General features: G+C 41.5%; 3 protein-coding genes across 6 annotated transcripts; 1 reads left to right on the top strand and 2 right to left on the bottom strand.

The window, feature by feature from the left end:
* Window positions 1–69,190: 69,190 nt before the first annotated feature.
* runx2 (runt related transcription factor 2) lies at window positions 69,191–108,700 on the top strand. 2 transcript variants are annotated; one of them, XM_022766643.1, is made up of 8 exons: window positions 69,191–69,196; window positions 69,411–69,534; window positions 87,488–87,750; window positions 89,341–89,497; window positions 91,510–91,614; window positions 102,084–102,251; window positions 104,740–104,901; window positions 107,707–108,700. In XM_022766643.1, the coding sequence occupies exons 2-8, from the start codon at window positions 69,477–69,479 to the stop codon at window positions 108,183–108,185; spliced, it is 1,392 nt and encodes a 463-aa protein (XP_022622364.1). In that variant the 5' UTR covers window positions 69,191–69,196; window positions 69,411–69,476; the 3' UTR covers window positions 108,186–108,700. The 2 variants fall into 2 exon arrangements, with proteins under 2 accessions (XP_022622364.1, XP_022622372.1); XM_022766651.1 differs by lacking the exon at window positions 104,740–104,901.
* A 7,945-nt stretch (window positions 108,701–116,645) lies between these two features.
* Window positions 116,646–130,646, bottom strand: LOC111240463 (chloride intracellular channel protein 5-like). Its single transcript, XM_022770485.1, has 6 exons — window positions 129,763–130,646; window positions 120,560–120,669; window positions 120,348–120,473; window positions 119,547–119,653; window positions 119,087–119,268; window positions 116,646–118,296 (listed from the first exon to the last, which is right to left on the bottom strand). Exons 1-6 carry the CDS (start codon window positions 130,363–130,365, stop codon window positions 118,132–118,134), a joined length of 1,293 nt encoding a protein of 430 aa, XP_022626206.1. The 5' UTR covers window positions 130,366–130,646; the 3' UTR covers window positions 116,646–118,131.
* A 454-nt stretch (window positions 130,647–131,100) lies between these two features.
* Window positions 131,101–138,088, bottom strand: enpp5 (ectonucleotide pyrophosphatase/phosphodiesterase 5 (putative)). Of its 3 annotated transcripts, none has more exons than XR_002665936.1 (5): window positions 137,836–138,088; window positions 135,828–136,730; window positions 135,131–135,307; window positions 133,179–133,640; window positions 131,101–133,100 (listed from the first exon to the last, which is right to left on the bottom strand). XR_002665936.1 is itself a non-coding variant. In XM_022770383.1 (5 exons), exons 2-4 carry the CDS (start codon window positions 136,705–136,707, stop codon window positions 133,237–133,239), a joined length of 1,461 nt encoding a protein of 486 aa, XP_022626104.1. In that variant the 5' UTR covers window positions 136,708–136,730; window positions 137,836–138,088; the 3' UTR covers window positions 131,101–133,100; window positions 133,194–133,236. The 3 variants fall into 3 exon arrangements, 2 of the variants coding, with proteins under 2 accessions (XP_022626104.1, XP_022626105.1); XM_022770383.1 differs by having other exon boundaries at window positions 133,194–133,640; XM_022770384.1 differs by having other exon boundaries at window positions 133,237–133,640.
* Window positions 138,089–142,347: the final 4,259 nt, after the last annotated feature.

The following is a 142,347-nucleotide window of genomic DNA, read 5'->3' as shown; positions in this document are numbered from 1 at the left end:
GATACCAGGCTTTGCTAATGGAAGAGGAAAGAAAGGAATGTGTCACATAAATTTTTTGTTCCTGAATATGACACGTGTTTTACAAATTGATAAAAATGGCCTATGGGGCTTTTGTAGCAGTTGTACATTGTTGAAGATACATTTTAATTTTACAGTTAGTGTTGCACCACATGCATTGTATGCAGTATAGTATGCTGAAGCCGAAAATATACGCCGAACACAGCCGCACTGCTTTGACATTGTTTTTTTCCAAACACATCATTTCAGACATACCATCGTTTGCTGTATAGCAAATATAAAGAGCAATGTAAAAGGAACATGAGTGTATACAGTACAGCAAAAACAAAGTCAGACTAAGGATGAAGAAGAGATGTTGCAAGCTGTATCCTGCCTTTCGTAGAGATCCAGCCAGAGCACCATATCAACATCATAACTGATGCTTATGTAAGTATCACCTGGAGAATATGAATGCCTCTTCCACTTACAGTAAGAGCTATGCATCCATGTATGGGTTGACATTCATACACTCTATTGCCATGCCAATAACAACTCTTTCCTTACCTCTGGCCTTTTTATATAATGGCATACCCATTACCCTCAGATGTACTTTGTATTTAGTACTAATAAGAAAGTCATAACATGCTAACATGCTAAACTAAAATGTCCACATTTTGAATATTATTTCCACTAAACATAAATATTAGAGTTGTTATCGTGAGCCAGCAGACTGATGGTTACTGGGTATTTGCCCAGTGAACCAAAGATTCCTAATAGAAAGTTTATTGGAATTTGGGGCCCCTACTCTCAGCATGAGTAATGTCCTCAAATTCATAACTACATATATGCACTACAACAATTAATTAATCATACAGAGTGGCATCAGGATAATGTCAGAAGTGTAGCATCAGATTAAAATATGCATATTTTTCATAGCTAAATGAGGGTTACCTTGGGATAATTGTAATCTTTGCTCATAAGATTTCACACTCAGTCATATGGAGACTGGATGTCACAGGAGCTTACCAGAGGGTTTGATCCATCTTCATCCATGTTTGTATTGTTATCTCCAGGTCTATAGTGGTTTTTAGTATTGTTGGATTAAGTTAAGATACAGACTGCTTTTCTTACTCCCACTGACAGTGATAAAGGATGGTAGATCAGACTGCATGCATATTACATTGAGGTTAAAAAGTTTTTTTGTTTAGTTTTTTCTGTTAAAATAGTATTATAGGATTTTGAGAAGTCAGTGTGTGATGTACTAAACTGAATGTGCCTCTGTCCAAATGAGCATCCATCTGGATTGTCTGTGTGCAATTAAGTGTTGAGGATTTTGAGTATATTTAATATTGAGTAGGAGGAAAAAAAAATACACAAATGGAACAATACAAAAAAAAAAATTCAGAAATTCAAGTGGAGTGAATACAAGGAACCCCAAAAGGCCTCGTTCTTCTATTTTCTGTCATAAAATAAAACAAGCTTTTCATATATATTAAAACAGGAACTTAGGAATTGATCTGGCTCAAGTGGTGATATGTAAAACCAAGCACCATTTCCATGCACAGTATTTTCCTGTATAACCTGTGGTTAGCCCCTTCACCCACATGTTTTAGCCTAAAGATCCTACTGTCCTTGAAAACATAATCAGCTCCTGGTCCTTTCCCATTAAGCTCATGAAACTATTAAATCTCTGGCACTACTCTGTCAAAACTGAGCTGCAAACCACTGCAAAAGGGTGGGAGTTGGGGTGGAGTGCGGATTGTGGGGGGCATAGTCAGAGGGGATGAAATAAGAACCTTGCCTTCCGCATTGTCTAAAACAAAAAAAAAAAAAAAAAGAAGCTCATAGCCTCTGAAAAGAGTCAAGACTGAAAGATCAGTTTTTGACTGCGCACGTGGTTAAAAATGTATTACAGTAGTGTTGTGACAACCTTTATTGGCTTATATGATGATATGTGAAACTTGGAACTGTTAATTAGCCTTATAAAGTTGAGTTGTTTTGATATAGCAAATGCTAGCCATTGCAATTTGGTTGTAACGTTAGGGTTAATGTTAGCAAGCATATCATTTTGCTGATGATAACAATGTCAGTTGAGCTCCTCAGCCAAAGTGCCAACTTAACATTGATGAGGTTCCATTTTCTTCATTCTAAGATAATAGTAGCAATGCTAATACTGTCATAATCACGGCATAATTAGCTTTTGGATTTGAACATGAGACTTATTCATGAGACAACGGTGTAGACGGCCTATAAGTAAAATCCAGTTCTGACAGTCTGTAAGAGAGGTGTATGAAAAATGGTCAAATGGATGCCATTTGAGTTAGTGCTTTTTACACATTTGCTGTCAAAACTGGGATCAATAACAGAAATGGCAGGTGTGAAAAGGGAGCGCATGATTAGACATGGAGTGCTCATTACTACATACCTCCTTTCTGTTATTGTCGCTGTGAGATAATCTTGAGGGCAAATCTCAAAGAGGAGAGGCTCTAAAAATAGCTCAACATTTATTCTCATTGGGCCTCATTCACCAAGAACAGAATTTATGCACAGTCAAGAGTACTCTTACACACATTTGAGTGCTGACAGTTTGAGAAAAATAAGTGGTTATTGCAATTTCTTTGGTTCTACAGTTATATAATATTTTATTATTTAAATTACAAATAATATTTTTGTCATTTATAATATTTTTTTAAAAATAACTTTTGTATTTTACAAAGCATTATGGTCTTTTAAAATAAATGAACGCTACATTAAAATTTAACCTCTTGTTTGCGGCTCACTTCCTGCAGCAGTACCTCCACTTCAGAACCACTTAAGTTCCTTTTGCGTTTTGATTCCTGTGCTCTGTCTTTAGATTTTCGTTTTGGCATTTTCTCAACTTTCCCTTACAGTATCTTTTTGTGACTTCTGTCTGTGTCTGCAAACGACCCTTCAGTCTCATGCCCTTTTACGGACATTTTTTGGGTTTACCTATTCTAATTAGGTCCAACTGGCACACGCTTTCAATTTACGGGGAGATTGGCATTCATCAATCTAAGAACACAGGTGCGCACAATTCTGTGGTTTAAGAACACGTTCATGAATCTGACGTAGAGTTTTTCATAAGAACTTTCTTAAAGAACAACTTAAGAAAGAATTTAAGAAAATACTTAAGATATTTGCTGAATGAGACCCATTGATCTCTGCTGTCCACATTGATCTCCACTCTACATTCTAATGTGCCCCTCTAATATATATATACAGTGTATTACTGTATATATATATATATATATATATATGAGGAGGAAGAGGAAATATGGAACACCAAACCCTGCCATAGGATGTATCATTGGCAGACAGAGGCAGTGGCTGACATCAAGAAATCCTACCAGTGGCTAGAAAAGGACAGCACAGAGGCTCTGATCATAGCGGTGCAAGAACAGGCCATAAGCACCAGATCAATAGAGGCAGGGGACTACCACAGCAAACAGGACCCAAGTTGCCACTGAGACAGTCAAGCACATAGTAGCAGTTTGTAAGATGCAAGCCAGTGTACACTGAGAGGCATAAACAAGTGGCTGGGATAGTGTGCAAGACCATCTGTGCTTATTATGGATTAGAAGCTAGACCCGAAAATGGTTGAGAGCAGCAGAGCAAGGATCCTGCGAGACTTCAAGTTCCAGAATGACAAGCAGCTGCTGTCCAACTATCCAGACATCATTGTGGTTGACAAGGAGCAGAAGAAGGGAGTGGTGATAGATGTGGCAATCCCAGCTGACAGTGACATCAGGAAGAAGGAGCACGAGAAGATTGAAAAGCAATAGGGGCTGAAGGAACAACTGGAACAGATGTGGACAGTTAAATGCAATGTGTTCCCAGTCCTAGGAACAGCTGTGCATTTGTGTATATACTGTATATGTATACATATGTTAATCAATAATAATTCATGAAAACAATTCCTAATATTCCTAAATGAAGTGAGTTTTAAAAAGATAATTAAGAAGTAATGTAAAGTGATCCTGACAGTCCAAGCCACAGGAGTAGGTGTAGTAAATACTGTATAGACACAACTTCTGTATAGGTAAAGGTAGATATTTGAAGATTTCCTGCCGTGACATCGCCATCTAGTGCTGCACATCACATTGAAAGAAGGAAACAATGTATTAGCAATGTAACAACAATGGCTGATTAATTGTTTCATGGTTAATCAGTCATTAACTTGAGAAAGTGACCTACTGATCAACTGTCTCACTTTAACTCTAAAGAGCTCGAGAGATACACTGGTTGGATAAGTTATCTGGCACCTGTACCTGTCCAATTGTTTGCATGCTTGAAAGTAGCATGTTACACACTGCTGGAATCTGGACCGAGTGACCTCTTAAACAGTCCTTCTACACTGATCCAGAAGCTGCTTCAGATGTTCCCACATCTCTTGATCAATTTAATACTTTCCCTTGAGTTCAGGTTCATCCAGTGCAATAAAGATGTTAGTAATGATAAAGATCATCATGTGTGAAATAACCCATAATTTATTCTGTTTAGTTGAATAAGTGCTTTCATGAGTAGTCTGTTTTTGAGCCATTGTACTGTTTTTCAAATAATGTCTAGATTTAAGTTTGGAAATATGAAAGCCATTATTTATGATGGTTAAGATGATTTATACATCTGTAAGGGGACCAAGAAGATCCTACTTACTGCTTTTCGAGGCTTTAACATCAACTACAGGACTTGAAAGTGTAGGTATTGTAATTATGTAACCTTTAACCAGGAAAAATCTCATCCAGATTCAAAATCTCAAATAGCAATCAATAGGCTTGAGACCTACTCTATAAGGGACAACTATTGGTTAATTTTGTTTTTTTTACTGTGACACAGCCTCCACCTGTGGACCTCAGACTCACGGGTAGCTAACAGGAGCGGGAACTGATGAAGTAGAGGTCCAGATTCCCTGGGTTTCAGGACTTTAAAAGTTTTCGGAAAAGCCTTCAAGTCCTTAAAAACTAGCAAGGAGGAGGTCAGGCTAGAAGGGCTAAATTCGGAGTGATCTCTGATATCTACACCTGGCACCAATATGGACAAGCTGCAGGCAATATTGAGTGAGGCATGGATAAACGGGAATTGCACTGAGCCGACAGTGTCTGTAAAAGGTCTCAAGATAAGTTTGGTGGCTTTGATGTGGTGCCTTGATGATAACGTTGATTTTCTTTTCTTGGCAGGGGGGAGGACACTGTGGTCTACTCAAGAGTCTCAAAATTGGACCAACACATGAGGTGAGATTCTCAGTCTGTCTATTTTATTTTAGAACAACTGCAAAACTCTGAAATCCAACTGTTTTATTGTTGATGATATCCTCTTTTGTGTACAAGGGGCCCTCTAGGGTTTTAGTGCCCTTGATGGACACTGTAATCATATGTATTTATCTGCTCATTCGGAAAGGATCTGCCACAGTTCAAAAGGAAGACAATGTCAAAGAGCAAAAGCCTGTTTTTTTAGGCTTGTTAGGTAACCATAAAAAAATAATAGGAAGGAGGACAGGTATAGCAGTAATAATTCTCCCTGCAAGTATTTCCCATGAATGATACATTTCAGACATTGTCTCATTTATCACTATGCCTTAGTATGTACAATGTTGTACAATGTTGCCCAATCGTCTCTGCTAAAACTTCTAGAGCAGCAAAGAGCATGGGTTTAAATGAAACCACATTTTAATAATGCAGGTTCTTCAGGAGGTCTTGGCACAGTGTATTCTTTGCTCTCTCCTGTGTGTGGAGAGTGAAAGTCTTTGTAAGAATACTAAATCAAAAGAATCCTTGAGGAGGATCATTCATTATTCAGTGTATGTCATCTCAAACTGAAACATTACGTTAGACAAAGGCATTGTCAAAGTGTGTCAGTGAAGATGATGCTTATATGGATGTCTACACATTATAGTCTGCATGAGATCGGGTGTAACATGAGACAATATGCTTTTTGAGATATTACAAAATAAAATCAGCTCCTGTTTTCTAGGAGATTTAATATGTGAAAGACGCAATATAGACTATTTTAAAGTTTGTTTAAGAGGAATACAACGCAGAAATCAAGATTTTTTTTCACTTTCGAGTGATACAAAGAAACATAAGCCTTTATTTTAAATCTGTAAGTTCAGCCTGGTTAGAGTTATGCTATATTCAACAATTGCAAGAGTGACGTTCTGCTCATTTTTATCAGCCGCAACAGAAATGATTCTGAAAATAGCTAATTCAGTTTCTGAGAGCCAAAGGTGACATCATCAGGTGTCTTGTCTTGTACGATCATCAGCCCAGAGACCCAAAGCTGTTCAATCTGCTATCATAGAAGGCCACAGAAACCACCAAATATTCATATTTGAGAATCTGGAACCAAAAAATATTTGATACTTTACCTTAAAATGCCTTAAAGAATTAATTAGTAATCAAAGACTTGATAGTTTATTTTCTGTAGATTGATTGATCCACTAATTGTTCAAGATCAAAATTTATCTACAGAGTGTGGTGGGAAAAAGATGGATTCATGTTAACATTAAAACATTGCAAGACAGAGTATCACCACTAGAGAGCAGGATTGCTTATCTCATTTATTCCTTTCACTCACAGTACATGATCATGTACAATTTTACAGTATGATATTGCTGAGTTGTAGAGATTATATGCAATTATAAATTTTAATGCTTGGCCAAAATTTGTGCTTATTCAGACGTATTAATCTGACATAAAGATGAATGTTGGGGTAATTACATACAGAGCTCTTGAAAACTTAGTTAATCTTTAAACTTGGAAGATGATTATAATTGTAGACCACACTAGGTACCACTTCATGAGTCAGCAGATACCCATGTTCTCTTCTTAAAATAATATATTATCATTACACCATAAGTAATTATTATGATAACCCTTAAAATATAAAAGAGCTAATGTATAATTTGTCACATCCTAATCACCAGTGTTGGGCTGGTATCAGGTTAATCCCACAATCTATTAGGTAAACCACAACAATCCTGTTTCCAATCCTGTTGTGGCACTGTAAATAATCTCCTGTTGAGATGTATTGGTATCAGCATTCTGTGACCACTAATGCAGATGAAGTTTCAATATTTATTTTTCATATAAATAATCACGGTCATTCTGTTTTTAAAAAAAAAAAAAAAAAAATCCCTGAATGCTCAGGAGAGGCATGATAAATTTAGTTTCCATGCGAGAGAGTAAAAACAACTTTGACAGCAGCGATGTTTTAACAGGGCAAGTGAATTTTGGCACCACCAAAGGCACTTTCCTGTATTTCTTTTTCAGAGGGATACATGCAGCTCAGCTTAATCAAGGCTGCTGCGCACAAAGGGGGTATTTGTTTAATCATTTTGGCACTGACAGAGGTATGCACAGACAACTTGGACTCACAGCCACTGCTTGTGTGGTGTCAGTGTACTGTATGCGTGTGTCTGCGAACATGTGTGTTCTGTCAATGCAGCTGTGTGTCTGCTTCTGCTGTGTCTGTTTGCCTGCAGCTGTCTTTATCTGTCTGTTTTGTTTTCAATCTTTATTTTAATTTCTCTGCTTTTTATCTGAGAAAAAGGAGATTAAAGATCTGAATGGTTGATGAGACTTCAGATTATTTTTTGGATTGTGACATATGTAAAACAACAGTTTAAACAACAGGACTGAGGGTCAGCAGCCATGCTAGCGGCTCTGTCTGGCTGTACTTAGACACAATGCTGTTTTCAGCTAAATGCCAGCTGTGAGATGCGACATGTGCTGGGTGACAATGCTAACATTTGTCAATTCACACCAACCTCTGAGAATGATGGGAATGTTATTAGTTTTGCATTTATTTAGAAATAAGCCAAACTACTGGGCAAATTTAAGTTTTGACCTTACGGTGGTGCTAGAAGAAAAGTCAGGGATCACCAGAGTGAACATAAATGTCTGGCAATCCATCTACGATGTTTTTAGACAATTCAAATTTTTGTGCCAATACATGAAGTAGATTTTGAGATATTTCACAGGATCAGTGAGAACTCACTCAGTAAGATTTTAGCTTTATCCTTTGGGGACCATGAATGTTTGTACCGAATTTCATGGCAATCCATCAAGTCAGGATATTCCACTGAAAACCAAAAATGTCAGCATGCTGGACGTGATAGAGGATAGATAGACTTTATCTTCTGGGTGCCATGAATGACAAAATTTCGTGATAATCCGTCAAATCGTAGTTGAGATATGTCAGTCTGGACCAAACTGGTATAGCAGTAGACTGACATGGCTATCCCTCAAGCCATGCTCCTACCAGTGCTGAAAACAGTACAGGAGTCAAAAGAAATAAGAATATGTGTGTTTCTTGTTACAGGCCTTTTTTTATGGGCCTAGTTGTCTGGGTAGCTTGTAACAAAGTAGCAGCTGTATTGCAATTGTCTAAGAAATCCTTTAAGCCATTGATGCCAGATCTTATTTCACTCGCTCTGGATGGCTGTTTGATCAAGTGATGGGACGGGCAGCACTTTAAAGGTACAGTATCTGCCCAGCAGCCATTCATTTTGAAGCTGTTATTTATGTAGTCACCCACAAAAGTCTACATCCAACCCGTCAGACATAACTTGAAAAGTGTGGTGCCATAATGACCTGCAGCATAAAATATTTACTGAGTACCTGAGGCCCTGACAGCACACTGTCAGCACAGTGTCCACTTTAACTGTACACCGCCAGCCTTTGAACAAAAAAGAAAGCATATGGGGAACCTGATACCTGTTGACACAGTGTTTAAATGACAGTATTCCACAAACATGGAGGTGGTGGGCCTCCTCCAGGGACTTGTATGAGCCCGCAGCTCCTGTGTACAATTTAAATAGCTTGTAGATGATTAGAAGGATCAAATGGCCAAGAGATAAAACCACAAAGGGGTGCTCTGCTCCGTGTGAAAACATTAAGGTGCTCATTATGATTACTTATGACCTGTTGACTCAGTAAAATTGCTGTGAAATTGACCATACTGTTGAGGAATGCTGTGCCCAGACAGACAGTAATTGCATTTCCTGTTAGTCCCTGACTTCTTCTCTCTCCCTCTCTCTCTATGTATGTGTGTGTGTGACTGAACACCTATTTCAGCTGCCCTTGATCGTAGAGTTTAGACTGAACTGACTGTAACAGTGAGGTAGTGTAACAGAGACCGTCAAAAGAAATGAAGCAATACTGCACACATTACACTCAAATAACACTGGAAGTGAAAACCTTCAGAGAATGTTTTTCATTAGGATTTTATCATCATCATGAAAAAAGCTTTTCCCAGACCTCACAACTTGACCTAGCCCTATTAGGTTTAACTCAGCTTAACAGGATTTTTTGATGCCATCGATTGTCGGGAGAACATTCACCTCAAAAATCTGATTTGAAAGCACGGTATATTAGCGTATGTGCACGTATGGCACATATAAAAAACTCCTGCTGATGGGAAATGCAACTCCCCAGAACGGTTGACTGCATCCAGGCCTCCTAATGGTGCTGAGCAGAGAGAACAAGCTCACTCCTCCATGTCCTGTTCGATAAAACCGGGGTTTGGCCGTATGCCATCATTTGGGGCTTGGCAGGATGCAATGACTCGCTGAGGTTTGAAACCCCATTAAAAATTGTCACTTTATTTTAAGCAGCTGCCACACTTGTGAGTCCCACATCCTTCTGGAAAACCAATCAGAGCCCCAGAGCTGGCTGGGGATTGGCCAAACAGCATTCATACTGTGATTGTCTGAGTTGTTAAAGTTTGTTTCCCCTAGATGACTTCAGGGTAATGAAGGCTTTTAATTTTCTTGTCAGCTGAATTAAGGCGTCTGTCCGGCGTGTTGTGTCTTGAGACGCTGGGAAGATTATTTATGAAACTCTCACTGCATACCTGTCTAAACCATGATGATTGTGTGTGGGCCAACCCATAATCCCAACTAGATTTAGTGAATTTGCTACAGCTAGACACTTTATAGCACAAACCGCCAATTCTCAAGGTTACCTTACTACAACCCTCCTTTGTCAGCTCGTAACTGCACTTTCATTGCACTATTCCGCTGAAGGAGAAATCTACAGAAAACAGGATGAAACGGAACAAAGGAGGGGACCAACCACCAAATCCCATGTGCCTGAGCCTTGAGCAAGGCACGTTGTATGATAAGGGTCAGGGACATACTTTATAGTCAGTGCAAGGAGTTACTAATACTACTACAATTGCAAATATTATTTTGCGTTGTCTCGTTGCAGAATAGGAGTCTACTGCTCTACTGAGCAGAAGACTTAATGGAAATGGCTTTGCTGATGTGTGATTCCGAAACGGAAAAGACTTTACAGTAAGACTTTTCAGAGTCTTATTGTTGTGTAAACGATTTCTACTCCTTGAAACTTGTAAAAAAAAAAAAAAAAACATATGCTGACCAAATACAGTTCTTGCAACTCAAGCTTAAGTGCATAAAGAAAGTGCTTTCAAACAGGACATAGGGTATCTAGAAGTACTATCTAGATGACTCAGTAGGAACCGGATTTACTATTTATCCTTAAAATGCTTAGCCACTGGTATACCATCAGTTCTCTCAAGACTCTTTATCAAAACTGTTGCCTCTGGGAGAAGGTGCAAAAAGTCTTTTAACTTAGTGCTCCTTATCAGAGACAATAAAAGCAAGCACAAACAAGACACCTAGGTGGATAATCAGTGTCTTTGGAAAGACTTTGTTTTTATTTATTTGCAGCGATAAAATAATATATATATATAAATAATCTCTTTATATGACTAAAACCTGCATTCATCCATTTATTTGGCGAAAAGCTGTAAACACAACAATGACATATTATCACATTATAAAGTTATGAGGGATGTACTTGTTTACACATCCAACAAACAAAGATTTTATTATAATTTCGAGTCATGTTTCCTGCAACATGATGAATTAAAGTTAATTAAAAATATTTACTCTCCTTTCTTATCTGTGATGTTTGCCACCAGTCCCCGAGGGGAATATATGGCTGTTTACCTGCTTAATTCTCCACTATCTTCACCTAGTTTCTTACTTTGTCTGCTGTTGGATGCTGGGCAGGAAGTGTACAGTGTCTATCAGAGCTTTTTAGCAGAAAACTGCTGCATGTTGCATCTGGTAATGACACCGCTAAGAGCGGAGTGATTGAACCAAAACCTCAGAAGTCGTTGTCTGAAATCCAAAACGGTGAGCTGAAAGACACAAACAGGCTCCATAGAGCTCAGAGGAACTGTGGAGACGCAGCTAATTCTCTGTCAATTCATCACTATGAGCCTCCACTTTGACAGCGTGCAGATTAGTTTAATTAGTTGTTAATATGAAAGTAATACTTTTTAGGTCTGTTTGAATATAAAACAAACTAGAAAAATGTCTCACAGTACAGCGCGTATTAGCCAGCATCGGGTGTCTATTCTCTGACTTTGCATTTCTGCCTCTGTCTGGTTCTCTTGTACAGCCATACACATACATACACAAAGCCACACAAACACACACACTCTCATGTATGTGGAACGGTTTTGTCTCGCTTGCTGGACATCAGGCTGGCAATTTAGTCCTTATAGCATGCAGATGGTTGGTGTCACTCCAAGGTAAACCTCAGCTCTGCCAGACAGAGTGCACAATACCTGCCAACAGCCTCCGCTCTATCATGGTCTAGTAGCGTCCACCAGCCCAACGCTTCATAGTGGGCGTCTGCCTAGCAAATCCATACACACAGTTTAGTTCCTGTTGTGCTTCTGTCCTCAAACGACTAGAGATGAGTATAAACAAGCCCAGAAACCCAGCTGTTTATTGTTACAGGTATATGCAGTCAAGGCCTAGCGACAGGGGGCGAAAATGCGACTGTTTATTTTATATCCAGTTCTGAAGTGTGCCTGGAGACACACTGAACAGGATGAATAACACATTTAGGAGGAAAGAAAAGACAAAAAGCAAAATAATCAACACTGGAGCAGAAAGATGGAGGGGGTGTGCAGAGGAATTTTGGCATAAATTTGCAACAGCAGCACAAAATTGCATGAACCAAAAAGTTGGGAGAAACATGTCCTTTCAATGCTTTATGAAAAAATATTTTTGAACTGGAAGAAATGGGGAGAAAGAAAGGCGAAACGGCTTTGTTTTTGTCTATGAAAGTTAAAATGTTTGGCTGGGCTGAGTGCCAGCATGGAGGACGGCCTGCTGTAGTTCCCCTCTTCTGGTGGGCCATGAAGCAGAGGTCAGCTAAGTCTGCTGAAATCAAATCCAGTGTCTCCCACCCGCAACAACAATGTGGCAGAATGGCCCAAGGGCAATGACATGATTATGTTGTTGTGTTCTGGGCTAAATCTAAGGAGAAGCTCAAGCCCTGCCCTTGCTGTCTCTCTGGATTACAGTGACATGCAAGGCCTGCCTAAGCAAAAGCCAGGTGCCTTATCCTATCGCCTTGTGTGGCACAGAAACAGCTGAATTAGCAGAACCTTGGCTAACATTAGTCTGGCGTACTAACTGAGATCATATCCTCTTTCATGTTTGAAACCTGTTCGACATCTCTGTCAAACAGTCCAACAGTATTCAGACCTGATGACAAAAGCAGATACACTATGATGGCAAAACACCTTTTAAATGGTATTTTTCCTGCATGATGCAGATGAAGTAAGAAAAAATCATTTTTAGATTTGATAACACACGAAACTTAACTCTGGACTGGAGGGTTGCTTGGTCGCAAACAGGAGATATACAGTAGTGTGGCCTACACACTACAGTGGATGTAAAACTGTTTGAAATGTTACACTGTTACAAGACCCTGCTTAATCAGAATGAGCCATGGTTTTCAGATGGTATTTAGATATGTAATGCTAACAAATGAGGCTTTGCTATTATAGTAACAGGCTCTTAAAGTTATTTCAGCAGCCAAGTCTGTCTCTTTCTAGTGGTTAGAGGAGCTTAGACAGTTTCCTGAGGCATTGACTAAGCATGTTTGGGTATGCACATTCTCTTCTTAGCGTGTAATAGCAATATTATTGCCATGAAATAATTGTTTGCTAAGTCCACGAATTCAGCATTCGACATGGCATCAGTGTGTATCTTCAATACGTTGCAGGACTTCTATTGCATTTGAATTTGGTGTCTCATTTAACTGCATGTCTGGATCTTCTGAAAAACTGCAGACACCACTTGACCACTGTATGAATTTGGACAAACATATTGCGATAATAGCCAATGGCTGCTATCAGTGATGGGATTTAAACTCAAACCCCTCCTGATTTAAACACAGTCCAAATTCTTGGCACTTAAACATTTTGGTAGATTAAATCTACACTCATTGGTTTGGTCTCTATTTGTTCTTTTTTCTGTTTTTTCCTCCACCTCACACACCTCTCAGCTGTACATCAAGGAATGCATTTTTTCAGTCACGCCCCTGTGCTCCTGACAGGTAGCGACTGCATGAGAGGACAGTTTGTCCTGCAGAGCTATGCAGGCTGCAGGGGCCCATGTTTGGCTTGGATGCCAATGAATAACATTGTATGGAGAGAGGAAATTAAAAATGCAGGGTTGTAATTTACTGAAGAGTGGGACTGATTTAAAAGCTTTTTTTTTTTCTTCTCGCCGCTTTGCTTGAAGTTTTCCAAATATGCCACAGCTGAGTGTGAACTGAGCTTCGTTGTACTGGCAATAACAAGCAAGTCAAAGCTCCTAGCTCTCTCAACCTTACCCCCTCTTCCCATTACTTCTTGGCAAAGACAGCACCATGCTAAGGTAAGCCTTCATGAAATCCAAATGCTAGACATGCCTAACTGATTTCACATCTCAAGTGAAATGCAGCATTATGCTATCATGAGAGAAGTAAAGGCATTTCCCCCTGCAGTTAGACTGTGTGTGTACTCTTAGCCAGCTTGCCAGGGTGATGACTGATATGAACAACGTTCTCCGATTATTGGTCTCACAGTGAGTGTGTGTTGCCTGCTTGCGGTGGCTGTGGATGGTTCCCTGGTGTGACACAGGTAACAGCAGATTAATAGTGTAATGAATCAGACTTTACAAGGCAATCATGGCTCCATGAAATTGGAACACGTGCTTTCGTCGCTTTGTTTAAGTACTGAATCATAACACTAAAAACAGTAGTGTGTCGCGTTTCTTCTGTGCTATCTCTGTGTGTCAAGAGGGACCCTTACACTGACCAATGACAATGAAAGAATTACATATTAGGATGGAGTAACTCACTCTGGCTAGCTGCTGAGTTAAAGGAAACTGCACTTGGATTTTTTTTTTTTTTTTTTTTTTTACGGCTTTCTCCCTTTATAAACCTCAAATTTGCTGCTGGGTAACTCAACCACTTCCTCCCTTCCTGTGAGATCAGGCAGTCAGGCAGGGTGAAGCCAAGCAGTGCAGGGGCTGCTGTGGCTTGCAAACAGCTGGCACGATATTCACTATACCTTTGGCACCTGTGGGTGGGCGTCAACACTGCCGGCTAAACAAACAAGGCCATCATCCAGGTCTTACCGCAGTCATGAACGGAGAATGGACTCAGAGCGCCACCTGCAGCAGGGGAGGCCAGGTAGCAAGACATTCATGTTGACCTGTCCTTACACACTGGTGTCTGGACAAGAGATATCAAAAATATAATGTGGGTCCCCATTTTGGAGTAATTGTATTATTTTGGTATCACTGATATGTGACAGATTTTTTTATTGGTTTCAGTCCTGCTGTTCTCCTGCAGATGGCGATGTTGTCCTGATTTGAGATTATGCTCTGGCAAAGCCCAAGTCACTATGTGTGAGGCCTTTTTCCTAATTGGTGACTTTTAACAAGTCTATGCAAATATCGCTCCTTGTCTCCATCTCCCATTCCCTCTTGGCCTCAAGCCTGACAACAAAAACTTTGTCACATGATGTTGAAAATAAAGTGCGGCACAGGGAGGGAGGTGACAGACTGGGGTGGGGGTGGGGAATTTTGGTCTGAGGTGTGGCCAACTTTCAGAGCCCATACACCCACGCGGGCGTCTGGTAGAATGTCGACTTCCAGGACAGAGAGGTAAACTAGATGGATGAAGTGGCAACTGATCTGTTTGTCTAAAACAAACACAAAATGGAAATTTGCCTCCGTGATGGTCACATGGAAGACGTTAGGGCTGCAGGGGCGCACACCATTACCACCAGCGGAATTTTCCTAAAACAAGACAAGAAAGTTGAGGGCCAGATAGACAGAAATAAAATGAGCAAGGAGAGAAGGGGACCCTCTAGAGAGGAGTGAAACTTTCCACAGGTTCACCGTGTTTATGTGGGGCTGGCAGGGCCTTATACTGAGGAGAGGATGCTGGGGAAGTCGGACTTGTTGCAGAGCAAAGGTTCTCTTCCTCTGATATCCCCACCGGCTTCCTTTCTTGCTATCTTTCCATCTCTTTACTCCCTCAGTGTCTCACTTTCTCAGTCCCCTCTTTGCCGCCTCCTTTCCCTCTGTTCTCACACTCTAGATGTGCTGATGTGTGTCCAGGAAAAGAAGGCATTAGCAGGCCTAGAGGGCAAGCCTGGGAACCAGCCAGATTTCCCACTTTACTACCCTCCCTCCCCTCCACTTCTTCACCCATGATGACACAGCTTTTTCTTTTCCTTGATGGGAGCCCAGAACAATAGTGGACAAAGCTGAATCACAGACATTTTTGCTAGAGCAATAGCTTTCGGAGAAGAACTTTGAAAACAAGCACATTTCATGGGGGCTAAAATAGGTCAGAAAGCACAAATAAACATGTCACATAGATTTCTTTTTTCTTTTTTGTCAGGAAAATACATCTAACATATTGTTTAATATGTGTAATTTACATTGAGAGATCACCCTAGATATAGGAAAACTCCAGCTTTCATTCAATGGCCATAATGTAGCCTATGTCACCATCGCCTCATCTCCATCAGCACACAGTCGTTTACTCTTCAGCTCTCAGCCCTACCTCAGACTCCAGGATGACAGGCACACTTGGGACTTTTGTATATGATAAACTATGTGATATGTAACCCCCATCGACCTCCCCTCCACCTTTTCCTCTTTCCCTTGCCTCCTCACATCCACCTTTTTTCTTTCCTCCTTAATAAATCCTCCTCTCAGATTTCTCACTCTGCCCTTTGCGCGTCCCCCAGCTTCAGCCCCAGCTGCTGGCTCTCCGCCCACAGCCTAGGATGTGAGTGCCCAGCAATGCTGTGTGATCCCCGGGGGATGGGGAGCCAGTGAGGCAGGGGGGTTGCTGATGGTGGTCAGAGTCTGAATGAGCTGAGCGGCCGCAGGAGAAACCACAGCGTGTGTTTGTGTGTTGTAGCGTGTGCGTTGGTGTGAACCCCTGTCCCATGGGTCAACATACTGTGTCCTGCAGATCCAATAACGGCAGAGCAGACCCTTATACATGACCACACGCATATATGCACTCAAATTGTGTGTTCGTGTCTGTTCAACAGCTCACAAGCTCAAGGCTGGGCAATGCCGGTTCACTGCTGTTGAAAGCATTATGTGTCCAGCCAGTCTGAAGAGTGAGCCATTAGTTAGAGTAGTAGCTGTCATAAAGAGATTCCCTTGTCTAATAATGAGGTTTGTTAAGTTAGGCCAAACAGGGCCACTGCTGCACACTGCGGTAAAGCTTGACCACTAAGCTGAGCACTAGAGAGGCAAGTGCAAAATCAAAGTTGAAAACAGTCTTTATTTTTAACGCATTGTGCAGTAGAGACTCATCAGTGTGTTTGGATGACTGAAAATACAATAAACACACTGCCAAGATAATTCAAAATGTACAAAAATCAGTATGTACAATATTTCCTTTGTTGTCTCATGTGCTTGAAAGTTGATTGGTAACAAAAAGTTGGAAATAAATCAGGAAATTATTCCGTGATTGCTACATTTTTGGTTAATAAATCTGATATATGATATATTTTCAGATCTAAAAATAGTTAGAGATAAATTTTTGTGGTGGAGTACTCACAAAACACACACACACACACAACCAGACACATTTATCATAGTGGATGGAGGCAATGTCATACATTGCTAAGATTTTGGTTTTGGATGGCTTATGCATTTGGAGATGAGACATTTAAAATCATGTTTGTATGTGAAATTAACAGTATAAGCCCTAGTGTGTCACACTTTGCTGCTGTAACTTGCCAGATTCAGCAGTGCATGTTTGAAGTTTTACCACACCTGATCCTAATATATGTCAGGTTTTCTATTCAGCACAACCTTCAATAACAACTCGTCCATGTTTGTTGTCTCTCTTGCTGAGGGAGATGACAGTGAGAAGAAAGTTACGGATATCAGGTTGTAATTTTTTTCATTAGCTGGTGTATCATTGTGTGTGTGCGATTGATGTTAGGGTACAAGATGTGCTGTTTACTGCAAACAGTGTTTAAAGAAAGAGTGATATCATGTAATATAGTCCCGAGGTTTGAGAAAGTCACCAAAAAAGAGAGAATAACATGCCAAAAATTCGCTTTTCTTTGTCATATATCCTTGTAAACTGAATAATGTCAAGTTTTGGACATCACTATGGCTCTGGGAAGTTGTGATAGGCAGTTTTTCACAACGTTTTGAGATTTCATGAAATTATCTGCAAATTAATCAATAATGAAAGTAACTGTGAGTTGCATCCCTACACTAGATCATCTGAAGTTAAAACGAAATCTCAGATTTACAGTGGTCTCAAATGCCTATTAATGCTATCTTGGTACAGAACAAAGGGGAACCATGAGGTTCCTCCGCTCTCTGTATAGTCAGGAATGGTTCATGATGGTTTGACAGTAACCACTAAGGAGGCAAACACAGTTGCTCCTTTCTCCTGTGTCAACACCCCTGATCTTGGTGTGGCGGAGGAGGTAGCAGTGGTGGTTTGACCTGTCGTTGTATTAATCCTGACAGGTCTTAACAGGATTAAAACCCCTCAGCCTGCACTGAAAGAACAACAGAGAGAGAAAGTGAAAGAAAGTGGGACACAGGGAGGTTGCGCTTGTCATAATACATGTGTGTGAAGTGGACTGGATTAAAGTCTAACACATGCATGGCCTGTTAGGAGTTTGCATGTATATGTGGAGTATGTGTGTATACATACGTTGCCCCGGAATGTGGTGAACACCTCCCACCCCTTTTCACACACTCACACGCTGTTTGTTTTTACAATTGCATTGCGGGACACCATCGCTGAGTTGCCCCTGCTCCCAACTGTCAAACAAGATTATTGGGGTTGCCCCCTTCTCTCCTCAGCACCGAAGACTACTAAAAGACGTACTGCAGTGACGCACAAACCTACAAAGAAACACACACTTGCACGCACAGTCAAAGACTATCCTGGACTACATTTTTACCCAACTCCACAGCAGAAATATGGACACGAAGCCATAACAAATGAAAGTCTTTTAAAACAAAGGGTCCTCTATTTTGAGTACAAACATATCCAAGAAAGACTGTTTCCTTTCTTCAATGACCGAAACAAAGGCTCCTTAAAAATTGCTCTTTATGGTTTTGAGTTGCACAGAAAAATTGGATTGGGGTTCAAAGTCAGCGCATTGAAGGTCATCCCAGTACAACAAGAATCATGGAGCTTGAGAAATAGCATCTGGCCCCAGACATGAAAACATATTAATTGTTATTGGACTAGAAATCTGTGAAAGAAGGAAGAGGTATATTGTATTGGAGAGGTTTATAATCTCATAATCTCAGCAGGTACCTCAAATTTACAGATTAAAGCTCTCTAAATACCTCTCAAGTGTGGGATTTGACATGGAGTATGTTGATTTCTTTCCACTGTTCTGGAAAGTGCATCATGTGCATGCAGCTACCCCGCCATCAAAAGCCCTGGGTCATAATTCAGAGGGAAGATGGCCAAATTTGTATACAAGCCCTCTTTCCCGGCTCGGGGCGGGGTTGAACTGATCAAAATGCATGATTTATGATCGCAGGAGATCCTCAAGTGTCGGTCGCCAGGCAGAGATACACCCCATACACCCCTGCTCCAAGGCCTTACAGTATGTGCTGTATTGCTTGACTTTATTTAAAAATGTACACTATGGCAGGTTTGAAAAATTTCACTGAAAAACATCCCACTGTAGAGAGCTGACATGTCACACATTGCCCCCAGTCAGCCATAAATGATGTCACATCCTATTAGCCCTCCCTGGAAGCAGATCCCTTTCCTGTGTGTGTGTGTGTGTGTGTGTGTGTGTCTGTGTGTGTGTGTGTGTGTGTGTGTGTGTGTGTGTGTGTGTGTGTGTGTGTGTGTGTGTGTGTGTGTGTTGGCTAGCTGTGGTGCTAAGTCAGAGTCCAGACACCTGGAGAAGAGAGAGTGAAAAAGAGAGTTAAGGGAATAGCAGCTTCAGCACAGAGAAAGGAGGGGCAATAAAGGGGGATAAAGGATGAGAAGTCTGCTAGAAGTTGTAGCTGTAAATCAGCCTGTCTCAGTCTGAGAATTGCAGAGGATCGACGCACCTGATTTATGAAGTCTTTATAACCAAGGGAGGTGGCATTACACACAGCAAAGAGTTACAAATGGAGAGGCATTAACCTCTACCTGTGGCTGTCAGGTTGATACAGCTTTCTTCTTGCTCTGAGCTGAGCAATGAGCTTTAGGAGTTATAACCCTCCATAAAGGGTTGGATATTCTGTATGGTCAATGTTGGAAAAAGACCCACATGTACTTCTCTGTCATCACTTTTTTGACGAAAGTGAACCTTTCTTCTCTTTGAAAGGGGCTGTTGGACAGGTTACTTAACTCTTTTAAGTCAGCTGCCTGAGCATATTTTACACTGCAGCGAGTACAAATCCTCATGAAAATGAAAAATTTCTGGAGCAGAAGCAGTCTGTGTGTTCTTAATGATGAAATGAGGCGACAGAGTAACACCAACAAAAGTGAAGGTGATAAATTCGACAGCTACGCTGTGAAAACACATCAAACCGAAAATCCCTTTTCCAAACATTCCATGCTCGTTTGAGCACCTTCGCATTTATTTGTTTTTTAATTCGTTCTCATGCATTTTAATAGATCCATTACCTATAAATATCCGAACATACACAGGGACGTATCCTTAACTGCGACCAAGAATAACAAGGCCAGGAAGGCTCAGATAGAGGGGCTGTGTGTTCATTATGATATGCAGCGTTCAATTGCCACATTAATTAAGCAGCTCGAGGCAGCAGTGGCAGGATGACGGACAGGCCTAGTCACTGGAGGCACGTCTGATACCCTGCCAAGTCCAAGCCCCGCTGTCCGGCTGCTGATTTATGAACAGAGCCAGAAGTCGGAAAAGTATCCAGGAGTCATATTTTTAGCGGGCGGTAGTGCTGTGCACATGTGCAGGGGCTTAAGCCAGCCCCATGGGACGCCATTCATCTCTCATCACTGCCATGCTGATAACATCCTCCTCTATATAATGCACACATCCCATCTAGCACACGCACTCGCACACTAACACTCACACTCACGGGGACCAGGTGGTGGTCAGCTTCCTACAAGTGGAGTCACATAAATACACAGCCAGTGTTTAGATGACACTAGGTCTCTGGTATACTCTTTTTGCAATTCTTTTGTGAGTTTGTGATTTGCGGATGTTTAACAGGAAGTTATTGAGGAGTGTATAAAGCCTGGTTTCCTTCCTGCTCAGACAGAGCTGTAATTTGGCTGTGTTTTAACAGCTCTGCAGCTCCCTCTGTTTGGCCTCCTTTTTTCTCCTCAATATTTTTTCCTTATGCCTCACTTCAATCCATTTTAATCTCCTCTTTTACTACATAAAGAAAAATGAGAGGCCATTTTCATGCCAGCTGTCCCTTGATGTATTCTGGTCATCAACTGCACATGTGCGAATAATGCTTTTCTGTACTCATTTGAATATCAGAATAGCTGATTATGAGGGTGGCATGCATGAGCACAACCCTTCAGGACCAGAGAGCGAAAAAGAAAGGACAGAAAGATGAAAGGACATCGGAGTTAATAGCCATGGGTCTGCATTGCATATCACACAGTCAAGACCAACAGGGGTCTGAAAGGATTCAGCATCAGTAAACAATGTGATTAAGATGGTTATAATATTAAGTAGTTCTGTCATTTTCAGGTCAGGGGGAAATCATTGACTAGTTGGCCCTTAAATCAACTGCAACTGCCTCCTTTTTATGTGGATTTGAGTTTTTAGATTTGGATGTTAGTGTAGTTTTGAAACTGCAGATGTCTGGGTTTCTAAAAAGACTTACTTTCCAAAACAATATAACATGAGATACTCTTTGTGTTTGCATAAGATGGGTTTAAGCAAAGATGGTCAATAGGTCAGAGAAGTGGAAAATATTTCAACAACTGTTTAAGTATTAGGAAAGTTTTGGGGGTTTTGGGCTTTTGATATTAGACTGTGATGCGTGTACTGTATGTCCATCAGGGGCCCACATATCCCATAAGTTGTACTCATGGATATTAGATATTAGAGTGATACTCATCTTTTTTTTTTCTTTATTGGGCAGTTGATACTGAAGCTGACAGGAAACAATGGGAAAGAGAGACGGATATGACTTGCCACAAAGGTCCCCAGCAGAAATAAGACCAGGGACTCTGGTTACGAGGTATGTGCTGTAATCTTTCAGCTATCCTTAATATTGTGTGGCATTGCTGTGCAGTGGTATGAAATCAAACCTTTTAGCTAATTGATTATCATTGCTTTGTAATGAATAGTCCCAATATTGCTCCAGTAATTTTCATCTACTGCTACTACTCGAAACTTTTTCCACCACTGTTGTAGTGATCCAGTTCGCCTGCTGTCCTTACTCTCTGATTCTGCCCCCACCAGTCACGTGCTGAATTGCACCTTGCGGACTTAGTGCTCGTTTCTAAAGACGTGCACATCCAACTGTCCCAAGGAACACGGGATGGGTAGTTAAGAGCAAGTTTATCAGTGGCATTTTGCACTATATAAACTGAATTGGTAAGGGCCTAACAGTGACACCCACAGATTTCTCTGATCTTGATGCCCTGCTGTGTAAAAGGGCGCTTTGTCAAAATGTAGTTATTATACCTATAATATTTATTTTGCTGTTTATATTCCGAAATAAATTTGTGTGTGATCGTATTGTCACAACCAATCACAAACCAATCTAGAGAGCTAAATAGGGGCCCCACTGCTATTTTTTACCCAGGGCCCTCAGAATGGGTTAATCTAGCACTGTTTATTACACTATAAACAGCTGTATGCACAACCTTCAACTATAAATAAAAAGTTACTCAATTTCTAATTGGCTGAATCCTCCAAGTGTTAAGTGATTGCCCTCTTTCACACATCTACTATAACGAGTTTAAAAGGCAAAGGCAGACTAAACAAAAAAGTTAGTAAAATATGTGTTACACAGCACTACATTTATCATACTAGATCAACACTCAGGAGTCATCTGATCTCAACATATAGAGAAAACAGAATGGTAATGTTGTGGTGATCGAAACACGCTGCATTTTTCATCAGTGTCAGATACCGGCAAGTGACAGGAGGCTGGAAACTGGCGGGAGCGCTTGGCTCCATAACTGCACAGTAATGACCAGATGAAATGTATTCATGTATGCTGATATGCTGCTGGTTCTGCTCACAATGTGTTGCTTAACCAGATGCTATTTGCTTGCATTTAACTTCCCTTTTCCACTGCTGAAAACTGATGTTTCAGCTCTGATTAACATTGCAAACGCGTAGGTTCGTTCAGAAGAAGTTCTGATGATAAAGTGATTAATTTGCTCTCAATAAAGTCATGATAAATGATAACAAATATTGCACACACTACTTGCTACTGAAGATATACAGTAATTGCTTTCATATGAATACCATGCAGTGCATACTGCACCAGGCTGGTGCTATCTCATCACTACATTTTTGAAATTGATAAATGCTCTAATTTCTGTGGCACACAAACATGGAGCAGAATTATAATAAAATAATTTTTCCAACCCCAATTTAAATAAATCATTTTGAACTGATATCAGAGGAAAGCCAAAGATGTAATTGAACCCAGCTTTCATATTGACAAATGGGAAAAAAAAGGAAACTGACTTTATTTCATTTGCCACTGGGATGGTGCCTCTTTAAGAATGAAAACCGCAAATTGCTCTCAACAATTCCTATACCTCTGGAGTTGACCACTTTAAAATTGGCCCGTTCGGAGATTATAAATATGACTATTTGATGGCTCTGTTATTACGCCTGAGAGGGGGGGAGAAGAGGGAGGGCTTGTGGCTGTAAGGCCGGATGGTTTCTCTTGATGTGGGCGAGAGCTTTGAGCTTCCACACCACACGCTTCTGTGCTCTGCAACAGGAAAAACACAGGAGATCACTTCCAAATGAAAATGCACGTGCACACGGACATACGCACTCCAAATGCAGGCGATAGAGTAAAGTGATAAACAAAATATAATAATATGAAGCTCATTCCTCCACCGCACAACACCTGGAGTGTGAGGTCGATGACAGTGCCGGGTCCTGTTGCTATAAACAGTAGCTTCATAAATTAAATGTTTGCATGTTGGTGATTTAATAGGTATACTTCTTTCCATATGCACACACCTAATATCATTCCCTTAAATCTTTAATGTGGGTTTTTATTGAGCTCTTTAACCGAGGCAAGTTTTGCATCTTTATCCATGGTTTACCTTAAAATGAGTCACTCCTTCTATCTAGTACAACACATGTATGCTGTTTACCATCCCCTCTCTTTTTCTCTACAGTGTACACGTGCATGTGTGGGTATGGGAGTTACATTAGGCCACAACAGCAAAGGTCGGCAGGAGCCTTGTATGCATCATAAGTCTTTATTGTCCCTGGTGAGCAGCATTTCCAGTAAACAGGGCCGTTATGGAGGCCAAGTTCCCCATTTGTGTTTGTGTGCTACGAGGTCAAGAGTGGAGTCATGGAGTCAAACGGTGAATGGCAAAAAAGTAAATCCCACAGCAGGAATCCTTAACAATCTAGTTTTAACAAGAACCTTGGGTTGTTTTCTCTCTCCCCCTTTTTCCTCTCTGTTCCCTTTGCATCTGGCCATCTCTCAAGTACACACACATTTCTCCCTCTCTTCCCCTTGCTGTGGGTAGCTGCAGCTAGGCTGACTCAGCCCTCCACACTATTCTTGGGTCCTGACGAACAGTGTTGATGTAGCCTGTCTGATGGCCACACGCCATAAACCAGTCTTTGTTCCCCCTGCCACTTCTGCTGAGCTGTTCGCCCTCGCCTCTCCTTCCAAAACTGCTGCTTGACCGACCAACCAATTGATGAAGCGTAAGCAAACCACTTTAGATCAACAAAAGGAGTTTATCTTTCAGTAAGTGAGTGGGCCACTGTAGTGAAATGTGATACTGCAACTACTTCAGAGGCCTTACATAAAAATAAAAATGACTACAAGTATCTCAGTGTATTTCCGTGGCCTTTGGGGTCAAGATGTCGAGTGAAGATGTTCTTTGATAGAAGCCCAGGGGTGGTGAAAATCATTAATGACCTTATTAGCCTGGATACTTTAGGAAAAAATGCTTTGATCCAAAATTGCCACAGGCGGGAAGAGACTTCAGTACCTGAGGGAGAGGCATGAGTTGTCCAAGAGGAAATAGGATGGAAGAGAATGGTTTGATTATTCGGGATCACTCCGTAATGAGGTTTATTATCAGGCAGACAAGCATTGGACAGCTCTCATGACCGCAGTCTTAACAGTTAAATACATGACTATTCAGTGTGGAGCTCTTAGCCCTCTCACTTTCTCTGTCTCTCTCTCACAGGGGCCAATTTGCCCCATTCCTTGGATCCAGTCAAATAAATACGGTAATAAACAGAGGGCGAGAGGAATGGTTCTGCAGTTTGCAAACTGCCTGTCTACGCTGTCGTCCATTAAGATGTGAGATAAATTCAAAGCATGTCTGATATTAGCGCGTGGCGGCAGGGCTCAAACTCAAACCATCTGTCTGCGTGTAATCACGCAACGCGCAGAGAGAGGGAAGGGTGAAAGGTATAACCGTTGCTGCATTAGGCACACGCTGCTTATTATGGGTGTTGAGAGACACAAAAAAGAGACTGCGGCGTCCCTGAAAATAGCGTAACCATCATCATATTATCGCATCTGAGAGGAAACTTGTGTCGCTGCCGCTCTCAAAGGGACAAAGAGACCTTTAAACATTCTCCAAGACGTGAGGAGAAGTCTGGGGCTGTGCAGCTCAGAACGAGGATGATTGATGGGATGCCCGAGGACATTGAATAGACAAGATAGAGAGTGTGAGAGCAGCACAGAGAGAGAGAGAGGGATAGAGGTATGCTGACAGAAAGCGTTGATCTGACAGCAGAGAGATCAGGAGGTGTGTATCTGGCCTCTCTCTGTGACCCACATGTCTGGATGCTGGGAAAGAGTGTACGCACACACAGATCTGGCTACCATCTCTCATCAGTCATCTCAGGAAGCAGACTCCGCTTTTTGATAGTTGACATGGCTGCCATCAGCTGGATATGGAAAAAGCAAAAAAGACTGAGGAGTTTGAAATCTTACGCTCCATCGAAAGTACAACCTTCTTCAGCAGATTGTGTGGAATGTTTGAAAAGGAATGCAATCCTTAAAATAAGAGCCACAGACTACTTTTATCAGTTATATAAGGCTTAACAGATGCCAGCCACTAATCTAATGATGAATATCAAGTGCAGACTTTGTCAAAAGCTTTTATATTGAAGGTGTTGTGATTTTAGCAAATCTCCAGATCATTTTACCTCCTGAAATTGAAGGAGCTCGGGTAGCTGGTCATAATAAATTATGTCACATAAATCAATCCACTGAAAAGAAGAAAAAAAAGACCTGTGGAAGAAAATCTCCATTCATGATGGGAAGAATGAATGCATTGTCTGAGCAGCACTGTACTTCACTGTACAGCGTTCCGCGTTAAAGAGACAAATCACCCCAGGCCTTCATGAGTGAAGCATAGTGGGAGGCCAAGATGAATACAGTACATTTCCCCTCTCTGTTTCCCTCTCAGCTAAGACATAGCAATTAAAAAGCCCCCATAGAAGCTGAGCTTGAAGGAGCCAGCAGCTCAGTGAGAGACACAGACCATGGCCACTGCTCTAATTGAAACAGGGCCTAAAGTCTAACGGCAATACCCACATTTATTTATTTTCAGCCATTTAACATGTCTGAGATCTTTGTCTCGCAGAGCTAATTGCTCCTTCCGACAGGAAGACAGTGAGTCAATGGGTAGTTTATGTACAAAGAGATTTTAATCTGATCCCCCCTCCTTGTTTTCAGCCTCATGGAATCAGTAGAAAATATGGAAAGTATGAGAGTCTTTTCTCAGTGTTATAACAATACAGGATAATCCCTGACTGTTTTACTAAGGTTGGTAAATATTTAAAGTGTTTGTCGGGGTGTAAACTTTTGGTTATTGCTCGTAGCAGAGGAGAGTTTGTTTTGTTGTTGCCTGCATCTCTCCAGTCCATTACATCATGAGATCATTTGTTTGAAAGTTTGATTAGAGATCTCAGAAAATCCACAAAAATGCACAAAATTGTCCACAAAATTGTCTGTCCTTTTTGGCCTGGCACATAGTGAATAACGGCAGGAAAAAAAAAAGAAAGCGCTGGGTGAAAGGAATGTAATCATGGTGCATTCACGAATTTCAGTGCACTGAAAGATCGTTTTAAAATCCCGTCCGATGAGTCTCCCAGACCACTCCAGTAAAGTAGAAAATGGGAAATGTTATACTTTCTCTCTCATCGACCACACACTCGCTTGACTAGCTAAGTAACAGAGGAGCAGAGGCCACTTCTGGAGTAACCAGAGCTTTTGATTTCTTTGTGCCCCTATTCTGATTTTTTCTCACTGTCTCCATTGCAAGACCCCTTGTGTGTATTTTAAGCATGTCTACGCACAATTTTACATACGCTTGATTTCTTATTTTTTTTTATTTTTTTTTGCAGTTTACTCTTTGTTTCTTCTTGCTGAATTAGCTGAACATCAGGTGAACACAGAGGAAGGAACCATAGACATGGTCACTGGCTCTTGGCTGAGCACATCTGTCTGCCAGCTGTGCATGTGTTTACACCTGACCCCAGCCAAGTCACCGTCTGGGTTGTTCCCTCACCCTCTCCTTCACATTACCTCCATCCAACCTCCCCCTGCCAAAAGGTTTTCCTTCCTACTGTCGAGGAAACTCTTCAGCCCCGGCTCAAATGAGCTAGTGCAGCACCGCTCAGTGTCTCATCTCAATCACACACATGCCACCAAGCAGGCCTGGCCGAGCTACCACAAACTCTGAAGATTGGTTAGATTCAAAGGTGATTAAAGTAATCAAAGCAAACTGAGGTTATTGAAAAAAGGGGATCATATAAAATTGGTGGCAGAGAGCTAAGCCAGAGAGTGGTGGAAAAACTGTGATGGGATGGGACGGGTTTCAGAGAGAGAAAAGGCCGATTCATGGTGGTCATATGTGTCATGGCTCACATATGACTGATACTACAATTACTGCTTTTTCTCCTGTAAACACTAGCGTTGCATCATGTGCTTCTGCTTTAGCAAACAATACAAAAAAAAATATACCATCACATTCACAGAGACATTTCTGTTCTTTCTTTATCCAAATGAAGCTGTTTTGAGAAGACAAGTGTTTACACTCGCACGGACAAGGGGAAGTCTTGGTTTGACTGATTACTAAACAATGCTAATCGCCATGATAAAAATGGAGCATTAAAATCAGCGTTCGATAAACACGAGCCAGGGAGTCACTAGAAGATAGCCTTTGATACAAAGGGGTTTTTCCCTCGTCTTTGTTTTTTCACTGTTCTGTAGGTGGCCGACCGCTGGGCCGAGTTTGGAGTGTAGTGAGACTTTGGTTTAGAGAAGGACTTGGGGTTTTAGCTGTCATTTTGTGGAAACAAACAAATCTTGGTAATCAAAGTCACTGTTTGGAGCGAGTCAAAGTCCCATTCCATCTTGTCTACCAACCATGGGTTGTTTCATTAAAGGAATTTGTATTGTATTCTAAGTGCTCTTTAGATTCCTTTGTTTACACATATCTGTTATACAACAGCTATTGTTGGCGTTAGAATTTCTTTTTATTTTGTTTAAGATCCCTTTAAAGTACTCATGAGTTGGCTGCTTACGTTACTACAACGATTCATTTTGACCATTTAAAGACTCTGTCCATTAAGTTAACAGTGTTGTTAAATCTTGAAGTGAATCAATTAAATGAAATCCTGCTGTTAATACTATTCATGGACAAGGTTTTTTCAGCGATCGTCATTTAATCTATTTACATTCTGTAATTACCTTTCTATAGTATTTTCATTGTGAGTGGCTGAGGCATTCCTTTACTGAATTCAAATTGCCTTCACACCAATAAGGGATTGACAAGAAACAATGTCTGCATGTAATCCAGTATTACAGTTTTTAATTGTATCTAATTGATATCAGCCTCACTGTTTAGTGTTCACTCTCCCATAGCCGTAACAGAGCAGTATGAAGTTACTGCTAATGCAAACCCGCCGCTGCCTCACATTAAAAATCATCAGATGGTGCAACAAAGGGGTGGCTTTTATTGTGAAGCAGTAACAGGAAACAGTGTATTTGTCACTGAGGTTAGCGCAGACTGTGATTGATCATCAAAACAAGACATACTTATTTTTGAAATTTATTGTCATTGGCTAATTTTAAATTTTTGCAATGGAGTAATGGAACAAGGAAGAGTGGCCAGAGTGAGCTGTTAGAGCTGCAGGCTGCACACCTCCAACTTCTCAACACGGTAACAAACCTCCATGAAACTGTGTTGCATTGTGTGCAGCAGCAACATTTTTTACACAATTATTATTCACTGCCGTCTTTATTGAAATGTGTGTTTGGTTGGACTGTAAACAGATACACCAGATGCTGTTCTGTTGTATTTCTGACAAAGTAGCTGCTCCATCAGTGTTTACCATAGTATTAAACATCACGTGCTGTTACCAAGGTATCTGTGGATGTCATCAAATCAGCCAGAACTGAAATCTTACTACTTAAAAAAAAAAAGATTTCTGATCTGAAAATACAATTTTAAACACTGTCATTCATAATATAATGTCACTATTTTTCCATGATAATATCCTTTTTTTCAATCGTCTATTAAAATGTTTTTTGTACCCCAACTTAAAGGGAACAGTCACTGACTAAAACATTCCCTCTAATTGAACCTCATAAATACACTGTAATACTGCCAGTGTTGCTTCATAAGGGAGTCATGCAATTTTGTTCTGAAATCACTCCCATGCAGTGGCCTAACAGCCATCGTCAGGGGCCAGGGGGTCTACGAGTGCCGATGGGGGCCACATGGATGAGCACGGCATGGTGAGCCAGACAGTTACGGATCGCTTGCTTTTAATTAGCGGCTTCACATGCAGTCCGTGTGGAGCTGCAAGCCCACCGCAAACGCATGGAAGATGTGACAGTTCCCCCTTTGGGAGACACGGCCCGGGGAAAGGCTCTGGCATTACTACAGCGTCTCGACTCAACACAATGCCCAATGTGCACGCCAGACCCACGGCAATTAGCTTCTAAGGTTCCCCCTCGTTCTTTGCCTTCTCTCTTTCTTTTTAATGTCGGAGCTTGGAAAGGCTCAATATAATCAAGTCAAGAAAAGTTTATTCTGTTTAGAATTCCATCTGGTTCCAGGGGGGCTAATTTTAGCGGCGCGCAGGAGCGGTATGCAGTGAGGCTGCATGTACCATCCTACTTAGAGCGGTGGGGGGGAGAGCTCAGCGCAGACACCCAGGCTCCTAGGCAATAGACTGGCCGACTGGTGTTTCTAAACACTGCTGTAGCCGTTCTCCCATCACTCAGCACACCCTGTGTTCCAACAAAATGTGTCCCTCTGGCACTTACCACAGGATCCAAGACTCTTTCGCCCCCTCCACCCCCGATGTGTTTTGCCCCCCTCCTTTTTCCTCACCCTTTCTTTTTGCTCTGTATCGGTAACTTTTACTGTTTTTCAGTGGTCGGGTATCACCTCAGCTGAGGGCCCTGCAGAGAGAATGACTGCGCTCCAGGCTGTAATGCTTTGTGGTGATAGTGCTGATTGGATGTGGCACTTAAAATTACCTCGGTCTGACTACGCAGTCATTACGTACGCCTGCATCATTTACAAGCAAGCCGGAACGGCAAAATTCAATTCACAGGGAAAGTATCGTCTTTGTTTCTCTATATGATGATTGTAGGATTGTGACAAAACATAACTCTCTAATTTCAGGGTTAAAAAGCAATGTCTCCGGCCCCTCAAACATCAACGTGCACATATGGACTTTCCATTTTGTATATGAGTATGGCAGACATTTCATGTATTCATTACATATCATACTGTACCTGCACTTGAGTGGAGTTTTTGATAAAAGATTTAAACATATTTTGATTTCATTTACAACTACCACGGCGCAGCATGCTGATTTATTGCCACCTGTCAGTGAAGAGTCACACCTGACTGAACAGCTTTCACAATGTAAGGATCCTTTAGGTTGGGGAAAATTATGGCCTCTGTGACTGTGGATGTGGCTGCCTCATCCTTTCAGCTTGTGTTTGACTGCACTGAGACGGGGAATAGAGGCAGACTTGTCCTCTGTCAGGCTTGCATTACACCAGAAGGGAAGCCTTTTCACGCCTAGCTGAAGAAACTTGAGAGAGCTTATATACGAGCTCTGTGGGACCTGCAGAGTCCAGTAGTGATTCAAACCGGTTAAGAATAACACACCCTCACCTACTAAGTACTGTTTGGGCTAATATTTTCTCTTTGGAAAAAAAACCACTGGTCAGAGCGCTGATTTGTTCCCGTCTCTGGACTGTCATTTGTCATCTCACAATGTGTGTCAGCGTTTCACCCTGTGAGAAAACCCTGTGAATCCCTGCTGACCATAAGTAGATTGTTTATGGTTTCACTAATTTGATTTCAGGGTATTTGATGGCTCAAGGACAAGGGCAGCAGCCACATAATCACTGCAATGAGGCATTTATACCCTCCATAATTAACAGTCTCACAGTGAAAACATCATGGTTTTTTAACCACGGTATTATTTGCGTCCTGCTAATCAGAGAAATGTTTATTGCTGCTCAACATACAGTTGGGAGGATATAAATATCAGTAATGTGTTCATTTCACTTTTTATAGTGGCGGTAAGAGATTTTAGTTTCCTGTAATTAATAAAGTTTAATTTGTGTAAACAGTGTAAAAGGCTATTTCGAGACACAGAATGAGAATCACAGGAGTGTAGTAATAGTAAATGACATTAAAATAAAATCTTACTATTAATAGTTGACTTATAAATCTGCTCTGCCTAAGTGTGCAGATAAAAACCTTCACGTTCAGTTGTTCCTACTATTTTTTTTCTTTAAGTAACCCCATGGCAAAGTATGGATCGGTCATCAGAAAATGCTGTTATTAATCTCTGTCTGTAGTCTTAACAAATGAAGGCTACAATCATATGGAAACAATCTGGCCCTTGCCCTCGAAGAGACAGAAAACAGAGCCAAATGAAGAACATCCTTTCTCTTAAGACCTGTAATTTGTTTTTATTACCTATTAGGTAAAACACCTCATTTATCAATGTCAAACTCCTCACAAAATGATAGCTGTCCACATGTAAATCAGCTAATGCGATGTATGGTTCAGAATTAAGTGGGCTCTTTCTTATGAAATGCTCTACTCTGTGGGCTCAGTGACCCAGCTAAGCCACCCACGACCAGACGTTTTTCTTTCACAGAGCTGTGCTGGAAAACCAAGCAGAGAACACTTAAAAACAGAACTGATTAAGCACAGACCAAACTGTGTTTCTGAACCCCACACAGTAGAAGCCAGGGACATGAATGTGTGTGTGCAAGAATTAACGCTGAATATTATTAAACAAAAAAAGCCTTAATTTCAAAGATTAATTTCAAATGAAATGCAGTGCTAGTTACCTTTTTGCATTTTATTTGACACAGTAATTTAATTCATTAAAAAGGGATTCATATGCAAAGATCTTCACCTTTTTTTCCCAGGATGTATCAGTACGGACCCCTACGGCTAAACTACTCATTACACATAATCAATAAAACCTTTGATTCAGAATTCCTTTGGTCAGTCTGCTTTAAATAACTTGCAACTTCATCTCTCACTGACATATAAATATTTTTCAGTTCGTTTACCATCACTTAAAGTAAATACATGCCAGTCAGACAGGAGGATTTTGTCATTTTATGTGTGAGTTCTTAGAGACGGAGGTGAAGTCTCCCTGTTTGCCACTATCCACAAGTGCCTTTATGACTACTTATTCAACATATTACACACTATGCCATCATAAGCAACTCGGACCACTTCTTTCAGCTAGGCAAAAGCATGATGAATGACAGGTCTCATCTGAGCTGTGCCAAGTAATACAACTCAAAATACATGATACGGAACCATCCAATACTACTGTAGAGCATATCTGTCAGTCTGGCAGAGCTCTCCAAAACAGGGACCACACACTCTTTATTAGAGCCAGTAAAATGTCCCAAAGACGTGGCTTGACTGTGCTTTCTGCCCAGCTACCATGAACAATAGTAGGATTGTGCTGCTCCTCTCTTTTTCTTTTCGTAAGCCCATTATTTTTTCTAGCATTTGTTATTCTCACTTAAACTACAGGCTGGCTCCATGAGTGGGCCACAGCGTCTCAGAACCGGGCCTGCTCAGGCCAGGAAAAACCCGGCGGAGCCAGACGAATAAAAAGCCAAAGCGCCGACGCCGCGCGGCTCCCAATCTGGTTCCTGTCAGGGGGACATCAAGGGAACACCCGCAACGCAATCTCCAAACGTCTCCCCTTCCTTTTTCTCCCTCCCTGCTTCTCTCCCACCATCTCTCCCCACCCTTCGAGCGATACGTCTTACAGATGACTGAACCATCGCCAAATGCTCCCAAAATGCTTTTTTTTTTCTCCTCCATCTCTCTTTTTCCCCCTCTCGTGTCTGTATGTTTGGAGCCAGCCCACATGGATTGGGATCAATTTAGGATGAAATGATAATTACCCTGTCAGTTTCAATTCCGATGTGATGAAGTGAGAAACAGGAAATGTAATAAACATAAATGGAATCTCAAGCGCTTTTGATTGGGAGCGGAATTGAATCAGACTCCACAAACTTGGTTGAATTGTCAATTCCGTGCCATCCCCGCTGAGAGACAGTTATGCATTTATGCCTCGTCTCACACCAAAATGCTGGATAAAGCATATTGCTGCAGATAATTACCGAATTCCACATTCAATACCGAGACTATATGCCTGTTACTGTTTAGTTTGGAACTTCATACATAAGAAATGATCCGTGTCACATCTTTCCAGAGGGAAACTCAGGAGCCTTTCCCTCCTCCAAAACCCTCAGCAGAAGCCACATATCTCAGTATATTTGATCGCCACATCCAGCACCTGAACTAAAGTGAGTTTGTCGTTTTAGAGCATATTTGGCGTTGGGAGATCAGTGATAGTGCGCGGCTAACGGTAGCCAGCTCTAACCCTGTCATGTTGGCTGTTCCACAGCTGATGTATGGAGCTGATTCCTGGCGGGCCGCGCTGCGTTGCCTGGATTTGTTTAACCCGGCAGATCAACCTTCAGACAGGAGCATGTGTGCAGGTAATGGCTGCCAGATGAGGTGAGGCCAGCTCTTAGAGGCCTAGTGGATGCTACAGAAGAGGAACGAAAAAAGCACTCACACATGCATGCATATACAAACAAGCACATAGCCCCAGGAGCTGTTATGAAAGACAACAACAAATGTGCAAATAAAAAAGTCAATATTTAAAAGCATCACAGCCCCCTTCTTATGTAGGTGGTTCATTGAGAGTTTAAGTTTTTGGATTTTCAAATTGTTGATATAAAGCTGAACTAATTCTAGGCTCCATTTGCTGGTGTGATGCGAGTGTGGCTTTAAGCCAAGCCTCGGTGTGCCTATGGTTGCCAGATTCTATCTGGACACTGGCTGGCAGTGAAAAGCGAATGGACATGGGCTGAAGGCGAGGTTGCCAGGCGGTGTCTGGACATTGGTCTGGCCTGACCAACCACAGTCTAGCAGGATAAACGGCCCCCTGTAATGAGGATACACTAGAACTAATAGGTCTTTTCCAGCTTGCATATTCATGCACAAAGCAAACAAATAAATGTCAAAGATTAAACACGGCGGGGGCATCTTTGGCACACGCCATGACCACCCAGGAGGCCACAAGGGCTCTGAATGACGAACTTAGCCGACAACCAATCAAACAAAAATAAACAAAAACAACACCCTCTTGCAGGGGATGCAAATAATTAATTGTGCATATGTTTTAGAGCTAATATTCTCAATGAATCCGTCTTCAGCGGGGAAGATTTTCAAAAATGTCTGAGCTGTAGATTTTGGCGATTTTATAATTTGCAATTACAGTGTCTGATTTCATCTCTTTCACACTGTTTTACAGTGTGGCTTTCAGGGGCAAGCTAAAAGTAATTCTTTCCCCCAAACGTCATCATGTTCTAAACTGGTCAGCGTGACCGTAAATTAATTTGTTCCCTTCACTGTTCAGACAGTGAACTTGAGCAGTAAATTTCCAAGAGTAAGCTCGGAAAGGATGAAGAAAATCTATCTTACAAGCAATCATTAGTCAGTGTGCCTCCTTTGATGGGTCACATAAATTGAAGTAACTGTTACACAGACCGTCTTTTTCCTTCAACATAGTGATTAAAAATCCTTGAGCGCAGGAGCTCGGGAAAGATAAAGCAAACAGCAAGGGAGGTAACATGTAGAGAAAAACACAAAAAGAGAAAAGTGTACCACCCTGGCTCATGAGGCCGCTTTTACGAGCTGGCCTCTTGTAATTAAAAAAAATGAACGGTGTAGCTGATATTTCACTTGACCTTCTGTGCGAACAGTCGTCGGGCAGGGATCGGCCAGGGAGCTCCCCACATCTCCTGCAGTCTAATTTATAACGGCAACCCACCAAGCAGCAGCAACAGGAGAACAAACTAGACCCAGGGGTTTGATAAAGAAGCTTGGCGATGAAAAGACCTCCGCTACCAGCAGCCACCCTCCCGCCTGCACAAGCCAGAGAGCTGAGGGGGAGTCAAGCCAAACTCTGCACCTGGCCTCCGCGGAGTCCGCCAAGTCTCTTTCCTGTTCCTGTTTCCTGTTATGACGTGTTTTTTTTAATTATTCTTTTTTTTTTTTTTCCTTGTACTTTTTTTCCTCTCCAGCCATGTAGTTTGGAGCAGGTAAAAGGGGCTTTCAAGCATTGAAGCCACCTGGGACAGCAGGTTGAGCAAAGCTCATGGGAAGTTTTGCTCTGGAACATGTCTGCAGGCAAATGACTCTGCCTTTACTGATTAGTCGGGCCGGCCTCGCACCTGGCAAACACAATATCACCATCTGACAGTGTAACAGAGCTAACACTGTCAGTTAAAATATGTGAAACATGGTTACTGTTCGCTGATATTATTATTACTATTAATATTATTATATGGCTATAGTGATGGGTGATCCATTATCTGAATTATTTCATTTTCATATATTATGTTGTTAAAAACCCCATGAATTAAAAGCTACCTAAAGGCTATACAATATTATAATATAAGACTATTCACACTATATAGATGAAAAATGTTATGTTTCACAGCTGATCCTGAGACCATACTCTTTCCACTCTTGCAATTAGACATGTTAATAACTGTGATGAAATGTATTTAATAGCTTCATAAAACTTTATATTTAGTTTTTGTCTCTTAGTATTAGAACATTAATTTGAGAGTGATCGCACAGTTTTTAAATTTGGTTGAGTAACCCTTTTCTTACATTTACATAATGAACCATGCATTGTTACACTCATTCGTTTGTATATATAATTTAATATAATAATTAAATATTTTATAATAATATTTCAAGAACCTCTATTCCATATTATCACCTTTTCTTTTCTAGCCTCCTCTGTTTTTCTCTGCTTTGAAAACCAGATGGAAAACATATTTTCTATTATTAGCAGTTGTGAAAAAAAACTCAGTACAGTTACTGTTGTATTTGTTTTATGAAGGGAATGTTTATGTTAACAGCTATAGTTAGTAGTTGCTTTGTAAATTAAGACTACATAGAAAACATATGATCAGTATATAGAATATTAATTGCTGTAAATTCAACTACCCAGTAGTTTTTACTACGACTACAACACTAACATGCTGTTAGCATTGATAAGGATCCAGTTATATAGTAATATATTAGACAACGGGGCCATTGCACATATTGAGCTTTTATTTTTGATGTTTCAAGTACATTTTGATAATACTTGATGAATGCAGGATTTTTACTTATAATTGAATGTTTTTGTAGTGTAGTATTACTACTTTTGCTTAAAGTAAATGATCTGAATACTTCTCACACCAATGATTAGGACTATGATGCACAATTACCTTTGTTTACTCATGAATCCGTTCTCCTGTGCTGTGTATAAAGCCCCATGCTTGAACACTGGGTGGCACTGTGCAGGCTGATGCTGACTGCTTGACAGCAGCAAAGCAACAAAGCTTGAAGATGGAGAGAAAGTGTAGCAGCCAAACTAACTGGTGGTCCTCTCTCTCTCACCATCCTCCTGCATCAGCACAACGCTGGCTCAGAGCTGGGCAATATTTAGCCATAAGAAAATATGAAACCCTGTTTCTATGACGGTAGGCTGAAGTACACAAAGATCTGGAATGAAAACATTTTGGAAGAAATATCCCCCCCAGAAAACGTACTCACATTTCAGCAGAAGTGTACATAATAATTAGTCTGACCACTCTTTTCCTCCTCTCTCTTCCTCTTGTCCTTATCCTCCTCCTCTCCTGCCTCCTCCATAAGACAGAAATAGATGGTTAGATTCCCATGCAGGGTGGCTCTGGTTTTTATTCAGGATGTACTTTCACTGCATTTTCCCCAAGTGCTGCATTTATAATTCTAATCAAAAATTCATAAGAGATTCCACATCATATGTAGAGCTGTGCATCGTTCTGGTTTTGAACAAGTAGGACATGCGCATGTGACTACTTCTAAACATCAGCCTGTGTGTGTATGTGTGTGTGTGTGTGTGTGTGTGTGTGTGTTCCTAATAGTATCATGTATTAGAAAGGCTTCTTATTATTGAATGGACTCTCTGTGAGGTTTCCGAGGCAGGAGGACATCTATTAGGAGGTTAGCAAAACACTATCAGCTAATACGACCTGTAATTACACCAGCAGTGAGGAAACGCAGCAAGCTAACACCAGTATGGAAACAATCTGACAATGCAAACACTGCAACTAAGCCACCACGTGTGTGTATGTACATTTGTAAGCTTGTGTACGGGTGAATGAGTGCACGTATGTGTGTGCGTGGACTGAGGCCTCCTTGCGCAGATTGTGGGTGTGCAAACTGTCAAACTGGAGTGGGTGGGTGGGAGTGGAGGGAGCACATCTGGAGGGAATTTATTGTATAATTCAGTCTATTATTGCTGCGGTCGGTGCTTAAGGAGCACGCACACAATTACCGTCCACTCTGCAAGGCTACAAGTGGCCTCTGGCCTAAACTAATAAACTGTGGAGGAGGGTGGAGAGAGGAGAATTCATTTGAGGTTATCATCATCACACTCCTCTCTGCTACCTCTCACACTGACACTTAACAGAGTTTACAATAAATCAGTGAGGAATACCAACTGTTCAGACCCAGATTATGGCTAAATTAGATTTGAATCTTCCTTTAAAGCTTTGACATTGCTAGAACAGCACATTGCTTGCGAGGTTTGTTGAACTCAAGTTCAAGTGTGTTGATTTGGAAGTACTGGAAATTTACATTTAAATATGAACTAAACAAAATACATTTCTATTTGTGTATTCTTATATCTTATATCTGTTTATTTTTAAGGTAAAAAATACATAACAGTTTAAGGACCTGTATGTAAAATGTACAGTGGTAGAAGAAATATTCAAATCATTACCACAGTGTCAAAATCATACAGCCCTGCATTAAAAATCCTTTTTGAGTAAAAGTACAGGATTATTAATAGATTGAAGTAAAATGTTTCTAAGGTGTTCAAAGTATTCAAGTTGTCATTCATTCTCATAATATTTAGTATAATTTTAATATATTGTACTTCAGAAGATCATCATATTGTATGTTTTTTTTAATGTAAAATTTGATTACAATATAATAGTACAGTATTTGAGTAAATGTACTTGCGTGTATTTACTTTCCACTAGTGAAAATATGATTATTTCAATGAATGTAATGTGTAGGGCTTATTTTTGTCTGGATTAATCAATTATTTTGTTCTATTTTATTCAATAAAATGTCAGAAAATAGTGGTAAGTGTCACAATCACAATTTGCCAGAAAAAGTGAGAATAACATATTCAAATAATTTGTTTTGTGCAACCAACAGCCCAAATCCCAAAATTCAAGATCAAATTCACTTTACTATCATAGGTGACAAAGAGAAACAGCAAATCTTCATATTTGAGAAACGAAAATGGAGAATATTCATCATTTTTGTTTGAAAAATGACTCAAACGATCAGTGTATTATCAAAATTTGATCAATCTACTAATCCATTATTCAAGTTATTTGAGCTCTAGTTAATGTAATCACACAAACTAATGCTCCATATTCACAGTCACAGTTCAGGTCATTATTTGAATGCATTTTGCAGCTCTCATGTTTCATATGAAATGTTCTGCGTGGTGCGTTAAGGAGGTGCATGAGCAAGAGAACTCTATTGGTTTATGAGGTGATGTCTTTTCATATACATTAGTTCGTATCATAAAATGGTCTGAAATAAAACCCACTTCGTCTTTTCCATTTCAGCAGCTTCTAGGAATAGACTGGTGAGGCGTCTAGGATAAAGACTTTACCAGGGGAAAAATCTGCTCAGGCCAGGCAGTATCTGGCTCAGGCAGCCCTGAATGACCCGCAGTGTGTGTGTGTGTGTGTGTGTGTGTGTGTGTGTGTGTGTGTGTGTGTGTGTGTGTGTGTGTGTGTGATTTAGGAGCTCCTAACAGCGCTGGCAAGGAGCTCGTAACCCAAAACAATAAAGCGCTTCCCCTCCAAGCCTCCCAGTGGTGACCTCTGCTTAAAGTTAAAGGTTCAACTAGCTACACGTGTCAGGGTTGTGACCTTTAACCCCTTCAGCAAGAGCGAGGTCTCTTGCTCTTTTTTCTGCCCCTTTTCTCTTCCTTTTCAGCCACTATCTCTTGCTTCCTGCTGCTTTCTTCCCCACTATTAACCCCCCTACACACACACCCCCCTCTTTCCTCCTCATACCACTTCATAATGCTCTGTCTTGCTGTCAAGTTTGGACTCTTTGGTTACTGATTCATTAACTTTCTATTTCAAATGCTGTTTTTTCAGTGTGATCAAAAATGTATTCAGCTCCTATTTTGGCCAGGCAGACTTCCAAAGCTGCATTCTACAGCCTGACAAAATTACTGCTTGCGTTGCTTCAGAAGACTTGCAAATACACAATGCTTAGACACACACGTCATGGGTTATGCATAATTTTTTGTTGCTCTCCACTTCATTTCATAGAAACTACCTGACCCACCCTGTTTCCTATTTATTTCGATTTTATCCGTCTGTGCAGGTTATCAGTCCAATATTCTAGTAATGGACTAAAGCAATAGTTCCACAAATATGCTTATATGCTTTCTTGCCAAGAGTTAGATGAGAAAATTGATACCACTCTCACGTCTGTATGTTTAATATGAAGCTACAGCCAGCAACTGGTTAGCATTGCTTAGCATAACGACTGGAAACTAAAGCTCATTAATTAACGTTAGCATTATATCTTGCTTGCTTAATCTGTAGATTTTTTGTGTAAGTGTAAAAATAATACATGGTGGTTTTACGGTGGCTTATAGGCAGGACTATTTCTTGGCCATAACTTTCAATGCTAAGCTAAGCTATTTGGCTGCTGGCTGTGGCCTTATATTTACCATACAGATATGAGAGTTGTACTGATCTTCTCATCTAACTCCAAAATTTCAAATTATTCCTTCAAGCTGCCAAATGACGTCAAACTAATGTCCATGGTTCCATTTTCTTTTAGCGAGACCTTGACAGAAAGCCAGTAAGTCAGTCACAGAAAGTAGATAAATAGATAGATAGATCTGATTATTTAAATGCTACTACAGTTACTTGAATTTTTTTTAGCTCCCGTTTTACAATAGAACCACAGTGTCTCACCCATGAGGTGTTATGTCTGCTGGGTGCAGGGCAGTCCCCAGGACACACTACAGTATTTACCAATATTGAAATAGCTTGGGATGAAGTGAGTATTGAATCAGGAATGTGCTTGTGGCAGATCTCCACCCCTGATAATATAGGGTGTTTTTCTCCCCAAGCGGTTTTGCCTACTTGTTTTTCTCTGTGTTTTTTCTCCCGTTGCAATGCTCTGTCACTCTTCCAGTAAGTGTGTATATGTGTGTCTGCGTGTGTTTGTGTTTGTGTGTGCGTGTGCGTGTGTTTTAAGGAGGCTTGTTTTTATTCCGGTTGCTGTCTGGGTTTGTCGTTATACTATCTTTACAAGCCATGGGTAGTGAGCTGGAATGTAAAGTTGCACATGTCCAAAGAACACAATAAGGTCTGCTGGTTACACTTTGTATGCGCAATTTCTGGGCTATGAGTATTTTTGAATGAATTTATTTGGCTTATTCACATAGTTACTATAAAAAAATGGTTAGCCTCTGTGGCTTGTTGTGGTAAATATCTACAGTGTGTGTGCTTCTGCATTCAGCCATCACTGTGTTTTTCTCGGCTTGTTTAACGATGAAGAAACTATATGAGTTAAGAATATATTGTATGTTAATATAATTATAAGTTAATTACAATAATTGCAGTGTAAATAAGATTTAAAGATGTTCTTCAAGTGCTGAAATATAGTTGAGTGTGGGACGAATTACTTTGTAGAGGTTATCCAGTAGTAAGAAAGGTAATGCTCAAAGATTATTATAAAGAGCAGCAAAGAAAAAGCGATTTTGACAGGCTGTCATGACGTAAAAAGACACACTCTAGAATATCAAAGCACTGGAGGCACTTCAGAGGGAGATTAAACATGCAAACTGAACAGGCAGTGTGTGTGTCCGTCTTACTATGGTTAGGTTTACTTCATTCATTTAGTACTGTGCTACAGCATACAGTAGTCAAAATGATACCCTTCTCTTTTGTCTGTCCCAATGTGCAATTTACACAGCTTGGTGATTTGGTCAGTGGGAGACCACACGATGAAGGGCGATAGACCACAGACCAAGTGGCAAAAGGACAGGAAATATCAGATGAAATGTGCAATGAAGTGGATGAGGTCACCCACACGCAGCAACCAAAAATCAAGAGACTCGCAGCCTCAGAATTAAAGATAATCATTTCTGTGACCTACAACGCTGAAAAACATATACTAGTCTAGTTATTTTTCCTCCTCAGAGTGAGCCTGAGTGTACATTAATTTAAGCTGAGTGTAGAGAGACCACATAAGAGGAGGACACAAACAGAAGCCAATTAGAGAATGTTTGGAAAAAAACGACAAGAAAATAAATGTCACGAAACAGCTGTGGTCACCACTTGTGCGACAGTTAACAGGCTTTCATAAAAGGGGGAAGAGAAGAAACGCTTTACATATCTTGACAAGTACAAGGGGATGTGGAGCAGCCACCGCCGCGCATTCCTCTTTTAGTTGGCTTTCTGTTTTTATTTTTGCCTTTCTGTCACTTAAAAGGCTCAGGGTGTCTTTGTTCTCTGGGAAGAGTGGAAAAGTGTAGCTGGGTGTAATTGAGTTTTCTTCATTTAGATGATTGGTTGATTCATGGGGGGCAGATACAGAGGATCAGAGAGCACCTGCGCTCACTGAAGTCCACTGGCCAGAAAATTGTACAAGTATCAAAAAATAGGATCTACCCTCTTTGTAAACATGAGAATATGTCTGTATGTATTTTACAGCGGCATGGTTCTATGGATGTTAAATTTGGTCTGTTGGTTGGTTGGTCCACCACTTTGGTTCAGACTGAAATATTAGATGGATTGCCATGGAATTCGGTACAGATTCAAATTCATGGGTCCCAGATGCTTAATCCTAATGTCTGATGATCCTGATATTTTGCTCTAGTGCCACCCTGAAGTTTGTAGTTCTGAGTGAGCAACTATTTAATGGATTGTGGTGAAATTTGTTCTATTCATGTTCCTCCCCAGATGGATTTTAATTTTTATCTTTGGTGGTCCCTTGACTTTTCTTCTAGTGCTGTCATCAGGTGGCCTCTAATCAAGGCCTTCTTCATTACTGGTTCTCTTAGTTGAAGCACATAGTATAGATTTGCACTGTATCAATTTGTAGACATAATATAATTAATAATAATTGCACAAACTGTCAGGTTAGATGTATTTTATTGGGTATTTGCATTTCTATGTGTACTAATAATGCGGTGTGTGGTGAGATGTTTTTTGTAAATAGCTGCCTCTCAGCTGGAACTGATCAGATCTGTTAGATTGTTATGAGTTTGTCTTGCTTTTTGTAGTTTTGATTGAAGGTGAAGCTCAGACTTCCCTGTACTATGGTAGGGGTCAAGGTCAATATGAGTGGACCATATGTCCGCTGTTTTTCTTAAAAACCACATCAAGCGTTTATGTCTCTGTGTAATAAACACCTGATTGGTCTACACTTCATCTCTGTCAATCCTTCTGCTAAACTGTCTTCTGAACAAGGTGAAAATTTTTCTAATACTTTGGTTTGTGACCAAATACCGACTTGCTGTTTTAATGCATGAGCATAAAATTTTTTTTTTTTTAAATATATAGAAAAAAATAGCATCATATTTCTTTTTCAACACAGTGGGTGGAACATAACGTGATATTTTTCTACTGAATTTTTATTAGAGAACAGCAGAGAAAGAAGTTCTAAAACCAAAATCATCTTGTAGGTACCCATTTACAAATTAGAGGAGAATGATCAGACATGTTCGACATGTTGATGTATTATGTGCAAATTAAGTGTAGCTCATGTTGACGCCGGTTCTACGAGGACGAGGCGTTGAGAAAGTTGTGGCCCCGGGGCCTATGGTACTTTAATGCGGCCTCGGAAATACTACCAAAACTAATGAGATTCCCATCAGCCTCACCTGTACTTTGTGTTTAGTGCTCATTAGCAAATCCTAGCAAACAAACATGCTACACTAAGATGTGTTAGCATGTAACTTTCAACACTAATGTGCCTAAATACAGCCTGACAGAGCCGCTGGCATGGCTGTCTACCCCCTTAGCATTTAGTTAAGCATCCTTTTTGCAGGTATATAGAATGTGTTTTCATGTAACCAGTCTTGTCATTGTCAAACCTCGACCATTATACTTGCTCAGTGTTATCCTGGTCACTTAAATTTCTAGCCTGACCTTCATGAAGCAAATGTTCATCAGATAGATGGTTACAGTGTGCAAACCCCAGCTGCTGTCACTTTTCAAAGGCTAAATGTTGTGTGTGGCAGAAATACACTCCAAATTCAATCATTCAGAATCTTACTCTGTCAGAGCCCATAAACAGTGGCTCCACAATTACCAACAATTACAGAGTAAACTTCCATCTACTGTTACCAAATGATTTTTTTGTGTTTTAAGGGGCCTTATAAACGAATCTGTGTAAAGAGTTGTTTGTTTTTTCATTGGCTCCACAATCTTTTAATCCTGGAGCACTTCAAAGTATTTACAAGAACAAGCCATAACAGGATCAGCCTCTGAACAAGGCAGGAGATCAAAGTGAGGGGCTGCTGCTGACATAAATATGGAAATAATATGACTCAGTGGGAACATGGGGTGTAACAGAGACTAGATTGGCAGACAGGAGAGAAAAAGATTGGTAGACACACAAGAGAGGAAGAGACTAAGTTGAAGGCGACGCTGATTTTGTACATTTCTTTTTTGTCTAACTCAATTACTTAATTCAGTAGGTTTTTTTCATTATTCCCCAGGAGCAATTTGTCTCACAGTTTGCTGATTTTTCCTTGACCCAGACTTAGCATTGTGGGGGATTCAAACCAGACGGCTTTCTCTGTTGAGTGAGTTATTCCCCTTTATACAAAAACACTAAAAATAACAGACAACAAAACCATGTGGAAGGAACTTGGCTGATTTATTTGTATGCAGGTAGTCAGAAACTTGTTAACAAACCGTGATACATTGGCCAACAGCACTCTATCTCCCCAACTCAAGGAAAACAGTAGCTCACAGCGGACAGCATTCTGCTGATGAAACACTGCACATGACTCGGGTTAATTTTCATAACCTTTGGAACAGGAAATGTTGACTTTTAAAATCAACCAAAGTTCTGAGGAGTTGCTGACAAAAACAAAACACTGCTTCTTTTTCTTTTTTTTTTTACTTGTAGGTGGTCAAAATACACACAGAGTACATACACACGTTTACGCACACACATACTTTTGACATGTACTTTTACACAAGTTTGTTTCATACTTTGTTAATTCAGTTCTCATAAATACCTATTTGGCATAAATCAAAAAAGCTTAGACTTATACTATATGTTCAACCCAAGCAAAGGGGCATATGACACTGTATTGCTTGCAGGTTTTACGACTCAGCTCATACAGTGTGATAGCTTTCTCCATTTTGGACTCTTGTTACCTCAAAGGCCAGCATTGTCAGAGTTGGGCTGACATTGGTCAATAGCACAGATTTGTTTGTCACAGTTGAGAAAGTCTTCAAAATGTGCATGTTGTTTCTAAAGCGTATACAACCCATTTTAATTATGGGCTTTTCTTGAAACCAAATGGACTGATGCCTGTGAGCTAGTGCAGGCAGACAACTCAAGTGCAGTGCCACACTCGCACACGACGCACTCTACTTGCTAAATTGTATGTCCAAGGCAGCCCTTGCAATAAGATGGCCTTTTTTTTAACCTGTCGGTGCTCTGCTATGCTGCTGCAGCAATCCTTATTTGCAGAATCTCTTGCATCAGTGGTGCAACCAACTTGCTTCTATTCATATTGTTTAATATTATATTTTGTTAGCAAGCTCACAGTTTGATCACTTAAGAACAGCTTTGTATAAACTGCATGTGTGTTCCTCGCTGCAGCTGATGACATTCCTCGACCCGATCTTGTTTTGTATTCAGTTTCCCATTTAAAAAGTGTTAAGCTAGCATGCATATCGAGAGTTAATATCTTTGCCCAGTTCTGTTGGTGTTTGTGTGTGTGCATCAGTAAACTGTGAGACTGCTAGCTGTTTTATTGCTCTCCTGTAGATCTGCTTATGGGCATCTGTGTGCTGCAAATTTCTGCTCTTTATTAATTCTGAATTACATTCTTTTATTTTCTCTTTTATCTTGAAACCTTTTTATGAGGTTATAGCTTCAGAGCAAGCTCACATCTCTAGTGGTTGTTATATTTGGATGTAAATGTGTCTTACAGCCAGCCCATTCACATAATCATTTCCCTGTACTGTATATTGCTTTCATGGGAAATTCAACATGGCTTTTGTCACATACAAGATTGGAAGGCGCACACACATTTTCTCAGTATGGTAGGTATTTAGCTGTGCATTGAATATTTAAGCTCTAAGTAATGGACGTATTTGACAGTTTCCTTCCCTAATCATAATTTGGTCTAAACTGCCGAACTCCTGTTACACATTTATCTGTTTGTTTCTTACGCTGTTGCTGCAGTACACTCAACCTCACTCTTTGCCAACCGAATGCTTGTATCCATGCACTGATGTCATTTACTGCTCATCAACACAACATAAATTTAATGAGATAAGACGGTCTTCCTCAAGCTGTGAAGTTTTGCAAATTTAATGTGCGCAAGTTAATGATCTGTTGGATAGCTGACTCAACAACAAAGTCGGGAGTTAGTGTGAGTAAGTAATGAATCAAATCAATATAATCAATTATAATTTAATTAAAAAATTTGGGTGAACTGACCATAATTTTCTTTTTATTGATCAGTTAATTAATTCGGTATTCATCTCCACACTTATCTTAAATTGCAACATAGTATACAGTATAATAGATGGCCTTGAACGTTCATTAAAACTGCATTAATGATGGGTTTTATTTGTGGATATTGGACCCCTTAAGTTCTATTGCCAGTGAGTTGATGTATTTACATGTTGGGATGTTTGAAATAAGATCGTATTTCTACACTAAGCAAGTCACAGCTTATTGAGATCTGTTTGTTTTAAATGGAGATCACTAACTCTCGTTCCTCTTCAAGCTCCACACAACAAATAAACTGTATTTGTTTTTTGCACTTCCTCAATCACAGTACATGATTATATGTGTGCTCAAATCTGTGCATGTGCGGTGCGCGTAGGTAGGGGTGTGTGTGTGTGTTTTCTGTTTGTGTGTGTGCGAGAGTGTGTGTGGGCGCAGGGCAAGAATTAAAGAGGCCCTGGGATGAATATGTAGAGCAGATGTAGCAGCCGAGCTCAAAGGCTTACGCCTGGAGCCCATTTGACACTGTAGGAAATGTCGTCTCTGACAGAAGGCAAAGCGTCTGTAGGGTCACCAGGTTGAACTAATAACTGCGATCTTCAAAATGATATAAACATATACAGCAGTATAAATGCTTGACCCTTCCAGAGGAGTGTTTCTGTTGAACAGAATAATGGAGGCTGTTGCCATAAGTCTGGGAGTGCACTTTTACGACTTCCCCATTTAATTTCTGTTCCTAACATAAAGGCATTTGTAATATAATAAATGCCAGCAACTTCTAGGGGGAAAATCTATAATTCACTCCAGTTGGGTAATTTATTCCATTTGTTTAGTCACAAAGGGCTTTGGTCCGGATCAGGAAACTACAGAGACAACTGTCTTTCGAAAGCGAGCAGACTGGCCGGTGATCAGTCAGTTCCTCCGGAGCAAAAATGAGGAAAGCGTTTCTCTGTAGTCTCAACAACGCCTCCGAACTCACGGGCCGTTTCTGCACCATAAGGAAACTTCATGTCAGCATTTCATCTCAGGACTCCCACTCTCTCTGACACGGCTCTCCATCTCTCTCTGTCTCTGCCTCCCTCTTGGATTCTTCTCCCTCAACTCACAGAAAAACACACACACACACACACACACACACACACACACACACACACACACATACCCATAAACAAGCAGAAAAAAAATATCCATTAAAAGTTTGTGAAATGACGCTTTAGCATCAAAACATTACCCTAAGCAGCAAGAAAGGAGTGTTTGATTCAGCGGCTGGCCCGCGTGCAGACAGTGTAGCAGAAGACTGGTCATTTAAACTGTGAGCAGAAGCCAGCAGGTTAGAGAAGCTGATTTGTGACCAGAAAGTTGCTCAAAGGCTGGAAGGGCTGTCTGGCTGCCTTGTACAAGATATTCAACCCTCATCCCCACATCCACTCCAGCAGAACTGCTTTGTGGCTAGTAGTTGATGATTTTGGATATTTTTGCAGCTACCAGGTGTGAATGTGCGTAACTCTATAAATGTGAAGCAGGGTGTTGCTGAAAAGAGCATGTGTGCTGTGTTGACTTTTGCTGGAAAAATAAAGGCTTAAGAACAGTGTTAATTTCATCAGTTAAAAAAATGACAAAATATTAGTTCAATATTATGTTAAACCCTTTTTTCAGGATGAAAATGAGACTAAAACTAAATAAAAAGTCATCTTTGAAAATGAAAACTGTGACAAAAATTTATGAAGGAATAAAAACTAAATAATAATATAAAAGAGACAAATGGGCAGCTAACGTAATTGCTGCTTTAAAGCATTATTCCATAACCTGCATGTATCTGCAGAGTCACACTCCTGACAGTATTCTCCACCACCCAAAACCCTCATCTTCACAGGTTGATGGAGCAACTTAAGCTGTTGCTCTAACATCTAACGTGTCTGTCAGAACTGAAAGTGAATGTAACATTTATGGAAAAATGTAATTTACAACTAATAAATTACCCAACTGTGATACATTTTTGTCGAAACATAAAACAAAATCAGTTTAACACACAGCTTTAAATTATATAATCCTGACGCTGTTTGATTCCAGACTCTTCACATATCTTTAGTAAATTTGTTAAACCTTTAAAAGTGCACACTTAATCCCTACAATATTCAAAATTTTTCTCTAAAATGTTTGGATTTGCACGTTGGCAACGCTTTCCTGTGCCAGGCGCTATTTCGGATTCGTGTCTCAGTCTTGAGTGATTGTGTTTATTTTTCTGGCAATGCAGGCACCAAGTGTTAGTGCAAGACACTGAACAAAGACTGCATAAGTAGATTTGGTGTGGGACTTGGTATATTTGGACATCCATGCTTGTGTACAGTAGAGGCCCTGGAGCGCACTGTGGTGTGTATTTGTTTGCACCTGTCTGTCTCTGTAGATATAACCAAGAAGGATGCGAGCTTCCATATGGGAGAGGGACTAAAATAAGTTTCTTTAGAGAGTTTATCAAAGTAGTGAAAATATATATTTTTTTAATTCTCTGTGCAAAAACAATAGAGCTATAAAAACATCTGAATTGTTTCAGATCCTGCTGGAAATACAGTGTTACGATACTAAAATTGAATTGAATGGTCAGTTTAAGACTCTTTTGGCATTATACTGTGTCTGTCTTATATCATGTACTTCTCACTGACCAATTCCTATACAGTCCGTTCTACATCTTTCTGCAATCCATGGCATGAAACTTGCGCTATCTATTGAAACCATGTGTCTCATATTAAACGCTTCCCTTCCACTTCAAATAAATCAGCCATAGTTGACGTTCTAACTTTATTGCAGCTGTATTAGGCTGCGTCATTCCTCTCAAACTACTGCAGATATTCTTTTATTTCTTTATTAGAGCTCCTGTTTGGCTACTCAGACGTGCTAAAGGTACAACAGCTAGTTCCTAGTGATGTCGTTTTGCTGCAGAAGAAGTGGAAAATTCCATGTTTCCCCTTCTCAAAGATTCACCAAACTTTAGTCTTGCATCAAATTCAAGATTTGTTTTGCTTAAGTTGATTTAAAAAGAAAACCTTTTCATCCTTTCATGACTGAATGCTTAAATAGTGGAAGGATCTATTTTTAGGAGGCGCTGTTTAGAAAGGAGCCACCACAACCCCAAGTCACCCCACCCCGCCCGTGTCCCATCTTGCCCCAGCCCATCCCCATAGTACCTCAGTCTACCCACCGCTCAGCCCTCCCACTCAAGCCTCCTCTCCTGCTCTCCTAATGCTCTGCTGATGCTTCTCTACGATGAACTAATCCCCGAGGTGAGGGTCAGGCTGCAGGAGAGGATGACACGCCTCTGACTCTCCTCATCCATCCAGACCTCTCATTACTAACCCCCTTGCAGCTCTGTCTTCCGTGAAACCCCAACCTTATAGCCTCAGCCTCAGTCTCAACCTCAGCGCAGGGCCCTGAGACAGCCAGGCAGCCAGACCCCTTAGAGAGGCACGGTGCCTTTGTGTGGCTGCACTCCCCAGCTGGTCTGCCTCCCATTATTCCCCCATTCAAGCTCCAAATCAAAGCCAGCTCACATATGAAATGCTTTTGAGGTTTAAAGCTTAACTGTACCACTGGTACAACTACTGCAGCTACTATTACCAACGCTGCATGATGGATCAATATTCATGCATGATTCCAACTATACAGAATTATAAGCACAGCCACCTAATAACTCTAGTATCAACGGCATGTTTGCGTTTCCGAGCTAATTAGGCTCCGGTGAGATAAACTATAGACTCATATATTTTATTTTCATTAATAACTGCTCAGAGTCTTGTGGTAAGTCATAATTACAGTGTAGGTTTTTTTCAGTCTCAGTTTGACAAGTGGTCAGTCAAATGGAGTGCCAGAGGGCTGGAGACTCCAGAGTACAGAGGGCTTTTTTTTTTTTGCTGCTTGCTCTTTATTTAATCTAGCGCGAGTGGAAATGAAGTGACAGCTGTACCACGCTTGCATACTCCCCAAACAGCGATGATGGATGCTTTTTGATTCTTTTTTTTTTTTTCCTGATGTTCATTTTTGCTATGGTGCCCTTTCAATAAATATTTTTAAGTCTGTCAGTTAATTCTGAAATTCCATCGATGAACTCTGTCCAGAAAAATAAACAGGGTAGCCACAGCAGTTGGCCTGGATGGGGAGTTGTTATTTTGTTCGGGCTATTGGCAGGGACTCTCCACAGAAATATTGCTTATTTTGCTTCGTTTCAGATTCAAGCTTCTGACAGTTTATGTGAAAAACTGCAAACTGTATTGCCATTTAAACACAACTGCTCTGCTCTGTAATTACAAGCTCCATTCACACAGATGAATGGGACAGACAGCCACAGAATGAGGATTGTTCTTGAGACGTACACATTCCTCAGATCTATGACAAATTGTGGTCAAATTGCAATCAGAAGGAAAAAAAGATAATTTTCCTCATCATTAGTCATCATATTTGCATCACTCTCTTACTTGCTTCTTAAGGATTGAACTGGAAACCTTGGAAATCCCAGCAGGGCAATTTGTTGGATAGAATTTGGGAAAACACTGCGGTGAAATTCAATGTCGACTCTGTCAGTCATACTTCTTTATAAAGGATGTTGCAGTGAAGAAATGTTGACACAATCACCTCAAAAATGTCCTGCGTCAAAATGGCAACTTCATCGGCTGGTTTAGGCCCAATCATCGGGCTTTGTTGTAAAAGTCATGAGTGGGGCAGTGGCCATAGTGGCCCACAACCCACTGAGTGGGCTCACGCAAAAATAGAATGGTACATTCCAAACCAATATAACAGCGGCAGTGCACCATCACAAGACCGCAGTAAATGGCAAAATTATTGTGCATACTTTCTGAGACACGCCTAAAAAACCCTACTGTGTCCACATGCACTCCCGCTAACATCAGGTAGCACTTAAGTGTCCTTCGCTCTAATGTATGACTAAACATGCTGCCCCTTCACCAAGCTACCCTGATACGCAGAGAGTGACACTGCCATGAGCTGCTGCTGCCTCACCAGGCAATAAAGACACCCGGGCCTTCAATAACAGGATATGGTCTGCATTTCTCATTTTGAAAATGTGCACAAACAGCTCTTTAAAATAAAACGCAGCTTCTGTTTGATAAAAAAAGAAAAGACAAAGAGTCACAGAGCAGCCACCCATTTCCTGGGAAACTTTGCTGTGTTGCTGAAGCGTTTTCAAATGTTTTCCTCTCTTAACTAGCAGCAGTCTGCTGTTTTCCCACTCTTGTGTTGTAAAAATCAGGAATGTCCCCGCTATAATGAAGCACCTCTATGAAAAGACAGGATGGGAGAAAATTGAATTAATGTTAATATGGCCATTAGGTTACCACCCAGCAGGAGAAATATGGCAAACCTCAGCCATTCATGCTATACCGCTGTTAATCACTTTGTTACACTTCAAACTTTCATCTGCATAGTTTTGGCCAGGAGCAGGGGGAGAAGGCAAACCCAGAGCTAAACCAGAGATCTGTCTGCAGCCTAGTCTGTCTTCCAACCACGCACTGAAAGCTCCGGGTGAGCACACAAACTCTGCTGTGAGGAATCCTTGAGGAAAATATCCATTTACTTCACAGCAACACACAAAGGTGTGCCTCAAACCGGCTGAAATAGAAAAGCTGACACACGCCGACACACTGGCTGCGTCAAATATCCCTCCTGTTTCTAGTTCTCAGGGGTGAGTGTATCTGCCAGTACTTGTTGGCCTTTGGGGAGGCTATTGGATGAAAAGAAGTAGTGACTTGGACCAAAGCTGTCAAAACTTTTAGTTTAATCTAGTTGGAAAACTTCACCTCATACAAAAAATAAGTAATACAGAGCTCTATGTCTGTTGAGGTTTTATTTGTTGCAGAAATTATGGTGTAAATATTGACTTAAAATTGGTCCTTTAATTAGCTGTGGCAATTTGAAATAAACACTAACAGGAGCAATGAAATTGACTGAATAGCACAGATGCAATCTTACACTCATTCACATTTCACAGATCTGAGGCCTGTCAGAGTATTTGTATATGTGCTGTGACTCATCTGTTGTATATCAAATAGATCCACAGTTTCATCTGACAAAGGGAGTGGCATCAACATCAATGTGTTCCAGATCTGGCAACCTGATAGCCTGCCTTTCTTTTCCCCTGTAAACAGATCATCCATTCAAAGCCTCTACATTTTACTTACTAAGACCAGTCCAGGCTCAGTGTCCGCTGACTGGTTCCACGTGTGTGCAGGCGGCACTGAGGTGTGTGTACGTATGTGGTTGTTTGGTGTGTGCACAAGCTCCACTAAGGGGGTCATGAGTCACTGGAACAGGGACATGACTGATGCCCTCTCTAAGTCTTACTCTAATTACTGCTGAGGTGTCTGTGATTGCCCTGGTGACAATCCTGAGCTCAGCTGGTGTGCTGTTTCAGCCCAGCCAAGATGACACTGTCACAAAACCCAAGGCCGTAAGCTGTAATTGTGCATTTTCAATACTACTCTATTACTCAGTCACTATACACCTTGATGTTCGGATGTGCGTAGGCCGTGGCGAGCAGCGACCCTGTCAACTGCTGTAGTAATTGCTGCTGAGTAATGTTATTGCCTTGGCTCGCACAGGGAAAAAAACTCACCAATAAATCTGGAGGCCATTTTAGGACGTCGCCCAACAGGCTACGAGTTCGCATGGGAAAAAACCTCGACTATTATAAGCCAAAGAAATGGCAAAGTTGAAACCATACAACCTTAACAACATCAAATTAAAGCTCTCATCAAAAGTTGGCTGCCTTGGAAAGAGGGCGAGAAGGCACAAAGTTGGCCTACAAAGCAGCACAGTTAGAGGAAATACCCGCACCGCTGGCTGCACAGAAGCACAGCCTCTAGTCATTTCCAATGCTTGCAAAGACAATGGGGATACGCCGGGGCTTAAGTAATAAGCCTAAAATGACTTCCAGAGCGGCAGGGCCTCCTCATTTCAGCGTGGCAGCGATGCGGGGAAATCAGAGCCACGCGAGTTGAGGGTTTCATGGAAGATCAAAGATCGTGATTAGCCTACACTGTCCATCCACCATTATGGGGAGATCTGCCGCCGATGGCAACCATATGCCGGCCGGATTAACCTCTCCATCACAATCACTATCCCAGGGAAGAGGAGACGAAGACGAGAAGAGGGGAGAAAAGTGGAGGCACAAAGCAGGAGAGGAGAGCAGAACAGAGAGGTGAGAGGAGCCCAAAGAGACGGGGGAGGGATGAGAGGAGTGGAAGTGGAGAGGTAGAAAACATCAAATGTCAGTCAGTGATGTGTGGCATAACACGTGTGCCCAATATGCAGGAAGCCTTTTGGCAGGTTTCCCTGACCTATATAGTCCGGAAGTTGGAGAAACTGCAGGCTGAAACAAGTCTTTCAACTTTTAAATGAGCCACAGTGGATGCTCTGTACTGCACATTTGGAATTTTAATAAAGCTGATACAAGTGAGCAGTGAAGTAGCGTAATTTCTCAAGTTGTGTTGGAGGAGGACATCGTGTAATTTAGTAAAAAGTTTGTAAAGTAAATTTTACTGCATCTATTATTTTCTGCATTTCATGCCTTTATTTGATGGCAATGGTAGAGAGAGGACAGGAAATGAATGAAGTGAGAAATGAGAAATGACAAAGCTGGACATGAAACAGAGGTGTTGGAGTTCATGGTTGCCGCCCTCAGTCTTTGGCCACCAGAGTGCCCTAATACTTCACTTATGTTTTTCCATTTATCAAAAGAAAATAAAACCATTTATGTACATCTTTGTGGAAACAGCATCTATGCTACAAGCCTCTGGATGGGCGCCACCTATGGCAGCAGCTGATTGACCACTAAAAGCTGATATTGCAAGAGATGCGCTTGCAATGTCTGTGGTGTGTCACTGAATGCAGCTTGTCAGCCCCGTACAGCCTGTGAACACTGATACAAGGCATTTTACCACCTTTCAAAAAAGTCCACACGGTGTTGGCTATAAACGATTTACAACACTCACCATTAACTGAGCCACACCAATCAGAAAGTGAAAGCTAGTTAGCCTAGCTTGCTTAAGTTAGCTCTGATCAGAGTAGTTCGGACCCAATGACTAAGCAACAAAAGACGTGAAACACAGAAACTTCACTGATTATGAGAGCACCATTGTCACTTCATCCCATAGACTGTGAACAGAGATGGACGTTGCCTCCGTGACGTCCCCCATAGGTTACTGAAGGGTGTTTTGATGCTCAGAGTAGGCTGCTCCTTCGTCATCATCTTGCCAGAGCCTGGCTCTGCCTAACTCCTGGCTAATCCAAAAATGGGCAAAGAGGTGGGGCATGTGTGGAGCTGAGACTTTGGTGTGTGCCAGTTTGGCCCAAAGCAATTTATCGTTGGAGTCGATGGGGAATGACTCGCTTTTGGAGGTAGCCTTAAGTGGTCATTTGAGGAACTGCAGTTTGTTCAGAGATTGCCGCTTGGTTCAGCTGTGATATACAGTGAGGTACTTCCTTGTTGAGAGCCTATTAAAAATAGGCAAAGCCACAGAAACTTCATAAGTAGTTGTTTAGCTATTAATCTTGTAAATGAAGCTTGTATTCGCCTAGTTTCATACCAAACTTAACATAACGGCTTGAACAAGCAGCAGACTAACTTACTACTTAACTGAACAATCAGACTATGCGCCAAAAGATGCAGCAGTATGAATGGTATAAATTCACTCACTGATGTACGTACAAAATTACAGTTGAATGGTGAGATGCTTAGAAAAAAAACACATAATTAGGGACTACAAATCTTTGAAATGAAAATGAAATTATTATTATTATTTATGTTTCATAAATTCCACCTCTAAGCAACGGCTAACAGCGGCGAAACCCCAGCTAGTTAACCTGTGCTGTATAGCCAAAGGAGATGAAATTATGAACTATTCTTAGTACCCACTGACACAAATATTCCAGCAATACAATTACAGTGTGCACGTAGACACACACACAAAGTTTGTCAAATCAAACACCAAGGGTATATTAGATATATTTACTGATTTCTTTGGGAAAAAAAAAAAAATCAGGACAACTGTAAAAGTTGAACCATAAAATATACAGTAAAAAAACAATCTGTTTTGTCAGTTGTGTGCCTATAATTCCTCTGTCTGCTTCACGCACTCCCCCGGCTGTCTGCCTGTTCCAGATTACTCAGATGAGTCGATGAGTCGTAAGGTTTAATGGGCCTCTGCTCTCTTTCATCAGCAGAGAGCCCACTCATCACTATTGAGTGGAAAGCCTATGTGGGCTTGGCTGCTTGGGGAATAGGAGTGGGATTATGTGATATCATATTGTTTAGCGGGGGATCTCCCTCCCTTGGCAGCATCCCTGAGATTCGGTCGGGCCTTCAATAGGTGGGTAGTCATCGCGTCTTCTGATGAGGCTCTCCGAGCAGTGATATCTGCACTGGTGATATTTCATCTTGCAGCTGTCATGACAGTAAATTGAAATTAAAATGAAGGCGTTCGTCAGAAAGTCATGAGTCACTTGTATATCATAAAGACACATTCATGCAGTTATATTACACGCACACACAGCATCTGCGCCTGTCTGTCTGTTCTCTCCAGCTGAGAAAGTGAGTGGGAGGGAATAGTCAGCCAATTCCCTTAAGGCCTGTTTTTGCATGGAGAGTGAGCTATCTGATGAAACTGTGTTTTATGAAGCAGTAGTAATGGTTTATATATTTTCTTTGTAAACCATTTAGTCTTGTTTGATGTAACTGCACCAATGGCAGGAGGACACTTGGCCCTGTGAAGTTTCTTAAAAACATTTTTCACTGAGATCATGTTTGCACATTAGCGTACAGTGAAACTTAGATGAACTTAATGTGGCGCAGAGATGCTTTACAGAAACCTGGTCCTGGTTATAAGAGAAGGTCAGCACAGATAACTGCTGCTTAGAGACTTTGTAGCAGCAGTGTACACTGGGCCTCAGATGGCTCCCCTGTGGCATTTGAGCTCTCACAACAAAAGTTAATATCACTTTTTAGAGCCTTCATACTGTGAAACGTGAACTCCCAGAAGCCTTGCTGTATTGTGAAAAATTAAAGCGTCTGAGAGAAATTCATGTCTTGCCAAATTCGACTTTACGCTTGAATAATATGACATGTATATCTTATTTAATTTTGAGGTTTGCTGAAAATAATGAAATGAGGAGATACTGTACCTGAAACAACATAAAAGTATTCCAGTTGCATTAGAGAAAGGATATTTGGGAATCTGGAGGGGTGGTTTGTGCCTGTGAATAAGCAGACCCTTCCATCCCACCATTCCACTCTAATTAGGTGCAACAGATTCAATATAAACGTCACGGCCTTTCATATAATCCTGCCCATTAAAATAAGAACCACCATTAGGGAACACTGATGTAATGACTGTTATGAATGTAAGCAGTTCTAAATGTCAAATGTCATTTATCATGGCCACCCAAGTTTCTCCATGTTATGAAACCTTAAGGAAGGTTCACAGAGGATTATCAAAATGCTATGTGAGATTTTCTTGACCAAACACACAAGCCTAGAAATGGTACAAGTGCAAGCATTAAAGGGAATAAACACATTTCTAAATCGGTTGTAATGGTGTCTTTTATGAAGTACATGCTTAAGAAGGTCTTTCAGGTTTTGTCCTTCCAAACCAGGAAATCCCAGAATACTGTATCAACACTGCAGGTCTGAGCTCCAAACGCACGTATATACATCTACATACATCTACATGGATCAAGAATGGTGTGAGAAATCCTACATGCAATGAAATTAAAAATTTGCGACCAGGGTTTAAGCCAGACTGGCCATTGCAACAATATCCTGTCACTTTGAACTCCCTGTTCCCAGTTGTCCCCATAAAATCACGAGCAAAATCAATGCTGTTAGCAGGCGTGTCACGTATAGATGTTAACACCTATAGAAATAGAGGTGCCGTCCTAAAACTCAGCAATGAGTTAGCATTTTTGCACATGTGCTTCCATTGTCCTGAAGTTGATGGGTTTTTGGTGAGATGCCTGAAATAAGGTGGTTAACACAAGCTAAAGACATTTTCACATTTTATTCTATGGTATGAAATACCAGCTAGCTAGTTGCACTTTTTAACTAGGTAGCAGTTGAGTTGAGAAAGGAGTTGGAATTCTTAAGTTAATATATTATATTTATTATATAGTTTACACTCATCATATAAATATTTACCTTTTCACATTAATCAGAATCTTTGGAGCATCGCTTTATTTGCTCTTTGGAGATCAACTTTATTGATCATCCTATTTCTTTTTCTTATGATTTTATAATTTCCTAAAAAAAATCTTACTGCCCTTTGTATAACAAAAAATGGCATTAGTGAAACATCTAATATAATGTGTTGAAAATCAATTCTCATATTATTTTAATATGATTTTGTAGCACTCAACAGGTACAGTATATAATGTTAACACAGTGTTCTTATTGTCCCTTAACGGAGAAAGTACTCCCTAGAAAATAATTTATGGGCCCATTTGACCCCCCTCCCTCCCAGACACTAATGCCTCAAATGCTGAAGGACTGTAAACAACAATTTTTCACATCAGAATAACCCTCAAAATAATTTTCTGTTAACACATTTTGTGTTTAAAAGTAACATTATTTAATTAATCTCTAAAAGAAAAAGTGTGTGTGCATGTCTTGATCTGGCTCCAAATTACTACAGATATACTCTCCATTGGTAGTTAGTAAATAACATTTACAAGTACTTTAAATGCTAAAAAAACCAAGAATTATATAGTGGTTGTGCGTAACTACATTTTAAAGTGAAAAACCAGAACTCGGGTGTATTGATTCATTCCCCTCATGCTGTAACTTTAGTAGTGCCTTCTGGAAATATCTATTCCTGTGGCTGGTTATCCAAAGAACAACACAAAAGACACTGTAGAACATTTCATCAAATTTCATGACACGGAGAAAATACAACAAGACAAATATTATTTTTAAGTTTATGACAGTTGACATTAACAGTGATATATGAAGTGCAATGTGTAAGTTAGAAATCTCTTCAGTTCTCAAATACGGCAAGGAATCTTCCAGAGGAAACAGCTTTAAGGATGAAATGTTCCCTCAATCTATTTTGAGTGAAAGTTGGTTCATTAAATATACTGGAAAATCACATTTTCTATGCTGGTCTGCAGCATAAAAGTCAAAGGGAGAAAGATTTAGAATTCCAAATAAAGACTGAGACAGATTTTGTCTTTAATGTCTCGTTTCTGTTATTTCATTGGGATCAAATGGTTACACTGTACTTTGCTTGAGCAGCAGTCTGTAAACACTACAGCAAATATGTATGTTGGACAGGCTGGAATGTGTCTGCATTTCAAATGAAAGTTTCAATTAACTTCATAAGGGTAAAAAATCTCCTCCAGTGATGAAGAGCTTACAGTTTATTGTGTAGTAATGATGTCTGTGCGCACATAAAAATGTTGCTTCCCCACCCCGACTCTTCAGTGAAGACACCACGGGGAAAAACTGTAAATCTATCATATGCAACAATTTAGTCACCCTTTGAAATTTGCCTTGATGAGCAGTAATTGCCATCCAGACCCTTCCATCATCTGCACACTTTCATGTCCCCTCAGTGGGTCTTGAATCATGGCATCATGTGGTCTAAACGACCCTTTGGGTGTCTGATCTGAGAGAAGACCACCAAAATTGCAAAACTTTGGCACCCAAGAAGGTCCTCTGGTGTGCCCATTAAATCATCTAACCCTATTCCCATCTCAATATAGCCATGTATTTCTGAACAAGATAAATATTTGACTAATACATACTGTAGTGTAGCACTGGGCCCAGGCCAAAAACACCACTATCAAAACAGGAGTGAAAGAGGAGCATTCAGCAGTTGCTGATTATTGCAGATGCAGTGTTTGCACATCTCTGATATCCATAACCATGATCCAGATTTCATCACAATGATTGAACACCTCCAAAATAAAACATTGAACACTGACCTAAACCACAAACTCAGTCTCAGTCTTCGTATTTAGATTTTTATTGATGCATATTAGTTCCTTACAAAAAACATGTCAACATACAGACTCTATGCCTAGTACTTTCACTCTTGAAATCTGCTGGCAAAAGGACTATTTGATAGTGAAATAGAAAAATAATTGCAGACAAAATGTCCTTGGTTTCAGAAGAAACTTAGTCTCTATTCAGAGCGGTTCCTTCAATTACAAACTGTTTCAGAAATATCAGATATAATGTGGAAAAAATAAACACTGATAATTTGTTGAGAGACAATTTTGAAATGTTTACGGTATCTCAGTTACATAATGCCTTTCGGGTTGTAGTCCAATTGGAGAGACACTGCTGGCTTTCATTAGCAGCAGGCATTTTTCTCCATCATATTGAGCGATGCTGCCAGAAGTATGTGCTTCTCAAAACATTGCAGGGCCCTGCCAACAAGCCCCCCCCCCGCCACCTCCTCCCCAGCCCCAACCTCTCTCCTCCCAGCGCAGCCAGAGCGGGGCCAGATTGCTGAAAGGCAGCACAGGCAGTGTGGCTCTTCTCCAAGCCTGGCCACTTTGGAAATCGCCACACGCAAGTGCTGGCCTCCCTGACGGTGGCGTGATGGGGTCACCTTTGGGGCCTGGGGTGTGTAAATACACATGACCCAAGACAAACTTTCACAATTCCGCCAGGTGTGCAAACAGGAGGCCGCAAAAATACCCGGAAAAGTCTGACCATGCAAAAACAATATAACTACCTCTGATGAACTCCTATGAATTTAGAAGGAAGGCCGACCAATCCAGGGTGGAACCGTTGGGGCATGTTAGCAGTGCGCAAAGAAATTCGTCACGTATTAGAGAACAAGTGGGTTTGATTGGTTTGGACGAAATACTCACCTGTTCTGATTGGCCACCAATGTGGAATTCATCCAGCCCACCCAGTCAGCTGAGAAAACTCAGGACTTCATGGAGAAATAAAATGAGAAACAGGAAAAGGAGACATTTTTTTCACAGTGTAGATCAAATCTGAGCAGGCCTGCATTTTGCCTCGTCTCTAAAATTCTAGCTCAGTAAAGCTCTCCACGTGGCCAACGGTCGATTTAATGTCTTGAGTCACTCCAGTGTTCGTTTCATGGCCTGCACCAGCGATACGATCCGCCATGTCCTGATCCATTGTCTCCTGGGCCGGTGAGTCCTGAAGCTGACCTCTGTGGGGAGTCTTCCAGGCACCACATGGTGGTTTTGTGTCCATATGAACTCTACTTGCTTGAGCAGTTGGGCCTATGGCACCGAGTCTGAAGGACACAGCAAAACAAGGATTTAACTGCAACCAGATGCAGCACTGTCCTCCCAGATCATCCGTTATGTTTCGTGTTAGATCTTCCTCCGATAGTCATGCTGCCAGTGGAAGGGGATGCCTGTTTGTTTGCTTGTGAGGGACAATCAAAGCATCGCAAAGTATTCACAAATATGTTTTAATTCTGGCTGCCAGCTAACGCCGTGACGCAGACTGAACATATGGCTTAGCATTTCTGCAAATGCTGTTTCCATTTCTGATTTCAGAATTATTCATGAATGATAATTAATGGATAATCCTACGACTGACACGCAGTGTAACGACAAACAGATAATTCTTTTCAAACTGTAGTAAATCTTTGTCATAACAACATGCAATCTGAGACAACTGATTTCTGCTTCATAATGATATCATTGTTACAGCTTACCTCTGCTCACCCCTACTGCTAGACATTGAGTAAGCACGTAGCAGCCTGCTGGTTATACTATTAGCAATACAGATGAGAGATGTCTGCATGTCTGTAAAGTCAACCTGTAATTATCATGGCTGTATATCCCCGGGCGAGAGACTAAGTCAGATTTATAGATTTATTCTGTCTTCAAATTAGCATCATGCCTCGGATTCCAGCATTTCATCTCACAGGCTGCTGGAATGTTTTGAGAGCAAAAAAAGGGAGTCATTGTAATTCACAAATACACATCCCAAAACCACCATCTGTGAAATAGTGTTGGAGAGGCAACAATATGTGAGTGTACTGTTCAAAGGAGACATATTACAAACCTCATTTAACTGCAGCTGTACTACTTTCATTTTTTGGAAACACTTGAGATCTCTTTTAATAAAAAAAGGGACCATAAGTGGGAAATAAAACTGTACTACTCCTAATATAGTTTAGCACACTTTCCTTTAAATATTACTCTGTAGCTGCTCATTAATTGTTATCATTAGTCATGGGAGAGACAAAAAGTTTTTATTTTAGAGCTGGACAGCCATAGCTAAACTTAAGTATACTTAGTATTTCATTAGACTTCTTCAACATGTCTGCCCCCTTGTACATGTTTGAGTAGATTACATTAAATATATATACATTGTAATGTATTGTATGTATTGTTACCCCTGTGTTTTGTGATAGAACCATGTAAGTATTTAAGCTTTGGGAGGAAAAGTGGTAAGAAAAAGACATGGTGATGAGAAAAAGAAACCCAGTGATGGAGTTGGAGTTGTACTCTACTGAAGTACTCACTACATTCACTACTTATTACTCGACTAGACTTGTCTGACAAAATTACTCGTTAGTTTGCTTGATAAATATATATACATTTATTTACAAAACATATCAATTTCTAAAAGCTCATACTTTTTAATCCTTCATGTACGTTTTGCTGACAATACGTCTGCACTTTTACTTAGCTGTCAGTTTTAATGCAGGACTTAAAATGCTCCATTAGGCTCGACTTCTTCCACTGTCGGAGAAACCACTGATCAGAAAAACCACGAGGTTTATAAAATCTATTTCAGGTATGCATGCAAATTCAAATTTTCTCCCGTGCTGTATTTTATAACAGCATAGAACATCCACCTCTGTTTAACTGGGCTTTCGAGTGTCCTGCCTTCACTTTTAAAACTGCTCCCAGCAGCACAGTAAGCCTCTAATTTTTTACAAGCATATTTAATCTGCATGCATGTTTTAACGGCACATAGAGGAATGCAGGTTCTCTTTAAGGCCGTGTTTACAAGTGCCGCCTTACCCAGCTCCTCTGTAATATATGCATTCCTATGTGTCAATATGCCGTTGGATTAGTCAAATTCCAGCATACATTATAATGTGATAGGTGCTCTCTGTTTGAAGTTAAGTGTTTTTTCCATGAGGAGTAAATACATTCCTCGTCTGGCTTGTCCTGGATTGATCTCTGCTGACTCAGAAGAAAGATTGCATACCTACCAAGCATCTAATAGACAATGCCCCCAGGTTACTTCTGTGCACTTACAGTACATGTGCAGACGGCTTTGTGTGGAGAACAATGTTTACAGTTCAACCCTGTCCTTGGGGTGGCAACACAGACTCTGATTTGGACTATGTTTCTGCAGACTGTAGTTTACTGCTGTCAGCAAGAAAGAAACACTAATCTTACAAGAGGTTCAGGTGATAAATATCACCTATACAAAACACTTTAATTGTTTTATTATGCCTCTATTTTAGTGTGTTAAAAAATAATGTTGAAAGATGACTATAAATGTCAGATGTAATTTAGTTGTACTATGGTAAAAAAGTATGGCAATTTCTTTTTTTTCAGTATAAATCTGGGTTTACTTGAAATATTCCCATCTGATTTGAATTTGATTTTCAGACAGCAATAAGATATAAAGGCGTACAACTATGGAGCAGTTGTGTGTGAGCACTTTTAAATGATTATCCTAAGACAATACAGCCTGTGAACTCTGAGAGCTGGGATGCCTGCCTGTGCTCCAGGCTGTATTATGACTGGTTCAAGTCAGCGTCCTGCTCATACATCTTTCTAAAATTATACACCACAATGAAGAAAAGCGGCCACTTCTAAACAATGTCAAAAATTCAGATTTAGACCCCCCTCTTTTTTTTTATATCTTGTTATTGTGTTACACAGGGACTGAAAGACGAGTCACAGCATTATGAAATCATGTGAGGAGGGCAATTATCCATCACAAAAGCCCCACAGAAAAAAAAAATAACCCACCGGCTGGAGAAGACAACAGAGCCTTTTGTTTGCCCCATTGTCAGTGACACAGTGCCGAACTCCTCCTCATAATGGCTTGTTTCTCCAGTGAGCCGTCTGCCTTTATCAGTCATACTTTGTTCTTGACAGCAAGTAAACTGAGTTTCTGAGACACATAATGGGCAGCTTATGTATAAGCTCATTCAGGTTGCGATTGGCTGGCGTGACCCCCAGATTTGAGTCATGGCCAGCGCAGAGTTAACGTATTCCTCCTCACACTCGCTGTATGCATGACAGACAGTCATTTCTGTTATTGACATTTGCTCAGAGTGACGGCATCATGTGACCGGGGGCGTCATGTGACTCTCAGCCTTGTAGTGGAGTTGTATCATCAGTGCGATGTAATTATAATGCTGACTTAGCAGTTCAGGCGCTTGAACTCTGATGACCTTGGCCTAGCGGCTATTGTAAAATCTCTCAGCTGTTGACAAGTGACCACACAATGACAGGGTTTCCAGTGGCCACAACTATACTGTACCAACCTCACTGGACACCAGCTGCAGAGGCCCAGAAAGAGTCAAGAGTAGAAGTAGGAACTTCACCGAGGTCCACAGTCATGGTGAGAGAGTCTTTGGTATGAAGGAGCCGCCATAAGTCTCTGCTCAGGTCTCAGCGGCTGGACCTGTCCTCACCTTTAACACAGCATGGCATATGTAAACCAGACAGCAGGACGTGTGGAGGACCACTATGCTTTTTATACAGAGAAGTACCGTAATGTTTCACAGAGGTGGAGAAATAGCGGGAGAGCGGTATGTATGCCAAGTAAAAAAGATATATATAAGTCCACCTCCATCTACTTAGCACACAAATTAAACCAGCTTGTCAGTGAACATTTAGAAATCATCGCTTGGGTCTCAGCGGGCCTCGCTGTTTGAACTGCAGTGTAGGTAGGCACTGTTTATCCTGGACTGAGCCCTTGATTAAAATGAGGAATGGAGGAAAAAAGAAATGGCTCAGTCTCTCGGTGGTCAGCCACAGCCTCCTCATCGCAGCCTCCACCAATGATCTGACTTTCCCCTTTTTGCAATTTTATGTAATCACAACTCCAAGAGCTATTTTTAATGTGTGTTTAGGTTGTGCGCGCGCCATTCGATATTAAACATTTCCCCTTATTACTTAAAGGCTGACTTTATTTTCCCTCAAAGCTGTGACTCCAAAAACAGCTGTCCAGACACCACAAGAAAGGGCCTTAAGTCACTGGAAGATGTAGATACCACTGCTGGACTCCAAAAGAAAAATATCTACTTTTCATTAAGATTATACCATACCGTACCTTACCAAACAATTCACATAGAACATCAACATCCTCTTGGCGAAGCGACATCGTGGATTAAGTTTCTGCACTTCCATGAGTTTTGGACCACGTTGAAGTGAACTTCTCCATGACTCTTTCGCTTGATTCTATGGCTGCAGGTCACCGTCCCGCCTCAGCAGCACTGTAAGGGGATATTTACGTTCACACCAGCAGCGCAGCAGCCAACAGAAGCTGATTGCGAGTGGTGTTTGTTTCCAATGAAAGCACGTTAATTCGGGCTCGGCCGCAGTGTAAACTACCTTGGCGTTTTACAGATGTCGCCTGTTAAAGTGAATCACTGTACCTGCCTGTTTGCCCGGCCGGGCTGTTCTGATGCTTCGCCAGAAAGAGTACACAACACGAGCCAAAAGGGCTATTAATAAGCCCTTCCTTTTCTAATACTGTAATACCTCCACGTGTGTAATGTCTGCTCTGGTCTAATTATGTCATGTCATTTTTAGCTTTCGCAGAGAGACGAATACAGACAGCCTCACAGCCTCGGTCTGAGTTAATTTTAACTCATCTTAGGTATCATTATCCCCCAATATTTTTCCAGAAATACTCTGTTGCAAGAAATAATTTTCAGTGAAAACAGTCCACTGAGAAGTTCATCTGCTGTGACAAAGCGAGGAAGCGGTGCGCCGTATCCAGCAGCACTACATTACACACACACCGTGTTAATAGCATGTGTAATTTTAAGCATGTTCCAACACATGATACCTCTATTATGTTTGTTTGAGAGCTTGTGATAACAAAGTGAGTCCACTTGAAGGTGTGTGGTCCTGAGTGGTAGAGAGAGAAAGTGTCTGGCAGGGTGGGCCATCGACCACAGTCCTCAGGGCAGACCTTGGCCAGAGCTCAGAGTATGGCCAAGCTCTTCAGCTACACACACACACACACACACACACACACACACACACACACACACACACACACACAAGTATAGCAAGTGTAGTATACGGCCACCGGTGGAGAACCAGTAATGAATGAAATATTATATTCCACATTATATTCCAGCCTTTAACATCATTACCTTCATGTAAAAGCATTTTTTGACAGTAAGGAGCACATATATTACAAAATTGTCTCTACAGCAAAATGAAGACCCAGCTGCCAGCTTGGAGGGGCTCAAGCAATGTTTTTTTTTTTTTTTTTTCATGAGATGTTTTATAGAACTACCTCCACTGCTTATATAATGTCAGCAGTGGATGGATTCATATACTATATTTATACACACTGCATTATTAGATATGTTACATCCATTAAAACACATTTCACATGAACATCACAATTGGTTCTTCTCACAACACAGTTGCTGAAATCCTTCCCATCAGGCCAGAGTAAATTCAGTAAATACCATTTTAACTGATCAGCTTTCTTCGTCAAATGTCCCGTAAACTTTATACTTTTTAAAACAAAATCAAAACCTTTAATTTACATGTTTTCAGGATTAGATCTGGGGTCCTGAGACTTGCTTGTAGACAAAAGTGGAGGTTGTGGTCAAGGTTTCAGTGACGGAAAAGGTTTGTTGTGGTTTTCTTAAGGTGGGTGAACCGCTGACCTGACCAACAGTTGGGCAAATAAAACAATATTTTGCCAACTTTAACTAAACTTTGTTACTGTATCAGGGGAAAACATCACCCTTTCCTTTCAGTTACAATCTTTGCAGCTCTTAAAGAATTCATGCAGATATCTGAGACTACAACATCATCATAGTTCAGATTTTCACCATCAAGGTTGTTTATCACATGCCATGCCACCCAAGAAGTTATGTTCCCTGCCATATGAGTTGGGTTTGACATTTATGCTTTATTTTTCATTCCATGTTTTAGATTCAGTCACGATGTGCAAATTATGTTCCCATCAAACTGCGTGTAATTCAGTGTGGCTCGACACAGCGCACTGCACTCTGTCCTAAGGTTTAATGCTTCTGACAGCTAAGCATCCATTTGCAGTAACCTTAAAATGTTTATACATAACCTTAAATGTTATTTTTGAAAGACTTTAGTATCAATTCCCAAACTAATCCAACTGTATAGCATGTCTCTGCTATTACCCTGGTGATCCAAAACATATACAGTCTAACTATTATTAAGGAGGGCTATTGTTGAAATGTTTTGGATATAATTAGTATGAAGGTAAACTGCATGGGTGACATGATTGATTAAATCTCTGGAAGGAAATAGGTACTGTGTATGTTGCAGCATCTGAATAGCCCGTCCCTAAGGATCCTGTAACATGCGCTGCAACTCAAGAAGCATCTACTTGTTTTAGACAGCAAATATTTACAAAGCACCGCGCCAAGGAAAACGTGTCACTGCACAAAAATAAGGCAGATGGCAAAGACTTGTGGAAATGGTGTTGTGCTGTGCCGTGTGGAATATGGGGCGGATTGTTAGTATTTCATGATTCAACTTTTTTTTTCTGATCCTATATTTAGTTTATCAAGATTGGAATAAATAAGGGCTAAGGATTCATAGCTAAAAAATAAAATGTTTAGTTTTAGCATTTACATGGATACAGCAGTAGTCTTATTTGGGTTGTGGTTACTTAATTATTACATATTGCTAATGTTTTATTATTTCTTTATATTGCCTGAGGTACGCAAACATGAGTTACAGTTACTAATTTGTTGATTGACTTAATGACTTAATGTTATCTTGTAACTTTCATGTAATTTTTTCTAAGTTGTAAAAACAAAATACTTGCTTCTTAAACATTTTAACATTACTCTAACATTACTACATTTTAAGATACAAATAAGATACAAATGATCAAATGTCACTTTTAGATATGCTGAATTTATGTCCAAAAATACACCCAAACAATATCTGCCTCTTTTTTTTATGTAACAGCTGACCCTTAAATAGTTGAAACAAATAACGGGAAACATATTTTCTCACTCATCTGTTGTGGTATTGCCTTGCGAAAGGTTCTTGCTTTTATTTGACCAGGTTTTAAGATTTCTGCTGCCACTCTTGTTAGTTTGTGGTGCTCAGAAATTACATTAGAAAATCAACAGCAACAAGAATAATCCATAAAACACAGCATGAACAGTTTTCATTGGGACTATTTCTTTGGTAGAAAGTAGATCCAATGAAAACTGCTCACAATGAGGTCTGTGGATTATCCACAGTTATGGGAAATTGTTCCTAGAAAGACGTGTTGTTGAAGTGTAATTTTCAGTTCAATTCTCTTCAGCTCCATTGTATTTTGGTGGAGGTACAAATATCAGACAAGAGTATCTCAAAACCCAAACTACCTGCATGCCCAAATACCATCAGATGCAAGTGATAAAATATATTTTTTTGTAACGTGGGGGCACCATCCTTTTAAATCACAAGCTCAAACTGAACAGCAGTGATAGATTTATGAAAATTACTAATTAAAAGATTTCCACTGGCAGTAAGAGTAGCCTGAAGCACTGTTCTTCTCTCTACTGCTACGTCTTGCTTGCCCACTGTCTAGTGACAAGATGACCGAGACACTTTAACACTTTCAAACCTGACTGAACTCCCAGCGCCATTCCACACATTCCTGTTCTTCTGTACTAACACCCCCGTCTGCGTTTTTGATCTGTTGTAACAAACACCTGTGATCGCTGATCAAAGACGAGCCGTGACACTGTGCTGGGACCCGTGAGGGCGTGGACTGAATGTGCATATGTGGGAATCTCTGTGTTTGTGTGTGTGTGTGTGTGTGTGTGTGTGTGTGTGTGTGTGTGTGTGTGTGTGTGTGTGTGAGTGAGTGAGTGTGAGAGAGTGTGAGTGTGTGAGAAGTGTGATGATTCATCGTTGATTGTCATGAGTTGCCTGCACTGCAGTACATGTTGGCAGGCCATTCTTAGAGGGTGTCTGTGTTATAGTGTGTGTTAGCGAGACTGTGAGAAGGCATCTCTTTCACAGAGAAGACAGGTGGCCATGATTTACGGCCTCTTACAGGAATCGTCTGCGTCTATGAGAGCCATTTAAAGCTCAGCACGGGCTTGCATGCACACATGCACACACACGGTTATTACAGTAATAACACAACAACAGGACTTCTGTCTGTGACACAGCAGCGTGATGAGTGTGAAAGAGAAAGAGAACAAATTCAGGCTGCAAAAAGTGACACTGAAGCAACTCTTCAGCCACACTCTTCTGTAAATAAGCTGTTTTCACACCACCTCCACTTTCACTCACCCAGCCTCCCTCTCTTCCCCCATTCTCTCTGCTGCACATGCATACACAGACAAACACACACACACACACACACACACACGCACGCACGCTCGACACACACTTACACACCCAGTCTCACACCGCCAGCCAGCCAGGCAGCCAGCCATTCGCTCCTCACTCACACCCTCAAATCTTACCAAGCTCAGCTCTCCCTGCTCAGAGGCAGACAGGAGCAGCACGGCAGCCTGTTAAAGGAGTTGAAGGAAGGAGCAGCAGAGTCAGAGAGACAGACATAGAAAGAGAGGAGGGAGGGGGATGAAAGAGTGAAGGGAGAGCAGAGCAGAGAGAGCGCTGTTCCCCATATGCTGAGGAGGCATGGGCGGTTGAACAAGCTGCCCCCACTGAAGCCTCCTGACTCATGGGAGCGTCAGACCCCGATCCCCCAGAGAGCCTGGAAGCGCTGCCGAACCACGCGTAAGAGAGAAGGAGGGGAGCCAGAGAGGAGAGAAAAAAGTCCGGGGAGAGGAGAAGAGAGGAGAAGAGAGGAGAGGAGAGGGAAGAAAGCCACAACGGTAGGCTGTCCCACTCAATTGCTGTGCCGTGATGACGTCAGAGGGCATGTGACCCAGGCTCTCCAGTGACGGCACATGGAGGGCAGGAAAGAGACGAGTTTTAAAGCTGGTGCCTTTTGGGTTGTGTGAGGGCTCTGCTCGCCTCCCAAACAACCACAGAACCACAGACGTGCGGCTCGGGGTTGGTGTTTGAGGGCGACCTGGAGTGTAAATGGTTAATCGTCGCGGGCCAGCACCAGTCACAAGGACGGCGCTAAGCGAGTAAGTACGTTCCAACCACACTCGCCAAGCAAGCAAGTCCGACACCATCTGATCTATCCGCAAAGGCGATATTTGCCTCTGCAATTTTTTTTCTCTATAAAACCAGACCTGGTTGTTACTTGTGGTCATCCAAATAGTTGATACGTAAAAGCATGTCTTGTGGATGGCTTTTCCATTTTTTTTCTTCATGACATGCTGCGTGCTCTTGGTTTAGGACGTGTCAAGGGTCACGGAAACCACAGAGGAACAAAAGTGGGGCTTGCTGCAACCAGAGGCAGCTATGGCATCTAACAGCCTTTTCAGCACAGTGACACCATGTCAACAAAACTTCTTCTGGGGTGAGTACTGCTTCGCTGGTCTCTGTTGTGTCTGGAGTTGGGTTAGGGGCTCGGGTCATGGGGAGGACTTGGGGTCAGGTGTTGAGGTCTGGATAAAAGAATGAAGGGGTTTGGGTGAAGAGGGTTAAGGATGTTGGATCTGCTTGAAGGATTTGGGTCCAGATGAGTGAAGGGGATCAGCTGAGGTCACTGAGGACCTTACCATCAAGGTCCAAGCATTTGTGGTGGAAGAAAGACCCAGCTACCATCATGGCTTTTTGTGGTGCGCAAATACAACGACAACAAACAAAACAAAAAAAAAAAAAAGAACCTCTCCACATTTAGAGATTCGAGTATTTACTCTACGTGATGTTTATAAATATTTCTGTAACAGGGAGATGACATGTTTGTGCAACGTACCCTTAGATTTACAAAGCGATGCCATTGCGGAACCAAAAACAAAAGCATGGGTGATATTTTTGACAAACGTAAACAGACACTGCACAAGAGAGTTTACAGTTGGGCATTGAAACAAGATGTGGGGATTACTGGATTGTGTGTGTTGGGTGTCTGTGTTATGCGTAGGGAAGAAGTATTGATTAGTTTGCCAAGAAAGGTCTGTAATCGCTTCCTGAAATTGTTCAGTGGCACTGCTGTCATTAATTAATCAGTGTTGATTTCTGCAGTCTCCTGGGAGCTTTTAATTGGCAGACATAAATCCACTTTGAACAAGAAGTTGCTCCATGTTGACTTTGTTATTATAAATTCATAATTAAATCACTGTGATAATTAATTTGAACTCATAATCGGTCTATCCTGACTTACTGCTTTTCTGCAAATGACTAAAATAGGAAACTATGATTTTTAATCTCTGATCTAATTTGTATGTAAAAAAAAACAAAAAAAACAATATGAAACATTTTCTTTCAATAAAAATATGTATCTTTTCAAAGAATTGCACAATTACACTCATCAGCTGAATTTATTCTTCATATTTATTTATTCTTTATTTGTCAAATCCTATACTCAACATCCTTCTTGGCTCCCAGAGTGGATCTATGGGAAATGAGACCACAATAGATTCAAGAGCTCCGAACAGTAGCAGTGTCAACTTATTATTTTCAATTACCTGTGAAGGCCAACATGCATGTTCCAGTTTGCCGCCTCTGTTTTGGTTTTGCTGTATTCTGTTGTGACAATTTCTTTACACAATCTAATTAAATCAGCAAAATAAATTATATTTTAGGTTTACCAGAAGAATTTTCAAATTTAAACAAACATTTTTGTTCCCGTGCGACACAAGAAATAGACAGGCTGAGTTTAATAGACCCACCACCACCACCACCACCACCACCCCTCCCCTCTCTCTCTCTCTCTCTCTCTCTCTCTCTCTCTGCTCCGGTCCATAGCCTCCGCTCCCCTGTCCAAATCAAATGTTTAAAAGATGTTTTTAAGAAGTCGCTCCGTGGTCAGACACAGCTGTTCTGGGCTCCTGCTCCACACAGAAGCAGGGTGGCTCCTAATACGATCTGAAAGCCCGGAGAGTGAGAGTGAGCATCTTCTACCAATCACCACCACCTATTACCATGTTAACCCCCTGACCTCTCGCTGTGTCTCTGGGGTCGGAGCGCAGGAGAGGAGAGGAGCAGCGCAGCAGGAAATTGAAAGCATGCTGTAGTAGAGCCAGAGAGGGAGAGAGGAGCACATGTGTGCAGATGTTCAGGTGGAGACACTCAGAGGGAAGATAATCATCGATTCTCGTATTAGATATTGTTGAATGACATTGAGCTGCAGACCACTGCTGTTGCCCCTGTTTGTGAACATCTGGGCAGTAAATCTGTCAGTGCAACCACAAAAAGTCCCCTTGACACCACAATGTGATTTTGCAAGACCACCAGCGCTTTCTGTTGTATTTCTAATTTAGAATAAATAAATAGAGCGAGCTGTACTGTATCAGGACTGGTATAAATTAGGAATGGCATCTGAAACATTTTTGTTTTGATCAGACAAAAAGAGGATCTGATTTTCACTGAAGGTAGAGTTAGATTTTCAGAGTTCATGAAACTGAAATAGGAAGAAATTGAATTAATGATTTAACAGAGTTTAGATTTTAATACATATATATGTAGCTGTTAATCTTAAATCTATTTGCTGGACAAACACATGGTATAAGTAAGCTCAAGTCTTGCCCTTTTTGTTTATTTTATATATTTTCTTCAAGTCCTCCTGGTTTTATGTTTCTCCTGGATCATTTTGTCCGGCGTCAGCCAGTTTGCTGAGGACACGAGTTACAAAATATTGTTTTGTTAGTTAAAAAGCCACATTACTCCATCCCGTCTTTAGATTTGTATTTAAGGACATTTTTAATTTAGGTCTGAGTGCACATTCCCAGCGATAAATTGAGCCGACTTGAGGGAGCGGGCAAATATTCCAGATTGAGAGAAGGGGGCTCATTAAAATTTGTCTTGGCATTTACATCAAGGAATTTTCATTTAATTGCCTCAAATACATTTTTTATAACTCTTCATACTGGCAGATCAGATGGGGAGGGCAGAATAATCTTCAACATGTGTGGCACCCACTCAACCACCATGCCTCTCTGGGGAACATTTAAGTGCCTATTTTCTCTATTACAAACTTAATTACATATAGACAATTAAGTCATGGGAGCAATTATCGTTCAGTAAAGTTGTGCAGTCAAAGTAGAGGAAAAAAAAGTGCTTACACAGACAGACCCAAATCAACACGATCAAAAGAGAAGCGGGTCGATGTGGGTAAATATCTGAAAACTCCAGGCGGAAAACTTTCCCCAAAGAAAATCTCAGATAATTTGCAGGGAAACCATATATGTATTTGAGAAAGGCAGCTTCTGTTGCATAAGTGTTGCCTTAGATCTAACCACAGGCCTGCTTCTTGGAGACATCTTAAAAGTGAACCAGACATCCTCCCCTCCTCCTCCTCCCCCCCAGCCAGGGGGAGACGTGAAGCCCACTCATCAATAGGTAATTTGAAAAAGCCAGGGGGAAAAATCCGAGCGCTTCACTGGCTGCTACTGTGCAGAGAAGACTCTTCCCTTAACTCCAGGCTCAAAGGAACTCTATTTAGCAATGCTTAATTGTACCTCTGAGGCAAACATGTTATTTAATCCCAGCAGGGTCATATTGATGGAGTAAAATGGTGCTGTGTGTGTTTGCGAGCTGTACCAGCTATTAGGACTTATTAGTGCTGGAGGTTCACATTAGTCTACATAATTCCTGAGGGTAATCAGGGAGGTGCAGTGTTAATGTGATCAGTGTTTAATCAAAGATAGATTAATTGGTCTGTATTTTCACTCAAATGTAGTGAGACTGAACGGTAGGTTGATTATGGCTCTAAATAGGCTGTAGGCAGTTATTAAGGCCTAAATGAGAGTGTCATGGGAACACTATAACCTGTGATTTTAATGGCCTGAAATACGCCTTTCCCACTGCTGAAGATGTGAAAGTTGTGAGTGTTTTTCTTAAAGTTTGAAAAAGTATTTGCATGGTCATAGTGCACGTTCTGAAACATTATTCTGAGAATAAAAAAAACAAACAACAAAATTCAATCAGTGAATCAAAGAAAGTGAGTGCAGCATTTTTCAGAAAACAAGAGAAACCCTGACTGTGGGGCATTTTTTAATCTAGTGTCAACTGGCAAACTTTCTTGTCTCTGAACTACTGATTCATCTACAATACCTGCTTCACCTCCTTCCAAATTAAGCAGTGAGGAGTTATTGAAACATGCGAGGAAAGGGGTGAGATTACACCCACTCCTGTAATATGGAGACTGCAACAACAAACGCAGAGTTGAGTGTAAATACTCACAAGGCACTGTGTATTATCGCTTGTTTTATCCTCATATTCAGTAGCTGCGGGGCTAATTACACTGTTATGACAAGGCAACCTGCCAATTGACTTGCTTACTGTAGGTTTCTGCCTGTTTAAAGTGTTGATAAAAGACTCACAACACAATCTTCTCGAGGGAGCGATAAAATCTATTTGTTGAACGCTGCGAGTGCTCACATCTCTGCTTATTAACTAAGCTCAATTTTCTCATAAATCAATGCAAATGTTTGATATCTTTGCAGTCTTTATCTCAAGATACAAGTCAAATTAGTGAGTATGTGTTTTGATAGCTCTGCAAACTCGTGCTATGCGTAGCTATGATTTTTGAATGCACCATAATTACCAGGTAGCTTAATGCCATTGCGTTAGCCAGTGAAGCTTTTAATGCAGCGCTGTGCTATTTTCACACTTAACAAGATCCTGCAGCCCTTCATCCATTTCAATTGCATCATGCTGGGCGAATTACCGTTATCCGATATAAGCCCTCAGAGAGGAAGTAACTACCTAACACTTTGAAAATTGGTCTATCTTGGAACCGGTTCACCCTAATGAAACAGAACACCAGTATTATAACCCAGATTCATATACCTCTTTCACTCCGCTTGCTCTGTTTCATGTCCTGCCTTTTCTCTCTTCCATTCCACCATTCAGGTTTTATTTTCGTTATTTCATTCAGGAGATGGCTTTAAGCAAAGCTGATACAGCAAAGTCAAACCACAGGAAACCTGAACAACATTGTTTAACGTTCCCTCCCTGACCTGCGAAACGGCCGAGGCAGCTTCGCTTCCACACTCCATGTTTCTATAAGGGGGAAATATGGAGTGTTGAGCCTCCTGGATGTTTGGGTTCGGCCTGTAACGATGTGAGTGAGCGCACGGCCACAGCACCTACACAAGGCCTTACCTGTTCTGCCCCATGCCGGAGAAAAGGGAAGGTTTTTCCCCTTGTTAGTTTAATCTTAAAGGAATGCAGTATCCCCTCTGACTCAGGCCGGACTCCCAAATATATAAACCTACTTACCAGCAGGTCATGAAAAGAGCAGCCCGTGTTGGACATGTTAGCCGAAACACATAATGTGCCAGAGTGTAAACATAGAAGAGGTTAGATTTTGCTTAATTTTCAAGAAGGTGAAACAAGATGAGTGACGGGGCATCAATGAGTCACAGCGAGCTCTGACTGTGATCAATAGCATGGCAGCAGTGGCACTGTCTGAAGGGATAAGTACACAAGTAACAACGTGTCTTCAGACGCTGGTCACCAGCACTCTCTGTCTCTCAACTCACTCAGCACACATTTAAAAAAAGCACATGGAGGAAATTTGTATTTTTGAATGGGAGTTTGGTATGAAGCCATGTCATGGAGTAATGACAGTAGGGTTTAGTTACTACTATGTAAACCTAGTAATAGTATAGATGTACAGTACTGTGTGTTGTGTGTGTGTGTGTGTGTGTGTGTGTGTGTGTACGCTAAAGGTGTCTGTGACAGAGAGATCTGTCTGCTTGATTAATGCTCTCACTCAAACTGGCACCTGGAACCAATCCCCCCTCCTGCCGCCCCCGTCCCATGTGCACCGTGTATGTGTGTGTGTGTGTGTGTGTGTGTGTGTGTGTGTGTGTGTGTGTGTGTGTGCATTCCATACACTGTGCATTTAGAGGGGCTGAGGGTGGGTGTTGAGCAGGAGGCGCAGATGGGATGGGGGGACTCGGAGCGGAAGAAAAGAAAGGTGTGTGCAGAGGAGGGAACAATAGGTGGACCTGCAGTGAAGGGTATGGGGTATCATTAATAACACACAGGCCCCATCTCCTAATTTGCTCAAATTACCTGCCCACACTGTGGGCCCCCTGCCAGCGCCGAGGTGTGAACACAACAGATCAAATACACCTGAAAATCAGAATGCCCACCCACTCGGCAACGCCCACACAAGCCTTTTATGGCGGTCTGACAACTCTGAAAGCTTGTGTGTATGTGTGTGTGTGTGTGTGTGTGTGTGTGTGTGTGTGTGTGTGTGTGTGTGTGTGTGTGTGTGTGGAAGAGAGTGAGGGGTAAAATATGAGGAAATTAGAGAGTGTAAAAGAAACATAAGGTAGAAAAAGAGTAAAGTAAGTAAGTGAGAAAGAGGAAGAGATATGACACAATAGAGAGGATCAGTTTGCACTCATGAGGCATTTAGTAAGATCAACACAAGACTGAGTCTTTCAAACCACCTCCCATATGGCGCTGCGGGGGTGGCCATTTACCATCATCTACCCTCCTATTCTCCCTTCTTCCCTTTCCTTCCGCTTTCTCCTTCCCTTTATGTCCTCCCCTCATCCTTCCCATCCCACCCACACTTTCAGGAAAAGGGTGATGACAAATGTTACGGGGCGGCGATGCTTTGGTCACCACAATAATCAGAGTCACCAGGCCTGCACCACCTGCGGCACACACACACACACACACACACACACACACACACAAACACACAAACACACACATGGAGACATGTTCAAATGTGTGCACAGACAACTGAAATTAAATATTCCCCAGAGATACAAAAGGGGCCAGGAGAGTGTGTGTAGGTGTGTGTAGTGGGATGCTAGTCTTTGAACTTTCAATAGTGTGTGTAGCTGATATTGACAAGCCTCTGGGGAGAGGAGGGAAGCTTGAAATGGCAGCTCTCGTTTGTAAAGTGGCCTCCAGAGAGAGAGAGAGAGAAAGAGAAAGAAAGAATGAAAGAAGGATGCAGATAATTGGAAATAAGAACTAAAACTACTTTAACCCCTCTATTTAGCATTTATAAACAGTATACAAACACATGCTGTATTGTAGGTATAAGCAGATATAAGGAGCCTCAAGTGTTTAAGTGAATTTTATACTAAAACTTTTCTCATGAATCTCTAACTGTCGTATAAAAAACAGTTAATGTGTGATCAATAAAGCAGTACAACATAGCTTTAATTATGTTTAACAATATAGGATTACATTGAGTTATAAGATATGTATTAACTGTTAACTGTACACACGTAGAAATCATTCACAGACTGGTTTAAAACTGTTTACAAAGAAGAGTTGAGCTCAAAGGTTCATTCTTGACCTTCAGAAATAAAAAAAAAAACTTCTTGTCTCTTGGCCTTCATCACTGTGGATGGAGTTTGCTCACTTGTCATGGACAGTGAAGGTGAAGTGTTTATGAATAAATAAATACTTGAATATGACAATAAATGTAATTAGAGCTAGGCTTGAATGCAAAGTATAACAGGGTCCAAGTACAATGCGCAATTCACTGATGGGCACACTAAATACTTAATGGTAAATAAATATAAGAATAAGTACTGCAAAATATGAAGATAGTCAATAGATATAAATAAAACATAACATTTCATATAAAGATGTTTTAAATAATTACAATACATTGTTAATCATTAACTGTGAAGAAAGCTACACAGGAGGAGTGATAGTCGTTAACGAGTACATAAAAAAACACTTAAAAATATCTTTATATCTGTTTACAACTATATTACAAGTAGTGTGTTAAAAACATCATAACATATGTTACATATAAACAGTAAATAGTGAGTTGATAGAAAGTTTTACCAGTTTATACAAAGTTATACAACTTTGCAAATTTCCAGAAGCCTGCGTGACTCCTGCTGTGAAAAAAAAAGAAAAGTTTTGAACAATTTGAGCTGCTACAGCAATGTTACACAAGTGCAAAATCCCCGACATTACATTTCAGGTTGTTTCAAAGCTCTTCCCTGTGACTGGGGCAGGCATAGTTTGAGAACTTGTAGCTGTTGTGTTTTATGTTGATCCCTGAGCTGTGCCAGTTTACACATATTCAATCCAATCATGGTTCTCCGACAAGCAGCTCTGCGTGATCAAAGTCTATATACATACACAACGTCTGATCCTCATCGGAGCGGGCTCTCAGTCTGGAGTTGAATCCTGTCACTCACCCAGACAGCTGCCCTCTTACAGTCGTCTGTAGTTCATTTTGTTGTCGCAGTTAAAAGTTTTCCGTCAACTGTTGCGCTGTTCATTCTATTTTCTGTCTTTCCCCAAAGGAAATAGGTCTCTCTCTCTTTTCTCTCCTTCTCCTTTTTGGACGGAGACCAATAACAGGCCTTTTCCACTTCACTTCTCCTGATGCTGAATGAGCAAAGGAGGATCCCAGAGGAGCAGGAATATTTTATTAGAGTGATTTTGAAAGTTCCTCTCCCCCTCCTCCTCCTCTTTCTTCCTCTCTCGTGATGGAATTTTAGGATGCTGCAACAATTCTCTGTGTGTGTGTGTGAAAGAAAACAGCTCACGCAGAGCAAAGACAATTCAAAGTTACAGCTAAATGACAGGCTGGGAGCTCCGGTCTTTTGAATTGCATTGTTTTCTTTTTATTCCTGCTTGGGAGGAGAATTGGTGAAAAAAAAAAGCCCAATTGGGACAGAAAGCGAGCAGTTTAGTCTCGGGAGAATTACTCTCGGCACAAACAAAAATAGCAGTCATTTTTTGCTGACAAACACTTCTTAATGCAAGAGTGTTTTTTTTTGTGAAGTTTGGCTCTTTTTGTTTTCTTATTTATGACAAAGCTACCATTTCAGGATGGGAAGGGTGGTGTATGTATATTGCAGCCTTGATTTACTGTTGCTTAAAGATGCGTGAGAAAAATAAGGGAATGAGGGATGTCAGAGTTCTTTAGCTTAATTGGAAGCACTGGTTCCTTAAAAAACAAAGCCCTTTAGAAAATATGCTAAGAGAAGGAAATTTATAGCTGAAATGGTCTTTATAATGTCCACAGAAGAATTTGTCAACACCAATTCTACATACTGTCTCTTTCACATGGTGCATTACACACATGGTTATACCTACACACACGTACTCATGCACACACAGCCAGACAGATACGCCCACCCTTTTCCTGCAGGACCCTGCAGATGCAGCAGAAACAGTAGAGTTGGTCTCTCTGGTAAACAAACAGTGAGAGGCTGCTGGGAGTCTTCACTGGGCCTCCAAATTATAGTCTGGTTAACCAGAGTCTGAGAGCCAGCCCCTTTACTGCTCCACACACACATACGTACTGTACATACACACTCCCACATCACATGCATATGCACACATATGCACATGACCTGTGCACATTAAAGGCGCTATAGAGGCATAGTTAAAAAGTACATATACAATCAGGTTCTAATGGGACCTTGTCTGCACTGCTGTTGAGCCAAGGGTAAAAAATTTTATAGACATAAGAGAGACTGAGAGGGAAGCACACCCTGAGGGCTCATCATAAATATTACCCAATCATCAGGCTCACAGTGTGAGGCGATTACTGATGAAAAAGAATCCCTTGCAATGTAAACACAGGTTTAATCTTTATAGCTCTTAACCTTGTATACCAGTTTAATGTTTTTAAGGTTTTTTAGAGGTAGAAGCTGCTTTGCTTTAGCCTGAGAGATGGTTGAGTGTTACGTGGTAATGCTTTGTGGCTTGTAAGAGGTCAAATACCCGCCTCTTTTGCAGGAAAAGTTGCTAAAAGAGACTCATTTGGTGTAAGAGTTTTTCAACATTAGCTCAGTGAGAGGATTGGTTGGATTGTTAAGAGCTTCTTTAATTGTCTGTAAATAAGTTCTGCAACTACTGGGAACACTTTTCAGTCCCTCGAGGATGCAAGAACATATCAGAGTGATCTATGACGCCATAAAATCCAGTTAAAACATTTAAGATGATCAGTTCTCGCAAACATATTTGCCATAAATCTCATGCTTCCAGGGTGATAGTATATTGCAAGCGGACAATTTAATTGTCAGCCCGAGACCACATCCCAACAACTCCGATGCCAGAGAGGATTTTTTTAATGCGTGTGACGTTCAAATTCTTAACTTTGCCATAATGCAACACCACAGAATAGACTGTATTTGAAGGACAGCTTTTCACAACATAATTGATGTTCCCTGTGGGATCCAGCAGTTGATGAGTCTCCCTGCTCAGGACTCGATTTAGGCGCTATAAAGCTGGCGTCATCCGCGTCTCAGCGAGGGGCAGAGCAGGCACGGGATGAAAAGGCCCTGTCCCGGAATAACCGGCAAGTTCTGAGTGTGTGGAAAATACAGGGTCATAGGTCACATAATCAGACAATAGTCATTTATCTTCTGTGAAATCATGTTTTCCCCAACTTTCATAATATTTTCTTTCATTGAACCCTCTTCCAAAGACGACTGGAATTGATTTTGTCTGAGGACATGTCTGAGGACAGGCTGGAAGCTATGAAAGTGAACTCCATCCATCCGTCTCTTTTCTCCCCCTCTACACCCCCACTTTGTTGTGAGTCATTTCTGACCAGTGGCCTTATAGGCACAGCGTAATTACAGGCTTCAGGCAAAAGGTTTTAGGCAAAGGCCCATCTCTGACTTAGCTGCATCAGCCGTGACACTCACAACTTAATTTGTTAACTCATTCAGCGCACGGAGCATCAGATGCTACATGTAAGGCCTCTCGAAATGTTAACAAGCCAAGGCTTCCTGGGGCCATTTTGACGTCTGAATGGTTTGGAATTCGATCTAATATGTATGGCTCCAGGTTGCAGAGTTCAGGCTCAGTGTTTTGGAGTGGCTCCGAGCTGGATTGTGATCAGGAAGAGAGCAGGAAAAAGAAAAAGGGAGCAAGATCCAAACCCTCGGAAGTTGAGTGCTGTAGCTTGATGCACGCCCAGTACTGCGGCTGCTCGCGGTGCCTGCCCAGTACTGTTTTTTCATTTCCTGTTTATCTGATTGGCTGCTGTCTCAGTGCTGGACATATTCACTTGACTGACTGACAGTTTTGATGTTGATTACCCCCCAGAAATGGAGCCGTACTACAACCTTTTTTTCGAGAGCGGCTCACTTACGTTCAGTCAAAGCCATTCATGATACCCATTCTGTGAAGATGGCCAAGCAAAATAGATTGTATATTTAATACATTTGAATGTTCCAAGACAAAAAATGTATATGGTATATTTCCAGGCGTGGGTTCACTCTGTCTTTGGTTAAATGTTTATGTCTGTGTGCAATTGAGCATCCATGACAGACTTTTTTTTTTCCCCCTCCGTCTGTTCCCCCTCTACTGCCGCTTACATCGATTTGGATCCAGTGCACCTGGACATTCCTCCACCCTGTCTCCACGCATGTACATATATATATCCTCGCCTCCCGTCTCCTTCCTCTCCTTCCCCGTCTCCAGCCGCTGCCCGTTCTTCCTTACCTTCCTCCGGTCTCGAAACAGGGGCAGTGGAAACGGGCAAGTGATAGCCGATAGCCCCCCTGCGAGTGCTAGTCTGGGCCACTGCCTGTTTGTCTCTCGCCGTGTAGTCACTCTATCTATCTCGCCTGTGCCTCCTTACCTCACATAAATCATCCTCAATGGTACTACAAGGACAGGCAGAACAGAGAGAAATCTCCCCCTATAAATCTGGTATTAGTTTTACCTCGCATAATGAACACAGGGCTTAACGGTCCTGGATACATGAGAACAGCATGTCTTGCAGATGTACTATAAATATTTTGATACTAGCCGGCTAGTTTGCAGAGGGGAAGTAGACCAGTGAAATACACAGAGGAAGGGAAAAGTGTAAAGTGGAATGTTGGCCTAGCCCGAGTGTCTGTATTGTCTTTAGCACCTACAGAGGGTCTCAGTCCAAGAAAAACGCTCTTTACAGGGTTCCTGTTCCCAGCCGTGGTCCGGTACCACTCCTGGATACGCTGCGTTTCCTTCAAGCCAATCCTTCAAACTAGTCTCCAAGGAGGGGGGGCTCATTGTTTGATTAATAGCACGATCAGACCTGATTGAGTGATAGATGTTTCGAAGCGAAAACCAGCACGCCTTAGGGACACTCTGGGACCAAGTCTGGGAAAGGCTGCTCCAGGGAGGGTTTGATTGGTGGAACGCTTGAATTAAAGTGAAGGACTAATAATAGCATAGCTAATGACACAAAGGCTGCATAGAGTGGGGCAGCCAAATATGCCTGATGACTGTAAAGATATTTTGTTGCAGCAAGGTAAAGAAAAACTGTAACGTACACACACAGTTGCATACAAAAGTGGAAAAACTGAACTCCCTCTTCTTGGCATGTTTCTGGCCTCAGCCCCGGGCACTGTCACCCTTCCCCATCAAAGAGCCACACACCCACCAACACACACGCGCACCCACACACACACAAAACCTACAAATACTCTCTTACACATGCACAGTTTTAGTGCTGTGACAGCAGGTGGTGTGTGACACGTCAACATCTGAAGGTTCCCTGGCAGACACAGAAAGGGTTCTCAGCTCTCTGCCCCAGTCGCTCAGATCTATCATTGGGACTCTTTAATGGCAGCCTTCGTCACATATTACTGCTTTATTTTCTCCTCTCCATCTCCCAGCCCACAGAAGTTCCTTTTTTGTTCCTATTTTTAAGTACAAGTGATCTCAATTAGGGACCTCCATGAAGGCGGTAGGCGGCAGACAGTCAGAGCAATAAGAGCAGAGAGGAAATTGTCTTTATACCCCTCCTCCCTCTCTCCCTGCCTCCCTCTCTACCCTCCTGCCACAAGCAGTGAGCAGCCGCCCCCTCCATGTCTCCATCTCTTTCCATGCTGCTCCCTGCCATTTAAAAGAACAAAGTGAAATATCAGACAAACTCTTTCTGCATCTCTCAATGCTGCAGTATAAATACATTAAACTCTATAGGCACAGCCACTCCAACTGTCTCAAAGTCTAATACACAACTTGGATAAGCCTCCGTGAAAATGGTTGCTCTGAGACACACGCACAAACACACACACACACATTCACCGCAGAACGTGCCATCCTGGTCCTAATAGTTCACGGTGATGTCACAGGCTCAGTGACAAACAGTCATTAAGGGCTTAGCTGTGATCTGGGATCAGTGCGTTGATGTGAGTCGGTGAGGTTGTATCGATGAGGTCACAAGGAGTAAAGTTTCTGCCTGTCGTCATCCCCTTCTGGCTAACCGGTTCACTAATTGACATGCCCGGTTGGCCGGCTACCAGCTGAAGTCTACCTAACTGACTGGCAGGCTAGATTTGCGGCTGCGTGTCTGCTCTCTTGGTTGGTTTGGTTGATTGGCTAGTAGACTGGATATTTGGCTGGTTTGCTGCCTCGCCTGGTGGGCTCGCTGATTGGTTAGCTGGCAAGCCGGTTGTCTGGTGGACTGCCAAACATGGAAACATCCCGTTAGTGCTGAAAAGGCCTGGGCCTCGTCACAACCCTCCTCTAGAAAGCTATAATTAAGTGTCTTGAAAAATGCACCACTGTGAAATGGAGCCTTAATCCTGAGTCTTAAGTGGCTGTACTTTTCCTCTTGAATGATGAGAGCATGTGCTTATGAAAAAGAGAAGGAAAGAGGAAGAGTGGTGTGGAGAGACAGTAATGTTTCTCACCAGTGTTTTTATTATTTTTCTATAAAAGTTAAAGGGCACTTTGGGTGTGTCCTGTTTAAACTGTTGCATCGGACTGTTGGTTCATCAACACTGAGCTCTTGTGTCCTGTAATCTTTTTTAATGAGGTGTTGTTAATAGGGAATATAAATGGGCTTCTGCATGTGTGTTTCTGTAAGTGTCAAAGAGCAAAAGAGATGTAAAGAGGTTGACAGAGAGAGATTCTACATGGTTAGTTTGCTGACAACATTACACAGCATGTGTGTGTGTGTGTCTGTGTCTGTGTACATATTAGTGGTTCACACAGTCTTTGTCATTCCAAGTGGGAATGAGAACAGAAACTTTTATTACGCGCTTGATATCTCGACAGGAAAATTAGTCAGAGTGTCAGCTGAGTTTGATTTTTATTGAAAACAAATAATTGAAACTGAGCAGCAGAAATACAATATTACCATAAATCATACAATGCACATCCGGCTCAATGTGGTATACTGTGGTTCTTCACTGTTAGTGACTTCTCCTACTGTGCAATGACTCCAAGCCAGTGTAACACAGTAGATGAATAATACCAGAGCTGAGAGAGACGATCCAGCTGTGCACCAGGCGAGCAGCAGCCGCACTGAATGAACAGCTTTACGCTAGATTCATTACCGCGTAATATTAAGTCTGTTAATGCTGAGCAGGATCGGTCAGATATCCTAAAAGTTTAATACTGCATGAAAGTTCCAGCATTGAATTTAAAATCAAAAGTCGATTTCTGGCTGGGTTAAATCCAGGACACTGCAGCGGTGGAAGTGGTATTTTTTGATTGAACAGCGTATTCTGGCACATTAACGCCTTCTCCACTGTCTCCCTCACATCTCCGGGACATCAAACGGGGGATTTTAAAGTCAGAGGTCGCCCTACACCTCTGGATGACAGAGAGCCAGACAGCAGGCCTCAGTGTATGAATGCAGGCCGTATCCTGTAGGGAGCTGGAAGACAGATGCTGAACGTACAGCGGGGAGGCAAAGCGGAGTCAGATGGGACAAACACTCTTTGATGAGCCGGGCTTGTCAGGGTCTAAGTCACGACTACACCAGGGTGGGGTGAGGGGAGATTGTGGGGGGGGGGGGGGGGCATTTAGGGGCCTGGGATTGGGCTGGGAAAATCAAAAGGTTCTTCCTGCTGCTGCCTCTGATGGGACAATAACAGGGCTCAAAAAAAGACTGATTAGTTGAGCTTAAAAAAGTATACACTGACTGGGGATGTGAAGTTTGAATAATGTACCGATTGATGTGTCTTTTGTTCATGAACTTTACAAAGAAACAGTTAGAGAATGAAATTCAAATCTGAACAAAAACAATGTCAAACACATATACATTCAAAATATTTAGGCTGACCAAATTGATTGTGTGAAATTGACCCAGAGTTAGTTATTATTTCAACCCTAACATTTCCTAAATTAGATTCCACTACAACATTAAGGATGTTTTCCACATTACCCCAAATGTATTGAGCGCTGAAAAAAAATGATACTATCAGAGCTGAAACTTAACTCTGTTGGAATAACTGTCTTCACGGTTCCTGCAAGGCCATGTTTATCACTATTACAGATTTAATTACTACTATTCACATTTATTCATCCATGAGTTGTTAGTTGATCTTTGAGAATGTTGGACAATGTGAACCATATTTCTGGTGTTTGGGGCACACGGAGGGGAAGTGTAACTCAATCACTCTTTTTTTTTTTTCCCTCCCTGTCCACATGACGAGGTGCCAGATGCGTGTCAGTGCTTTCAGACTTTATATATATCCCTCCCACATCCTCACACACACACACACACACACACACGCACACACGCATGCTAACAGACATGTATGCATGCGCACACCCACGTACATACATACTTATGAAACAAAAGAAGTCAAGTTAAGTGCTCAGGCTGTAGTACTGCGAGAAAACCTTCTTTGTCTTATTGTAAAACGCATAAGGGTATATCCATCTTTAGAGCATAAAAGTAAGCTACAAAAGCCCTGACAGGATCCAAATACCCAGACAGCTGTGCCTCCCAGTAGTCACTTTTATTTTGAAACAGGCCCAGAGTATCAAAGGCCTTTGTCTTTAAGACTCTGCAATAAAAAAGCCTGAAAAAGGAACACAGGGTAGCAACACACATGCTGTTGTGTGATGTGGCACTCAGAAACACTCATTGGGAGACTGATGGATAATCAGGACAGAGGGTGGGGTGGGTGATGAGAGTCGGCTGAGATATTGGAGTCTCTCAGACAGCTCACGGAGGGTAGATGATGCCCTCTACAGTAGACACTGGAGGGGCAGAAGAAGCAGGCCTTCTCACTGACTGCCTTCAGAGCAGCATCCACTCTGAATACTGGACATTTCAGATATAAAATCAAAGCATAAAATCATTTTTTATTCTTTTATTTGAATAGATTTTTCACTCAAGGTAGAAAGTTGTAATTAAGCAGGAGTGTAAAGGTGCAATTAATGTTTTTTTTAGATAAGATTTTCATCAAAATGTGTTTTTGTTTGTTTTGCCTTGTTTTTAAAAATGTTTAATTTGCAAGAAAATATTTTTGCATAATTTCTTTGGCAGTGGTGGAAGAAGTATTCAGATGATTTATTTAAGTAAAAGTAGTTACACCACATTACAAGTAAAAGTCCTGCATTGAAAATATATAAGCAAAAGTACACAAGTTATTATCAGCAAAATGTTTTAAAAGTAATGTACTTAGAAAGATGCCCCCTGTGAATGTTATAGTATTGTATCCTATTGGATTATTATAATGCATTAATGTAAAAGGAGCATTTTATTGTTGTAGTTGGTCCAGACGGAGCTAATTATAACTATTTTATACTACACTATTGGGTAGTTTAATATATAATGATGCATGATATGTTATAAACTGGTCATATGTTTTATATGTTAAATCTTAATCCGCAAAAACTAACTACAGCTGCCATATAAATATGGTGGAGTAAAAAAAATAGTTGTGGAGTAGAGGTATGAGGTAGCACGGGATGGAAAGTTCAGGTACCTGGAATTTGTGCCTAAATACAGAAAATGTACTTAAACACACTGCACTGTCATTTTGAGATATGCGTATGAGAGGTCGTGCGTAATTACACACTTTCGAAACGATCCAGGCGGGTCATCTTCTGACGCTCTTATGGGTAGTTTATATGTAATGAAATTACACCCATGTAATAATTTTAAGAAATTGTACGCACTGCAACTTATTGTGAAACAGGATTTTACATAACTGACTTTTTCAAAAGTGCAGTCAGTTAGCAAGAAACGGCCACATGTTTGATGAACATAAATTTAAGCCCCGTGTTAAAGTAGAATACCTGTACACCTGCACAACAGCTCTCCCCTGCGACCGAGTGAAACTCTACTCCTGCGCCTCTACCTGACTCACCGCTCTCCGGTGACTCACTCACTCCTACCTTATGGAGTGTAACTCACTTCTCACCCGCGCTCGGCTCTCTGAACGCTCTCAGTGAGCCGCATATTGTCAGGATATAGTGGTAACACAACACGGACTGATGGACTGATGCGTGTACGCTGACTGGAAATGACCACCTCCAGAGTTAGGCGCGCGCGGACGGTCCGGGAGAGCGGTAACATGTCGGTATGTACAGCAGGCTGTGTGAAAGTTTTCACTGTGAATAAAAGTAGAGATAAAAGGGGGTGAAACGCAGCCCAGTGTGTGTGTGTCCTGAAGGTATAGACGTTACACGGAGACCTGTCCGGTCGTCTATATAGGCGTGATAGATTATGGCTGAGGGAATGGATCTGACTCCAGACACCACGTGTTGGAGTCGCATCAGTGCAATAATTGCTGGGCGCTTGAGCTATATAAACCACAAAAAGCCTGAGCACGGGAAACCCCGACCTCCAAACACTAACCACATTTACGGCTTCAAAAACGGGATTCGTTTTTCCGCCTCCTTCACCTCAACGGCGATGATATTTTTTTCCAGATTCATCAACCTTTTTAACCCTATATACAAAACCTGCGGCTCGGCAGAGAGACTTTATGGAAAAATAAGTAGAATGTGCAGGCGTCGCGGGGTTATAAATAGCTCTGTTAAGTATTGTTAAAGCTTATCCCTTTGACTTTGAAAACTTTTTTGTGTGTACATAGCCTGCGGGCTTTCAGAGAGTCTTTCAGTTTGGCACAAAGACTTCAATGACGCACCTGGAGCAGCGCTTTGACTTTGACTCACTCAAGGAAGACAGACAAAAACTTTTTTGAGCATCTGGGTCGGCTGTTCATTTTAGACCCGCTTCTGTTTTTTGTAACTCTATAGCCTATTACGCGCTCGGACATTTATTTGATGTTATTTATATCCACACATGAGCAGCTACGCCTGCGTTATGGCGCATGGACGCTTCCACCGAGAAGTTTGAAAAACAGAACTTGTCATTTAAAACATCATCAAGTTTTCAAGAGTTGTTTTTCTTGCCGGAGAAGTATATTTTATGTCGTTTGAAGGCGCCCACTAAAGTTTGTAGTGGAGAGGGTTTTGAAACGCGGTGTTCGCTCACCAAGTCCCATTTTCCATTGGCAGACGCGCTGAGGTTCAGCGAGCAGCGGCACACACTCTGAGTTTCTCTCCCTGAGTGTGTGAGAGAGAGAAAGAGAGAAAGACAGGAGCTGGAGAGTCTTTGGTGCCTTTTCTGATAATCCACGCTGTTGTGATGCGAATTCCCGTAGATCCCAGCGCCAGTCGGAGGTTCAGTCCGCCGTCCAGTAGCCTCCAGCCGGTCCCAGGGAAGATGAACGATGTGAGCTCTCCAGCCGGGCAGCCGGACGCAGCGGCGGCGGTGCCAAGACTGCGTCCCCACGAAAACCGCAGCATGGCCGAGATCATCGCCGACCACCCGGCCGAGTTGGTCCGGACCGACAGCCCCAACTTTCTCTGCTCGGTCCTGCCCTCCCACTGGCGGTGCAACAAGACGCTGCCTGTCGCCTTTAAGGTGAGTCCCGACTCAGTTATGTGTGGCTAAATGAAAAGGTGGGTAAACTGCGGTGTGAGTCGTCTTCAGTGTAACATACACAACAACTAAAGTGAGCCAACTTTTAATTTTAAAAAAGATTGAACCGAGCCTCTGTGCAACTTAAATCCTTCTCATACTGTTTGATTCCATGAATTTCGGATTTATTTCCACTTTTTATTGTTTATTTTCTTTACTCTTTTCACATTTGACCTCTTATCGCCTGTAATTATCACAGTTTCTTAAAGACATATTGCGGTTTGTTGTTATTATGAATTTTAAATAGCAAAAATAACAGTCAAGCTGCAATGTGATACGGGAGTTTTTAATGTCACTTCACAAACAAAAATATATTCAGAAAATGCATTTTAAAATAAGAAAGCCTAAAGGAAAGGAGAGGATTAAAAGGCCAGAAAAAAATGTTAAATACATCCAGAGGTAAAGGAAGGGAAGGAATCACATGTTCATATTGTTTAATTTTCACAGTTCGTATTCAAACAAAAACTACATTTTATTTATTGCAAATAATCAGTTAATGCAGTGAACTACAATATTGTGGCTCATTTAAAAAGGTCTCCTAATCAGTGAATAATAAGGATGACACAATCAAAGCTTTGTTGATTAATTGCAATTTTCTATATTAGGCAAGTATTTTCATATGTTAAAAAAAATATTTGAAAAATATATAACAGCATGTCGCTACATATTGTAATTGAAACTATTACTGATGATTATACTACATTATTGTAATTTGTCTTTCCATTTTCTACAGAACTTTTAATGAGCAGGCACTCAAAGACAGAAAAAAGATATATTTTAAGATGCAGCAAAGAGTAATGTTTATATATTTTAGGCCTCTATAGGCTCCCATGATATTTCACAGGAAAGGCCCTATTAATTACTTGACAGATATTATTTAAAGGATGGATCAAAGACACTCTAGAGAGGAAATTTGTAGCTGTAGCACTGGCTCAAAATCAAATATGGCACATTTTAAAATATATGTGTTATTTAACTGTTCTTATTACTACAGCTCTGTAATTATTTCTGCTCTGTAGGCCCACTCATGCTCTTTTATCTGCATCCAGGAATCTAAATGATAACACGAGGTCTCGCTGCTTTTGTTTTTAAGACTCTGCAAGCATTAAGTATTTGAGAAGTGATTCACATAATCACATTCATCATGATCAAACAGCTTTGGGAGAATGAAATTAGATCCATTTATCAACATCATTTGGTGGAGGATGGCATGATGTAAAACAAGTCTGTCACATTAGCTTGAAGAATTCTTTCACCAGTGAAACAGAGGGTGAAACTAATGTTTGATTTCCCTCAGCTTTTGGCTTTTAAACTAACAGAATTCTATTATTCAATTTTCTTCTATAATCATTCTTCTGATTTTCTTTAACTAAGAACAGAGAGAGAGGATTTGTTGTAGCATTTTGTGTGTGGAAGTTATATTTTACAAGCTTTTGGCCACAGGATGAGGAAGCAAAATGTGCGTATTCCTCCAGAACATTGATCAAGATAGTTTCTAAATTTCTGCCCTTTGACCTCTGTGCCTCCCGACAGGTGGTCGCCCTGGGAGACATACCTGACGGGACTGTTGTCACAGTAATGGCGGGGAATGATGAGAACTACTCCGCTGAGCTGCGGAATGCCTCAGGTGTGATGAAGAACCAGGTAGCGCGCTTCAACGACCTTCGCTTCGTGGGCCGCAGTGGCAGAGGTGAGGCCTGCAGCTCTCTGTGCTCCTCTGCCTGTACACTACTACTACTCAGTCTGAGCTATTAGGTTCAGTGGTGTGGATTAGTGGTCACATTCCCTACGTGGCAACCACATAATGATCTCTCTAACTCCGGGCTCGAATCCCACCGCCAGTCTCCTAAAGTCTGAGTGGTGAATCATGTTTCTGCCACTCTCTTTGCTTTAAAATGAAAGGCCTTTATTTAATTTTTTTAATCTTTTAACCCAGGGGAGACAGACAAACTTTGTAAACGCCACTGTCTCCTGCTTACCATCTTTGCCCTTTGGACAAAGATGGGATGTGTGTCAGTCATGTGTTAGTCCAGCATTAGCTGCATAAGAAAGTGTTGACTTGATAACAAGGAATAAGTCTTTTTTTCATCCTTTCCTTAATGTTCACCTGACATGACCCAGCTCAGACCAGGCTTATAAACATGGTGGGTGGGTGCTGCAGCCCCGCAGCTGATCACTCTGCATATATCCTCAGGCTGTTAGACTGAGGCAGAGGTACACTGCTATTGGGTCAAATGGAATTCCCTGAATATTTGGCATCACTAAAGCGACTCTTTGCATCATTTATCATCTTGTGACTAAATCATTTTATTTATGATGTCAAATTTGGCCCTGCGGTCGTGCTCTGGCTCTTTTTTTGCCATCTCCAAACTTTCTGGAAATATTTTCATAGAGACTTTTATTTACTACAGGTCTCACAGAAAGTTGTCACCTAAGATAAGTTGGTGGTGTTAAGAGCTGTCATCAGCTCTAACAGTAACTTTTCTTTTCAGTTTCCTTTTCTGTTGTAGCTGTCAAAAAGGCAGGAAGCAGTGGCGGTCAGGCGGGATGAAGGGTGACAGAGTATAGAGAGGAGAAGAGGCATGGTCTTTGGACCTGTTGCCACAGAGATCTTGCAGGCGTCCCTTCACTGTGACACAGAATCTAGTCACAGGAAGTGACATAGGAGCCAGGGGAGATCAGACTACGAGGTGTCTGAAATGAATACCCGGCAAAGACAGAGATAAGTACAAGCAGAGCGAACTGATAGGATGTTAGATAAAAGGCGTGTATAGAGAGGCGGGGAGAGTCAACAGAGTTGGACAAGGATTGATAGTTACAGGGCTGAAATGGTGCCACTGTATGATGACAGCATGGATGGATGGATACTGTTGATAACATTATTAGCCTTAATAGTGTTAACATTAAGCCAAAATTAGATCGCAGGTAACATATGACAGCAGCGATGATGGCAGGGAGCACAGGGAGGTGACGCACTAGGTGTCCCACTTTTATCGTAAATCACTAGCTCTGCTTCACCCACATGCCCCTCAAACCAGGTATGTGGGACACCTGTTGTATCTGTGATCTGCTATCTCCCTGACTTATCACTGCTTTGAAAGGCATGTTTATAGTGAGCTACAGCATGGAACGGAAGAGGGGAGGACACGCACTGGTAGATGGCTGCTACTGAATGGACAGCTGCTCCGATGAGTCGCTGCAGCTACCTGCCCCCCACTTCCTGTTTCCTGTGTGTAGTCATGGTTACGTGATGCGCCTGCATACCTCAGGCGTTAGTGCTGCTGCTGACTTGGCTGTTGTGCTCTGATTCATAGCATTCCTCGTGCATGCACATAGGAACATACGCACTTGCACAGACAGACACTCAACCCCAAGGCAGCAACTGCTGGGGATTATTGAGAAAGGAAGTGACTATTAAAATGCCTCTCGCCCACTCACACTGCATTAGACAGGGAGAAATTCTGGATAACAAGATACTGGCTCCTCCAGTCAATCTTCCATTTAGGCTCTGCCAAAGAACCTAAATAGACCCCCTCAAACATGTTGTCTGTCGTTAATCCGCTTAAAGTCGATTTTTCCCAGTTTGTATTGGCTATTATGTGATCACAACCACACTTGTGACTTAGGGATGGTTTAGCAATGAATGCAGGTCATTGTCTCTGCAGATGGCATGTCATTTGATGTTGTTTGATGTCACCACAGGCAAGAGCTTCACGCTGACAATCACAGTATTCACCAACCCACCACAAGTGGCCACTTACCACCGAGCCATAAAGGTCACCGTGGATGGACCACGTGAGCCCAGGAGTGAGTACAAATGCATGCACATACAGTATGGTACCATGCATACAACATGTTAGTTATTTTAGTTTGTCTTTAAATGGTTACACCAGTGAACTTATATAAAGTTTGGGGACTCATGAGTGACAGGCTAAAAAAAGAGTGGTTAAAATCAAAGCAGTAGAAGTCCTTTAAGTCCTTATTGTGGGTCAAGCTCCAGAAACACTGGATCCTACATTTCCCATAATGCACCACAATATTATCCTTCATTCGACCCTTGTTGCCTCCTAAATGCCCATTTCAATCAAACCCCAAACCTCCAGATTGTAATGCAGGTTCAAACTTTAAGTCTCAAGCCCAAGCCAAGGTAATTCTTGTAAAAATTTTCGAAAACTCCTCCCGGAGCCACAGAGGAAATTATACAACTGTTTGTATCATAGACTGTTGCCTATTTAAAGATGGACGTCGCCCATAGGTTTCTGAAGAGCGGTTTTGAACCGCGTGTGGGCTAAGGCACAGCTAATTAATTTGCTGACTTATTAGCCAGTTAATGAGCTAAGCTAATGAGTCAGGTTTATTGAGCGCAGACAGTGACACCTGTTTATTAGTGCTAACATATAAATTACACACAACTTATTACATTACATTACTTTAGTAAAGTAATGTTTGACCTGCTGCCTAACAGACAGCTAGCAGCACCCACCTGTCACTCAAAGCGGCCACGCCCTCAATTATGCATAACTTTAGCCTTTTATTTATTAATTTACATGAGTGCGTTATATAAAAGTTGTCATGAAGGGGAAAATTAGGTATACAGACCAAAACTGTTTTTTGTACCAGGCTGTAAACATGTTTTTTTCTGCTGTAAAGTCAGGCACTTTAACATGTCTATGGGGATTGACTTTTGGAGTCAGCCTCAAGTGGCCATTTGAGGAACTGCAGTTTTTGGCATTTCTGTTTTGGCTTCATTTTTCAGGTTACTGCTTGGTTTGTACAGACTAAATTGTGCTGCTAAACTTGCCCCTTAAACTAATGTGTGGGTGTGGCTGACTGTGCAGCTAGCCAATGGCAGCAAATACCTAGCTAAAATGGAGACAGAGTAATACAACAGGTTAATTAACAAAACCAAAAAATAGTTTTACTGGAAAAGTTCTGATTGTGTTAATTAGCAATCAGCTGGCTTCTAATTAAGTTGACCTGTGAGAAAGTGGTTCAGCCTCCCATGTGATGGCTTGAGAGAAAGAAGAGAAATAAAAAGTGAGGCAGAATATTCCTGAGAGGGTACACTGGGTAGCAGAGTGCTAGCATCAGCTCATTTTAATGGGCCATATAAAAACAACTGAGGAGGAAAAAAAACTTTACTATAGCCATCAGTGCCAACTGGTCTGGCATGCAGCTGTTTCCCCAACCCTCCTCCCTATTCATAAAAAAAAAAAAAAAAAAAAAAAAAAAAAAAACATATTCTCATCTCATGGCGTCTCAGTGAACAATATCACATCACAAACAACCCACCACCCGCCCGCTGGCCCCGTCACATATGGCACCAGGACGCACAGAGACACAGAGGAGCCGGGAGACAGAAGGATTAGTACCACCATCAGTCTCTGTTGTAGGAAACCTGCCCGTGGTGCCAAAAAACGCCTCACACAATCGACATTCAGCGCTCATCAACACGCACCCTGAAACAAAGGCACATGCTTGTCCTCAAAAGCACATGTACTCAGTCACACCCACTTTTTCCCCTTCATCCCTCCCCGCTCTCCAGCCATCTTGTTTGATCAAAAGCATTTCCTGTGCATCTGCTGTCCCCCATCAGATGACTTTCAAACAAGTCCTGTTGCTTGGTGGCGAGCAGATGGGAGTTGGAGTAGAATTTGTTTAGAAAAGCCAAAGTTTGGTCTCAACAAAGTTGCAGTCTTAAGAATCGTGTCCAAAAAGCCTTAATGGAGACGTGGACATAAGTGAAGTTAGACTGAGACACTGAACAAGACAAAGGCAGCACTACCTGATGCCAGGTGAAGGGAAGAGACTTAACACTTTCACCTATTGTTCTTCCCTTGTATTTGCTCAGTTTGTGGTCTGAGAGAAAGCTTGAAAGTTGAAGTTTGCATGTTCTAACTTCAGTCTCATCACAGTAATTTAAGCAATAAATACTATGTCATCATACGTAACCCCTGAACTTCTTTACTTTGCCGTTAAGTGGTCAGAATTGCAGCACTGGTGTAATTTACCCAAAAACTACAGCCAGAACACGTCTCTCTCTCAGGGGTCATTAAGCCGAGGTCGGAGGGTGGCAAAACACACATGTGCCCTCTCAACCGCACCTCCCCTCCTCCGGGTTTCAGCACGGAGAGACTCAGAGAGCTGAGAGCACCGGCTGTCTCCAAAACTGTGATTCTATCTGTGAACGCTTCATTGACACATGGGGGGGCTTTGTCGGCCATTACAGCTCTATTTTGTGTTAAACGAGTGGGTAATTAGGAGGCCTGTGGTACGCTGGGCCCCTACAGGGAGCGGTCCACACAGAGAAAGAACAGTAGGCTGTCTTAAAGTTGACATACACTGGCACTCAATGGCCCTGCTCTGTAAAAGCACTGTGTTGTTTGTGGAAAATAAGGTGACAATAACACTATGAATTGAATTTTAAACTGTCAGCTCTTGCTCCCTGTTAATGACTTGCCTGGTTGTGGGTGTCTCATTCAGGAAGAACATTTTGTGTCAGCGTGTTTGATAAGCCTTATGGTAGCCATATGAGTCTTCCTGAGGGATGTCATTTCCCCAGCGGTTCCTCATCTAATATCAGTGGGGGGAATAAAGAAGGACCACCCATGAATGAAGGGAGCTCATATCTCTGAACTGTGGCGCTGAGCTTTAGCTAATTAATTGGGTGGTTAGAGTGACGAATATCAGTGAGGCCTAGTTTAAAGATCTGTGGTATGATTTTCCTTAGAGGTTTATAGTGTGTGCATATGTGTGTGTGCGAGTATGGTAAGTGGTTAGTCAGGTCCCTCTGGCCACTGTGTTATTAGCGGCAGGCTAACTTGGTTTCTGTGGCTCGCATTGTGCTTAATCGTTTGACAGCTCTTGGTTACCCTGTGGTTTGCCACTGTACCAACAACTCAACAACTGTGTTTGTACATGTATGTGTCTGTGTGTGTTCATGCGTGTAGGAATGTGCATGTGTGTTTGTTAATGTAGATATGATTACAGATGCATGTATGGCTGTCCTTTAGCGCCTGTGTCTGCATGTGTGCACCCACATGACAATGTTTTTAGAGAGAGAGAGTGTGTTATGGGTGTCATTAGTCTCGTGTCTAGTGTAGCCACAGTGCTGATTTGGAGCAGAGCTAATAGGCCTCATTAAATGTCATTTTGAGCTAATAGACAGGGAGTGGTTGTTTAAACCAATATGCTTTTATAGGTGGTTCTGTCTCCTTTCAGCTGCTCCTGACGGTGGCTGCAGCCAGCTGAGACAAACTTCCTGAGTGATAATAGCTGAGCCATAATAACACAATATACAAGGCTTTCTGTCCAAACCCACTGTTCTCATTATAGTTAATTGATGACAGACAAACATAGGAGGTGACAAAAACCATTATGGCGTCACACATACTGTGTCTTGCTGTGGCATATTGCAGTGGTTACTGTGCATAACCGGGCGTGTGTGTGTGTGTGTGAGACGTGTGTGTGTGTTATGCGTCAGTGGTGGAGGTTAGCGGTCAGGCCCGTCTCTGCTCTCTGGTGTTTGAAGCCGCTGGGTCTGGGGGTTCTGGGCTCGGAGACGGGGTCGTGTTTTGGTTCAGTTTTGGTCAGGGTGTTAACAAGTCTGGTGAAGAGGCCCTGGTTACTTACAGGCCTGCAGACAATATTAGTGGTTCAGAAGACCTGTCTGCCAAGCCAACTCTTCCAGCGACACACACATAGTTACACTCACATATGCACACAATATTTATGCAGCTCTCTATCTCTATACATTCACATTGATAGCTGTCATAATAATAGTAACTTAATATGTGTGCAAGTGTGCATAGATAAAGATTTTTTTAAACACTAATATAGAGACAAAAGGGAAAAATAAAATAATGTAAACTCAAATAAGGAAATATTTGAGCAGGCTAATAGCAGGCTAGAAATTATGAACATTGAAATGCATGCAAAGTGACTTGACATAGAAGTAGCAAACCTAAATTGCTCCAGCAAGGAATTTCGAAGCAGCAAAAGCTCTGTTGCATCTAGTTACTAACCTGGACCTTGGAACAGCCAGGACACTGTTGCCAGAGGTCCTCAGGTTGGTCCAGCTCACAAGAGGTCAGGAGGTGACAAATGTATTTTGGGCCTAGACCTAATTTAACTTTGAATGTAACAAGTAAAATTTGGACATCAGCTCTGAAATTAACTCATAGTGAATGGAGGCTAAGATAGGGGTGGTGTGATCACACTTCCCTGAATTTATTAAACGCATTGCTGCCAATTTTGGACAGGCTACAATTGAGAGAGACGGCTAAACTGAGTTAAAGTAGTTCTGTTGGGATGAATCAAAAGCAGTGGATAACTTTCTCCAAGTCAGCAGAGGACAGAAAAGAAGGACTTTTTTGCTTTAACATCAAAGGGGGATTTCTAGCCACAGGTTTAATACATACTTGGGGACTGCCAAGATTGTTAACGATGCGCTGAGGGAAGTTTGGAGGACCGAAATAAAATTATCTATAAAATTGGACATCCGGTGCTTAATCTCATGAAGACTGTTAATATTGCCAGGTGTTATTGGTACATACAGTACATGGGGGTTGTCTGCATAAAAATTAAACTTAACCCCATAAAAGGCAGCTGAAATAACATCTGAATCATACCAAGACCAAAGCATCCCATGGGAGGGATGGTGTATTTTAAAGGATTAATATTTTATTTGATAATAATGTCCCAAGAAGGAAGCATGTAAACAAAAAACAATAGTGGGCCTAAAACTGAGCCTTGTGGCACACCACAAGAGAGATGAGGAGCAGAGGATGATGCATGCTTCCACTCAGACAAAAGTCCTCACACCTCAACACAACCTTATTAGAGTGGTTGCTAGGCTACACTCTATTAAAACTCCTGAAATAAGTCTGCCATCTTCCGCGCTGCAAGGCTGTAAACAGTATGAGTAAGTGAGATGCCTCCATTAACACATCTGTCATGACAACACCAAAAGGTCTCCTAACATTGTCATCACATACACATGCCATTACATGCACTTGTAGGGTATTATTACCTGCTGTAAGGCCCAGGCTTTGTTTCTTACAACAGATGTTTATGCTCAATGCTAAATGCTAAGATCCTCACATATGCTAATTACATTGTACCACAATATTTAGATGATGTCAGCCAGCTGCCATTTAACTTCCTTGAATTATGTACAGGAATATGAGGCCCTTTATGTCTCTGGATTTTCATGCCTTGTCAGTGACTGCCTCAAGCAACCTGTCCAAAAAATAGAATATACTTTTGTACAGGATCCAGGTAATTAAAAAGGGTTTTAAAAGACTCAGTAGTCTTTTGTCCGTCACAGACATACACACACATACACACACACCCACAACCATTATCTGCTGCTTTACTCGAAGCAGCTTTTAACAATGGGATCCGGACAAATAAAACTCACCCAAACATCAGGAGGAAAAGGAATGAAAAGAGGGAGGGAGGGAGGGAGGGAGGGAAGAGGGGAAAAAGAGAGAGGAGAAAAAAAGACTTCAGGCTTTTCCAGAGGCAGTCAGTCAGTTGAATGTCTCATGAAGTTCCTTGAAGAGGTGCCAAGGCCTCTACAACGCAAAACACAAAATCATTCAGTGGGAGGGAGAGACATAGAGAAAGACAGATGAATAAAGAGTGAGAATGGGAGGCAGAAAGTGAATCATAAAAAGAGATAAAGATTAAGAAAGAGGGTCCGGAGTTGGTTGGCTCTGAGCTGCAACAAAAACATCTCTGGGGGATTTGTTCTGCCCTGTTCTGAATCAAAACACTTTAATGTGAGCAGAGAGGTGCAGAGGTACGCTGTCTGTGAGTGCTCTTTAAACTATGGACAGTATCGTACAAGTGTGTATATAAGTGTTTTTGCTTTCAATAAATGTATCGCCATTGGGAATTGTTGTGTGTGTCTGTGTGTGTACGTAAGTGTGTGTGTGTGTGTATGTGTGTGCCCTTCCCTTGCCTGGCTTGCTTCCTCCAGGCTGGAACGCATGGACCACACAGACGGCTGGCAGCGCTCCACGACAGCCTGGCTCCCCCTTTCTCTCTTTCTCCTTCTCTCCTTCGCTTGCTGCCTCATCTCCCAAACCTCCTCCCTCGTCTCTCTTTTCCACTTTTTCGCCTTTTCTCTTCTTTTTTTCCAGTTCTGTTTTTATTAGCTCTCCTCTTCTTTTTTCTTCCCTTTCTTCCTCTCTCGTCTCTCTTTATACCAGACCCCCATGGTAGACGGGCGTCTGGCTGTCACCCACTCAGCGCTTTTCCTCCCGCGCCACGCTCTGCCAGCTTCAGATTGCCACCTGAAATAATTCATTGTTTCTGACTGCTCACAAAAACAACATGGCCACTGTGAGGGCTCCAAATAAAAAAGTGAAATATGGACCCAGTGTATTCATTCATCGACTTTACTGGCTGTTCCACCGCGAGATGACTGACACACACATACATACGCACACAAACACAGACTGGCTGATTCAACTCAGGCTCCATGAGCATGGGGGTTTTTCTGAATCAGCCCCAAAGATACATTCATTCGAGCTCACCCAGTGATCATAAACCAGACTGAAGGGCTTAGAGGGCATGACGTGACACCAAATTTATAAATTATCCCATTTATTCAGGATTTTCTGGCGCTACGCATTTTCCTCACATGTTACTTAGTCAGGCAGCAGGCAGGAGAATTTCCTACTGATGTGTCTGTAACGATAGCTGAAACTTGATGTGTTGGTGGGGGGAGGAGGCTCTTTAAAGGAGTAGGTTGACATTTTGGAAACACCTTCCTGGTGAGAGATATATGTCAGTACGGTAAATATCTTTGTTTGAATATCACCTTTCAAACAGGTTAGTGCAGTTGATCGCGCTTCACACATGACTGATAAGCTGATAATAAGTAACATATGAAGCTATAGCCAGGAGATGTTAGCATGAAGACTGGAAACAGGAAAACAGTTAGCCTAGCTCTGTATGAAGGAAGCAAAATCAGCCTACAACCACTTCTAGACCCCACTAATCGAAAACATTGTTTATGTTTGTTTAATCTGTACAAATAATATTACCTTCAGGCAAATCCAGGCTACCTGTTTCCCCCTATAACTTCATATTTATCTCACACTTGGCAAGAAAGCGAATTAGCATTTTTCACAAAATGTCAAACAATTCCTTTAAACTTTTAGCCCTTGGGACTAGTTACCCTTGTCATGCAAAATCCCAACAGCAGCCATCCCATAGCTAAAGGAATTTGGGTGTTTGAGGAATATTTTCAGCCAGAACATATGAGGGAATAGCTAACCATCCGTTAAAGATCTCTATGCTCAGGCTCAGATCCAATATAATGCTGCCATTAATTACGGGGGACTTATATTCTGTTTGCCTACTTGCTCTTACTAACTGTTATCAGATCAGCAGGGGCGAGTCGAATCCAGACTTATGTCTCTTGGACGGCTGAAATAATACTATTCTAGGATCAGTGTGCAACTGTGTGATTAGAGATACTATCTACAGAGGTGTTATCTAATCATTATTAATCTTTTTTTAGTGTGTGTGTGTGAGTTTGTACTGTGGGCAAAGGTGTATGCACCATGCATGTGCACAAATGTGCATGATTGCATGCGCAGACATGTGTTTGCATACATCCATTCTTGCATGTGTGTGTTTCTACGTGTGTTTTTTTGTGTGTGTGCAAGTTGCTCACATCTGGTCTGAATCTGTCCATGTTTCCGGCCGCTGGCTGGGCAGGGAAGTGGCAGGCGCTATCGAAAATCTCCGCTGTTTTCACAGGGATGATGGGAATCTCAGGGACTTTCCCTACGGCAGTGAAATCATCCGCCTTTCCCGCTCCTTTAAATACCCCCGGCTCATTCCTCCGCCCTGCTAGGGTTCCGATAAAACAGCTGAGACGTCTTGTGTTTGGCAACAGTTGTCGTCTAAAAGGTGTAATTAACTCATGAAAAACTGTATTTACTGTCAGGGACTGCTAAACTAATGGACTTGAGGTCTGGCTATTTGGAGTGTAAAGTGGACCTTGATGTGGTGGTTGACATGCTGCATTCCTATAAGAGAAAAAATACATTGGTTTCCTTTAAACAGGGTTGCATCCATAGGTTTTTTGACAGAATTGTAGTCGAGGGTGGAAGCTGAGAGTTACTGAAATTGTGTGATAAAATTTAAGTTACCGGTGATAGAGAGCTGGCTTATCATCCAGATCAGAACTGTGTTCATCTTCTTAAATATACATGTAAATATCTGTCTGTATTTTGAGATCTCCCTCAGAGATGTCAAAATCCCAAACCCTCTCTAACTGTTTCACCATTCGCTGTACTCCGTGCTCAGCACTCTTCACAGAGCATGTGTCTCCTGACTGGTTCAGACCCATCCAGAGCTCTTAATTTACTGGTCATCAGGGTCTCTTCCTCTCCATGCGCCCCCCTCCCCCCCCTGTGCCCCCCCCCCCCCCCCTCCTCGTGTCTGTCCCCCTCTGTCTCCCCTCATCTCCCTTGGTCTCCCATTGCTATTTATTCCCATCACTAGGAGACGGGCTGTGCACAAAGCCCGCACTGTGTCCCGAGGCTTTTTTAGAATAGAAATTCGGTCTGTTGAAAATGGAAACGCTATGATTGACTGGGCACAGCTTGCACAGAGAGATGAGGAATGCCAGCGAGAGGCACAAATTATCCACAGGAACGATGAAGAAATATTATTAATGAAATATGGACAAGAATTATGTTATAAAGTCTTCAATAAGCTGAGGTTTTCAAGTAGCCGATATTATTCTACGTCCCAAAGCAGCTATGTTAAGAAGCCGATGATGAGATTGTGTGTTTATTTTGAACTGGATGATGCCAGTCCAGTAACGTCATTGTAATAAAAATCGTGGTCTGTCACTGGCGGCTTTTTCACTGCCGCCATTCTCAAGTCTCATTTCATAGCAGCAGTATTTGGTATTAAAATTCCAAACTGTTGTTCCAGAATAAATTAATTTGTTGTGAAGAGTCAGATGGTTTATAAAAGCATTTCTGAGGCTGAAATAATTTTTTTCGAAGATGCAATAGTGGAAAAATGCTGCGCTGAAGATGAGGCGGTTTTTAAAGGATTTTTTTTTCTGTGTCTTTTAGTGTTTATTTGACAGTGAAAGTGACAGGAAATATGCAGTAACACAGAAAGCTGGGGATGGCATGCAACAAAGCTTCTCAGCTGGGTCGAGGGGGGTGGGTATTAGTACATATGTTAGACTATTAGTCCACATGGATCCCCAGTGAGCAGTTTTCTGTGGTCTTTGATCTTCGTAATAATCCTTCAGTAACACAAATGATGATTCTCCTCTCCTCTCCTCTTCCTCCATAACACCCACCCAGTGCTATAGGTGTAGTGCCAGGCCTTTGTTCCCAGCCCAGGCAGGTTGGGCAGGATTGTGAAGTAGCTCGCTGTTTCTGCCTGAGCCAGCTGGAGCTCCGCCAAGCACAGCAGGAGTTTCTGCTCTCCTCTGTTTGATATTTACTTTACCGCCTTTACAGAGGAACTAGTGCGAGACCAGACAGACGTACTGACACAGTCCTATGTCAGTGTTAAAAGGGACTGTGTGTGCACAGGCCTCTGTTTTTACCCCACCTTTGCAAAACTATAGTCTACACCTGGGCTGAGGTTCCCACTACAGGGCCAACAGGGCTGCACGATCTATCTGTTTGCAATGTGCATGTATTGTACATGTATATTGGAGGAGTCCAGAGATACCAGCCTGAAAAACTGATGAGAATAGGATCAGGAATATAAAGGGTGCAAGGTGATCAGCGGAGGAATGCAGGAAAAGAGCAGCTATAATATATTTGGCAAAGGTTACGACTCCTGTGGGGATAATTGGGAAATGGCGTGAGAGGAAGGAAGAAGCCTCAGGTTAAAACTTAACATACATGCAACTTCTTACTCTATCCCTTAACTCTCTTTTTCTCCCATGCAAGGTTGATACAAGATAATTGCAGAGGTCTTTGTTAATTAGCAGGATGTAGCATCCCATTCCCAAAAGCCTCTGTAGCTCTTCTTTGATTAAGAGCATAAACATTTACTAAGTAAGGAATGGCACATGTCCATTATACAGGAAAGTTGTATGCCAAGAGAACAGAAAACAAACTAACGTTAATAAAATTATGTTTTGCATCCAACATTACAGCAGTAATAACAATATAAACACTCATATCTAATAAAATTGTCTTTTATTACAGCCTGGATCCCATCTGTGACTCGTGCAACTCTGATCCAATGAAAAACTCTGTGTGTGTCTGCAGGGCATCGTCAAAAGCTCGAGGACCCTCCAAAGACTGGTCTCTTCTCAGACCGCCTCAGTGAGCTCGAGAGGATGAGGGTGAGGGTCACCGTTCCCACTCAAGCCCCCCGGCCAACTCTCAACACGGCAGCCAACTCCTTCAACCCGCAGGGACAGACGCAGATAACAGGTGAGCACCGAAACATCACCTCTTACCTTACACCCAAGAAGGACTGGGTTCAAGCACCATTACAACAAGCATCCACCCTCGTGAAGCAAAGCACTGAGTCTCTGTCGGCTTACTGTTCTGTAGTTGAGCTTGACCTCTGTCCTCTGCGATTACATGGTTAGGGGTCAACAGTGCTTCCAGTGTGTTGTGTCATTGAAATAAGTTTAAATATTGCACCATATTCTCCTGTACCGAACAATGAAACCTTTTCTACTCAGAGTGAAAATCATTTGAGGCTTAACCTATTGTTATTGTGCTTCTTTTGCTATGTGACATCATGTTTTTATGTTTCCTGCTTCCAAGAATACCAGACATTTAATTAAGACTGGGCAATCATTCAGTATTATTGTATTTCGACTTTAGTTAAAATCATGTCATTGTGATATGATCTCACTGTTATTTTTACTAAATTCACTCAAAAAAAACTAGAACATATTTCATTACTTTTGAACATAAATTTGATTATTTTATATGGAATTATGTGTTATGCTTTTTCCATATTGTGATTTTTAAATTAAGTTAAATTGCTAAAGTCAAATCATTATATTAAATCAGAAAAATATTTTTAATAATATCACAAAATTGTTTTGAAACAGATTGCCCGGGCCCACATTTTACGTTTGTGTTTCTGAGCATTTTAAACATTTTCGGTTTTTCACATTGTATTTTACACACAAACTGCAGAGAAAAAACAAATATAGCAGTGTTGAAGAATTTAATGAGAAGGGGGGATATAGCTACACTTTTCTAAACAGTGTCCTAAAGAGATTCACTGAATAAGCGAGCAGGCTGAGGCACAAGCTGAGCAACATTTACTGTATGGAAGGCGAAATATCAAACCCCAACTGGAGCCCTGGGCCGCTCCTGATGGGGCCGGCGGTTCATGCCACAGAACGCCTTGTGCAGTGTCTTACTTTGCCTCTGAGATCGTCTGTCTTTCTCTGCTCCGTCACTCAATCTATCTACGTCCTAGAAGGTAACGCCATCTGTCACGGTGCGGGATGGCTGCTACCTGATCGCCCTCACACCTCTGCAGACTCGTCACAGGTCGTCATTTAGCTCCTAGTTACTCTCTGACACGGCTTTGTAGTGTTACTTAGTGGATCGTTTGAAGGATGGTTAAACAGCGTAGCGGTGTGGTGGTGAATGGAGGGTATTATCCGCTGGACCATGTCAGCAAACTGCCTCTCAGGTGTAAATATTCTGAGGTGAAGTTTGAATTTTAGGAGTGCAGTTGTATTGATTAGAGCAGTGATTGTCAGATGTACCCCCACAGCCCCGTCTCATCTACACCGTCATCGACACCCTTCATGTTCGAATATATTCTGAATTTATCATAAACCTGATTTTATTTAAGATTATTAATTATTTAAGAGTTTTCATCAATTGATCTGTGAAAGGTTGGTCAGTTTGGTCACCTTTGCTTTCTTACTGCTACTGTTTGGAGTGGCAGAAGCCTGACGTTCAACTGTCATCCATTACCACTTCATTAAGCTCGCTCTACTATTTATCCATGATGTTTAGCTGTTTCAGCTAGCCTATTTATCTATTAATTAATTTTAGCAAACTATTTGCACCATTTATCCAGTAGTGCTTTAAGCTAACCATTTTAACAGTTTTGTCATTAATTTAATTTATGTCATTTTGATTTATCCATTACTTTTAGCTATCTATCTACTTTAGCCATCCATCCATTAGCTATTTCAACTTTCACCATGTTTCTTCATTACCATAGCTATTTTCTATTATTTATCTGTTTTGTTGTTGTTGTTGTTTTTCTTTTTCTTTTTTTTCTATTAGTTGAGCAACTCTGCAATCTTTCCACACAACCCATAACAACCACAGAAGTGCCCCCTGGGGAACAAGTACCCCTGTTTGGGAATCACTGAATTACAGATTGTAAATCACAAATTAGTTCACAAATATCAACATAACACGTAAGAAAAACTTACACATAATGCGATCGCCATCAACGTTCATGCTTTGCACTTATATTGCAGCACAGACACAATGTTGAAGTATGTGCAACGGTTATTTTCATGGCTGGTCTACTGGTGTGTTTACACCCTGGGTAAGTGCCAGCAAGGCTCTCTGTGCCTCAGCTGCAAGCACAATGTTTTATAAGGCAAACAGGAAGATCTTCTCTTCGAAAGTAAACATCAGATGTGTCATTACAGAGGATGTTGCATAACACGCCCAACTGATACTTACCTCTAAACACAAGCGCAGAAAAACACAGTCACTAATAATGTCTGCAGTTGTTGTGAATGCTGTTGTCAATTGGCTCCATAGTTAAGCAAAAAATTCGAACATGCTGAAGCAGCTGATTGGCCTCTGGTAATTATTCTTTCTCTTTTCCTGTCTGTTTTTTTTCTCTCTCTCTCTCTGTCTTTCTGGCTTATTTTTCTCCTTCCTCCTCTTCCTCCCTCGCTCAATTTCTCCCCATCAGACCCTCGTCAGTCCCAGTCCTCTCCTCCCTGGTCATATGAACAGACGTACCCGTCCTACCTGAGTCCAATGGCATCCCCCTCAGTCCACTCCACCACCCCCCTCTCCTCCAGCCGAGGCACGGGCCTGCCTGCCATCAGTGACGTGCCTAGACGATTGCCAGGTAGAACCACCTCTCTGCCACCATGTGAAACTGCCCGGCTCCTTGTCCGGTCACGCTTCACTGATCTGCTACAAATAATCTAGATCACACATTTCTCTTAAGCGATAGAGGGAGGGACGGAAGGGGGGAGAGAAAGACAGACGCTCACACACACGATTTTCACACTCAGACAAAAGCAGAAACATAAACAAAGACTTGTTCGGTGAACTACAGGAAAAAAAAAAGGATGTGCTACTATTTAGTAGAAGACTAATACACCACAGCGAGCTGCTATTAGCTCATTCTGAAATGAACGTGAGGAATGAAGTATGTTGTCAGAGTCAGACTGTCTATCCAGAGAGCGGTTTGGATGGCGTTTTTTAAACAGTGGAGGAAAAAACGATTGTTTCCTTTTTTCCTCGCTCCAAGCCTTTGATCCCAGAGGAGTATGGGTAATAACAGGCCCAGGGATAATAACAGGCTCGTGACTGACAAATAAAGTGTCTTTATAGCGATACGCTACTCTCACAAGGCATTCTGGGTAATTGCATTAGCCAGTCTGTTTGCTGTAACGGCGGCATCTGTGTTCCAATTTGTCTCTGTTTTTCCCCCAATGTGAAAGCTCCTTTAAAATCCTTACATGCCGCCAGACAAGTTTCTCCCCCGTACACCTGTTTGACTCACTGCCATGAGAGGTTTTTATTTTTTTTTTCTACCCTGTTTTTTTTTCCTTCTGTTTCCTTGTGCTAACATACTGCACCCTCCTCTGTGTGTGTGTGTGTATGCCCCGAGCGAGGGTGAGTGATTACGCGACGCGGCCGTGTGACTCTGCATTAGAAAGGGTTTAAAATCCAGCCAGCTGCCTTGTCAGCTTTGATTAGTTCGGTCTTCCCCTTCAGCTTTCATCTCACGAGCTTCAGGCTTTGTTCTCAAAGTGACACACATGCATGTGCGAGGACGTGCACACGCATAAACACGGGCCAAGACCTCGCCTCCCACCTTTTACCCACTCGCACACCTCGAGCGCTTAATGCATCGTAAGTGATGTGACTAAGGCTCTCAGATCTCTGGAGATCATGTTGACACCTCGCCAGGCTGCACTGTAACAGTATCCAGCCACAGAACATACCGACAAGTACAAGCAGAAGCTGATATGGATGCTCCAGTGCAAACACAGCACCTTCCCACCCCCTCCACACACACCTTCACACAGTCCAGCTCTGCTGTTGAAATGTTACAGCTGCTAAGAAGCAGTTGCAAAAGTTCATCAGTCAAGTCAGACACCTAATTTGGAAATGATGCTCCAAACTTTGTAAAATCTCTCCAAATATGTTCCACTCTGGTTTCATTTAAACCAATAAAGTTCGATCTGGCTCATCATCACACGGCCCCTTTGAGCACTAAAATAGGTCCAAATGTTAAAAGCAGGAGTCAGGAGTTTATTGAACAGCGCCGGTCATGTCTGAGATCACACTGCTCCTCTACAGCAGAGACAATCACCTACTATTTCTATTAGAATCAAACGGATCTTGTGGAAAGAGGAAGTTTAAAGGCCTTAATTGGCAGCATATGCTATCTGACGCTAGCGACAAACCGGGCTTCGCAATTCCTCCCTGCACATAAACACTGCGTCCCCCCCACCCCCACCGCTTCTTCCCCGCCGCCCCCTGTCCTCTCACAGCAGACATGGTGACACGGAAGACGCCTGGTGATTTATGATAAGAGCGCCATGGCTGGACTAAACCACTGAGAGGAGACGGGAGGGAGCGCGAGAGGGGGAGGACCTCCTATTCTCCTTAAACTCTGCGCCCAGCGCGAAGCTCGCCGCAGCCAGTTAGTGGTTTTTGGGTATTTTTTAAGGGATGAAGCGAAGAGAGGAACGAAGGGTGAGATGGAGCAGCTCCTTCTCAGCTCTCTCTCTCTCTTGCACACTCGTTCGGGCGCGCGTGCACACGGACACACACATACACACACATGCTGGAGCCGATGGGAGGCGAGGAGAGGAGCCACATCAGAGCTCAGCCCTGCCTCATTATGGATCTCATGGAAACTGTTTCTGCTCAAAGTGTTTCCACATGTGCAGCTCCTGATTCATCCCAACTGCTTTTTTATGTGCATACAGTATTCACACACATACATCCCCCTCCCTCACACACACACACACACACACACACACACACACACACACACACACCCACACACACACTGTGTTTGCACGATGGAGTGTGTGTTTGCATGCATAAACAGTTATACAGATACACATAAACATACGCCAACACACACACACAGAAATATAAATACGCAGAGGCGTAAACATATTAAGACATATTCATGTGTGGGACTCTGCTGATGTGCTTTTTAACTTTATCAAAACTCGGGAGTTGAAGTGAACAATCACAGAAGTTGATGGATATTTATGAATAAATCGTATTTCATAACTGTGCCCACACAATCCTTTAGCCAATCCAGATTGGTTAATACTCATTTCTGGCATGAAATGTCTGATTACGTACAATTCAGTTTACTACCGTTTCATCTCTCAGGGGACTTATTTGTTAAATTCAATAGTGCTAAATAGTTTAAGAGTCCAGTGCCACATTTCACTTAATCAAAACTGACAAACCGGTAAGAAGTGTTATTATTGATATAATATATAGAACATAGACATGATATAATGATATCTGCTGCTCTGTTGATGTCAGTGAATCCTAAAAGTGTGTGTGTGTGTGTGTGTGTGTGTGTGTGAGTGTGTGTGTGTGTGTGTGAGTGTGTGTGTGTGTGTGTGAGTGTGTGTGTGTGTGTGTGTGTGTGTGTGTGTTTCTTCAGGTTCTTCCGACCTGAGCCCATTCCCTGGCCAGTTTGAGCGTCAGTTCCCGGGCCTCTCCTCCCTCACAGAGACTCGTTTCTCCAGCCCTCGGATGCACTACCCGGCCACCTTCACCTACACCCCGCCCGTCACCTCCGCCATGTCGCTGGGCAGCGCCCACTACCACACCTACCTTCCCCCTCCTTACCCAGGCTCCACCCAGAGCCAGAGCGGACCCTTTCAGACCAGCAGCACACCCTATCTCTACTATGGAGCGTCATCCGGCTCGTACCAGTTCTCCATGGTTCCCGGCGGGGATCGCTCACCTTCCCGGATGATCCCGCCTTGCACTAGCGCCTCCACGGGCACCTCCCTGGTGAACCCCAACCTGCCCAGCCAGACGGAGGGAGGGGTGGACGGCGACGGGAGCCACAGTAACTCCCCAACAGTTCTCAACCCTGGAGGCCGCATGGATGAAGCTGTCTGGAGGCCATATTGAAGAAAGCCAGGGGGTGGAGATTGGAAGTCAACTGATGTCATGGTTTGAAAGCACAAAACCTTTTTTTTATTGAAAAGGGGATTTTTGAGCTCTCATCAGCTATCTCTACCTTTTACTTGGAAATTAAGGTTGAGATAAAAAAGAAAAAAAAAGACCAAACTTGTATGGACTTGTCTTCCTGGAATGTGTTTTGACCAAGGCACTACAAAGGGAGTCATTCTCACAGCAATAATGAGAAAGACAATTTTGGTTTACTAGGCCCAAGTGGATGAGACATTATTTTAGTTTATTATAATCCACAAGCTAAGGGATGCTTCAACAATATTTGTAAGAGACTGCCTCTTTTGTATAGTGTTTGTATTTCAGTAAGGCTTTTTGCAGAGCATGTTTTTGTACTACGACAATATCAAGATGCAAGTTAAGCACTGAGTAGCAAGTGATGAGAGTAACACATATGTTACCTTCAGTGGTATGGACAGTAAATTTGCTTTAAATCAATTAATTTAACTTGTATATTGTGGGTGAAACGATGTAGATTGAGGCGTTTTCTTAGTTTTAACTTATAAAGCCATAAATTATGTAATGTATTTGAAACTTGAGTCAAAGAAGTGTAATCTGAATATTTTTGATGCATCTATATGACTAAGTTAAAATGAATTTTTTTTTTTTTTGATAGGTAATTTAACAGAGTGAGAGGTTTAATTTTTTTGTAGTACCCAAAGATTTAAATCGTTTCAAATATGAAATGTAATTTCCAAAGTGTATTGCGACATGTTTCTTCTGGTGTAACTTTCAGTTTAACTGCTCCACACGTTAAGAGCCCCACATCCTCGCTAGGCGTTGACACACATTTGGCTTGGAATTAAACCTTTGGTATTTATTGAGCAATAACTCGTATTGTGCCTCTTGGCAACATACCATGGAAGAGAGCTTCAATGGGGGAAAATAATTATCCATTTGGGGATAAAATCTGCTTTATTTCTTTAGTTTGTCTAGTCTGACATGCACACAGATACATATGTATTTTCTTGTCCACATAAAAAATGGTACATTTATACACGAATTGACATGTAGCCCAAAGATGATTGCGGCGGTGCCTCGTCTAGCGGCGCGCTCCAAAGCAGCAGGTCAGACTTTAAGGTTCACTCAGTTTGTGATACATGAACTCCTCAGGACTGGAATAATCCTTGGGTGATCCCTGCATGTCTTTTTTCATATCCATTTTGCTCTGTCAAGATCATAGGGAAACATGCCAAGTCTATTGTAGCTTCCATATCATGTGCAAAAGATAGCTTTGAAAAAGTTTGTCTTAGTGTGTGACACACATGGGTACTTGTCTTTGTTTGTTTCTTTGCGTTTTCTTTTCTCTTTCAGTCTTTGAGACTGAGAAGGAGATATCACAGTTAAAGACAAAATGGGCTGTGACATTCCTCCAGACTTTTATTTATTTTCCATTTCTTGCTTTTGTTGACATGGTTTACCAAATACATTTGTACCATCCTCACTAGCCAGTGTCACGGTCTAAAATCTCTCTGTGGCACCAGGATAAGTGGGAGGTCTGATTTATTTTTTTCCAATCTAAAATTACTATGTGAGATTTTTTGAAAAAGCGTTGGAGTAAAAGGAAAAAGTGCAAAAACCAAGGTGATTGGACGCAGCTGCTGGCAGCAAACTGGTAACCAAAAGATATGGGAGACTTGTGTATGTTTGTTTCATAAAGCACTTATTTCTTGTTTTATTTCTAGCAGCACTTGTGGCTGGCTGCCAGCAGGGCTCGTGGTTTTGGTCCTCAGTGCAGATATAACGCCACTGGAGTCACACACACAGACACACACACACATACGCCGAATGGATAACACTTGGCCAAACAAGCCATTTACATTGGAGTTGAATCTGATCTCAAAAGGCAGTTGGTATTTGTTTGAAAAAAACTTTTCTTTTTTTTTTTTTTTTTTGCTTTCATACAATATGATATTCAGTGCATGTAGGTAATATTATAACCCAATTTGAAAAAGCTGAGAAAAACATGGCCCTGTCCAAGGATCAGGCTTCAAGCTTTTCATTGAAGGTTTGCACGCAGTGCCTCTTTCCCAGTCTCTGCAGAGGATGTTCTGAACTCGCTTAATGGAATTGAACATGTCACACTACATTTCCCCGACTGCTTCAGCCCAAACGAGAAGTGTTTTTGCTGTTACAGTGTAACATAAGAAAGCAAATAAAAACCTTTTAGATTGTTGTGATTTTATAGCTTTTTTCCAATTACAAATTTACCCAGTGTCTCCACAGTAACTATGCACATCTGTTGCAATTTATTTAAACCTCTTCTTTTTTTTCCCAATTTTGAACAGGAAATGGTCTTTTAAAAACTGTTTACACATCAACGCAGCACTGACATCCCATTCTGTCTTCATGTGCTTTTGTTTGTGTTGTGTTTTTTTTTTCTTTTCTTCCTCAGAAAAGAAGAGGTTCGTCATTTTCTTTCTTTTGGTTTAATGTTGCGTACAGTCTGTCATCAAAGACCTTGTATTATTTAATGATCAACATGTATGATAATCCAGGAAACGTACTTTACCCTGCTCTTATGTAAAGTTTACTTGTTATGTCTATTGTTATGCTTCTTCTCTCATGAACACTTGTCAGGAAACTGAAACTAATGGAGACTCCATTAGATTTTGCTGGTACGTTTCATCAAGTGATTTTTTTTTTAAAGGGACAAACAGACCTGACAACAGTGAGTGAAATTGGCATTGTGATTGTACATTTTGTTTATTTTAAGAATAAAATAGGAATTTTGTAACTTAATTTTTCCTCTTTCCTCTTAATCTCCTCTTTCCACCAAAATGATTGTTTTTGTTTGATATGAAAAGGAATATGTATGTGTGTATAGAGATTATCCACCACATTTTCTGTCTGCTCTCAAAGGGGTTTTCCTTACTGTTACTTAATGAATGTTGTATATGCTGAGTTTGATAATAGAAGGTTGTTTTCATATTTATTTGCTTGAAGGGGAAAGTTGAAAGTTTCCTTGTTTAAGTGTTTAAGATGTTTCCTGCATACGTGATGATGTTGTGACATCACCACGGGACGCCAATGGTGGTCCAGCTTGCAATTTACACAAGTGTGATGTGGAAACTTGTAACTTCCAGTGCACAAACACTGAGAGTGGAAGTAGAAGGCATCTTGTGTTCAGTAGTTAGACTTCTGAAAGGAACATTATTTGCATATTCATAGATTTTGAATATTTCTGTGAGGGAGAAGGAGAAGTTTGCTTTTAAGAGGGAACTGAACATTTTTTTAGAGCAGATCTTTAATGTAAAAAGGTTTATGTATCCACCCTATTGTCTGGGTATTTGGATTAGATTCCCCTGTCTGATGAATTTCCATTTAAATAGAAAGGGCCACCAGTGAGCACACTGTTAATTCTCCAAGAACATTAAGCCGTGTCATCACCTGTTTAATCTTCTCTGAAACAGTTAACAAGCAGATCTGTGAGCATGTTTTGCATTGTAAGCACATTTAGCGGTGTCATCTCTGGTCTGCCGGTCCGTCTGCACCAACATTGTCTTTGGACGGGGACTAAGGCGGGCTGGGGGCCCCCGGCACGCTCAGCCAGACTACTACTGCCACTGCCACTGCCATGGCTTCATTTCAAAGGTGCACAGGGAAACCAGAGAGATGGAGACAGGAACAGAGACAGGGAGAACCAGGGAAGCTGTTTTACATTATTCCAAGACATAATAGAGCCAATCTAAGTGTGCGCACACACACGTACACATGTTGAAATAGAGAGAGAGAGGAGAAAGGGAGAGCTACACCATCCCATGTGTTTTTTTAAGGTTCAGATTGGGAACATTCTCGGGATTTCCCTGAATATAGATTGCGTGGAAAAAGCTCCCGCTGGTTTCAGGTTCACATTCTCAGCGTTCTCAGCCATGTCTAGCAATTATAATAATGAACTCCGGAGGAGCAACGGGACCCAGACACCCAGAGAAATTAGCATAATGTCCTACATGCACGGGAGAGACAGCAGCACGGAGGCAGACTCATTTATGCGGGGTTGGTATAGAGTTTTTGTCCCTGTTAAATTTGATGGTTGAACATGATGCCAGCGATGATGTGCGCTTGATTTTTATACCAGGTTATAAGTAGTTTTGCAGCAGCGGCACAAAGCAGACTCCACTTTCTTCCTTATGTTATGCAATCAACAGAGAGAAATACAAACAGGAGTTTATGAGGAGACAAAACCACTCCTTTCAGATGACTTTGCACACACACACACACACACAGAGCTGACAACCCAATACAAACTGTTTACTTGACCTCTACAAACGTTTCAGAGGAGCAGCTCAGGCGGGAAGTGATCCTCAAGGGTCCCATACCACTCACAGAGCTGTATATCTCTGCCTATGTTTCCGTCTCCACTAACAGGGCTGAGGGCTGTGTGTGTGTGTGTGTGTGTGTGTGTGTGTGTGTGTGTGTGTGTGTGTGTGTGTGTGTGTGTGTGTGTGTGTGTGTGTGTGTGTGTGTCTACCCTCAAACAGGGAATCCATGCATCTTGATATCTCATTTAGGCCAGAGATAAACCGAGGGCAGGGGGCTCTCCAGTGCGTCCCCTAAATGTTGAATCAGCATGAAGTCCTGACCTCCTTGAACCTCTAATCTTCTGTCATCTGATCTCAACAAATGGCGGCGTTCCACTTGAATGTCTCAGAGGAAGACCATCTTTGAGATCAGCCCATGCCCACCATAACATACACAAAACTGATCTTAATTTGATCAGATTGTAATTGAGCAACCGCCCTCCTAGTCCAAGAAAATTTCGAACTGAGTCAACAATAACTGTGTACTTTGGCGCACTCTAGTGGCTTTTTTATTTAACCTTAGGGACTGGGGTGAGGGGCCCACCCATACGGTGCTCCATACAGCCAAAAGCAGGCTGGATGTGGCCAAACTAGTGCTTATTATGTTATTGGTACTCCTACTAAGGTTCCAACACCCCACATTTCGTCTCTGTAGACTTTAGCCTGCTCAAGAGCTTTTGCGCTGTAAATGAATACCAGATATGAAAAGTTCTTCACCCTCACAGAGACGGGGTTGTAAACGACGACTTGTCTTTTGACCTGTAATAAAAGAAATGATCAATTGGCAGGCGAGCTGCATCCAGGCAGCAGCCCAGAACCTCACAGACATGGTAGGTTGTAAGGCAGCCTGACATCCTGCACCAGAGTCCATTCATCACTAGATTAAAGCATGCCTGTGTCTTTAGCCTGCTTTGGAAACATTTGATTCCATGAAACCATTTGCTGCTAAGTGAAACCCAACTCAGAGAAAAGTGCACTTATGAAACCTAAAAAGCCTACATTTAATGAGTTCTGCCAGTTCAGATTATGCAATCTGATACTGGCCACACTGCCTGAAGAAAAAAAAAAAAAAAAAAAAAAAAAAAAAGGAATTACTGTGAAAATTCAAGTGTCAGGACCATGGACAGCGACCAAACACACAAACAAAAGCCCTCTTTGTCCAAGGCCTTCGCTTCATGTCAGTGTTTCAAATTATACACCATCTCAACTGTCAAAAATGGCAAACTGTTGCAGCACGACTGAGTGTACAGAACATAAGACAGGATAAACCGCAGCTCGCTGCCAAATATTCATGCAAAACAGGCCTTTTCCATAGGTTTCAGCCAGGCAATAAAATTTCAAAAATTTGGGCATGGGCCCCATCTTTGCCTGAAACCAAGCATGAAGGAACTCTATGTGTTCTTCCTGTCAGATGAAGGGCTGTTAAAACTTTATCAGGCGAGTGTTAATTGAGAGCTAATGGACTGGTAATTCAGAGCAGTCGCACAGATCCCGTTCACTGCTGAATGACATACAACCCTGGTGACATTTAGATCACGTTGGGGCTGTTTGGAAAATCCACCACACGACCATAGCCATGTGGGGATGCCAGGCAAAAAGGGGGATGAAGGATGCCCGCCATCATGTCTGGTTCTGCTTTAGACATTCATCCTCTCTGTCTCCAAGGATCATAACTCGTGTTAGAGGCAGGTTTTATGGTTTATGACTGGAAAATAAAATGCTGCGTGTTTCCTGCAGGCGAAGCGATGATTTACAACTATGAATGATAAAGTGAGGGCCCGCCTGACAGTGCGGATGTGTGAGGGCTGCTGAGGATCCAGACATGTCCGACATGTGGATGTGAGTGTGGTCGTATAGCGAGTGTGGTCGCAGTGCGGTTATATACATTGGAACACAGCATAGAGAGAAAAGTTCTGGCTCACTAGTAGGTATCAATACCTGACATCATCATCTCACATAATTAGCACAGTGTCCACATCCTTCTCCAGTGACCATGGATTATTTCATGTGGTTCACAACTGGAACTGAAACCCTAACCAGTAAATCTAACCAAGAGCATAAATACCCCCGGGCTCTGCTGTCTGCAGACATGGTTACTCATTTCAACGACTCCTCTCCAAAAAGCCAATCAGATATGTTTATTGTTATCTTCAGCCTAAATTTGGGCCTGATTATTTAAATACAGAGAAAAATGTCTTGATCACCTGGCTCCGAGCTCAAACCGTGCTCAGTTCAGGCCACGACAGGCCTGTCCCGGCCTCCGCACGGCTCCCCCACTGATCTGAGACAGGGGACGACGTGTGCCAAGAACTCTCTCTGGTGAGGTCGTCAGTCTTACGCCGAAACCGCAGGCGCGCGCCAGGCAGATCAATAATCCCCATCAGGCTTCACCACAAGTCACTCAAACCTCCAAGGGCAGGCGAGCGGAGGAGGGCTGGGGGACCTGCTGAGAATCTGATACTCTCTGAGATGCTCTCTGTCTCAGAGTGGAAGAGACGAGGACTCGTCCTCCGCGGCTCTGTCTCTCCTTTAAACCTGATCTCCTGTTATGACATGGTTCCCGTGCTCTGATTAGACGCTTCCTCCTCTGGCCTGTTGGCCCTCAGCTCTCACCCTCCGAACGGGTTGATGTTGATGTCACATGTCAGTCTTTATCCAGCTGTAGGATTCACAGCAGTTAGTGAGTGGAAGGAGGATTTTAGTGGCTGAGGAGAGTTGAATTTCTGCTCATTTTTTTGTATGACACAAGAAAAATATGATGGCATCATTTTAAAATGAAAATATAAAGCAGTAATAGTAAATGTACCATTTATAAAAGCATTAATTTTTCAGAAAAACAGAGGAGAAGATCTGTGACTTGTGAAAAGGGAATACATGAGAGGCATATGTGCGTGATCATGAAGTGAAGAAGAGGAACCGTGTGAGATAACAAAAGAAATGAAGCCCTCTCCTCCACTGATGCTGCTAAATGACACGGTTTCTACTGACGCACAAGAACAGGAGAGGAGAAAAGCAAACTTCACCTCAGGCTGAAACACGTGTGTCCGTCTCCTGGGTACAATATCTACGGTGAGCAGCAGCTGAATTTGACTTGTTCTTGCAAGGGGCATTGAGGTCTACATGGCAGTATTTCTTAAAACTATGGGTCTGGCCCTTAATTGGATCACAGGCCTGTTTCTGGTAGGTCCTCACACGTCAAACACACCAGTTTGTTTTAATCAGCTCGGGTCTCGTAGCAAGACTCAATTTACACAATTTATGCCTGAGCTGAAAAGGTTTACTAAACCTGGCTATAAAAGTGCTCTGTGTGTGAGTCCCTGTCAGCCTATACGAACTCCCTGTGCTACGGTGGCCGAGCCAAGGCCAGCGACTGGTAGATCCACTGGGAGCGTAATAACAGATTAATGTGGCGTGCCAGGCCCCATGACCAGACGTGTTTGACGTTAATGCTCCACTGTATATTATCCAGCTTGCAGAAATGTTGGATGTGAGCGATGGGATCCAAGGACAGGGATGTTTAGGTACTAATTACCAAACAGCAAGGCACAAGTCTCGCTCCATATTTCCTTACTCCTGTGGAAACACTAGGCAGGCTCCATTTATTTTCTTTGACTGTTGTTTCTGGCAAGGCTGCGTCTCAGTAAACACCACTCGCCCACCATTGTAAATCCGACAGGCGCAGATCTTTCAAGTTAGACTCCTTTGAGGAAAAATGGAGACAGATCGGATGGCGGTGCTCGGGTTTTCCGTCTTAATGAGAGAGTGGAGAAGAGGGATGGCGTTTGATCCCTGGCATGGAAGCCTCTATTTAAGCCTGTCAACGGTCATCACTCTCTCTCTCTCTCCCTCTCTCTCCTTCTTTCTCTCTCTCCCTCTTGGTTATGGATGGAGAAACAGACCTGCACCACTGGATTTGATCATCTCAGTCAGACACACTTAACCCCTTTTTCAGGACTTCAGGACCAGGATCCAGGCTTCACCAGCACCTTTGCTATCACCGAGACAGACCGCTCACCCCTCCCTCCCTCCAATGACAACCTATAAGTATCAGTGTTGATTGATCACCTAGCTGGAAAAGAAAAGAAAAGGCAGAAGCAGATCTGTGAAAATATTATTTTATTTGTAGAGCTTTGCAACGAGCAAGCCTCTCAGTCATCATGCTCCAATTTCATATCATATGTTTGTCCAAACCACACAAGAGCCTTATGGTTCTTCAAGGAAGTCTCGCTATAGTTGCAGCCTGACACCAAGCCAAAGACGATAAGCCCCAAGACAAATTTCCATCCTCCTCTGCGTGGACAATGAAACTTTTGAACTTGAACTTTTAGGCTGTGGAGGTTGATAGACTCCTCAGAGCGGAGGAAATGTCTCTTTGATGAAGAGCTGGAGGGCAGGGCTCCTGACCATTGTGGACCTGGCCTGGAAGACGCTTTTCATCGCAGCACTAATGGCTCAAGCTAATCAGGCCTGATTGGGTCTGCTAAATAAATACTCTCTCCATTCATAATATCATCTGTAACTTAAGACAAAATCAATACCTAGACTGAACACTAATAGCTGGAGGCAAAACAAATGTCTAAGCTCTGGCTGCAATACATTTTTCTGAATGAGTCCATCAGTGACATTGGCGTGGACTTTCGATACTTCCAGACAAAGGCACGTAGTCGAGGATTTTTCATATCTCAAAAAGAGGCTCTATATCAGATTGAAAACAGATTCATGCATGCAAACAATTCAGAAACAGGAGTTGTTCTAAGCTATAGATGCCCTCATTCGCTAATTTTTGTTCTTTTGAACTAATGTCACCGCGCGTATCATCTCATTTTTAAAATCAACCTTTCTTAAAATCAACCTTCCAGAAGCAGGAGTGAATTTTTTTTTAAGGTAAGGAAACAAAACAACTACAGCAACACCTACAGGAATGAATGAAAATCAGAACAAATGTGCAGATTAAACAGTTATATTCAGCAAAACAATTAAGAGCATCAATCACAGATGAAGCAAGGCGTCTCCCCCCAGGAGCCAGAGCTTGATAATAAACACCGGAGTCAGACTCGACTTCTGTAGGCTTAGGAATAAATAAAGTGAACAACCCTGACATCAGCAGCTAGTAAAATGTTTGGCTGTGTGGACCGGTGGAGTATGTATGAAAGAGAGCTTTGTGTTATGAGAAATGAATACAGACAGACACAATCACGTTTGAGTGAAAAGGGTTGGGACAGAAGTTTCACAGCAGCAGAGTTTGAATCTGGTTTCAAACTTGTGACTTGAGCATACCACGTTTGATTTATATTTTGCTCCACTTCTGTTCTGTTAGTCTCTATTTCTGTAATTACAATACCATATACACTATGTACTGAATCTCTGACATCCATCACATCTGGAGCTGTAAAGCAGTGTAAGCCATCCTACGATAGAGACGTCTGCAACATCTGATCTGTTTGCTACAACAGACAGAAATCGCAGGCTCTTAGAGAAATGTCACCAAAGAAGACTCTAAAGATCAGTCACATGGAAGTTTGAAAGTGATGTTTTTTTGTGTGTTGTGCTGCTAGTTTATTTTGCTTGAGCTTGTGTTGGCGAGTTTACTTGGCCAGTCTCCTCGCCACATCTTTGTAGGCGGTCTCGATCTCAGAGTCAGCAGCGCAGGTGTTGGTGAATTCATCACGTGTGTAGGCGTTGTTCAAATACCGCCACACACCTGTCATGTCTGAGGGGATGTCGTAGTTACGGTACTTCTTAGCAACAACCTACAGTATGAGAGGAGAGGAGGTGAAACTGTAACTTCAGTGTTAACTAAAGACACGCTTGATTAATAATGGTCGACATTTAAAATCCACACTTGGGTGTTCTAACAGTCAACCTGCATCATTAAGTTGTTATGTTCAGTGCACTCCATTTGTTTCCTGCTTTCAGTCGACTGGATTCATTTGCTGCTTTTTCAGTTAATAAATGTGAGAATAAATGACTTTAAACAGCCTCCTGGGTGTTTGCTGTGCTGTGCAAGTAAGTGAGTGTTGGCAATAGCATGGTGATTTTTTCAGAGAAAAGGAGAGAAAGAGAAAAATGCTGTAATTTGCTACACTTACTCAAATTAATTCAAATTATTAAAAAAAAACAAAAAAACAACAATAGTAAAAGTGTACAGTCATGCTAGCAGTTCTGTGAGGCTGTACTGCAGAGCGCTGGTTTAAGCTAAATGCTCACATCAACTAATATGTCAATGCTAAAATACTGATGTTTAGCAGGCATAATGTTTACACCATATTAGTTTAGTGTGTTAGCATGCTAACATTTGCTAGCAGTAAAGCTGAGGCTACAGGTGTTTGGTCCAAAGTGTTGGACAACTTGGGTATTTAGTATTTCCTGTGTTTTGGTAATCAGGAGTCATTATTTAAATGATGGATTTCACCTCAAACATGGGGACATAACATAACATCCAATATAATTCCAATACTCTTTTTCTTTACGCTTTAAATCTTTTTCTTATCAGCCAGTTAACAATTAAATGTATTTTCCTCAGACACACTCCTTCTTTACCTTGACTATGTGCAGTTTAGGCAGCAGGTTGCAGTCTGCGAGAGTAAGCTCGTTCCCATCCAGGAAGCACCGGTTGGAGCCCTTCTCCTCCTCCATGCTGTCTGCATCAATCTCATCTGGCAAGGGGCTGTTCAGGTAGTCATCCAGCTTCTTCAGGGTCTTGGTCAAACCCTTCTCCAGGACTAAACACACAGAAACACGCATGGGCACATAATGCTGACAGTGACATAACCTGTGTAGGGATAATCTCACTAGGTGGCAGCACAGCAAACACTGTGGGTTACAAAGAGTGGACTCTGCTACAACCTAGTGGAGAAAAAAAGTAATGGCTGTCATGTATTTCTTTTTTTTTTTTTCATCTTGTTGTGTGTGTGTGTGTGTGTGTGTGTGTGTGTGTGTGTGTGTGTGTGTGTGTGTGTGTGTGTCTGTGAGTGTAAATGGCAGAGAATGAGCAGCCCACCAGCATTGGCCTCCAGTTTGGTGTTCTTGATGTAGGCTGAGAACTTGGCGAAGATGTCATTTCCAGCTGTGTTGGACTCTCTCTGCTTGGCGGCCAGTTTAGGATACCTAAGCAGACGGGGTGGACAGAGGCAGGAGACGCAGTCAGAGACGCAGTCAGACCGAACCATCTGGATAGCATTAACACCTGGACTGGAGCTCAGCTCAGACTGAAAACATGTTACACACTCAAACCGAGTTGGCCGCCCGCCCCTTAAGTTCTCTCACACTGAGGTCCATTTATAATGTAAAAAACTTTACAGCCAATAAAAGAAAGATTTAGTTAATCTGACATTTTACTCTGCAACTGCTCACTCACTGGCTCCGACTTTTTTTTTTTTTCAATAACAACAAAACACAATAAACCTTCCTAAAATTACACAAAAGCTGCGGCTGTTGTCAATGAAGAACTTATATTTGGATTGTTTTTATGTTATTTTTTTCAGGAATTGAATGGCGAAACCTCCCTGAGACACACACACACACACACTCATCCACCAAAGATTTACAACAGCCATAAACAATAAACACTTATATCAGTTAACATCAGTCTTCATCACACACAGCCATCTTTTACTAGACTCAAGCGTTTCCTGTCCTTTCAACGGTGTTGCTGAAATGAAATAAATCAACTAAATGCAGCATGTGTGTGTGTGTGTGTGTGTGTGTGTGTGTGTGTGTGTGTGTGTGTGTGTGTGTGTGTACTCAGTAACATAATCTGATACTGTAAACTATGTGTTATAAAACTGTCCAGTGGAATTACTTTGGAGGAGAGAGCATTTCCTCAAGGAACTCCTCGATCTTGTTGATATCGGTCTTGACCTCTCCGTTGAAGGTCAGAAAAGGAGGGTGTGTCCCCGGGGCCAGGTTGTGCAGATCCGCCGGCTTTCTACAGAGCACAGAGTGAAAGAAGTATGTCAAGAGGAAGCTGTGAGTGTGTTTTTGTGTTCAGAGTTTCTATCTCCACGTCCTAACCTCTTCAGGTCGACAGTGGTGACGTTGAACACGACTCCTTTGAGCCAGAGGATCATGAAGAGACGCTGAGAGAAGGGACAGTTTCCAATGCTTTCTCCATCGCTGCCCGCCTGCACACAAACACAACATAACAGGAAATAAGTCAGGGCACATAGTGGAAATGTGGTGTATACATGCAAACTCACACATATGCAGTGAGTGTAGTGCAGTTCACGGTATAATGTAATCCAATCCCACAACAGAAACAATAGGGTATGGAAAGTATTCAGAGTTGAATCAAGAAAAACCTGACATGGTCATAATAAAGCTGAACACAGATCTTACAAATGTACACAAGTATTTTCATTCTAAGTAAATAAAGAATTTTCTGTAATTGTTGTTTTTATGAAAACTTCAATCTATGACTGTGACACTTTGGTCGCAAGGTTGAAACCTTGCCTGTGACAATTAAACACACTATACTATGACTTTTGATGCCTTACGGCTTTATGCCTCTCTACACTAGGATGTTTTTTTACTTTTTTTTTGCCTGACTAAAATATGACATTTTATGCCTCACTATACTGTGATGTTTTATGATGTTTTTATGCCTTACTATACTATGACATTTTTATGACATTTTTATGCCTTACTATACTATGACATTTTTATGATGTTTTATTCCTTACTATAATGACATTATATTTAATATAATATAATGTGTTTATCCCTTACTATACTATGATGTTTTTATGCCTCACTGTACTATGGCATTTTTTTTAATGTTTTTATGCCTTAATATACTATGATCCTTTTTTGTCTTACTATAATATGACGTATTTTTGCATTATTATACTATGACTTTTTTATGCCTCACTATACAATGATTTATTTGTGCGGCAGCACTATGGAGTAGTGGCTAGAACTTTCGCCTCACAGTCAGAAGGTTCTAGGCTTGACCCCAGGCCTAGGGCCTTTCTGTGTGGAGTTTGCATGTTCTCCCTGTGCCTGTGTGGGTTCTTTCGGGTACTCTAGTTTCTTCCTGCAGTCCAAAGACATGCACATTAGGTTAATTGGCAACTCTAATGCTTTACTATAATATGACTTTTTATGGCTTAGTATACTATGATGTTTTATTCCTTAATATACTACGACTAATGACATACTGTATATATGACATATATGTCAATATATCAAGAGTGATTTTACCATATGTGTCACCTATAAGAGGATATGTAATTATCACATGTATATACCCTCTGGATATATGAAGATATAAGTTTATAACATATATGACACAACCATAATAAAATCCAACTTCATTAAAACAACATACTTATTAAAATTCTATATGTTTTGTATGATTTTGTTTGATAATTTTATAATTTCTCATCAAATTTAAACATACATGTCAATCTTTTACATTTGCATATATCATATGAACATATAGTGACAGGCTTTGGGATGGATATATATCTATGTAACATATGTTTATCATATAAACATACATACTAAACCTACATGTTTCCATCAACTAGACATACTGTCAATATATGATATTGTTCCAATTTCAAACAGGTTCCATATGTCATTTTTACATATATAGTCTATACTGTATATACATACATGATTTTATTTCCTATGTACATATATTTCGTATATGGAAATTCAGTACATCTACATATATTACATTTGCTTATGGGCATTTCTGAATGTAAATTAAGATCCTATATATTAATAAAACATTTGGTTGACAGCGTTAAAAAGTCAGTTTCTTTGTTTTGGAGGGGTTATGGGGTTGTTGCATCCCTACCAATGTTGAGACCAAATCTACGCCCTTAAAACACGTTAGGATTATTAGGTGACTGTTACCATGACTGCTGACTGTTAAGAGAAGTCTCATAGGTCGTATAAATATAAACACTGCGCAAACACATAAATTCATCACCCTTAAAACATTGTTACAGATTTATGATAAAGACAGAGTCAAACCAAAACTACATTCTGGGAATCTGACCACATGCTCTAATCTATTAGTAAAAGTATTCAGACACTTCACTTAAGTAAGAGTAGTTATACTGCAGTATAAAAATACTCCATTACAAGTAAGCAAAGGCATATAAGCAAGTTATCAGCAAAATGTTCTTAAAGTATAAGAAAGTAAAGTAAAAGTACAGACTAGGCAGAAAAATGGCTTCTGTGAATTTTATACTACTATTTATTATATGATAGAATTTTCACTAATGATGCATTTTTCTATCGTTGTTGGTCAAGATGGAGCTGATCTACATTACATTACACCTGAAATATTGACTCTCTTCCTCCCTTCAAATCCCATTTCAAAATACACCTCTTCAAACTTGCCTATTCTGTTTGACTCCAGCGCTAGTGTTCAACACAAACATATTTAGTCTAACTTAATTTGTGTTTAATGCCTTGTTGGATACTGTCTGTTGCTACTATATATGTGATTTGTGTTGTAAGATGTCCTTGAATGCCTTGAAAGGTGCCTATAAATAAAATGTATTATTATTATTATTATTATTAATGTGAACTATTGCATATACTGTTGAAGTACATGAAGTTTAATCTATAATAATGTATCATATCTTAAAAGAGTATCATATGTCTTGTATGTAAAATCTCATTAAAGCTGTGAAATGAATGTAGTGGAATAAAATATATCATATAATGATGATAATGATAATAGCATTAAATGGAGATACACAGGTAAAATACACGTAACTCAAATACTACTTGTAATTAAATGTACCTAGTTACAGTCCACTACTGCTTACACTAAACAATGTCCATAAAGATCTGGCCATAATGAAGCATCATAGTCTTGCCCTCAGGTAAAAGCCTTTGACCAAAAACAAAACATAATTTTTTTGCCTAACAGCAATGTGTCTATCCAAATGGTGTTGAAATAAGTTCATCAACTGCTCCAGCATTTAAAATCTTACATACAAGGTCAACTGAGGGTAGAACATGAAAATAAACAAGTTATTTTTTCCTCTGACACTTCCTTTCAGTCATATAGCTGTTTTCAAGTGATGATATCGTGTGTCGGCATGTATGGATACACAGTGGAGCACCAACACTGACATCTGATCCTCTGGCTCAGCTGAATTATAGATAGTGACTCCATCACCTGGTTCACTGGCCGCTGGGGCACAGAGTGCAGGTCAGAGCTGTTGGCCTGCAGTCACAACACTTGGCAAAATAAGAGCACTGACCTGGAGGTCAGCAGGGTGAGCACAGATTTGACAAGTGGAGATATTCTCCCTCATTAATGCATTAATGATTTGGAAATGAAACTCTTTAAATAACTTGAGAAACCAGCAGATGAGCTTCAATATGTCCAATTTAATTATTACTATCATTAAAGCAGGGTCTTCAGATGGCTAATATCAGTTCACAATAAAAGATAGGACAATGAAGTGGAAAAACATTTTTGCCATTCAGTGCACAGCTCCCAGCAAACACCAGAAAACAGAGCTGTCAGTCTAAAAGTAGCTGAGCCAACTGTATGCGCGCCAGCCATTGATGCTCTCAGTGCTGTCATGCTGCATGTGATGCTTCGGTCTGTGCATTGTTATGGCTGGGCTCAGCAGCACGGCCGTAACACAATACACAGTCGCTGATAATAGCCAATCAACATCTAGAACATGGGGGACAAAAGCTGTCACACACAACCGGGTGCTGTGAGTGTGTGGAGCCACTGAGTGATGATGAGAGGGGTCCACTGAAGGCAATGTTACTTCACACCATCCATCACATATATATATATATATATATATACATGTATACTAAAATATATTATATATATATATTACGTCCCTTGCATTTGTCTGTGATTAATCAGTACTGCAATATTTGACCATTAACTCTTTTTTTTTCGAAAGTACTTTATTCGCCCAATGTTTTCTTAAAAAACCTGCACTTTTCAGCAGCCTTGATGAAGACTGTAGGCAAAATGTCAAGTGTATAAATGAAAATTTGATGAACACATAAGTTATTTTGAATTATGCTTCCATAAAGTTATAGAACTCAAAACATAAAAAAAAGAATGGTCGAAACTGTTGCAGCAGAGGCCGAAATATCCCGACGTTTCCTCTTCCATCTATTGGTCAAGACTCAAAAATGCTGCACCCTACACTTCCCATAATGCAACCAATTGCTTTTTTTTTAAATTGGTGTCCCACTGCTAGGGTGCATAGTATTTTTCATTTAATTGTGATGTGTAAAATCGCTGTAGTACCCCATTACTGACTGTACCATGTGAAGACTTGCTACTCAAGGAGGTTTATGTCTCAGTCCTGAGATTCATCATGGGGGCACTGGTGTGAAGTGTTACAGCCTGTGATAACGCTGCTGCATGCTTTCCTATGTACAGATACTCTCTCCTTCAAATAAAAGAGCTAAGATTTAACTGTGCAGTCAACGGAATGCTACAATAGCCTAGATAGTATATTGTGTAATGACATGTTGAATAGATAGTGCTGTGAAAGTCTAACTGTTACACAGGATGTGCAGCTATGCAGGATAATTCTCTGTCCATCTAGGTCACATTTCAGATGGCAGCAGGAGGGAAAAAAGTCATTTCAGGGTTGCAGCTACTTTGGAAACCACTCTATATAAACGGCTTGTCCTGCTCTGTATTTAGTAACACAGTTTACGCAAAGCCAATCGTGAGTTTGCTTTCATTAAGAATAACATCTAATGAAAGAGTGACAGCGAGGCTAAAGGGTTGATGCAAGCCGAGCATGTTGTCAGTGTCTGTGAACTTTTAGTTACCCAGCTGACTGGTTTCCTAGGAGGTGGACTGGCTGAAAGGAGCCTTCACACCAGCTAATTGGGTCATTGCATCCATGCACCACATCAGCTTTTCCACCTGCTTCCACTTCACCTGCCTCAGGTATATTCACCTGCCTCTAACATTTCTCTGGGGGCCCGGAGTTCATCTAGTTATGAAGAACAAAACAACTGTGCTGTATCTGCAGAAGGTGATGCTTCCAGACTGGTTTTTCCGCTCTATTTCAGGTGATAATTTATAGATCAGCGAATACCTGTGCAGAAATAACGCCAGGAGATTTTCCAAGAGCATTAGCACACCGTGCAATGTAAAATTCTAAAAACATCTTAGTCCATTACATGATGCAATACTTCTTGTAAAAAAGTTTCACTGGGGTAGCGGTACCACAGCTTCCCACCGTCAACAAGCAGCTTCGGTATCACTGTCACAACAATCCTGGGTCAACATGGAGCAGAGTGTGCCGGTGCCGCTGTAACTTTACCTGTACTATTGAGTTACATGAGCTTTCCACAACATACAGTGATGCTACAGAGAAACTTCTCCTCATGTACTGCTTCTATCTTCCATCAAAAACTTAAGAAAATACTGCAATCATAGTTCTGTCTCTGTCTTACCTTGACAAACAGTTCGATATCAGGATCTCTGTCTTGACCGTTTGTGGACATGATGCCTAATTCTGGCTGTCACCTTTTTTCTTTAGTATTTTAGTACGTTTTTTTTTTTTTTTTTTATCTACAGTCCTTTGCTTATCCTTGGAGGTCTACATCCTCCAGAAAAGAAAGAAAAAACACAGATATTCTCTCTGAGTGATCCTCTCTTGTGACTCCTCACAACTAAAGAAGCTGGCTTGGTTCTGTTTCCTCCAGGTTTCTAAGATTTCCACCACTTTTCTTCTCCTGTAAAGGTTTTTCCTCCCTTGTTTCTGTCCTGCAGGTGAGGCTGAGAGTCGGTCCAGGTGGCAGGTAGAGCCCTGTGCTCTGATTTAGACACAGATGGAGAGCAGAGCTAGCTCTCACTGACACAGAAGGGAAAACAGGTGTCCGTCTATACCAGGGGGTGGAGCCCCATCTCTCTCTTCCCACCACTCCAACCACACTCCCCTTGAACACACTCACTACCACTACTTACTCTCTTACCAGCCCCCTTTTTTCCCCATTTTGATCAACTCACACTTTTATTTTTCATTATTTTCCATCACTACATGTGGTTTATTTGCTTCTCTTTTTCAGGTCAGGTTGAAGAAACCTTTCCTTGAACATGACACACATGTCAAAAATATCACCACATCCCATAACATTGCCCAAAAAGTGAGATGATATTTATGTCACCTCTTGTTTCTGCGGTTGTCTCTCCATCTTTATATGAGCGCGTGAGCAGCATCATTCATATTTAATGTGCGTTCACACGTAGGACAGGATGGCGCAGGTTATATTTGATCACCAGCAGGAGACCTGGAGAACACTCATCTTTGAATTATTGATACTTGGCGTTGGTTTTAAGGCAGGAATTGGCATTCATTTACAGAAAGGGCCTATATAGGGCAACAAAAATAAAAGCAGGTCTGACCGCAAATATCTTCACACATCAGCACATGGTGAAGAAAATGAGTGACACTCTCTCTTTGGCTTACTCTGTCTGACAGATGTATCCAAGAAAAAAACATCTGTCAGAGAGAAAGTTAGATGAAAGCAGAAAGAGAAAGAAAGATGGGGTAAAGAGCTAATTTTTTCAACTGTTTCTATTTATAGAGCAGCCCCCTCTCCTGGCAGACAGTCCCACATGCAGCACAAAGCAGTTACTGGGCCACTGTGGGAGGAAGAGTTCATTATCCATGTTTATGAGGGACAATGTTTCTCAACGTGTTATTTTAGGTTTTCGGGTGAGAAGGAGTTTAATTGTATAGGCATAATCAAAGTCTCAACGGGCAGCACGCTCATGATGAAAACAACATGCGATAATGAGCCTGAAGTCTTTTCAGATTTAGATCTCATTCCACAGTCTTTCGGCTACTAAATATGGCATCAATAAACAGAAAACCTCATATAATATGAGTATAATTGCATTTCATTGCGTTTGAAAAAATTAAAATTTGCAGGGACTTCTTCTGCTGCAGCACAGAGAAGATACTGAATTTAGCTGATTTTATGATCTTTTACAAACATTATAAAAACGTCATAAAAATGTTAATGGTTTAGAGTTGCTTTTTTCTCCTCTTGAGACAAAGGGAAGCTCAAATTACTGACTTGTTGGGCTAATCATTCACCCGGACATCAAACAGTAACAAGACATTTTCTATCTTTCCGGAGCCAGTGGTGTACGGAGGGAGTGTTTGAACTCTCCTCTTGTAATGGCACACTCTTCCTAAATGTGAAAGCCAAACAGGCTTGTCCATACATGCATTGACTTGTGTTTTCAATTGTGAGATGAACCATCAGTGACATTATGTACACGATTATGCGGCCATCCTCACTTTGACAGCGACAACTTGAGCATCTTGTACAGTGGTAATGGTGTGATCTACAGAGTTTGTTATCATACTTTATAAGATTAAAACAGATTGTCCACAGTGAAAATGTCTCTTAGTGATAGTACTGATGGTGTGTTCTGTAATAGCCGGCTTTATCAAAGAGAGCTGGGGAGGAGTCACATAAACTTCCAGTACAGACGGATGATCTTCCAAGTCTCCTCCCTACTTTTATAGCACAGCTCGGTTTGGTTTATGGCAACTGCTGAAGATTAGACTGTTGGGAAATCCACCCACGGCTTGGACTCGCTCAGATAGGGAGGCCAGATAGAGTAGAGGACAGTGTGGTATGCGGAGTAGGGGCCAAGTATGTTGTCACTTCTCTGGTGAGCTATGGTTTGTGTTTATCACAATTGTGATGCAACAACATCAAGATAGCGTATCTGCCGCATGTGGCAAAAATGTCCTTTTAATGTTAATGTGCTGTAATTCCCCAGAGGAATGAAGTTTCTGTATGACCTGATAAAATTAGTTTTTTCTAAGAATTTTCCCTTGGTAAAATCAGAACAATGGACATTCAGTATGTTGTTCTTAGGATAATCCATCAAATGAAACTTCTTTGGAAGAAATAATTTTTGAATTTGGCAAAGCTAAAGGATAATACTCTTTCTGGACTTCACCCCAGTCCCTGTCACAATTAGAGGAGTGAGTTTTGATTATTTTCAGAAATCATCATCCAGGCCAGATTGTAGCAATTATTTTTTGTTTGTTTACAACTCATCTGTGTTGATTGAATACACCCATTCTATCTAACCATAGCCTGGCAGGGCAATTTTAAAATTCAGCATAAACCCACTACTGTCATTCCCTATTACAAGGGCTGTAGTGAGCTCAAACAGAGCTCCTTGAGTCCGGCCCAGTGACTCTCAATCTGTGTTGCCCAATCAGCAAAGTGACCCCTGCGTGTGCTGATAGTACACTTCACAGACCAGCTCTATCAGAAATGCAGCAAAACACACAGTCAGATTTGCTCAGCCGTGGAGTTCACCCCTGGTTTCTATGGCCCTGCAGGAAACGAGTTAATTATTACATCAGACTGCCAACATATTAAAGTCACTGACACTGACAGAGATCGCTGCTTCTGTCTTTGTTACTGAAATCAATTGTTTTGTTGTAGATATTTATGAATATACAATTTTCATATTTTTTTATATGGCCAACAAAAAAATAAATCCAGCAAGTCCCATTTCTTGATTGCGCACATTTACATAACAAATTAAATTTATTCAGATTTGGGTCTATTATTCAGTGATGGGAGTGCTTCAGATTATTTTTATAAGATTATTATTATATCATGACTTTGGAGGCTAATGTGTGTAGGTTTTTGACTTTCATATGCAATTATATACCAGGTAACACAACACTGTTCTACAGTGGAAATCAAGGACAGTTCTATATGCACAGGAGAAAAGAATATGAGCCTGTTTTATTGTCATATTCACTGCTCATTAGCCTGCAATATGACAATTACTGACTGGCTGCAATCAATAAATCAATAAAATGTTTTGCTCTGTCTCCAAATGCAGAATATGCCAGCTGGTTTAAGGCTACATCTGTTTAAGCTTTTAAAAGTTTACACCCTGCAGTGTTGTTGTTCCATCAAGAGCAACCAACACTATAACACCAAAGAAACATGACAACTGTGCTAGAGAATAAAATACATAAATAAATAAATTTAAAAAACTGTACTGTTCCCCAGTACAGCAGAGAATACACAGAATTGCTTCAAGGAGCTTTTTGGCAAATCTGGCGTATATTGGTGCCCGGCCTCCCTGCAGCTGTCCTCAGCTGTCCTAATGCTGAACATTGAGGCTGAGGCAAACTGAGGCTTGACCTGGGTCACCCCAGCAGGGACTCCCCCATCTTGTATCTGTGCCTTACCTTGACGAACAGAGAGATTTCAGGCTGGCTGGGGTCAGCCGGGGCAGCGCTGCTCTCATCCAGAGTGACGTTCTCCAGAGTTTTCAGGCTGTAGTCGACAGACTCCTCCGGCTTGGGGTCAGTGTTGAAGTGGGTGTACGCCATCAGCATCCCGTCCTCGGCGTTATCCTCTTCCAGAAACCTCGGCTGGACCGGCGGGTCGTCGCACGGGTCTCCATTGGAGGCGGAAGATGCTGAGGAGGCCGATGAGCGCCTGGATCCGTCGTGCGCCTCGCCGTTCACCTGCTCTACCTTCAACTCCGCCACAGGCTCCGGCTCCGGCTCCACCACCGCCGCTACTTTGTGCTCTACCTCCTTCTCTTTAACCTCATCGTCGTCGCTGGATGAAGGGGACGAGCAGCTGTGTCTGTCCTCCCTGATTTCCATATAGTCCGGCGAGCCGCGCTCTTCTCCCGCGGAGGCGTGGACATGCACCTCGCTGTACAGCTGCTCCCTCGCCTCGCCTGAGCTCTCACATCTGGGCTCCCGGTCGGGGCTGTCGGCTCCATCACGGCGCTCTACATGCAGATTCCCCTCATCTATTGTTTCATAGATGTTGTCCATGATTGCTGGTTTCGTTTTGCTGCTGTTGTTTTTTTTTAAAGAGCTGAAGTTTAAGGTGGAAGAGAAGAGCTGGAGGGATCAAAGTAGTGACACAGTCCGCCTGCCTCTGACTGACTGAGCGCCTGAGCAAATTCCAGCGATAACTTATAAAAGACCTTTGATCCTCCAAGTTAAAAACAGATTCATGCTGAAGGTGAGGACTATGCCTTCAAGGACATTTACCTGGGAGGAGACGTCAGGTAAAGTGTGATACCTTGAAAACGCACAGAGCAGATACAGACTTCATAAAAGTTATATTTCATTTAACCTATAACATATTCTTCATTTAATCACAACCTTACTCCAAGTAAGTTTCTTGTTTTATAAAAAAATCCCAATTTAAGATTTTAAGTTATAGGTCAAGGTCACTTTTTTTGAAGCAAGAAATTGGCTTGGTTTGTTCTTACAACTTCAAATTTTACTTTAAATGTTAATAATAATCCACATTTCTAAGCGACTGTCCGAAAACTATGGGGGGGGGGGGGTCTGAAAATGATCATTCTATTCACATACTAAGGCTTAAATTGGAGATTATTTCTGATTTGCCTTATTTTAATTACTAATAGTGAAATGAGTTGTACCAGTCCAGTTTTGAAGAGTGGGGTGAGGGTGTTGCAGTTTTTTTGTCAATCAGAGAGACGAGTCAAAGAGGAGAAACAGTCCCCAAGTCCTAACAACATTCAGAAAATCAACCCGTTCAGTTTCACATAAGTCCCTTTATTTTCAGAAGACTCTTTAATTGCATCAACATGGCAAAGATAGTTAATCTGTAAATCATATTAAATATCCATATTTCAAATCCAAGGTAATAATCAACTGAGAGAAATCTGATCTAATATTTATTCTTTTTCTAACAATTTCAAATGAATTATTTAAATATAGTTTGGATATTTCTTAATTTCTCTGTCAAGTCAGGGGAAAAATTATCAGACAACACTTTTCTTTCATAAAACAAGACAATTTTCAGAAAATTAACAATTTCCATATAAATGCTTTCAATTTATGAATTTAAATTTTGTAAAAAGTAAATACTCACAGTGATGTCTGTCATTTTTTGGGCACAGGTATAAGTCAATGCATCTAAAAGCATACTAAGAAAACTGAACCAATTCTTTCTTAAAAGATGCTGAAAAAATATTAGAATAATTTACTGGCAGATTTGGATTTCTACTTGACTTTCTATAATTATGCTAATCAAAAAGCTTTTTGGCAAGAGGCACCTAACTTTTTTTTTTTTATCATTTCAAATAGCAACTACGAACAGGAAGTGCAAATTATACATGACCAAAAAAGCATCCAACTACTGCCCCTTCGTTCTGTTTCGTTTCTATCCTGTAGTGCAAATCAGGGGAACAGTTCTTGCAAGTCATGCCGAAATAGTCTTCTCAACCACACAACAACAAAACCCTTAAATTCCCTACGACGAAATACTGACCAATAGCAATTGCACTTCACATTTCACCAACAAATGGCCATGGTTATGACGGGTCAACATGTGAAGAGGAGGGCAGTTCACAGCCATCTATACAGAAAAATGCCTTCCCAACACAAATGCTACAAAAAAAAAAAAAAAAAAAAAAAGATAGACCAACTTACACACTAACAATTGCACACCTTAGAGAGATGTTCTCTGTTAAGTTAAAAGGCAAATGGTAACTGACTACTGAAGAGCAAGGTCGTGATGTGATTGGCTCATGGAATGACCTACACACATGAGCAGAAGCCTGGCACATTGAGTGAGTCTTTAGTGGAACATTTGCTTCCAAGTAACATTCAAAAAGTAACACCGAGCTCAGTCGATCTCCTCAAAGTAGTTGAGTTTTGAATACTTCAGCTTAATCACAGCATTTTTATATCGTAAAGTAACTTCTAATTCAGTGCTCAGACCTCAAGTAGAGCAGTTGGTGGCAAAAAAGAATCCGACAAGGCCTTGATCCGTCTTAAGCTCACAAAATACAAATCTGCTTTGCATAGATTTGAAAATGTGGAAATAACCAAATCTACTGCCTGAAGTGAGGGTGCCAGTATGCTTCAAAAGAAGTGGGTTCTGCCGTGTCTGACAATTCCTGTAACTCTCCAAAACCAACAATCCCATAATCGCGCCCACTTCCCGCAGCCACTGGCCAGGTCACAAAAGATAGGCAGGATTTCAGCTTCTCTCTTCTTTTTTTTTTTGTCACACACTTTTCCTACGCACAAATGAGTGCAACACTATGAATGCCATCAGGGATAGATTGTCTAAAAGTGTGCGCACTTATCCCCATTTTTAAAAAGAAAAATTATTGCTTCCAACCTTTTCTACGATGGCGAGTTCTTCACCCTGCCTCTGGGTGTGGCTGTTCCTCACAGCTACAAACACTTTAACCTCCAGACAAATTCATTCTTCTTAAGTATACTGGCACCTTAATATTATCAAAGTCACAGTTTTGGCCACCAAAGGTTCATACTTGCGAGGATCACAGGTTAAAATTCTACACTTAGCTTTGAATTTTTTTTACTCTGTAAGTGACAATGAAAATGATGACATGATATTAGGTAAAATTCACAATCAAAGCAAAGCCACTATAACGCCCTATTATTATCTTGATTAAGCCTGCACCAGAAGTGAACCATACACATTTCCCTCACACTTGTGTAGAGGTGCATCTTGTCCTGCTCATGATGACCAGGTCAGATTAGATTCTCTTGATCTCCACCTAATGAAAGAGCAGCACAAAGGCGATTACTGGTGTAAGGGAGGCGTGCAGAGCGTGCTTCTGGACAGAGCGGACTACCTTGGGGAGCAATACCTCCTCTTCTTTTATATCTGCCATCCTTTCCGTTTCTTCCTACCTACAGGTGCAAGTCCTCTTGCAGTAAGGGCTGCGACATCTCCCTGCTTCTGTGTTTTAGTGAGGGCAGCTGTTTGAGCGTCACTTGTCCGACGTAGAACACCAGAAAGCTGAGCACCATGACCACGCTGATGAAAGAGCCCACGACGGGGGTGTAGGAGTACTCCTTGACCCTGGGAGGGGCGCTGGGCGTGGGTGCAGCTAGCTCTGGGAACAGCAGGTCCTGAACGTTTAAGAGGGAGCCGTTGTTTGGCAGAGGGCGGATGGACAGGATGTGGCACATGAGAGGGTAAAGATCGACAGAGCGCATGGAGGTTTTCACATAATTCTGGCGAAAGGCTGGCCCACGGGCCACGAACACAGGCTGCATGCTCCGTAAGGTGTTGTCGTAGCCGTGGTTTCCCACTGGAGAGAAAAAACAAGAAATACATTGACATAAGAAGGCACAATACTCTGATATTAATTATTCTTGCATTGTTAATCTGTAGCTCTCCAGTTTCCACATCCCATGAATCACAAGCAGCACTTTTTCCTCACAGATTTATGGGATCTAGTTGTGCTGCTCTCTGTCATGATTTACTCCCATCACCGTTTTGCCCCAGCTGACCGGTTACTGCTAAATCAATCACAGCAAGCAGAACTGATTAAATCAAAACACACAAGCACAAAGATCTTGGATAAAAGCTTAGACCGGCTAACTGCTGCTCCTAAAATTCATCAGTGCTTTTACCTTGCTGAAGGACTGACAAAATTGTCTTAGTGTGCTGTGAGTGAAATCAATACAGTTAATCAGTGCTGCCTGAGATGGCAGCATCAGTGGCTTTAACAACCATCCAATCAGGTACAACTTCTCAGACTCATCTAGCTTTGAAGGAACCCCATGGAGTCTTTGACCCGAAGTAACACTATGGAGGAATGTTTGTATCATATACATGCATGAAGATGCAAATGTGCAAGCATATAGGCGACACAACTGCCATGGTTTCTGGCAGATCGATGGTGGAGTTAAACCAATCTAGCAATACACCAGCAAAGCCAGTGAAGAAGAAGAAGACTGTTTGCAAGTAAACGCGGATGTAAACAATGCAGGATTCAAAATATTCAAACATTGGCTTTGAAAATGTTGCATGTCTATTGTTAGAGATACACAGTAAGTAACACAATAGAACTCCACTCCACAAAGCCACATTTAAGGTATCATCTGTTCAACAAAACTTCGCCACATTCACAGTACTGATGTGGGTAATTAATGAACACTGAGCAGAGGTATCACAAACTGTAAACAGACTGCGAGAACAACGCCTCGGTTTGTGGTTGGGTGGTGTAACGTGATCAAACACACTATAGTAATCATCACTGTTTCCTTTGGCCAGCTGCTGAAACAGCTGGACAGTACAAACAACTTCTCATCATACTACAGTCTCCCACCATGTTGTCGCTGAATACTGAGAGTCAGCAGGGTTTTCTTCCAGCCATCAGGTCATTTCACTGATTAACAGTCTTTCAACCAGAGAAGAAGAATTAGGCAGTAAAATTAGCTGCTGCAGTCTGCGGCTGCATTAAAAACTCTGCCCTCCGTCATACCTGCCTGATATGAAATGGATTAAGAAAAATAACCGCTCTCGGAGGCCGTACAAGAAGATTCATCCACACCCACTCACACATTTCTGCTGTTTCTAAGAGAAAACAAGTTATGGCTTTCTCTGTTAATTACAGCTGGTATAACATGAGCTAGCTCTGGTTCAATGACTGAAAAAAAAAAAAAAATCTTCTGTGCAGCTATTAATAGAGCAGATAGAAGCTGCTGTTTGAGACAACAACAGAAACCGTTTCATGTGTAAAGCTGCAAACCAGAATATTGTCTCAGCGCAGCTCTATAAGGTTTGAAAACGTACACATGAAGGGCCCGGTCCTGTTCTGCATGACGGTCCAGCCCTCCTTGGCCTCTACGATGATGGGCATGATCCTGACGTTGTGCTGATAATGGAAGTGGTTGGGAATTTCTTCCTTCTTGTACACCACCATGTTTGGGTTTGCATCCACCAGCTTACTATACACCTCGTCAAGCTTCCCTGGAAGAGATACACAGACACAAAAATGATATCTCAGGATGAGTAGCAAATAATCATTTGAGAAATCTTACCAATATTGATCTATAACTAAAGAAACGATTCTAGATTAAAAGGGCCATGTTCCTGAAATGTGCATACATTGTTGGGGAAAAGCAAAATAACCAAAAATTTGGTTAAACCTTTAACATTTTTATCAGAAAATGTGGCAAATACAAATCCAGCAGTGACAGCTGGTCAGCTTAGCTAGGAAGACACTGCACCCATCTGGTTCAATATAAATCTCACATCAATCACAAATCATTTTAATAACTATTATGCATCAGTTGGTGAGCTCTAGAGTCACGGGTGGTCAGATTTTGTTGTCCAAAGGTAACAAAATTGGCCTGTTTACCTGTGGCTCTGGCTTCATATTTATCCAACAGACATGAGAGTGGTATCATTCTTCTCATCTAACTCTCAGGGAAAAAAAGCAAATAAGTACATTTCCCAAAGTGTCACTATTGGATTGTAAAAGTGATACCTTCTTTGGGCAGTATTCCCACCACTGGACTCTTATCCACCCAGGTGTACAGGTCTCTGCTGACGTACTCGTCCAGTTCTATGATATTATCAGTGAAAAGCTGCGTCATCCCATGGTCACTGGTCACTATCAGGTTCACTTGCTCATACAGCCCGGCCTTCTTTAGCTCGTTAATGAGGAAGCCGAGCTTCTCATCAATCCCGGCAATGACTACGTCCATGAGGGAACTCTGAGGTCCCAGGTTGTGCCCGCTCTCATCGGGCTCCTCCCAGTACAGAACTCCAAAATCCACCGATTCCTCTTTAGGTGCGGAGAACCACTCAACAATCCGCTCCACTCTGGTTTCAAAGGAGACTGAGGCGTTGTACTGGAGGAACTGAGAGGGGAACATGCCATGGATCTTCACATCAGACCCGGGCCACATTGCAGCCCCGCTCCGCCCTCCAGCTTTCTGGATGGTCACCCAGAGAGGCACTGCCTCCTCCCACCACCGTGAATCATAAATACTGTCCGTCTCCATGGAGAAGGACCGGTTCAGAGCGGGGTCGTACATCTCATTGGCCACAATGCCGTGCGTCTCCGCGTACAGACCCGTCACCAAGCTGTAGTGGTTGGGGAAGGTTTTGGTGATGTAAGCGTTCTCCACCTGATCCACTGTCACCCCCTCGTCCATAAGGCTGTGGAAGTTAGGCGTCGGGACCCGGTCAACGTAGTCCCAGCGGAAGCCGTCGAAAGACACGAGCAGCAGCTTGGGCCGGTCCCTCACACTGTGGCTCCTGCTCCCAGGCTGGTTCAAGCGATGGAGGGAGACCAGAGGCAGCAGCAAGGCCCACAAGCAGACCAGAGGACTGCAGCCTCCTCGCAGCATGCAGCCCAGCATAGTGCAGTGAGTGATGACACAACCTAAAGACACACATAAACACTGCTAAGGCTGAGCAATTCACTACTCATCTGGAAATATAAACAATGTGACCAGAAGTATATGGACATGCCAACCCACATACTTTATGTACTTTTGTTCTAGGGATGTTTTTTAGATTTGGCTTTTACCCATTAGTTCCAGTGAAGGGAAATCACAATGCTGCAGCATACAGTGATAGATAACACAATAGTGTGCCTCTGATATGGCTGCAACCAACATTTTCATTTTAGATTAATCAGCTGATTATTTATTCATATTTTTGTCTTTGTCAGAAAATAGTAAAGGAAAAGAAAAGAAAATGAACTAATAATGTGTACTTAGAAAGGACTACTGGTTACAACATACTCCACACAAGATTTTGAGAAATTAATTAATAATTTAAGTCATCAATCAAGCAAACGTAATATAAAAAAATGACACATTTGCTGATCCCATCTTCTCAAATATGTTGCATTTTCAGTTTTGTATCATGGTTTTGCTGCTGAAGTCAAACTGCTCTTCTCAATTCTCTGACATTCTGTGGGTTAAATTATTAATCATTTCATCAGAAAACTAATTAAAACAGACTAATAATGAATATATCCATCATTTGCAGCTCTAGTGTGAATATGATGATCAAGCAAATAAGAACTTAGTTCAGAAATGTCAAATGTCCGGTTTTTAAGGCTCTATCATAGTACTAAGATACAATAAATCCCAGGTAATAACCACATCAGTATCCAGCTCTATATTACATACAGTTAAGACAGCTAACGTTACACTAAATAAACCATGCACAAGCACTGAAGACATTACAGGTCAGGAGAGCAATGATGTCACTGAAAATGTGGCAGACTGAAGATATAGTGACTGCAGTGCATCTGTATATAAGTGCGACTTCAGTACAAATTAAATAATGGCAGCCTTCCTTCTCCCAGTCACACGCTTTAAGAAGAAACAGGATTCTGTGCGGCAGAGCTAACAGCTAAAACAGCACGCAGCTCTTCCTGCAACAATGAGACAAACACACACAGCTGAAGCGACATCAAGGCGGAAAAATAACGCACAAATTCAACACGCAGAGTGCTGCGCTGTCAACAAGCTTACCTCGTTATCTGATCCTGCACCGGCTCGCCTCGCGCTGCACACCGAGATAAACAGAAGGAAGCGCGGCCTGTTTATTAACCCCGTGTGTTTTCACCTCTCTGTCGCTTTTATTTACTGACACGAAACCAAACCAGACCATACGAAGTCGAAAAGGTGCCCGGTGTTTCTTGCAAGTGCATTCTTCGCCTCATGAAGAGCTGCATCCCCCAAATTCTCCGCGAGCGACAAGTGCACAGGTCCCAATGACGTAATGTAGGACGAGGAGGAGGAGGAGGGGGAAGAGAGAGGGGGGAGGAGGGGTCCAGCAGTACAAATAGACATCTTGGTGTCAGTCAGGTTACAATTTGACAGGCTTATTTTTGCTCTCATGATGATAAATGAACAATAAATACTCATAATAAAACGTTCATTTTGCCTGATGGAATGTTACATTTTCAGATGTGCACTCAAACCGACACGCTGTGCTAAAAATAGTGCAATTCAAAGACACCTCTGCTCTAATTCCGTCAGCAATTTTTTTTTCTTACATATGATAATGCTGAACGCGCAGTGGAACAGCCGCCCTGCAACAATAATGACACAACCTGGCCACAAGGTGTCAGCCACGTGCTGTGTAAAAGTACCCATACAGAGGCTCCTCTCACTTGTGTGTTATAAAGAAAGATGGCATCTCAGTAATGTCGCTGCCTATTTCTGACCCTCTGACAGGCGCCGCCATCCCTGTGTAGAGAAAGATCATTTTACTGGAGCTGACTCCCTGAATGCATCATTTTCATTTTCTCCATTAGAGCCTATTCATTTGCTGTTAATGCAATGCTCTGCCACTTTTCTGGAAGCTAAATGTTTTTTATGACCTTGATTTATAGTTATCATCAAAAGCTTCACAATAGCTTGTGAATGGACACTTAGGCTAGAATGATTTGTCAACTGTTTCCAATTTTTACTAAGCCAACATAGGTTTGAAGTCCTGTGCCACTCCACCTGCCAATGAAGACCAAGTGGTATGATTGAAAGCTCATAAAAGCTGTTGTTTCCAAGGTCAAGAATGAACTCAAAAATCATTTTAGTTTCGTGTGAGAAGCTCTTTAGGGCCCTTTATAATATTATTATGAGCTTTAAACACAAGAGCACAACAAAATAACAATGTTATAATCTATTCTAACCCTCAGGAGACATTTCTCTCAAGAGATCATGTTCTCTAGCTGAAGTTCTAACACTGGCTTGGGGAAATTCTTCACTTAGCAGCAGCAGCAGCAGCTTTACAGACGGCCAAACAATAGGGCATTACAGTTGAATAGCCTGGTAATAAAGACATAAATGGGTTTGCAGAATCAATTCAAAGAAACTCAACCTCCTTAAACTTAAGGCCGCAGAGCAAGTTCCTGACTCATTCATTCACTGGAAGGCATTTTCATCCAGCTATAATTTTGAATTTTGAAGTTACAAGCATTTGGCCAATTAGATGTGATATGTGTGACATCATTTTAACTACTGCATGATAGGAAACCGGATCTTTGGTTTAATAGTCTGACATGTTTGGAACACTACATGTATTATCCACCAGATCTGTTACATGCACATTACCACACAAACGTCTCCCTTATTAATATTTTTTCCTAATTCAGAGAACGCTCACAAACTGAGATGCAGATGGCAATGAAGATTTAAGCAATTTAGGTTCACTGACATGACAAAAATTTGATTGAACCACTTCCTTCCCATGCATATGTGGTTTTTATTCTAACAAACATTTTTTGTCGTGGCTTAAATGGGGCAGTATTTTAATTTGGTTTCCTCAAAGGAAGTAGTTCTCACTTTTACACCACACATCATCATACGTGTCACACATAGTCATTTTAGCCATGCTGGCGGCTAGCACGTCCATCAGTTTGATCCAGACTGAAATATCACAGAAAATACTGGATGGACTGCCATGATGTTGTATGCAGATATTCATGGTCCCCAGTGGTCCCCTGACACTTTGTGCCACAAGCAGGTTGATGTTAATGTTTGTGGTTTGATGATGGATTTAGACATTTATGTCCCCTTCAAATTGATTTCTTTTGGTGTCACCATCAGGTGAGATTTTAATTTTGTCCAAACAACAAAAATTACTTTTCCACTGGTGAATAATTTGACCTATTACATCAAGCAGACAACAGCACATCTATCAGTAAATACTCTGAGTATGTGGGAGAACATTGGTTGAATAAAAGGAACAGGGTAGTACACTTTCATTTCACTGTCATTGGGAGCTCACCTTCTTGACTACGATGTGTAATTCAGTACCTTTTTCTGTCTTATTCTGTAAATAGTGTAGCAGAAGGCTTAACTAAGCCAAACTGTTGTGCATCTTGTGAAGTCATTGTGCCACAATTTATTTATTGATTCACTGGGCGTGTTTCTGTGGATGTATGTCGCTCAAAGATGTCTGTGCTCTCTCTCTCTCTCTTCAAGTTCATGTATTAGGTCGACAGGTTTAAATACTCAACATGGAAAATGAAAAGGAAACACCACAAAAGAAAAGCATCCAAAAGAAAGACCCGTCATCAACTGTGTATTAAAAAAAAACGTAAAATCGCGCAACTAATGTTGTTTGAAACAATAAAAGTTTCGAAAATAATTTTGGGGGGACTATTTCTTTTCATAGTGGATTCCTTTTGTGCCTGTATGTGTTGTACGTGTTCCTCATTGTGTTTTCGCCATCCATTTAGCTGACAGGGTGAATCTATGTGGGAACAGTGGAGCAGCCATCAAGCTACCTGCTCCTGTGTGTTCTGGGTTGACTTCTAACACAGTTGTGTATTCACAGCCATGTAGACATGAAGGGGTTTTGTTTGTTTGGGCAGGAAAGCTCTGTCTTTTGTGAGATTTGTCAGAGATCTTTCTCCATCTTTTGTGATTCTGCACAAGAATTTTGCGGCTGCTTTCGTCCAATTCTTTGCAGAATGTGTTTTTTTTTTTTACCGTCATTGTGTGTTTAAAATGGTGACATATTTGCTGTAATGTACACGCTTACACATTGTGGAATACAGTGAAAGCTGTTGTTGTGTAGAAGACGTTCTGGATGTTCATTGTTGCATAGAAGCACTGATCTTTATTATGCTGTAAATTGAAAAATTAGCAACGTTCCTCTGGCAGGGTTTGACTATCCAACTTTAAACCTCAAAATGTATGCCACTACATAATCTTTTGAGTTGGCAGCACGTATCTATCTTATCATAATAAGTATCCATAATTCTGAGGAGGAGTCCGTCCTGAAGTTTTAGAGTAAAACACCTTTCATGATGAGAAACAAAATATTCAAACTCTATAGAAAATGAAACTGTGCTCTCCACAGCTGGTTCTGGCACAAACTTGGCCACTGAGACTAAAACCAGTCTTTAATATGAACATTCCATCAATACAATTTAGTAAGGAATAATTTAAATTTCCCCGATTTAAAGTACAGCAAATGAGAATAACGAAAAACATATCTACTGACATCTTATCCTCTCTTGTGTTAGTAACCCTTTGGACAGTGGTTCTGTCTGTTAACCTGTGAAAGAAGTTATGTATTACTGATGAAAGAGTTGCTATATACACATATAAGACAGTGGTGTACACAGACTTAATGTGGATCAGGGGGTGAAATAAAAGAATGGGCTTCTGCACGTGGGGTTAGAGGGTATTAGGTTTAATATATCCCTAAAATCACAACAGAATGACAGGAGCACTCAGAGGGCCACTTAGGCTGAAGAGAAGAGAAACTGAAGAACTGTTGAGACTCTAGGGTTAATCTCAGCTGTCCATTCACTGGGCACCTTGGCTCAGCAGACAGGAACTTGCCTCCCCTCTGGCCGACCAAACGGGCTGCGTAAAAGGACGCAAGGCCGAACCAGAAAACTCAAGTGGGTTGTGAACTTACAGAAAACTTAAGCATTTAAACGTCCCATCGGGACACAGACATATCCTGGTTTAAAAAAGAAAGACAAAAGAAAGCATGGATACTATACACACCACTGGATCACTATGTGCCAGTATTTACCAATATTAAGTGGATTGAGCATTTAACATGATGTGACCTATCCACACTAAATACACTTTCTTTGTCAATATCATTATAAGATACAGTGTTTCCTATATGTATTACATCCATTCATTAACTCACAGCAGGCTGCAGCGTTTTTAGTGCCACAGCATCCCTTATGGCCTCATGTTATGTTACGCAACAATGATTCCAGTGAGTTCCACAGGGTGAGGTACAGATTTTAAATGTAAGGAAAAACAAAGTGATGGTATAAATGGTAAATAGCAATGATATCAGCTAGGACTGTCTTGACATCAGATTTTCACTAGACAAGTATCGAAAAGAATTCCAGATAACAATACTATAGAAAATCTGTCTTTATTTATCTATTTATTTTGGCAAATGAATTAGACTCAAATGCAAGTGCAGGGAGGTGGAGAGAGTTTGTAACTATAACTGTACAAAAGTGTCCAAACAGAACAATTACAAAAAGGCAACCAGAC

Source organism: Seriola dumerili, unplaced genomic scaffold (assembly GCF_002260705.1).
Source record: "Seriola dumerili isolate Sdu_G_001 unplaced genomic scaffold, Sdu_1.0 BDQW01000025.1, whole genome shotgun sequence".
NCBI classification, from domain to species: domain Eukaryota; kingdom Metazoa; phylum Chordata; class Actinopteri; order Carangiformes; family Carangidae; genus Seriola; species Seriola dumerili.
The sequence above is the reverse complement of the archived record's forward strand: the minus strand, read 5'-3'. Positions and strand labels throughout refer to the sequence as shown.

What these genes read in the sequence shown, in the direction of transcription:
- runx2 (XM_022766643.1), top strand. Translation starts at nt 69,477, where the DNA reads ATGGCATCTAACAGCCTTTTCAGCACAGTGACACCATGTCAACAAAAC. An exon ending in CGTGGGCCGCAGTGGCAGAG is followed by an intron (nt 89,498 to 91,509) that starts GTGAGGCCTGCA and finishes ATGTCACCACAG; the next exon opens with GCAAGAGCTTCACGCTGACA. An exon ending in GGGACAGACGCAGATAACAG is followed by an intron (nt 102,252 to 104,739) that starts GTGAGCACCGAA and finishes TCTCCCCATCAG; the next exon opens with ACCCTCGTCAGTCCCAGTCC.
- LOC111240463 (XM_022770485.1), bottom strand. Translation starts at nt 130,365, where the DNA reads ATGGACAACATCTATGAAACAATAGATGAGGGGAATCTGCATGTAGAG. An exon ending in AAATCTCTCTGTTCGTCAAG is followed by an intron (nt 120,670 to 129,762) that starts GTAAGGCACAGA and finishes GTTTGTGTGCAG; the next exon opens with GCGGGCAGCGATGGAGAAAG. An exon ending in ACCACTGTCGACCTGAAGAG is followed by an intron (nt 120,474 to 120,559) that starts GTTAGGACGTGG and finishes TGTGCTCTGTAG; the next exon opens with AAAGCCGGCGGATCTGCACA.
- enpp5 (XM_022770383.1), bottom strand. Translation starts at nt 136,707, where the DNA reads ATGCTGGGCTGCATGCTGCGAGGAGGCTGCAGTCCTCTGGTCTGCTTG. An exon ending in GGGAATACTGCCCAAAGAAG is followed by an intron (nt 135,308 to 135,827) that starts GTATCACTTTTA and finishes TATCTCTTCCAG; the next exon opens with GGAAGCTTGACGAGGTGTAT. An exon ending in CAGGACCGGGCCCTTCATGT is followed by an intron (nt 133,641 to 135,130) that starts GTACGTTTTCAA and finishes TTTTCTCTCCAG; the next exon opens with TGGGAAACCACGGCTACGAC.